At 32.9% G+C, this 133,187-nt stretch overlaps 1 protein-coding gene across 3 annotated transcripts; it reads left to right on the plus strand.

Annotated features, from left to right (window-relative positions):
- Nucleotides 1-5,754: 5,754 nt before the first annotated feature.
- LOC111635532 (dachshund homolog 1-like) lies at nt 5,755-112,836 on the plus strand. Of its 3 annotated transcripts, XM_023380522.1 has the most exons (10): nt 5,756-6,756; nt 50,935-51,068; nt 68,391-68,688; nt 85,684-85,775; nt 86,228-86,416; nt 87,855-88,067; nt 93,316-93,399; nt 99,950-100,090; nt 105,340-105,405; nt 111,265-112,836. In XM_023380522.1, exons 1-10 carry the CDS (start codon nt 6,020-6,022, stop codon nt 111,282-111,284), a joined length of 1,974 nt encoding a protein of 657 aa, XP_023236290.1. In that variant the 5' UTR covers nt 5,756-6,019; the 3' UTR covers nt 111,285-112,836. The 3 variants fall into 3 exon arrangements, with proteins under 3 accessions (XP_023236288.1, XP_023236289.1, XP_023236290.1); XM_023380520.1 differs by lacking the exons at nt 50,935-51,068; nt 68,391-68,688 and having other exon boundaries at nt 5,755-6,756; nt 86,207-86,416; XM_023380521.1 differs by lacking the exons at nt 50,935-51,068; nt 68,391-68,688 and having other exon boundaries at nt 5,755-6,756.
- The last annotated feature ends 20,351 nt before the right edge of the window (nt 112,837-133,187 follow it).

Below are 133,187 nucleotides of genomic sequence, written 5' to 3' on the forward strand. Positions count from 1 at the left end.
TATAAATATATATTTTTTATAAATATAGATTTTTAAGGATGTTTTTCTCGGATATAACTTATATAAGTTTGCACGAGTTATCTTTATATTTATATAAACCGAATCTTATATAACAGCACATCTCTATATAAATATATGTTTACAACAACACATTTCTATGAAATTACAGTTTTGTGAATATATTTCTATAGGCCTAAGCATTTATATGAACATATGTTTATATTTCAATGGAGATATACACAGTACATACCAACATATTGTTGTAAGTGTAAATATTTATACAAATAGATTCCATATGAATATGCATTTATGAATACGAACGTTGAAGATACTTCTATAGGAAAGTTATATTTTATGAATAAACGTTGTTATATCACCATTAAACGAACATCTTTTACACTACTTAAGCAGCAAAGTTAATAGGCCTAGACCTTTACTTGATCCACAATATCATTTAGTTAAGCTTAGAAGAGATTTTAAGGAATCCAGAATTAAAAATATGATCCTTTCTAGAACTTATTTCAATTTAAATAGTTCAGAAGTAGATAGGTCGAACTAATAAAACGAACATTTTTTTTTTATGTCTTGGGGATTTTCCCTACTTGGCTATAATCTTCACGTAAATCTCGTTGTGCAATCTTGTTTAATAGTATCTTTTTTACGACTTGTAAGGGTGGCGAATACTCGTGTGATAAAATACAACAATGTGCCATTTCTAAGCTATAAGCTATATTGCAACAAAATGACGAGAATCGAAATGCTGAGGGAGAGAAAGTGAGAGAACATTAATTCTCCGTTAACAGTTGAATAAGTGTTAACAGCCAAACTAATATCGTAAATTTTACAAAGGAAAAAAAATAATAGAATTTTAAGAAATTATAAGACAATATAAGCATTAATCTAATGCGATAACGAGCTAGAAATCGCGAAAATTATCCCATTGATAGCGTGAAACCATCAGAAAGTTTAGGAGCTCTACCACATTTGAGATGGTTGGTAAAGCAATCTGCAAATTAAATTGTATCTTGTACCAAAAACAAAAATTGTACATTTTAATGAAATTATAGTAAAATACGTATTTTAATTCAATAACTGCTAAGATACGACCGTTGAAGATGTGCAGACAGGTGGGAGCACGAGAGCGAAAAAGTGTGCAGACCGACTCGTTGAACTAGGTATATTAACCTCATACCACGTTGTAGCACATGGAGTATGATGTTCTAAAGAGAAAGATGCATAATTAACGACCAAAAGGACCAGACCTCATTAAGTAAAGCAGAGAAGCAGGTTTACTGTATATATAACCTCCTATCTTCTTTCTCCTGCAGTAAAGTTTAAAACACTTCAATAGAGGAAAGAATTTTTTTAAACGTTTTCTTCTATATAAAACTATGAAAAGTAAGCTGAAACGTTTTCAAATTATTTTTATTTTTATTTTTTAAACTTTGCAATATAACTTAATATCGAATGCAACAATATTTATCTTCAAAATAAATTATAAATTGCTTGCACACATCGAATTTCAAAGATTACCTTACAACAACGAAACAGGAGACTACACTGCCTATTAGCTTATAATCATCTATAGGCTAAATTGACGTCCGATGATGAATATATTCTGTAATATTAATTATATTTTGCAACAATAAATTAAATTACATAAGGCCTCTTACAATTTATTATTGATAAATTATAAAGGCAAGTTTCATTTCTAGCTTAATTTTCAATGATTATCTTTTATAGCACTTTTTTCCTATGTTTAGACATTAATAGTTATAATTATGTTGATTATTATACATATTTATACTTAAAATACGTGAAAAATGCAGTTAATATAACATTATTCGCAAAATTTTACTTAAAATATGGATAATCTGGAAATATCTTCACATAATAACAGCATTAAAATCTGTTTGCAAGCCAAAATTTTAGATATTTTAAGATTTCTGAGTTCTAAATTCTATAATAAAAATATTTTATTAATAGCAATTTATATTTCTTTAATTTAAGTCTATATAAATGCATATTTAAGTAGTTACTGAACGATTTATTTTAGCATCTACGATTTAGAATCCGCAACTGTATAAGCTTTTGTAATCCTTTAGACCAATTAATAAAATATTCCAATCTAAATGGGCTTAAATGGGAAATATCGTATTCTAAAACACTTATCTGATTGTTGGAATAATCTACCAATTCGATAAACTTTATTTACAGTAGTTGTTTATTCCTGCAACTAACCAATTAGGCATACGTTGTGGTTAAAACAGACAACAATATATGTGACTCTAAATGTCACACGATTAACGCCTATTCTAACCATTACATAGACCATTTCATAAAGGAAACTATTTAAGCGATGTTAGAATGAGTTATATAGGCTAGTTGCCTGTTCTAAATAGTGAATGGAAAGCCAATTCTGAGTGTACAATTGAACTTGCAATTGTAAAGTCACATATTTAGTTGCTTATTCAACAATCCAATTCAGAATAAGCAATTATATATTTCGAAAATAGCATCTTTACTTGCCTAATTATTTTCTATGCAGTTAATTTCTATCAATGTAACTACGAGTAGCCACACTTTTCAGTACGCAACAAATTAAAAAAAAAAAAAAAAAACATGTATTTGTTTATCGTCACTCTTTAAAAGTCCAATTATTCGTATTAAAGTAAATAAATATATTTAAAATCATGTTTTAGTTGCAAATTTTTATAATCAAACAGCCAAATTGCATCGATGGAACGAAATATTTAGTCGCAATTCCATTGTTAACAGGACATATTTATATAAAACATAAATTGATATCACCCTTTTCTCACTTTTAAATATGTCTTACTGTAGTTAAGGATAGTCTTATTTGAGTGTGCAAGAAAATACCAACATTTAGAGTTGCCTGTTGCCTATTAGTTGCCTGTTATGCCTATTAAACAGCACACTTTACAATATATATATATACAACAAATGAGAGACTTTAAAGCAATAAATTTAAAAGTTATTCATTTAATCAACAATTCTAGTGTGTTGTAAATGGCAACTAAACATGCAATATCTAAAAACTGGAATAAAAAATTAATTAATTAATTAAAATTAAATGTTATACTTTTAAAAATCACTTTAATGCTTTGAAACAATATCAAACAGTTAATGAGCACGAACGAAAAGAAAAATTTGATTTATGTTACTTCTAAATAGTACTAAAGTATCTTTAATATTATAAGCTACAAAATTTAAAAATCTCCTATCTTGCCATATAAAAATTTGACAAAAATAATAATAATTTACATTCATTCGATTCAAATTACTACTTAAAGGGATGAATAATAAATTTTTAAAAATAGAATTTTTATCTATTTTGTTGTCTGGGTTAGACAAACAAGTTAAGACCCTATGTTTATGTAATGATGACGCGATTGGAATATTTAGATCTTCAACAAGTTTTTCATGAATAATTCACTTTTACTATTTATTATATACAAAAACTTATAACCTAAATATTATATTCTTAAAGGGAAAATATAAATAATATATTTGAAAATTTAAGTTTAATTTCTATTCTACTACTATTTTCGAATCTGTGATTTTTAAACAAATTATTTAAGTCAGATAATGTAGAAATATTAAATTATAATAATATATAACTACAGTATTTCACAATAAAAACTTCGAGATAAGAACGATAAAATTATACCACAAAATAATAATAATAAATTAAGGATTAGAAAATTAAAACTATTGATACAAAATACATAATTATAAAGCTAGAAACACGAAATAAAAAACTATAAAAAAATTAGGACCTACAAAATGAGAATTACAGAAATTTCTATTGACATATTTGCAATAAAACCAGAGCCGTCGAGAGGGAAAGCTAGGGATTTTTTATTACAATACCGCAGAAAATTCGGGGGTCCGTAGTGATTCCTACTCCTATAAAATTAATGTTAGTAAATGTAACAAAAAGTAAAATTTTTAAGATTGCGTTTTTATTAATAAAGAAACATTTTATGTATTTCATTTGTTCGAAAACAATGGCAAAAGGGGCCCAAAAAAGGATGAAAAGGGGCCCGCACTACCTCTGGGCCCCATATAAGTTTTCAACGGCCTGATTAAATCTATACTATATTACCTATATTATCCTTAATGCGTAGACATCTATATAGATTATTTCATATAGAAACAAAGACTTTTACCTACTTTATCAATCCTTAAAAGATACGCGGGTTATACATGCGATGTTTACATTGTGGTCTTATGCCTGCATATGAACGTCGAACTAAAAAAATCTTACGCTCGAATGCACATAAAAATCTACATAATAATAAGAAATCATAGAAAAGTATTTATCTCAATAAAATATCAGAATATTATAATTAAAGTTCTTAAAATTAGATATTAACAGAATTAATTAAGATCTTATACACGAGAGGCCTATTTAGGAAGCATATAAAATACAAAATAACCTTTCTTTCAGTTATAAAATATAAAATAATAAATGTAAAAACTTTAAAAGAATTTAATTTATTTTTCTTTTTATAATTTAAACTCCTACAAAATTATAAAAGAGAATAAAAAATTTTCATTATACAAATATATCTCATAGCACTATCATTTTGTGTAGTTAAGTAAGTAGAATGTTTCTGCCAAAAATGCCGCATTACAACGACAGGTGTCACCACTTTTAGCAGAGATTAGCAAACCCTCAAAAATATGAATTATTTACATTACATATAAATGAAGAGGAGTGGAACGGTTAAAATGCCTACAAAACCTTGGCAATAAAATTGCATAAAAAAAGTATTATTTTATGTACTAAATCGATAATTTAAGAAGTTATTAATCAACTTAAAACACAATAAAAAAAATTATAAAGAGTTACGATCGAGAAGTATCGATTGACTTTAAAAAAAGAAATAAATAAATAAATAAAGAGTAAACACGGAGGGGTATGTTAATAGTTTAGATAGAAGGAAACAAATGCGAAAGGATAATATTAGCCGTCAATTGAAATACACCAATGTACAGAATCGGTAGATTAATGTACTAACTTAATTAATTACATTATTAATCACATAGACTAATGGTGTGCCTTAATTGAAATCAGTTCAATCGTCGCCCCCCACTTTACCCACTGGTCACTATAGGACCTACATTAACCCTCTATTAACATTGTTTGTGTTAGATGTCTTAACGAGCGCGTATCTACTTCTCGAATAGAAACGGGAAAAAAAGCTCTCTACAAAGCTCATTCGACAACTGTTGAACACTTTTGAGTCACTAAAAAGTTAATAAAATTATCGACAAACTAAATAATTAATTATGATTTTTTTTCTGTATTCGTTTAACGTTTTGTTAATTGTTGCCCAGATCCCGTCATTAAAGGGGATTTGTCTAAAACTATCAGCAGGGAAGAAGAGGAGAAGAGAGAAGTTGAAGGGAAGAAAAAAAAAATATTCCGACCATTCGCTGGCTTAATTAGAATTTTTACAAGTGGATAAAGGACAAGAGAGTCAATTTTTGTTAAAAGTTGCGTTAGTTTTGGTTTAGTTAGGCCGAAACGATTTTTTAAAACGTTACGGACAGAGAAGGAGAAGCTTGCGAGAGATAAACATAGGAAAAATGTCTTACCGTCTTTGGACGCGAGGGGGCAGCACCAGAGGGGCCGATCCAGATTGCCACCGGTGAAAGTAGTTCCGGAGATGGCACCGACGATCTGCGGTTAAAAAATCCACGCGCGCATTGTGCGGAACGAAAAGCAGTGATGCAAGTGGCCTGCCATTGGCTGAGAGGTGCGGGGAGAGAGACAGCCCGATTCTGTCTACCCCCGTCTCTTTCCCCAGCCGGGTTCTGTAACAGGCAGGACGGGGGATCGTAGCCACACAAAGAGGAGTCGGCATAATCGACAGCGTGGTGAGGGGACTGCAGACAGGCTTTGGGCGGCCGTCCACTCTGCTTCGCTAAAGATATACACGGAGGAACTCGTCCGGTCGAACACAGCTTTAAAGTTCTGGCAGTGGCCATGGATGGGAGTAGTGGGGAGGGTACTATCTCACCATCGGGCGATTTGTCATCTCCTCAGTCGCTGCAGACATCACCTAACCCGGACAGCAGCGGGTTGCCCGGTGACTCTGGCCAAATCTTGGCCGGTTCGAGCCCCAAGCCTGTTACTTCTATGGCAGGCTTACAGGGAGCGGGCAGCCAGGTGATCGGGGCAAATCGTTCCTCACCTGTTGGATCTCCGGGATCTGCCGTTCCTGCCGTGTCAGTGGCCAAGTCTTACGCGCCCGGTATCGTTTCGGCGGGTGCCCTATCCGCTTGTGGACCCAAACATCCGTTGGAACCACTCCCCTTGGGTCTGACGGCTCCTCGACCGGGTGGACCGAGTCAAGTGAACAGCTACGGACTTCACGGTGGCCGAATTCACACGGCCTCCCCGCCTGGACTTACTACAGACGCAACGGCCAACGATTGTCGTCTCATTGACTACAGAGGAGCTAAAGTGGCTGCATTCTTAGTCAATGGTGAATATCTGCTGTGTCTACCGCAAGCCTTCGAACTTTTCCTCAAACATCTGGTAGGAGGACTTCACACAGTTTATACAAAACTTAAGAGACTAGACATTACACCCATCGTCTGTAATGTGGAGCAAGTAAGAATTCTGAGGGGTCTAGGTGCCATACAACCGGGTGTCAACCGCTGCAAACTATTGTCTTGCAAGGACTTCGATTCTCTCTACAAAGACTGCACGACTGCCAGGTAAGTTGCCTCGATTTTTATTCGATTTTACGCGTCGTTAACCGTAACCTCGATCTTAACGCGACTAGGCCCGACTTTAAGACTAAATATTCTGCTCCTACTCTCACCGGTGCGGTGTAGTCAGGGGGGAGAACCGTGTTTAGATTTGTTTCACTCGAACACGTTGTCTCGTTGTCAACACACTCGGCTAAAGCACCCCGACGACCGGTTGCGAGCTCTTGATCGATGTCCCGCACGAAGTTGAGTTTCTGCAACCGGCCGCCTTCCTAACTAACTAAAAATTTACTACTTTTGCCACTCCGCCACCCTCCAAACCACAAAATTCTCATCATTTAGACCTACAACTGTCTTCTAAACTAGTTAACCAATTTAACATTTGCAATAGCATAAAGCTACAACCACAAATTAAGCTAAAACATATTGTTTTAGCTAGTAAATACACTCGATATTTAAGTTGGAAAACTTTTTAAGTGGTCCTTTTTCTTCTCAACTTAGAGTAGATTAGTTCTGTTGGGGTATTGTATCAATTTTAAACTGCAGATGGCGCCCTAAGCAGTCCTTTTAACTCCATTTACTTGGCATTCTATATATAACCAGATAACACTTCCTCTCACTAATAATAGCGCATAAAATCATATTAGCATCGTTCCGAAAACAAATGAGAACATAGTCCAATATCTGAAAAAATAAATAAAGCGCGTAGTTACTTACGAAAAAAATTAATTTTTTAACTTCCCTTGATCTCTTACAATCAAATCAAAATATTTTCTATCTTCCCAACAGCGCTAACAGGTTTAAGATATATTTTTAGAATAAAAAGAGATTGTTTAGGCAACATAAAGGTGTTGGCGATAGATATAACGTTTAATTAGAAGTGCAGGAAGGTTTTATGAATTAGAGAAAATAAATTTAGAGGTGTTTTAAAGCGTGGAGTGCCGCTCCGGTAGCTGCGAAACGAGTATAATTTCAATTAAAAGAGCGGAATTCCCAAGATTTCATTAAACTAATACGAATGTTATCTAAATAAGCGAAGTGGCTTTATATAACCAAAGTGGAGGAAATAAAATTATCCCGCAGGAGTCCTTATTAGAAATCCAATCAATCCTCTCCACTCACCATCGACTTTTCTAGTACGAAATTCGTGTAAATTCGTGGAAAAAGCATCAATCAGCGGTTTAGAAAGAGTAGAAAACAAGAGAATCAATGAAGAAGAGAGAACGTTTAAAGGGGGATGCTTCGACAAATCTCAACGTCTGGTCACGCGATAGAAAGCATCTGTCGTTGTAACGCTTAGCTCTATTACATCCCTCTTCTTAATCTTAATCTTAATCCCATTCCGGGCAGAATTTTCTCCCAAATGTTTTTTCAAAGTGGCGAATTAAAAAAGAATATAAAATACCCAAACTGTTCGACCGTTTTGTGGAATTCGCTTTTAATTACCGCTTTTCGACTCGAACGATTGTTTGCTCGAATAGAAAATCTCCGAATGCTGAAAAGATCTTTCAACCAGAAGCTTTTACGTTTCTAAACGCTATTTACTTCGCTAAAGGTTCGTGACGAGGATCGCTAACCGCTAGATATTAAACACGTCATCGTGAGAGCGTGATGAGTGACTGTCCGGCACTTGTGGACAATGGCAAGACCACTTTCACATCCACAATCAATGGTGTGAGAAAATCTAGCGCAGCTCTTTTATTCTATAATATTCAAGAGAATTCTGTTCTTTTCTAGTCAAATTTTACTAAAGTTGCTTTCTTTTAGTCAATTTTTATCTATTTCGTAAAATTGCCATTTTATAAAAGTTTAGTCAGGGGTGCTCTTTTATGTAAACTTTTACTGAAGGTTTGCAATATCCTAGACAGATTTTAAAGAGATTTGTTTCATTTAATGGAATATATTTCGTTCTGTAAAATTTTGGAAGGTTTCTTTCATTCTGTATCAATGTAATGGGTAGAGTCTATTGCGTTAACTTTTTAATGGAATTTGTTCCATTTTAATGAAATCTTAGGCATTCTTTCTCTCTTCAACGATTTAATAGAGTATATTCCGTTCTCTGAAACTTCACAGAGGTTTTGTTTCATTCCGTAAAATTTTAAAAAGTGTTTTGCATGTTGCTATAAACGTTTAAAAGATCTAGTGTATTCTATAAATTTATAATATAGTTTTAAGATTGATGGAGTAAGATTAAAAAATTTGTTTTAGTAGTGTTTGCTTCACTTTATTAATGCTTATCATATTAAAATAGTAAAAAAGAAACTATTTATTTTGGTAGAATTTTTCTCATCCCCGTCTGTAGATAGATAAGTGATATTAGCTACAATTAAGTACTTCAGTACAGAAATCTTACAATGCTTTGTTAAAAATCCTGTCCCGTTTCGATTAAACTATTAAAAACTTTGGAACTCAGAATTAAATAGGGTATTGGAAAGGGGGGTTACTTTTTTATTTTTCTCTCAAGCTAGACATTCCATTAGAAACACAATATTTTATCTGGGTGCGTCATCTGCAAAAACCAACCCGTCTAAACGTGTAATTATGGTCATTATGTATACTGTAATTTCTGTCCATGGATAGTGTCTACGATGGACGGTTGCAGGACCAATTATTAGATGTCGGCCTCTGACGATACACTTCATTGGCCTTTTACCTAAAGGCTTACACCTTTGCCTTATATATTTCTTTTTTCCTCACTTTTCTTTAGAAACATCGTAATTATATCTCTTTCACGCGCATTTTACGTTAGATTTTTTTTTTATTTTTTCAATTTTTAAACCGTTTCACTTTCGTGAAATCGACTTCTATAGGCTATTTCGAGAAGGGGATCTCTTCTTCTGCAGCTAATTAAGTTCATCCAAACGCGTAGAAATTGAATTGTTCTATAAAAGAATGACAAAGAAATGAATTTTTATCATTTAAAATGTAGAAAGAAATATAAAATTCTTAATTGAAAACAGCCATTACTTATGTATCGTTGCGTTGTAGCGTAAAGGACATTGATTTTACTTATTCTACGCCTCTCTTCTGCTATAACTAATGAAGATGTCTCGTTTTAGCTTAGGCCTACGTTAATTAATATCTCAATATATAATTTAGAGTTAAAGGTAATTATTTATGCTCCTTTTAAACACTAAACAAGCAGGAGAATCAACTTAAACTTGCGAACTTAATCTAGTTGAAGTACATTTTTCTAAACAGGATTAAAATTAACAACTTGAAAGAATGCTTATATGATTATACAAATGAGACTTCATGTTAAGGTTACAAAAACGTATAAGTTTGTAGCCTTATTTTCTCAGGCCTAACGTAAATTGCCGCCTAGAAGATTAACCAAACTTGAAGTATTAATGCTAAATAGTAGGAAGATAGCTTTATATTATAGATATAAAAATAACTAACAAATTTTAGCCTGATTTTAGGCTTTAGTTTTTGATAAATAATGAATTTAAGACATTTAATTTTATTTATATATTATAATTAACCGTTAATCAGGCATGAAGGCTTACATTCAGTTTTAAATCTTAAACTAAAGAGAAATTAATATAGAATGACGAAGCGACAAAATAAGGTTTCGTAAGGCTAAATGAAATTTATATGGATCTATACGACTCTTGTAGGCTTCGAAAATCATACAGAAAGTTTATAAATATATAAAATTATCAAGGCCTATTATAGATTAGAACTTAATTTATTAATTATTATTTAATTTTTTAACAAACAACATTAATATAAAAATTTTACGTGTTAATTTTTTATTTATATTCTTACATTTATCCTTCGTAAAACATGCTGTAAATATAAAATTTTTATAAGGATTAACGAGTCGTAATAACATTAGATGAATCGAAATTATGACGTGTTAATAGAGTTGTGGATGTATTGTTTTTTGACAGGCCTAAGGATAACATAAGGAATAACAGGATAAATTTATTGTTCGGTGCTAATGACATGTTGTATGCCGACAAAGCAATGCTTTTCAAAAGATTCGTCTCGATTCTACGAACGTTTAAGTCAATTTTTGAAGGGTTTTCTGGGTGATGTAAACATCTTTATTAGTTTAGAACAATTTTTGACCATAGAACTATAAAGTGACTCATAACACCCCCTAAACATGTGTATCATTAAAGCATTGTATCGCTAAGTACAATATGTTAATTAATAGGTGTTTCTTCTAATCTTGTAAATTAGTTCCTGTTTATAAAAACTCCAAAAATAGGCCTTTAACATTATCTTGTTTAAATAAATAATAATGTCGATAATAACAAATAATTCTATTTTCACAATTTAGTTCATACAAATTCACTTTGAAAATGTTCTTTAATACTCGATTCCTTTCAGTTTTATCATAACGATACTCATTTTCGGATTATGAATTTTAAAGTTTAGACAAGTTCAAAAATAAAACTTATTAGGAAAAAAAAATCTGATGAACTACATCACGTGTAGTCAGTGGGTGGTATAGAGTAAGGTCAAAGTAAAGTGATTTCTTTGTTCCTTTCTGAAAGATGAATAATCATTCATGAGTACAACAAACATGGAGAAACTGTTCTACCCCTCTTCCATTCTTCTTCCCTTTCTGAACACATCGTCGGAATACTAGGGGACTAAGGTTAATAGCCTCGTGCCTACAATATCCCCCTTAGTGTGTATGTGTGCACACACACACACACAGACACACACACATACGCACACACTCACTCACTCTCTCTCTCTCTGTCTCTCTTTCTCTCTCTTTTAATAACCATTCTTTTGTCTCAAGATGGTTTTCATGTCTGGGAAAGATGTGCGAAATTCATCGTGGCGAAAAAGAATTCTTTTGTCAAATAATTAGGAATGAGAGAAAGTAGCGTGGTTTTCTGTTAAATTTACCGAGTCGAAAAAGAGTTGAGTGTGTAATTTATACCATTAAATATTTGAAAAAATCGCCTGAAAGATCTTTTTAGTGATGGAAGAGAATAAGTTGATGGTCATTGTAAATTCTTTATTCCATTCAAACTACTTTTGGAACTGTTGGAATGTTCGTTTAGATCGAACTTTCTATTGTGTTAACGAATTTAAAAAACTATAGTTTTAAGCTAAAACAATTCATTACTTTAGGAATTTCAATATAATCTAGCCGATACATAAGAGAAAATTTTAAATTGAAATTCGCTACCAGAACGGTTTGTATCCTTGTACATCAAAATAAGAATGTTTTTTCTCGATTCTTTTAAGGATAATTAAGTATATAAGATCTTAAAAATAGGCAGCAGACTCAGCTTTCAATCCTTTTATGGTTGTAAAAGAAGACAAGACACATTATGCTGTATTTCGGTAGAATTTATCACCATGAACTGTCACGCCTGTGTTAAAACGTGTCAGCTTATTCACTAGGAGAAATTTTTAATGACCTGTGAAATCGAATGCAGTGTAAGCGTGAAGTTGGAAGTTGTGCTATAGTATATCTCATTAGCAAGCTAAGTATGATCAAATGTACTGAAAGTCTCTGCATATTACCACTGTATATTGGGAGAAATGTTGCTCTCGTCATACAAACGTATACGAAATTCGAGCCCGAAATCGCTTAAATTCGCCTCGTATCTATATTATACAAGCGCTACTTTAAAATCCTGTTTTGGAACGGCCTGCGTAACAATATTGGTATATGAAAATCTTGATTTAAACCATTGAACCGTTAAAGTAACGGTTGTAATTGATAATATTCGAAACTTTTATGTCATCTTTGCTCGTTAAAATAGTTAAATTTTGATTGAAAAAATGTATTTTAAAAGCTAATTTATGCCTGATTTAAAGATGTTTTCCAGAGCATCGTATACAGAAGAAAAAAAAAATCCGATCTTCTCGTTACGTCAATGTTTTATTGTAGATAAATTTTTAAAATTTCACGTTTTATAATTTATTTGAATTAATCGAAATAAGTTAAAGAAAATCAGAAAGTCGGATTGAAATCTGGTTTTAAAACGTCCTCCATAAGATGGTAGAAAAATATTCGAATTTAATTATGTATTAATAGAGAAATTTTCATAACATTTTCAGGTATTATAATTCATTTTTTACTATCCAAGAGGTCAAATAATAATTGAAAAATGCCGTACACGTTTTAATTTAAACCCGGTTTTAAAACGTCATGGCAAAAATATCACAAACCAATTAATGAAAGGTTTTTAATGGCGGAGCAGATGTCATTTTCTTTAAAAATTTTCAGGTTTTATAACTCATGGCGGCTGGTCAATAGAGGTCAAATAGTTATTGGAAAGAGCAAAGACCGGGAGGACTACCTGGCGTGGCCTCTGTTGAGTCGTGGCCAGGTTTCGTCTTTGAGTTAAGTTCTGTACACGTGAGCCGATTATTAATAATCGTTACCAATCATAAAGAGTGTCATCTTTATATTGGTATAAATAACTCTAATGGCGACTTAAATCCGAGATATTAGTCTGTAGATCGAAAGGAGGACTGGGATGTTCATTAAACTCGACCCGGTCTACAACGAACGTGGGTGAAAATGTCAGTCCATCGCACGTGCCACTTTGGATCCCGCAATGTATGATGGGACTATATGACGTCAGTTAACTGTCCCGTCGGGATATGATGCTATAATAGTATAGCTGGAACAGTGTTTGCCCATACAATAGCAGACATGGGGTTGGCAAGCGATCGACTGCGCTCCAGTCGGAGGCGGTCACTAAGCATGGCACATTGTAACGAGGTTTATAGACTTACCTGTTTTTGTCTGTCAACACTTTGTATAGATGCTAAAATGCACTTTAAACGGGGAAGAATAGTAGTTATCTTTCAAGCATTTTACACCAAATTGGCAGTTCGGATGTACTAAAATGTTACGTTTCCAGCTTTTTACAAACCGACTCTTTTGGATTGTATGTGTAACTTTTTTATGGTAGGCCTAGTTTTATTAACGAAATTTTACCAAATACCTAATTTTTTAAAATTAAATTTCTTTAAATTTTCCTCGCTTGACAAACGATTTATCTTCATATTTCATTTAAAACTAGGGGGAAAAAACGATCATATTCGAGTTCATCTTTCATTGAGATTGTAATTTACTTTAAAGAACCTTATCAACATGGCGATTTTTCTATTTTTAAATCTATAGGCCGTCTTTGATAAATTTCAAAACAATATATATATATATATTTTTTTACAATGTATGAAGTGTAATTTTAAATCTTATAAGTAGAAAATAGCCGAGAAGAAATATTTTTTAATGGAAGTTGTGTAGGCCTCGTCGAGTAGGCCATTTAATTGTGTGTGAGGGCATTTTGAGCAATTCGTTGACAGCAGAAGATAGCTAATTCGTTATTTTTTTCTCAGTCGAGAGAAAATTTACGACTCTTCTCCGAATTATAATCTTTCGTTTAGGTTTAAGACGTTAGAGCGTGGTACCACAGTACCTATAACTAGAGGCACGAAAAGTGGAAGGTTGGCATGTGTGGAGTTACACGAAGTTTTGTAGATACTAAAGCGACACAAATCACTGTCCCTGTTGGCCGAAGACGTAATGAGGATTTCTACATGCGAATCATCACGTCGGTTCATACCATCACGATTTTAGTCGAAGATAAAGTTGTGTGGCCCCCTCCACGAACTGTGTTTCACTGTCCATTCATAAATCTACTGCTTGATTCAATTATTTCTTCGCGGTAATCGATGTCACGAAAAACCAACAAATGCTTCTAGTCGTTGTGTGAGGTCCTTTTTTTACTAACTTATACATTCAAAAATATCAATATTTTCATTATGTTAAATCATTGAAATGATAGGGAGCCCCATTGTTGCTCTTCCAAAAAAGTCTTTTTTGTATCGGCTGATTTTTACCATTTTCTAATCTCACTTTGTGATCTCTCTTCTATCATCTAGACTAGAGATGATAAAATGATTGCACTTAGGTCACATGTGGTATAATTCTTATAATGAATTACGGCCATATTTTATTAACTAACTTGCTACGTAGGGTAGTAAATTATCATTTAAGTACTAATTGTGTTTATGTATTTTTAGAAACTTTATATGATTTTTTAGAATTAACGCTTAGATCTATAAGGCCTAAGTCTACTGACCTTTTAGAGAAATCATAATATTCAGATTACATTGTTACATTTCTAAAATATCCATAGCTTAATGTGATCACGCTGAATTATAATGAAGGACATTTCTGTAGCAAAGGCCTACATTTTAGGATATTTTAACTGAACTTCGCAATAATGCTATAATTATAAACTTTAGTTTTATTTCGATAATTGCTGGAACGAGAAAGTATAGCAACCAATAAAGATTTCTATAAAATTTAGAATTTATGTCTTTAATTAATTTAAATAAGAGCTTAATACTTTGAACTTTTAAAAAAGACTTCGTTAAAAATATATAAAAAAGTAATATTTTAGAGTTAAAAAACAAAAATGATTAAGTTTAACAACTCAAACAACGAGATGTTCTATTTTTCTATATCACTTAACGGTAGGAACGATGTTGGAAAAGTTTAAGTTTTGAAAAAAAAAACAAGTTTTTATATCTAATTATTATAATAGGATAACTAATTTTCGGATATTAATCCTTTAATTTGAAATAAAAACGAAGCGAGTCAACTGTTTACATTAAAACTACATTAGAAACAATCCACGACAGAGATTCTTTTTTTCTCGAGCGTTACGATATATGTATATATATATATATGAGTTTACTTATTCTTTTTTTCCTAAGAGAAAAATCCACATTCAACTTTAAACTATGGAAAACAACAGTGGAGCGCTTAGAAAGGCCTGGAAGGATTGATTACTCTCGCCTACACATTATCAGCAATGAAGAAGCAGAGTTGACACAATACTGTCACTGTATGCAGAAAGAGTACATTGCCGTTCGACAATAGACCACAGGAAATGTGGGGACAGAGACACTAGTGGAAGCATTAAACAGCCTGCAGCCAGAACCCCAGCTAAGAAAGTGGAGACTGTAAATAGAAAGAAACGATTAAAGTATTTTTACCCTCCCAACCGGCGCTTCTACCCCCCTCTACTCAGCAACAGGCTGTGATACAAACTGTCTTTTCGTCCTTTCTCATCGATCTTTATATCTGTTAGAATAAGCAAAGGCTAGATGGAATTTAACAGTCTTAATGATTTCAACAAAGCCATATGTTGTCGTGGGAACCTTTCTCTTCTATTGGCAATTCCTTTCCCTCTATAGGTTGCTATAGATAAAGTAACTTGTCTCAATTTTCTAACATTAATTTCCTTATATTGCTCGCTCTCCTTCTCAATTATCTAAACTATGGTCTATTATTTTTGGTATTTTGTATAAACGTTCCTATCCGCGATTAAATCTATTCGATAAGATATTAAGACGATGTAATAGTTTTGTTTTGTTACTTGGCGCAATTTAATTATGCCTTGTAACAATGGTACAACTCGATTACCCTCCATTTGTTTATGTGGTACAATAATCTACGGTTTGATAGAATTATATGATAGTACTTATAACAATAAATGTACGATTTAATTTTAAGTACTTGGTACGATACACACGATACAATTTAAGAACACGAGACAACAAGTAGTCGAATTTAATTATATCGATAAACACTGGTACAGCACATATTATTTATATACTAATAATAAATGATAAAATCTAATTATTTGATCCAATACACTAACGATATATGACAGGGATATCGAAACTAATGTAATAATATCTTTTGGTACAGCAATAATTAAATTAGATGGTACAATAATAATTGCATACAGTTTATTACCTGGCATAAATATTATCTATAAGTTATATCTACTTGGTACAATTATAATCTATACAATTAGTCGGTATATTTACTTATCTGGTACAATCCATACTCCAATATATTTATCTGATATAACGTTAAGTATAACAACAATGTACAGTACATGTTATCCAGTAGATAGAAAATGACATATGCTACGATTTAATTATAACGTATAGAATTTGAGTAAATACTATAACAATATCTATATAATTGAATATATTTTATTGCAGAAATAATATTATAGATTTTCCTGGTGTGTTTATCTGTCGGTTTCCGGTGATAGGTAACGTTTAAAATTGACATCTATTAGAACTACTAGGCTTTGTGAGTATTGAAAAAAATAGAGAAGAAAAAAATCTGTTTCAGTACAATCGAAGTAATACACTCCCCTTACTCAATAAACCGCCAACATTCCAGATTCTCATTCCTTCCATTCTATCCGGCTTAATCCCTAACGCCATTTAAACAAGAGAAGCCAAGTAGTTGCCCGTTTGGAGCAAAATCCCACATTGCTATTGAAATCACCCTCTTCGGAGTAGCTAAGCTGTCCTTAACGTTTCAGAACGCATCTAGTTTGTTACGTCAAGTAGCGTAAAATAGGCTTAGCAAGGTCCAGGTGACGGCACTTGCCCGGTTGGATCTTTTCCTTTTCTCGATACCGACGTCATGTTTGGAGGGGGCAAGAAAAAGCGGCACATCTGACCGGTGTCAAACTAGTCCAATACAAGACGACAATAGCGAGTTCCCTGTCCGTGAAGTGTTGAATATAGCGGCTTTTTTTATATTATTATTATTCTTTACTCCAGCAGGAATATTTGTTTGTCGATTTCTGTTTGCTGAAAAAATATCCTGTAAAAAATAATATTTTTACAATGATTTTTGTAATTTGTATTCTATGTATTGTTTTCTGAGCGCTCGCAACACAAATAGCTTCAGGCCTCCTCATGAGCAATAGTAAAATTATAAAGATCTAATTTACGGTGTGACCAAATGTTACTTTAATGGCAAACGTGACTTTTGTCTTATTGTCATTTAGAAATGTACTTTGAATTTTATCAACGTTTAATTTGTATGCAAACCTTCATACGTTTTAGTTTTACGATTGGCACTTCGTTCATCAACAAACATCAGAACATTAAAATGGTTATCATCGCATCTATTTTTGCTTTAATGTCCAGAGAGAGAGAATTTATTGGGGTCATAGTTTAGATAAGTGCAAAGAACGCTGTTTTAAATGGCGATTTTACTCTTTGATATCCTTTATACCTTTAAAGTAATTATTCATATAAAATAATACCGAAAAAGTGTTTGTATGCCCGAGGGTGATTCCAACGTCTTGGCGTTTGTAGCGAGACCAAAGTTGTGTTAACAATTCCAGAAATGGTGCAAACTTGTAATGAGTGTAAGCGCGATCCAGATGTCGCTTTTCTTACAGATTTCCTGTTCTTTGCAAATCTCCTATGTGGGCTGACATGTTTTACTATCACACGGGATGACGTGCCTCGGCACACTATCAAAAAGAGAAAAAAACCTGTCCCATCTGCGGTGTTATTGTCCAATCTTCTCTTGGGTGGTGACGCTACCTCGACAGTTCACTCGGACAAGGAGACAGTGGGCACAGAACCAGGTCCTGATTGAGTGCCTATTGTGATCGGTGCCTTCGTGAAACACAACAAACAGAGAATGCTAAATTCATCTTCATCCATCTTGTACTCTGGAGTCTGTTGTCAGTGGGTTCCCCAAGCGACGCAGGCGTGATTCGTTGTCCCCCTTTTGCTCGTTTGCGTCCGTCTGTGGTACTCCGAGAAACGAAGAGCCTATCCCCACCCACGTTACAAACTCGATAAACTTTCGGCCATTGGGGAAGATCGAGTCCTTTGAAAGTCTCGAAATATCCCAAAAGACGGTGTTGACGACTTTATTAAAGTTGATCATTTTCGAGACGGGTGCCATTTTAAACAATTTTATCCGCAAATTTAAACATGGCTGGACGTTTGCAAAGGCCGGCCTCCGAGGCGGATGCTATAGAATTGACTTCAACCATGGAAGTAAGAGGCCCTTGGGTGGCATCCCTTAACCAACTTCGTCACGACTGGTGGAGAGAAGCGAGCGCCCCTCGCGGCCATTTGGGAAACACTCCTAAAGGTATCCCATATTTATTATGGTTTATTAAAATTATTAAGCATCCCCAAGAAGTTTTTAGTAAATGGAACTACATTACGATGTCCACACCTGTATACATTTAGCTGTATATTGCTTACAGGTGATTATAAGTTGTTCGTGTCTCTAGGGGATCACGCCCTATGATTTTTATAGCGAAATCTACTTCTCTCCCTAGGAATGTCTGGTATGTTTCTTTAAACTAGGGATTATACTCTCCTAAAAAAACACAACATCAACTCATTTTAGACAATTCTAATGTGTAAATATTTCTATAAAAACATCAGTTTTCTTTAATAAACACACACGTTAAAAAGTACACTCTTCAAACGTTATTAACATAGATTATATATTTCTAAACTTGAGATTTACAAGGGGAAAGTTTAATAAGAAGCATCTTAATTATCTTCTAAATTGATAATTGAGTTTATAAAAAAGTTTTCAAAGATCAAGTTCGAGTCTCGAAATTACCTGCCAAACGATGGGTGAATACATAAAAAACACGAAAAAAATGGGGGCGAATCTTCCTATTTAACCCCCAAAAATCTCTTTCGTAATTAGGTAGCATCTTTATCTCTAGATTTCTTTAGAAAAGTTTTAAAGTAAACGGCTTCAAACAATGAAAATATTGTGGGGAAAAAGGAGTTACTCAATTATAAACATATGAAAGCGAATTAAGAATATAAAAAGTATTCATAAGAGTTTAATTACTATCGATAAATACTTTTTATAAAGTGTAGACGGTCAGAAGAGAATGTTAAAACTTCTAAAAGAATTTTCCGATGAAGTGTGTGTGTGTGTGTTTGTGTGTGTGCAGATTTCCTTTGCGAGAGATAAGAAAATGCCAATAAATAAAATGAGTTTTAATTTATCTAAAAAAATAAAGAAAAAAGTTGCATTTGTTGCTCTTAAAAACCTTTACACGAGAGACACTACTACTTTGATAGCATCGAACAACTTCTAACTGTAGCACTCTTCTTACTATCTGTATCAAATCAGTATGACCTCTCTACCTAACTTTTGACCTCCTTCCCCTCTTTCTCGTTTAGATTCTAAGGCTATAAGAGATAGGCCTTTCATATTTCACTGCGGTTTTTCTTTACACTTCAGTTAATTACGCTTTAATTTGCATTTTCCTATGGCCTATACAATGTTCTAAATATATAAAAACATTCTATTATTTTGCGCTTTTGTTAAAATTGAAAAGAAACTTTATTTTAATTTAAAATTGGTGATTGTTTCATATAAAATTATGTTGACCGTTCTAAAAACTAATAATAAAAAAAAAGCTTTAAAAGAAGGGAAGAATCATTTTTGAGCATGGAATGCTTCCTTAAGAAAAAAAAAAGATTAATTCTTTGTCATGTTTGCTTCACTAGGAAAATTTGTTCGTCTCTGAACACGAATTCGTCTTTAATAATTTTCTTCAAAGTGTTCCCCTTTTTTTTATTGAGAGAAATGATGGAAAAGATAAAAAAGAGTAAGAGTAAGAGAGGGAGTTAAAATGTCAACAATGGAATATTAAATCAGTTTTTAGTTAAATTGTTCACGTGAAAAATTAAATATCATTATTAAGACGAGTGACATAAATTGTTGTTATTTTTAAGTACAGTATACATGTGTCAACGCTAGAGTACAATAACCAGAACACGAGGGATAGACTGCATGTTTAGCTTATTTATGACAGCATGAGAAATACCATACTGACATACCAAATAAACGGAGACACCAATTTGATAGCGCCCTACACCTTCTAAACTGTAACAGAGCTCTCTATCTAGCTCAAATCAAAACTGCCCTCTCTACCTAACCTTTGACCTTCTTCCCCTCTTTCTCTTTCGGATTCTAAAGCCTTAAAAACATAGGTCTTTCACGTTCCACTGCGGTTTGTCTTTAAGAAAAGTCGTTAAACAAGAAATGCAATTTGTTCGACCCACTTAAAACATCCTCCTTCTTAAAACTATTTATATATTTTAAACACTAAAATAAAATATATAATTTATTTCTAATTATAAATTTTCTGTTGAATTCGATTTATTTATAAATTAATTATGCAGGGAGTTTAAAAAAAAAAGAAAAAGAAAAGTCAAACGTGCGAGTACGCTGTGACAGCTCTTTCTTATGATAGGCCAATAATGTACTATAGAGGAAGGAGAATTGAATAAAAGCTAACTTACAAGTTAAAAATAGGAATATAGATTTTAAAAATATAAAAGGTATACGATGCTGGATTTGTAAATATTTTCCCCCAACGTTTCTAATGGAATTTTATAAATAAAAGATGCGTTGTTTTAATCAATAAACCATAATTTTATCTTCTAACACGAAACTGTTTTCTGATAGAAATTGATCGAATAGAATTTTATTTTAAAAGTCTTTCTTTAGCTAAAATTTCATTTAAGAAATAATTTTTCGACTATTTTAATATCAATAGATCGATATTGTTTTCAGTGATGTTACAATATCATTAGTTGCTGTTATGCAAGGTAATGTTTGTCTTTAATAATTTCCCGATTATTCATTTATCGATTCGTTTGTACTACAACGAAAATGTTTTTCGATTCTGCATAATATACGAGCTTATAATATTTTCCAAAAAAAAATCGAATTTTTCCGCTTAGAGCGGGTAAACTCCATTTATTGTTATTAATAAGAATAAAATTCGAGTGGTTTATACTTAGTTAAAAACGAATTTAAATATGATTAAGTGTCTTGCAAATGTTAAGAATAGCAAGTTTGAACACATTGATGTTCAAAAGTTCAGTTACAGGCGTCAATATCAACAACCCCATTGACGTAGTCAGATTACTTTCAATAGTTTCAACAGTTCAGTAACTCCAACTGTCCCAGTAGAGTTTCCATGCTGCAGTTCTTTCAATAGTTTTCAATGGACTAAATTAAACAATTAATTTCCCATCAGTTTTAATAGTCTCGATAGTTTTAATGAGGTAAAAATTTCGGTAAGTTCAGTCGTAATAATTCGATCATTTCAATGACGTAAATAGCTTGTAATTGTTAATTGGAAAGAAGAGAAGTCGTAATGGCTGCACGACTTTGGTAAGAGGCTAATAGTTGCTTCAATAGTCCGGCGGTTCAGATAAACTCGATAGGAAAGAGGACTTCAATAGACCCAACATTCAATAGACTCGATAGCGATCCATCCATGTTGAAATCCTAATATTTTTCTTCGAAACTCTATCGATATTTATATTTAAAATTCCCATTTTGTATCATCGGTTGGACTATTTACGGACACACGACCAGAATTGTTAAAGGGGTGTCGACAGTTCATGGAACAACACCGCCTCTTTAGCAGTCCGGTGAGGGATAAGTCTCCACCCCCTATTGATCAAGCGGGGTGAAGGGGGTTTTGTGTGTCTTTCTGGGGAAATTGATTTCGGGGGTCGGATAAAGACACCGTGCCTCGTCAATGAACGTACGCTAGCGACCTCGAGTGAAAGCTTTTGTAACTAGAACAGGAGATGATCTATCGATTCCGTCTCTTTAACTACAAACCTTGATACTAATAATAAAAATTTAAACCATACCATCTAAGAAACTCGTTAAGGACGGCTACAGAAATCATAATTTTACTATAAAAAAGTATATATTATGCTAAAAAATTGAACAACTTTACTCTCTACAACCTTACAATACCCGATTACTGTAGTGTAAGCGTACAGGTGTTGTTGCAATGGTGGTGGTAATCACAATTTTGTAAAGTCCCACCATAACCGTGCACGCTAATAAAACGGCAACACTTGGGGATTAAGTAGGTCCAAGTGCCTTCGTATACGACCGTCCTGAACGTCTTAGTGATTTACATTCACCCAACCCCTATTTCACTCGATAGAGTTGTGCGACTTCCAGTTTCGATTACCGATTTAATGATAACGTTTCTGTAGGTCCCGTTCAGAAGTGACATGGGAGCGAGAGACGAGAGATCGTTACCCTATAACTACGAAACTTTACGAACTTGAGTAGCAATTCGACAGCAGTTTAGTATAGCTGTAAAGCAGTGCCATCTGCAGATATGCCGTATAATGATCTCGACTGGATACCTACCTTTTCTAAAGACTTTGCTATCCACGTCGAAGATTCAGATGATTCTTTTCTCGATGATAGTCAAGTCCGTGACGAAAAAGGACCCACGTTTCTTTTCCCCGTGGGACTAATTTCTACAGTCTCTCCACCTTTTCCTGTCTCCGAAAAGTAAAATGTTGCTCTTAAACCGTTGTAGTTCTAGCAAGGAAATTCTCTCTGTAAATAATTGTCAGAAGAAAACATCTTATCCTTATTCCAGAAAATAAAATCGGTTTGAATCCTGCCATCATTAAAATAGCAGGGGGAAAAAATAAAAAATAAAGTTATAACACGAATCTTCAGGTTACTACTAAATCGCTTTTAGAAGATTGTTTTAAAGAGCGCTTTCAGAGCCACGTTAGCTCTTGTTGCTTACAAAAAATACATAATTTTTTAAGAATTATTTTAATCTTGCTGAATTAAACTTGCGTAAAAAATGTTACATAAACTAGTAAAATAGTAATTAAATGTATAATTTTAATGTAAAAATTTCATTTGTAATTCAACCGGTAAAACAATGCAAAAGATATAAAAGTAAGTTTAAAGAAGAAGGGGAAAAAATTGACCAAGCGACGAAATTACCGCTTATTACACGATTATCGTGTTTTGTAAGCAACATTGGAGTAACTGATCACCATAAATATGTAAATTCGTCTATAAAACGAACACCAAGCTCATAAAAGGTTTTTATTAGTGACTTATGGGTACATTTCCTAGAGTTTTAGGTCAAGGGGTGAATTCGACCATTGCATATTGATAAGAGAATTATTGGGAATATTTATTGTGATAAAAGTTTTTCTGATATAACACGTTTCAATGTAAAATGAAGCTTACATTTTTGACTAGAATGAAAAAAACATTCAGTATATATTCAAAATTTTATACAATCTGCGTGACAAATTTATATATACGGATTACAGAATTTTTCTACAGTTGTGGAAATTTAAAAAATTCAAATTTATAAAATGTAGGCCTTTTTGTATACATTGCGGCTGTTTATAACGGTTTTACAACGGTTTCTAACTAGCAAGATGCAAACGTTCAGTGTGAAAGCGTACTGTACATTGCGTTAACTATATTTTAAAAAGATTTTTCCTTCTAATCGGTGTTTTTGACTGATTGTAACAGATGCCTTGCAGTTTCTTTAGCTGCATTATTCTTTTTCTTTTGAGGCAAAAAGATTAATTTACGTACCAATGGATAATTAGTAGCGATAAAACTAACAAGTCTACTTGGTAGGAAATCAAATCTTTCTGAGTCATATCACCTATACTACAGTCGACAAGATAGGCCTGTAGGGAGGCACGAAGCTATTAAGTCATCGCAGGGTCGTTATGTCTGCTTGTTACGCTAATGATATCGCAGGAAATATTGAGAAAATTTGCTTTCATCAAACGAGACAGATTGCCGAAACAAACTGACAGTAGCACAATATAGTCACAATACTTCCCGATATAATTTCATCTTTTCTATTATTCATTTAATCGTTTTATCCACTTTTTTTTATCACTTCTCTCACCGCTGCGCACACAAAGCGACCACATTTGTCATCTCGCACCATTGCAAGATTAAGCCGTATAACAGTGCAGGCAGTGTAAAATAACACAGCAATAGTTGCAGAGAATAGAACTAGCTCTAACAACAACCTCTGCCATCGTATATAGAGATGTAAGGAGCAACACAAAGGTAAGGAAATCAATACATTTAAAAGGCAGCACGGTAATTCGAGGTCCGATACCCAAGGCTGCAGGTAGGGTATCTACACGTTACACCTAATTCTTCCCCGCCATTTCCCTGTCCTCCAGGAGTTCACGTGATACCTGGGTCCTATTCGCCCATTATTAACGCATGGCTAGAATATCATTAACATCATCCCCCCTCCCTCGGCCATAGCAGCAACATGGGGCCAGCACCTGACAGTCCCGAGGCAGAGCGGACATTGTCACCCAACACTGGACTGGCTTCAAAAAAAAAAAAAAATATCCTGCCTTCTGAATGACGGCCGAGTGGCAGATGGTAGCCATAACAGACCTTGCTTGCGTAGAGGGAGACTGCATCTGTTTGTATGGCAACCGATAAAAGCTGATTAACACAGCTGTGTGGGTTTTGCTTTTACTTCATTTTTACTGAACCCCTCTCATGTTGCGCAATTTTGAAATTATTGCTTTCATGTCGATTGTGATGTACGGTTCTACATCAAAGTCGTAAATTAATATGCAAATGCTCATTGTTCGAACAACTGACAACAATAAACCTGTAAAACTATAGCAAATATAGCTTTTCCCTTCAATCATTTAGTATTATGTATTATAAAAAATTATAAAAAAAAATCTACCTTTTTCTTTCGTCACTCGGTGTTATCTACCTAAAAAGTTATGGGATATTTGTCATTTAACTTAATTATCTGACCCTGTAAATCGGTAGAATTATATACAAGTAAAAATCTAAATTTTTCGTTGGTGTAGGCTACATAACACACTTTTTCTAATCATTTAGCAGGAAATTATAGAATAATTGATTACCTATTAGAGCAATATTATAGAAAATCTAATTTGCACCTATTAACTTAACACCGTAAAGTAGCGGAACTGTAAAAAATCTCTAGCTATCTGCTTATATATAAGTTACATTTCATAATTATTTGGTACTGTAAACTAACAAAATTATAGAAAATCCATCATTTTCCTCAGCCAGTTGGCTTTGATACAACTTATAGCCTAATTAAATATTCCAAATAGGCCAACGAAAGTCCAAACTGTAGATTAGAGATAGTAGAAGCAAAATACAGGTCATCTTGTCGCATGACCGACTCGTGCTTCGGTTCTATGATTTCTTAACACTATAAAAAAAACAGAAAAAAAATGCAATATTAATAAACAAGTAGTTTAACAGTTTCATTAATTTTTGATATGTGATTAAAATTTGAAGAACTTCTCTTACTTTCGTGCTCCTTTCGCTACTGTTTTATATTTATATACAGTCTCACGAAATGTTAGTCAACAAATTGAAATTCCAGTTATTAAGATATAATTTTACTCACTTCTTAAACTTAAAGGAATGTTAACAGGAAGAGTTTATCTACAGTTAAGGGAAGAAATTTTAATGTTTTCTCAAGTCAACAATGATACAAGAGGTAAGAGCAGTGTTGCTCACACGTGATGGTATTCCGTATCACCCCTTTCAGGATTGCTGTGGTATACAGGCATGCCTTTTTTTTTGGTACAAAGCTTCGAACGTAGATTGTCTCTCGTCTTCGTATCTCGCTCATAATAGCTTACGGTACTTTCTTCTCCTTTATTTGAATTTGAATTAGAAAGTAAGAATTGCAATTTTGAAACGTTTTCAGGGTGGATCAGAAATGGTGTATAATTGCCAAACATGGAGTGCATATGCTGGCACTCGCATGCACCCCATTCCCGAGGACCTTTTATAATTAATGGGGAATGGTTGCTGAAAAGTCATTAAGTGCATCTTTACATATGAAAGGAGAGGCTGTGTTTAATAGTGGGTGCGAAATATCCAAATCGTCACGTCCGTCCCTCATTTGCTTTCATTCCTGGTCTTCCTGGTAGATGACATCACTGTGACGTCATTGTACCGATGTTCGAATTAGTCTATTTATTGGTATTGTGTTGTTGTATACTGATATTTCTCCGCTATAAACTGCTTATCGTTCTTGAGCCACTAACCAAGCTACCACGCTTTCTCTTATTGTTTATTAATATCTTTTAGTGATATTATGCCGCATTTTAAATCTTTTTATATAAATATTTTCGTTAGTATTCAAGCATTAACAATCTACTTATTTACTAATTATTTCTAGTGTTTTATTCTAGGCGAATATTCGGTAACAGTTTCTTTAATTTATCTTTGGGACTAATTAATAAATTTTCTGAATACTAGACATTATTATTTTAATATTCTTTTAGTATTTATCCCTTTCCTGGAATTGATTCATATTATTTTATTTATAATTCTTGTACTCGTTCTTCCTTGTTAGAATTAATTTCTTGTATAAAAATTAATAGACAACTTATCTATTAAGAATTAAAGTAAACTGAAATAAATATAATAGTTTTAATCTTTACTATTTCAACAAATACTTGTATGCTACATCTGTATCTTCCATTTTGTCTACAATCTATTAGAAAGATTATAAAAAGTAATTTCGATTAAAATTTTCAACACGAATTTACATAAATATCTGCGATCTAACACATGTAACTCAATAAAAACTTTGAAGAAATTAAATAATAATATATGTATGTCTGTGCGTGTGTCTGTGCGTATGTGTGTTTCTTACATAAAAATTTGTTCCTTTTTTTTTACAACTCGATATGCAAGGAAATTGTCAGAGAAGTAAAATGAACGATGCGATGTTTAATAATTATAATAGACACAGTTGTTTTCTTTAAGCTATCGTAAGACGAAATTCGGTAAAGCAGAAAAGAACTAATTGAATTACATTTATAGAGTTTAGTCATGGAGTTAATCCAAAAGAATAGGGAAATTGGCACACCTGATGCAATTTCACTTTCACACTCCGCGACTAGATCGCCAAACAGATGATTAGATTAGTGATGTTAGGAAATCTTGTTAAAGACACTAATGGTTTTTCAATCTGTGACGTAAATTCTCAAATCGACTGAGTATATATTCATTTATTTGATCGTTGCTTTGATGATTTATCGTTTGGAAACTCTACACTTTCGTTTAACATCATGCGAATGCATCCTTCGATGAGTGATGATGCTTTGTATTTCCATATACCTATATGATATTTGATGCATGATGCATTCGATTTCCATATATTTTTCCACGTTATATTCCGATTTTCTTATACCTATATATACATCTTTAATGCTAGATGATATATCCGATATACCTCACTACATGCTTTTTCGATTTTCGCATATCTCTTTACACGACCTTTCGATTTTCATATACCTCTCTATATGACCTTTCGACCTCTACATACGATTTCCATAGACTTTTCTACGAAATCTTTTAATTTTCTTAACATTTCTACATGTTTCACCATGCATCCGATTTCAATAAATGTTTAATGACCCATTAAAGCTTCGTAAACAGTATGTACGCGTGTTTCTTCTCAATCTCTTTTTCTCTTTTGCTTTATTATTGACGAACACATTTCCGGGATCATTCGGAGAAGGAACAAAATTGGTTTTTATCCTTGCAACTTTCACTTAGTTAGGTGCGGATTGTGTGGTCAGAGAGAAAGAGAAGGAGAAAGAGAGTCGGTGATGAGGTGGGAGGTCATCCAGATCGTAAAACTGGCCCCTTCGGCCGCACTCACATTCGCACCTCTCGTTACTACGACTTGCCATAAATGGTTGGTCTTGATGGCAGGTTGGAGTCGAGTAGTTTATGATCGCTTGCAACGAATGTCCCGCACGACTTGTCCAACACTCTGCTTGAATGATTGCCACAAGACGATGATTAGAAGTAGGATTGTCGTTCGAATTGAGACCATAACAGTGCTTATGGCCAAAGACGTTAATGGAAAAAAACAAGAGTAAATTAGATATAGGTGGGAAAAAATTTCCTCCCAACTATAAAACCTAGCTTTTACTTATGAGTAACACGAAAATAATTAACTATAAATACTTTTACAGTGTTATTTTAAAAAGTATTACTTATTAAATACAACGAGAAGATCCGCATCTTCAATAGGCTCCAATGAGCAAAAATCTGTTTAATCGTGCAAGTGACTAAGTTGAAAATATTGCTTAAAATGACGGAAAAATTAACTTATGTATCTTTTTCTCGTACCACGATAGTAAGAAATATTTCGAACTCGAAAATGATTTATAAGTAAAACGTTTTCTCTCGTGTAGCACTCATAATGAGGTGCTACTAACCTAGGTAACAAAATGAATACTTGTACTCTGCCAGCTGCGATGCTGATAAACACGCCACCCCTCTAGAGTGACACCAGATAGATTATTACCTGGCCGTGTTATAGTTCGACAACTTGCCGTTAGAAGCGCTGCTACAAGAGAAGAAACAATGAAACAATTTTTGGATCATCAAACAGATTGATATTTAATTATGGAGCATTTGCCAATTGTTTCTCTGTCTATTACACCTTTTAAAATTAGGACAGTCTGATTGTTAAAGTTGCATTTAGTTTTCGTTCTTGTAAAAGGACTTTCACGCTCGTTAAGAGATTTCTTATACAAACACAAATCGATGTAACGATAATTTAAGTGTTTTTTGGGGGTTTATATCAATTGATTATATAATTTCAAGATGTCTAAAAGTTATTCTTAGTATTCATAACTATGTTATTATCACAAATTCAGCACAAAACATAATATTTTCACTTCTCACTCACAAGTCAGTATAAAGTAAAGTATATAAAACTCGAAACGAGAACATAAATTAAATGCTTATTTGTGAGTTTAGTTAAGAATTTAAATATTCAAACATCTTTATACGCTCTTAACTGGACTGTACTCGTATTATATGTTTATATGTAATTATAATTATAAACATATAGCCTATTTATATACACATGCATGTTCATGTTATATTTATAAGTTCACATAGCGCGTTCAATTTTCGCTTCCTTGCTTATTTGCACATTCACTTGCATGATCATGTTTAAGAAAAGCTTATACTCATATTTGTTTACATATTCGTGTTATGTTTTTCTTTTTTTTTTCCTCATATATTGCGTGATGTGTTTATGCTAATGTAAATGAGCATAAACGCCTTATTGGAGGTAAAAAAAAAACTCATTTTATACAAATTAATATATTGTTTCTTTTTTAATTTTGAAAAAATGAAAGCTAAATTATCTAAAATCGAATATATATAATTAGAAATTAATTAAATTATCTGTCTCGTTTATGTTTGAATATATTAAGCTTTCTTGTTTTTCATGTTTTAGTTTTGTAGAAAATATATTCATCCATATGCATATTATTTAACAGTTAATTTCTGTTATTGAAAATAAAGACTTTTCTAATTATTCACGCATACTTAATGCGCTTGTAGTTCGTCATCAATCTAAACAAAATTCGATAGTCTATTGAAAGTAAAATCGTGAGATTTATAATATTTTGTAAACAAATTAGATTTAGTTCCTGTTATTCTTCTATTATCAATAAACTTAGAAAGATTATAACATATTCTTGAGTAAATAATGTTCTACGTGTATTCATTTACGTCTGTAGCAAATTAACTGAAATTATATTTAAATTTTATAAGATATTGACTTTAGTAAACATTATTTTCGACTTTGTTTCTGTTGAAATACATAGAATTCGTTATCATTTATAATTAGATTTTCGTCTTTGATAAATTACATATGTATTGAAAGTTGTACTTTCAATAGAGAAAGTATTTTTTCATTATTATTTTAGTTTCCGAGTAACGATCTTCCTGTGATAATTTTTGCTGGAGTATCGATTCTTATCTAATTATAATGACTTATAGGTAGACTATCATACGTCTTCCATCATGGCAACCAAGATAATTTCACTTCTTTATCAATTTATTAATGCTTTTTCCTATCGGAACACCATCTGTTCGACATAATTGCTCTTCGTATATTTTTATACAATTTCCCCCTTTTCTGAAATTCAATTCATATGACAGGAGAGCGTGTTACCAATCAAGTAAAGTCGAAAAACCCAATCTATATAAAGCCAAACCTCGTCGATACTCGTCGTAGTAGGGGGGTATTTAGGGAGTAGCTCGAACTTCTTTCGAGTGTTTCTACCCTTCGACACGTGTGAACGCGACACAGCTGTGCTAACAGACTTTGATCGTACTGGTGTCAATATAGGACAAACTTACCATGCGATTAAGCTCGATAATCCATCCATAAGGCGATATGTAAAAAGTTACTTCTACCCCTCTTTGTCGCTATCATTTACATACTATTTAATGATACTTTTCATAATTTTTACCATCTTTGATCTTTTGATTATTCTGCAGAAAGGCCTTTATTAAAGTATCAATCGAGGTCTTTAGATCTGGCAATTAACAAAGACTATCGTTTTTGTTACTTGCTAAAAACCTCTATTAATGCTTTTATAATCTTCCAGAATAGCTAATATTTTTAAAAATTATCAAAGGCCTCAGCTGAAAATATCTTTAAAACGATAACGTTATTATTGCTTAACAAGGAGACATCTTATGATGTCTTTGATAACTCTAGAAAAATTATAATTATACAGGCCTCGTCTGATGATATATTTGGTAATATTTTAGAAATGATGATGTCTCTAAAGATTACTAAAAGTCTCGTTTCATGCCTTTCGTAACTTCCAAGTAAAGATGAAAATTTTAATAATTACAAAGGCCGGTATCTTTCCGGAAAGGATGATGCCTTTCTTTAATTTCTAGAATCATCATCTAATTATATTTTTGTTAATTACCAAGAGAATCATCTGATACATCTTTGTTAATATTAAATAAATTGATACTTTTGATAACTTTAAAAAAAATCGCTTTTTTAACATTACTTTTAATAAACTTTCTAAATATATCATCAGATAAAAACCACAAAAATAATTTCCATTCGTCGATTCGCTTTCTACTCTAATTTTAATTTAAGTAATAAAATACATCACTAAGTTTAATGTAAACGTTTTCTTTCTTTCTTTTTTTCGTGTTTATTTAGAGCAATAAAAAAACGGCAAATAACCGAGGGAACAATAATTATATTAAAATGTTTTCAGTATAGTCGAATGAGCTACAATGGGACTCTTAGATAAAAGAAAGTTGTGGACCATCTCTCACAATTAGCTGAGGTTAAGAAAGGGCCGAGAGCAATTACCCTGTACTTGTCTGATAATGCTTGCACTTCTTTCTTTTTAAATTAAATAGCGTACACAAATTACGACACTCTTTCTAGAGAGGTGTACAGATTCTCCAAAGATTTTTTTTTCTAATTTTTTTTTTATTCATCAGTTGTAGTCTTCATCTTTCGCATTGGTTCCCTTTGGGATCAGTTTTAGATTCCGTTCTAATGAAGCCATCACTTTGTAACATTTTCCCATAAGATTTTACTCTTGTAAACTCGGTTGCAGCACAGTTTTTTCCCTTCCTCCTTAATACTCTCCTTCACGATTTTCAAATTAAATATTAGTTGATTTCTTTAATTATATAAACAAAAAATTAATTTATAAATAATTTTATTAAATTGTAACTGATGAATTGATAGGTTTTTTCTCTGAATCAATAGAGTCTTTTTTGTTTTTTTTTCTTATAAAGACGATTATATTGATTGAAATGAAAATATGAGAAAGAAGAAGAAGAAGAAGGGAGTGGAAAAATGATAATTTTATAAAGTAAACGACATTCACGTATGAAGAAGCTTAACATTTTTAATTTTGTTATACAGTTGTCGATTGTCACGAATTTTTTGGACGTCAAAGTTTAATTAATAAGCTAGGGGAAAAAAGAGTTTGAATTTTATTAAAGGTTGGCACTTTTAGTTTGTTGACAGAAACATAATTTATCTCTTTGGTTATCTTATTGTTATCGTATGTTATATTGTTAGTAAAAACAGAATTTATAAACAATTCAATCTTGTTTATCTCGCAGAGCTTTAATAAGAAGAGATTTCTTTATCTTTTATCTTCTTAGAGGCACAATGGCGAGGCCAACTATTGTTGTCTACCAATTTTTCACAATGAGTTAGATTATCGTACCATAGCTAGATTTACGTTTTTAGTCTCATTCAACAGCTTTCTACACAAAAGGACTCGCTATGAGGTGGGGCAAAAATCTGTTGACATTTAACACGTCTCTAAAGCTTCTAAAACGTGTTGTGTAGGATTAGAACGCAATAAGAATCTTTCTGCGCTAACTTAACTCATGAATATTTCGTAAGTTTTCTCATTGTCCACGAAAATGGCTGAAACGTTTAAATGAACAATGATTTGGCTCGCATCGAGAAGAAGAAAAAAAAAGGGAGGAAAGAAGAGAAGCGATAGTTCCCGTTTTCTCACCCAGAGAGGTCACGTGATACGACCTATTCTGCATCGCGTGTCAGGTATTAAATGGCAGACCCTGCCTTGATCGTTATCGATGGCCTCACCTGCTCACATTCGAATTTCCTCGGACCTTAAATACTCTCTTTCTATTGTCAGTCTGACAAACTATGAAGGAAATTTCTTTTCACTCCCCCTATTCGGTTGAATAAAGTGTCGTGTGAATGATGAATACATTGATGTTGCTTCGAAGAGTGTAATGTTCGGTTGGAACATTACTGTCTTTCAAACCTTGCTGTTCAATAGACTCCATTTCACACTTTCTCTCCCATTTTACATAAACAGATTACTCGATAATTAGTATAATTTTATAATGCGGCCACAATTCCTGCAATAATCCTGTAACAGTTTTCTTAATAATCTCCTATAGAAATTATTTAATGCAAATATATCCTATATGATTTTGTAAGATACTATAAATGATTTTTATAGGATTTTATACAGACTAATATATAAAGATGCATAAGCTCTTGTATAGAATTATTCCTGCAATAATTATGCATAGATACTTGTGCAGTTTCTTTAATAATCTTACATATTGACTAAAGCAATTCTCTTGAAAATTTCGTACTAGACCCAAGGCAATTTCTGCAACAATTTCTGGAGTCCAGAAATTATTGCAGAAATTAAGGCTTATATTAAGGTTTTAATATAAGGAAGAACTAGTGCATAATAATCTCTAAATGTGTAAGGTTCCATACAAGAGTATTGCATACTTTATATAAAGTTATTTCTGGTTTATAAGATCCCATATATTACTGTGTACGATTCTCAAGTAATCCTACATAAAACTAATTTAGTCGTCACGATTTTACTTAGAAATTAATTTAATTTTCGTTTAAAAAAATCAAACTTGTCGACTTAATAATCATAACTTTTTCACGAAGCTAAACTTTCCGTAGAGATAGAAAAATTAATTTCTGTGTAGTTTAAATAGTTCATTTTATATCAGCGCTCTTCGATTGTACAAGAAGCATTCTAGTTCAATCTACTCAACAATGAAAATGTCTCGAGAATGAAGAATGTAAAGGTGAAGAGAGGGAAGAATGGTTATAATCAATATACCAAGGTATAGTGTGAACAGTAACAAAAACTTTTCGACCTGAGCATCTGCTAACCATAATGCATTCCCACGTTCGTCTCTTACGATTAATGGGCTGTACTGCATGACTATGATGTCATTTCATTATACAACAATCGTCTGTCTGTACGTTCTCTACAAATATTGATCAATTTTCTTAATAATATCACCTTAAATTTTGATCCTCGTGCTTCGGAATATGTTGTTTACTCAATTTGCTTATATAAGTGACGCGTATAAAAAAGAGCATTGGGAGGTTTCTGTATCGAGAAACGATCCAGCGAGAGGTGTGACGTCATTCGGGTCACGTGCCCGTTAATCTTCACTGGTAGAGTTCAGGTTTTATGGCATCACAGGTGTCGTTTTTACACTGGAGGAACACCTCGTATCATCACTGGCCAGAAACGTTATTAAGTGGGGGTATCCTGTGTATCAAGCATGAATGAGAAAGAATCTTTCTGCGAAAATGTCGTGTTAAATTCGTTCAATGAATATAAATGAGAAAACAACGAAAAATTTTTCTGTCAACTTTACGATGATGACTTGACAAGAAAACTAAATAGCTACTTGCAAAATTTGCATTTCGCAAATATATAAACGTGTTTCATTATAGCAAACAAACAACGAATTAACAAACAAAAATAAATGTTTTTTTATCGCCATTTCGTACTGTTATATACAGTCTTTTTTTCATTAAAAATTTGCAAACCTTTGAATATTATCTAAATTAATTAATAAATTGTTGAAGATCCGTCAGTTAAACTACGCAAAAAAAAATAATTCAGATTTTAAAACTAAAAACTAGTTATGATTTTCTGCACTTAAAGATCTTAACTTAATTATCTTACAAAAGACAATTAATAATGATTAAAATCTGCAAATATAGAAATTCGTGGGATCTATAAATGCAAAACAATAGTAATCTTCCAATATAAAATTAATTTAGAATGTACATAGGTCTTTACTGTACGAAAATTGCTTAAGGTCTATTGCATTGGAAAATTATTTCGATCAATAAATGTAGAAATTAATAAGAATCTATAAGCATAGGAAATCAATTCTGATACATAATTTTTTTATTAATTTTGATTAATATGTACAAAAATTAAGTTTATATAAAGATAAAACCAATAAGGGGAGGTTGTAAATAAGGAAAAAAATACATTTTCCAATATAAAAATATACAATTAGATCCAATAAATGTGAAATTATAAATCAAATTTTGCGCTTTATAATTAAATGAATTAAGCGTTTTTCTATGAAAAACTCTTCGAAAATTATAAATAAATAAAGTTGTAAAAATTAGTATTTTTGAACGTCCTTGGTAATATAAATATATATATATATCGTGTAATAAAATAAATCCATAGTAATATGGAAACAGGAAATACGGTCTGAGCAATAGCCTTCATCAGATAACTAATTGATTTACCACTGAATGGATGAGTCATTTTTTGAAAAGTATTGGATTACTTATATTGTTCCTTCAATATTTACTTTATTTATTTTTTCCATTAAAAACGACCATATATAATGTTTTAAATCTTAATAAACTTAACAAATTATTCCGTATTATTTGGATATTTAACAAAAACCACGGTCACTTTTCGTGTTTATATGACATTATCATTGACCCATTTTTATGATATTAGCATAAACAAGTGTTCGGTTTATGTTTTTCCGTTAGAATTCACTGCAATATCCAATTTTTAGCGTGGAATTAGCATTGTCTTATCCGGTTAATCGAACCGCGTAGAGAGAGAGAGAGAGAGAGATGTTGGGTTTGAATGTGTATTGCATGCTGAATCACAGGAAGTTAAACTGCAGAGTTTACAGTCGATGAAGCATAAAAGCCTCAAGCATACTAGTACTAGAGTGTAGTTGCTATTTAATCTGAAACTTCACCTCGTTTCCGGTTTGTTTTTCGACGACACCTGGCAAGTTCGCTTCTTTGTTTCCACTCTCTTCTAATATTGACCAGCAAATACAATTCTCTAATGTTTATTGACTTGGCTTTCATTTTCTATCTTTCGTGTTACAATCTATAGCGATAATAGCGAGATTTTTGACTGTTATTTCGGAAGAAAGTCCAAAGATTCCTCTAAAGAAATCTTCAGAATATTCAGGAAATTAACGATTTAAAGCAAAAGAACTAAACTCTGTTACTTGAAAGAAAAAATAAAAGAAGAAGAAAATAAAACTTAGTTAAAATTTCATCTTTATTATTAATTTAGTTTGTTCATGTTTGTAAATTTTTATATTTAACAAATGTTCAAACAACGAATTTTCTTAAATTATATTAATTAAATTAATTGCTACGTTTTTTGAGTTAATTTATTCAATTTTTTAAAACTTTTCGTTGTTTGAAAATTAAAGATAAAAAGAATCCGAAAAAAAGCTTTAAAAATATTAAAGAAATATAGAAATTTAAAAGAAAAATATCTTATAAAAATTATAGAGAAACATTGAAAATGTGGAACAAACGTCGGAAAATTATGAAAAAACGTTTAAAATATATGTATAAATAAAAGCATTACGAAATTACATTTATATGTTGTAAAAATATAAGGAAAAATATCAAAAAGTTATAAATAAAAGCTGTAAAATAGGCAAAAAAAATACTACAAATGTGAAAATTGCTTCGAGAAAGTTAGAAAAAAATTGAAAGAAGATAAAGAGGTAAATGTAGAAAAAAAGTCGAAAAATTTTTTAGATATCCTTTTCTTTAATTATCGCTAATTGATCGCACGATAATATAAGAACAAAAATTGAAAACAAACATCAATTTTTGACGTTGGACGTTACAAAGAAAACTGTGTTTTGTTACGTCCTTATTGACCTATTAATGAGATCTGTCCGAAGAAAAGATGAAAAAAGAAATAACAAAACACAGAAAGGTAGAAGAAACTGGTCCAACCACATTCTCTTCTGTTTATTAGCTAGGAAAATGGATATGGATGACTTGTATCCTACGTGAATAGACTTTAGAATCATTTCAGTTGAAAGGTCCTATTGCCTACAAATCCAATTTAATTACAAAAAAAAAAAAAAAAAACAAAAACTGGTTCGAATATCAATTAGGCATTTGTAAAAAGAAAAAATACAATATTTTTTTTTAGAAATTATTTTTCATAAATAAATGGTAACAAAGAAGAATAGCGAGTAAGCAAAAATATCCGTGGGATGGTCTATCCATTCTCCGGGTATAGAAACATATGTCTTTTTATAACTTACTATGGGCTGGCTGATTCTGGTCATTTACTAACAATTCCTTTAGATTTGAGACGTTGGAGGAGTTTCCTCGTATTCTTCTGGCCAACCCACTGTGAAAGCAACGTCTGCAGAAGCTGTGATTAGGAGGACCATGCTATATAATGGGGAACGGTGTGCTTCTGTGACACAGTACCACAACTTGGGTCCGGAACCATTCTTCATGTCTTCAGCTTATCAGTAGCGACCACGTTCCCAAATCACGAGATGTACCGTACATATATCTCCAGCTTGGCTTTTTTTAGTTCCGCGTACTATTGTGACTTTCTCCTTCCTATCTATTGTTAGTATGGGGGATTCCCCGGGCCCCCAACACTTACGGGGGTTCCCTAACTAATAATTTAAAACCCTCACAGAGAGGAAACACCCGCAAATGGCAATAAGGTTTTTCTCTTCTGTTCCACCATTCCCTCTTTTCCCAGAGTCCTGAACCCCTCTGATGATCACGTGACGCAAGGAAATTTATGTTTCGACGGGTGGGAGGGGAGTAGAACCAACCTTTACTTCCGCATATACGCGGGATTAACGGTATTACGGGGTGCGGCATTTTTTATTAGTATTTTTTTTTTTACGGTAAGGAAGTGAAAACGATGGTCCCGAAAACGAATTCTGTTGTGAAATCTGGATCCATCCTGTGAAAAAGTGGGTGCGAATTGAAAGATATCTCGGACGCAAGAGAGAATAAAAACTTCTCCCCACCTCTTTACAGTCTCCGTGACTCCAATTCATTCATTCATTCGCTTGTCAAACATTTTTTACAGGATTTTTTTCTACCTCGAGCTTCGTTCGTTGTCTCCCTGCTTGGTGGAACTATTGTAAAGACGGTACCAGCTGCGACCTTAAGGGTGACAAATGCAGAATGGAGGTGGGTTGGGGAACCTGCGTTTGAGCAGTCGGACCGATGACCTTTGAACCCAAGGTGAAAGATTTCGTCTCTCTTAATAACGGATACTGCCTATCCGTGGCGAATTTTTACATGCTAATTTACGGGGGGGACCCTTTACGAGTTTGTTTGTAAACACCAAACACGTTTTACCATACGATTTCCTGGATTTTAATTAATTAAAACGGATCGAAAGTGAAAAATCCCTCTTTTCTTCCACTCAATTAATACAATTTTCCAACTTTTCGTAAACATTAATGTTAATTTATGGGATTTATTTTTAAATATAATTTTATGCGGATAAATATTAATTAGTTGAATAATTACTTTTAATGTATTTAACAAGTGGTTTTTCTCTTTTAACTCGTTCTTATTCAAACGACCCGATATTGATTAGCAACTAATGAGAGAAAATTTGAAATTTAAAATTACACAGTAGAAATCGTTTAAAAATCGAAATTAAAAAAAATACAACAGAATTTTTTTTAATATAAAAAATGTTATTTGCAGCCTGTTTAATTTTTTTTTAATTTTTGCATTAAAAAATTAACAAGAGCCATCAAGCTGCAGAAAGGAGAAGTTAAAAGCATCAGTTACAACATAACAATACTTTTTTCTATCGGTTGCGGCACATAACTGAAGCAATAGATGGCATGTAATTGAAAATGGTTACAAAAAAAAATGGCATTTCAAAAAAAGATTACACTATGACTCCTAAAAATTACGTTTGAATTTGAAATTACATACATCGTAACATCGCGCGCGCACACACATATATATACACTTTCTATTGAATCTGGCAGATGTTTCGGGTGTGTATGTGGGCTTTTTTTATCGGTCAGTAGACACACAAAAGCTTTCTCAGTCCTTCTGCACAGCTAAGCGACATGGCAGATTGCACCACTTATTAAAATCTCGGTCATAAAAGTGGTCCGGATATAGCCAAGCTATTGTGACGATTCAGCCAAGGTGCAGATAACACCCCGCATCACGTGACACGCACCGCTAAATGTCGTAACGCACGGCCGGTTGAATTTTGGTAGTGGAGTGTGTNGATTGCACCACTTATTAAAATCTCGGTCATAAAAGTGGTCCGGATATAGCCAAGCTATTGTGACGATTCAGCCAAGGTGCAGATAACACCCCGCATCACGTGACACGCACCGCTAAATGTCGTAACGCACGGCCGGTTGAATTTTGGTAGTGGAGTGTGTGTATATATATATATATATATATATATATATATATATACACATACTACAATTTTTAGGTGATAATTTTGCTTTTATAAAATTGAAAAGTAGATAAATTAACGTATATATACGCATAAAAAAAGTAAGTGTAAGAGTTTATAAGTGCAACAAATTTCCTGTTGATACATTTCTACACCATTATAACGTATAATTTTCAGGATTATGCTGTATGTAGAAGGAAGAAGGATATAAAAAAATGTATGTATTTTAACTGTAGCAATTGTCTATTGATAATAATTGACTTAAAATCATTACCGTTTCTACCCCAAGGCGATCCTTTTGTATGTTGTTTCTATTGCCAATGACGAATCGTGTAGGTGGCTGTCGGACTGAAAACACAAATAACTATCAGGTTATTACCGAGCTTCCTTTATATCCTGCGGGTAAATATTGTTTCCCCATTCTTAGTTTTGACATGATATCGTGGCTATTGTTCGCTCACCTGTAGTTTTACAAACCACCAATTATACTTGCGCTTATCCGTTTTTATCTAATTAGTCTATAAAGTGTGGACACCCGTTTTGAGCTGTATAGTTTTTAACTGGGTTCCAAATGACAGATATTTCCGGTTAAATGTTCCGTTATACGAAGATATATGTTTATATTGACTTTGCAGCTGACTTTTTAAATACAAAATGATAACTAGGCTCTTTAATCTTATCGTAAGTTTGTGTGATGCTGCATTCGAAATTATACTTTTATCTCAAGTTTTTACGTAGATCTGCGAATTTAATATGCAGGCCTGAAGGAAACCTTTGATAATTACGCTTAAATTTTTATTATTACAAAAATTTAGAAGTGTAAAGTCTTGTTGATAATCGGTGGCGGGTTAGGGCCTATCTTTTAATCGTTTGCTTGGGCCTCCAAGTTTAAGAAGTCCCAAACAGAAGTAATTGTATAATAAATCCTATTGAGAGGCCTTAGAATTAGCTAGTACTTAGGACCTCTAGATGTATTGATTTGCCATTGACAATAATTAGGCCTTGGAAATTGAAAGTGTTATTAACAAATTTATCAGTTAAGAATACGGAAAATGGCAATTTTCATATGACATTTGAGAAAATTTCTCCTAAAAATTATTTTAATTCAAAAAATTCACAAGTATTTTTATTATACAGATATAAAATGTTATAATTGGAGCGCGCAATTATCAATTATTATTTTCTAGAAAACAGTATTCCAGTATGATTGTGTTTGTGTGGTTTATGTATATATAAACATTATATTTTCTTATAGAAAGTGGGTTAGAATTGTATGATCGAAAGTGATTAATCGAAGAATTTTACATATTGTCAACAAAGAAAATCGAATTATTTTGCTTGTACTACCGCAAATACACGAGTAGTCGAGAAGACGGTTTGAAGATGGAGTTTAAATAACTAGAGTCAACAACAGTAAAGTGTGGGAAAAAATAACAAAATCAAATTGTTTTGCTCTTTATGATAGCTTCGGGCCAGAGTGTTATTTACTAATAAATTTTAAAGAGCAAAAGAAAAAAAAAAAGAGGAAAAAGAAAATGTTTGACTTGATATAGAAGAGTTTCTAATTGTCCATTGGCATGACGCTTTTGTCAATATTAAACCACAGAAAAAGAAGTCGGCTCTTACACTAATATATAATTCATGATAGGAAAACGTGTATTTTTGACAGTTCATCTGTACAAATGGCAAACTTGAGAAATCAAATATTATATTTAAAAAAAAAAAAAATATATAGCATTCATAACTCATACTCTTGTCAGAAAATTTATCTTTTGAATACCTTTTTTTTCAAACTCTAGCAATAGAAATTAATGCACTAAGAGTAAAGAAAGGATATGTTATATTAATAAATCACTTTTTTGCTGTTTGTTGATGGAGTGTGCGAGAGGGAAGAGCATCGGTGCCCTTTATAGAAAAGGATAGGGTGGTTAGACNGAACGAGCGTTTTATTTATAATTTTATGCAATAGATCAACGACTGTTTATCGAGATAATATCAAAACTTTCGAATTTATTCTTATATTTTATAACGAACTACAAAACCCGTTTGTGTAACAAATAGAATAATAACTAAGTTGAGAAATTTAAAAAGTTGTTGATGTGTAAGATAGGCATTTCCATTCCTTACCTTTAACATAATTAACAAATGCTGTTACAAATATGCCAATGACTAAATCGACGTATCTCTAAACGTCGATAAGAAAAAGTAAAAAAGAAAAAGAATTTCTGTACTATATATATATATTTTTTTTATTTTTTAATTCGATTTTAACCCGCTTGAATCTATAACTTGAGGGCATATTGAGACTATTACCCGAAGAATATCTTTAGAAGTTTATCTGTTTAATTGGTATCACACGTCTCTTCTTGGCATTTTATCGCATTGAGGGTAGAATTTATTTAAATAACATTTTCTCCTCTCATCCGTCATTTAGCTTTCGGACGTGCCTCGAGTTATAAAACGTATAAAAATGATAAAACTATTCGGGCGTATCTACTAATGCTTCTTCTTTTCCTTTAATAAAATATTTTATAGATACTTTTGATTTGCGCTATAGAAGTTGACATCTAAATTTTTTTGAATAAATCTAAAAAAAAAAAAAAAAAANGTATAAAAATTAGTTAAAATTATTCAAAAATCTTCATTTGAATAGATCTTTGAGAGTTTTAATTATTTCTTCACTCCATAAACCATGGACTCGATCGTTTAACAATGGCAGTTGCCAAATTTTAATTAATTTTCGTTTTTTATCACACGAAGAAATGTGTTAAAATATTAGTCTTGATTCGAATTTCAAACTGTAAACATTATAAATATAAATTTTTCTAGAACAACGAGGAGGTCTTGATTACAATTTATCTTGAAAATGTACAAAAATTGTTTCAAAAAAAATTTTTAACACTGTTTTAGAAGTCATAAATATTATGTATTTATTGTCATTTTTATAATGTACTCTGCATCATTTACATTACACAATTCTATATAAAAACAAGATGAATAATGTATCCCGCTCTTGTACTTATTCATCTCTTTTTTTTAACGCTTCAAAAAAATACAACTAATGCCTGCCTTTTTTTCTTTTATTTTTTAAAGTTTTACTAATGCAAAACCCATCAGACGTTGTTAAAAATGTACTTTTAAGTGATGCTAAGTTAGAAATTTGTATAAGTTACGTTTTACGCTACACGCAACTTAGGTATTGCCGTAAATTGCAAGAAATGTTAGAAGATAGGGGACTTGCAACCCATTACTCGTGTGGTAAAGTTAAGTGACGTCACTCGGAGACACACCAGCTACGTCTAGATTATACCTGACGATTCGTGACCTTCACATTTTTTTTTCTTTTTTTTTAGAAGTTGACGTTTTTGCCCCGAAAGATTTGATCAGATTGGACTGTAACTGGGGGCATTCGTGCTCTCGATAGCTTTGATAAGACACACAACCCGACATATAGGGGATGAGGATTGTAGGGAAGGACATCAGAAACGTTCGAACAAAACTGCAATACGGACATTGCACGATGACGTCCCTCCCCTTCGGGGCCCGAACCTTATCAAGTATTGTGAAGACGATTTGATACGGCGATAAGACACAGTACGTCAATGAAGAAGGGAGATGTATGCCCGTAAGGCATGTTATAGGTAGCTTGACGGGACATTGTGGTCTCCAACCTTACACAGGGATATCGGTATGACTCTGCATCTTTTCCTATTGTGGCCACTTATATACGTCGCTTGGCTATTGCTTAAAAAAAAAAAAAAAGATAAAAGATCCTTTTGGTTGGCAATGTCGAGTTTTCTCGTTTGATTGACATTGTCAATTTGTCTAGACACGTTGGTATATGGGGATCTGTTACTACAATAGGAAGCCATCGATGCAAAATAAAAGGCTCTAAGAAAAGGCTTTCGTTGAGCACCGTTCAAGTCTACCATGTGTCGAATTATTAGGCCAATCGATGGTAAAAAGGCCATGTTTTAACGTGACAAATTCGTGTTTGATCCGTTTTTGTGTAGACTTTTAAAGTCTCACGTCGGAGGTGCTCGTAAATTGCCAATGTTCAAAGGACACACCTCCGAATCCTCTGAAAGCTCTGGAAGGAAGCATCACTTTCATAAACGCGCTATCACTCGTACTTCCTCGTTATCTTCTTCAAAAAAATTTCAATTTTTTTCCTTCTTTTTGTTAACTCGACCGTTTTGTGCCATTATTTGATTTCATCACAATTTAAATTAACTGTTGTTAGAATAAATTTAAAGTTAAAAAATTTCATATTTTTATATAAAAACGTAAATATATTAACAATTAAATTATATTATTAACANAAAAATATATAGCATTCATAACTCATACTCTTGTCAGAAAATTTATCTTTTGAATACCTTTTTTTTCAAACTCTAGCAATAGAAATTAATGCACTAAGAGTAAAGAAAGGATATGTTATATTAATAAATCACTTTTTTGCTGTTTGTTGATGGAGTGTGCGAGAGGGAAGAGCATCGGTGCCCTTTATAGAAAAGGATAGGGTGGTTAGACTCGATTGGTGATGGTGCACCGTTGGAGGTCTACTCAGCCGCTGAATGCGACACAAAAACGTCATAATTCTGGCGCCCACCTCCCCGTGTTTCGACTGGTTTCTTTGTTTCGGATCGGTTCATTACACCACCCCCAGCTCCTTGCGGTAATCAATAGTCGATGCTAGAAAGAGGGGGGTGCGCGTGGACAGGAAGCACAAACATAACATATCCGGAACTTACCTTAATTAATCCGTTACTTATAAATGAGTAAAAAAAAAAAATGTAGAAAATCTAGCACACTTTAAGTTTTCTCAAACAAAGGATAAAGCGATAAAATTATATCTCACTATCCTACAGAATAGGTAAGTTAATAGCGCGATTGCCCTAAAGGAAAGTAAGAACACCAGATGGCAGACGGTACCTGTGTTGTTACTCGTAGGTAGAAAGGGATTTATCAATCTACAAAAACTACCTCGCTAATCAATAGAGATATACTAGCATAGAAACACATGCAGGCCCTACATCGTATCGAGTTAGATTTTTACAAACTCAACTCTAACTTCAAGATAACTTGTTAATATCCGGATACAACAGATGATAGCTTACTTTAATAGGGAGAGGGGGGTTTAAAGAAAGAAGAGCAGGAAAGGGGGGAAATATATATCAAAAGTGAACAATTTATCACAGAGTTAGGCAAAGTCGCAAATGAAAGAAATTCTCTTTAATCCGCTTTTTAGACACGTTCTCTAAGAATAGTGGGTCTTCTTATTCATGTCTTGTATGTTGTTGAAATGTTGAATGACAAACGAAGAATGCTTCCATTATTCTCGTTAGACATATGCCAGCTTTTTAAAGAGAGGACTTAACAACAGGAGGCCAGATTCCACAAGTACGTTATCCGGATCTTCAACTTTTAAAAATATAATAATATATATATATTATTCAGATGCATAAAATTAAAATTAATAATTACTTTTTTTGAGAGTTTCTCCAGTAAATTATAAATATATAATTTTATTTTTTTATTGTCTAGAATCATTAAAGTTAATTACAATTAATATAAATTGTTCGTTACAATTAACAATAGATGACATTTAAAAACCGTTTCCTCTATAGTTAACATTAATTGCTTCTTCTACTGTTAACAGACGGAAAGAACTAATACGTTGACGCTTTTCTAGAAAGCATTAAGAGTCGATTTTGCGAGAGGGTATCCTAACTATAGGGCAATATTCGTTTGAGAAATAAGAATCGGACGGAAAACAGTGCCACACCGGATGTATATACGCACTTCCGAAACGGTGTTAATGTACTTCCTGTAGACATAGTAACTCAGATAGAGGTCCTTATTGATTCAAGACGCATTTAAGAGCGAGTTCTATCAAACAATAGTTTATACAGCATAATAACAGTTAAATGCCGATACGTCATCATCATTTATAACTATTGTTATTATTATTGCTTCGCTTCGATTATTAATAAATCGAATCGATTATTCGTACAAATTTCTTTAAATATGCATATTAGAATACCCGAAAGCAAATTTTACGAATATTTGAATATGTTATTTATAAAATTGTCCTTGAACAAATGCATAATTTCATTTCTTATTGGTTTACTCGATCGATTTTCATTGTTCCGAAGCATTTAAGTGCATCTATCTCCTAGAATAAAGTATTTTTAAAAAGGTTTTTTTATATAATCCAAACTAGTTTTAATGTATTTTATGTCTTCATCATCATAGATTAATTTTATTTATGTTCTTTTTCTTATTTCTACACGTTTTATATATAAAAACCTGGCATCATCGTTAACGTCCTTGTTAACTTTATAAATTGTGGGTGTTTCTGCGTTATGTGGGCTATTTATGGCAACTTTTTGAGACATCTGTAGGCCTAAAATTGATTAAACTTGCTTGAATTATAGGTCTACTTTTAAATTACAAGACTTCTTTTTATTTAAAATCATTAAAATCTGAATTTTCTGAGTCGCATTTTAAGCACTGCGATTCTTGACTTCGTTATTTAAATAAATTATTCTCGTTAATTTTTCTAAATTGTGGGTTCTTCTCAATTTGTCAAATAGTTTTATCACGTATCTACACATAAAATTAATTATTTTTATGTCTATATTTAGCGATTCTCATATGTTATAAAGCGACTTAAATGGTTTAAACTATTATAGTTTAGAATTTAATAGATTGTAATTCCTAATAAGTTAAGAATGATTAAGTTCCCACACGATTGTTTTTTTCCCTGTTCTTTCATTTGATATTCCCGCATTCCACGATGCTAATCATCTACTTATCCATCCTTGAAGCCAACTCTTTATTCCTAGAACTCTTACACTTTGATTGTACTTCCCACGGTGGCTAATTTAAGCACGTGACTCACCGCTTGTTATGTACCAATTCCCAACTGTAACTGCAGAAACGTAGCCGTAATATATATGTATTTATTAATATATATATATAAACACAAAATCTTATATAACTCCAAGGGAGTATCAATGTTTATCAGGTAGACAGCTGCCGAAAAAGCCATATAGAACCGATTTTAAACCTTGGTTATCGGGGTAAAGTTTAGTTGTTAGAAAGAGGCGATTGATAGCTTTTTCGCTTTTCCCCTTTTCTATATTTTTATATATATATATATCTATATATAAAACCTAAGCAATAAATGGATCAACACACTATCTCCTTAAAGCTTATAGTAACACGCGAAGCGTCATAAAACTACGTAACCTTAATAAAAGTTCTAACTTAGAAGCCCTAGTACTATCGTGCCATTCGGGGGTGCTTAATAAAGTTGTAAATTTGACGTAAGACTGAAGCGTGCGAACCCATCCAGATGGTATATTCGGTTTGCGAGATCTTTTTTCTTTTTTTTTTCTTTTTATTTTGTTTCGGAGCCGTTTGGCAGCGGGTGGGAAAACAACCAACATACACACATACATATAAACTGATTTATGTGTTGGCTGAGGGTCTGTCTTGACGTGCTTTGTTAAACACACCTCTAGACGGGTCAGAATTAATTAACAACTTTACAGAGTTGTCCGCGACTAGATGCGAGATTGGATAGAACCTTCATTAATCTCGACTCCCGTCTTTGATTAATTCGTTCCCTACCCATCCTTGTACTGCGATGAAATAACCTAATTCCGAGTCTAAAGAATTTGCACTAGCTATACGATAACGTGTTGACGCTTTCCCTATATATATATATATATAATATGTATGTATGCGTGTGTATGTGTGTGTGTCTGTGTGTCTGTGTGTGTGTGTGCGTCTGTGTATTGTGGATATCATATTACTTTGCAGTCTATCAAGTGAACTGAGAAAAACCTCGGGGGGAGATATAGAGTAATCGGATGCCAAATCTGACACAATGGCAGCTTAAAGTATTCCTTTTAGCCGATCAAACTGCTTATTGTTGTTTGGTGAAGCGGTAAAAGTTTTATACTAGCGAATGGTTATTTATAATTTGATCAGCTGTAAAACTTTTATGAATAGATTCGAGTCGATTTTATAATTACTTTGATGATTAGGATCGTCTTCTAACTTAAGTTTCGTGTTTAAGATAAATTCTTTTTTCTTTATTATCATTATATTTGCAATTTTATTCTTTTACGGTTATTATCTCTATTTAATTGTCTTTCCCCATTTAATTTTCTTAGAATAAAATTTTTCTATATTCGCTTATATGTTATAATTATCTCGTAGCTATTGTAAACATCATTTTGAACTTTCAGTAAGTTTTCTAAGGCATTTTGATTTTCTGTTAGCATATAATGCGCATCTATTTGTAGCGTTATTGACGTTTATTGATAGAGAAAAAAGTAGCATTATAAGAGAGAAGGAAATGTGATGAAGTGAAAGTTGGCTTCTTCCTGTTGCTAGCTTTCTCTCATCGCATCTACGGAGAAAAATTTCAAGATAAACAAAAGTGTCGAATATGTTAGTGTGAATGAGTCCCGAAGCGTCTTGTTTCGTGCTTAACTAAACACGAAACTATTATTTTAAGTTGTCACAGGTGCAGATGGGACAACGTTGCACCGACTATTAGCCAGCTAGAAAGGGAGAGTATAGAAATTAGCTTTGACTCCAGAGAACCGAGATAACAGGGATTTTAAACGATGCCATAGAAAGCAGTTTCGAGTGCGAGTGTTTAGTGTAAAACCGCAAGACATTCTTTAACATCGGCCTCTGAGACCCTGCCACACACTAACGGCGAGAAAATGGCCAAAACGTGTTTTGCAGATAAGAATCCCTGCTGGCATGGCTTCTACTGACAGCCTGACTTATTGCCTTCAGCAACACCCCTAGTGTCTAGGGAAAGTTGAAGCAACTACTAAAGGGGTTGTAGAATCCGTTGTGTGAGAGTTTTGTCTCCATAGTTGAGATTGATACTCGGGTGAGGGGTTAATTTTTCACCTAAAGGCTGTTCCTCGGCTATTTAATTTCTGTTAATGACTTCTAGTCCGATGTCCGCAGTGCATCCTCCAGGAACAGAAAAGATTGAGAACGACTCCCTCGAGTATATACTTATGGGTCCTGTTGAGTTATCTTCTACATCCATTTACCTTATATTTGGATAATCAATTTAGTTACATTGCCCATCATCCCTGGGCATATTTGTGAATTATTAGCTAGAGAAGAGAAGTGAACGCCTCGTTCCCAAGATTCATTTAAATTTAAAATATTCAAACCACCCAAATGTTGATGGTGATTAATGCTCTCCCTTTATATATAACGTGGTTTCCATCTTTAAACTATTTTCTCCATTGTCCCGTTATTGTCTTAAACATTCGTCTACGGCAAAACTATAAAAATATCTTTAGTCATCTCGACATTAATTAAAGAATTTTTCCAATTAAACCTTTAATCCGTTGATTGCAGCCATTTTTAACTAGCTCACACCGAGTTTTAGCTAATTAAAAACTTCTTCATCAGAAAATTTGTCAGAAAATAAAGAAAAGATGCTCCAAAAAGTGTTCACTTCATAAAATTACAATCAATACGTCATACGATGCCCAGAAACAGTCTTTATTGAAGCTTAGCCCCATAACAAACCTTCGGGCGAAGAGTCCTGTTACGTGCACAGCTTGTAAACAACACGTCACTTGAGGTTTAGGGTTATAGCTGAAAAAAACGGCGAAGTAAATATTTGTAGGCAACGTAATCAGCTTGTCCCGGAAGAGGACTGCAAATTGGTCAGCATAAAAAGGAGTTAATCGCTGCACGGGTCTCAGATATCACCTCCTGATTAAGACAATTTTCACGTCAAAATCCCTTCCAGAAATCCCATACTTCGTAACATCGATCTGGTTCTTTGCTTCTTCTCCTCTTTTTATGAAAAAGAAACGAAAATTGGTGGGTGGAACATGAGAAGTACCTGTTGCTGAGCATGTCTGTGGCTTTTTACTCACTTTGTTCTTCAATAATTGGCAATAGATCCGTTGACAATGTCTAAGTTCCATATGTAATCTGCATAGGGTTGCTTTCGCCCCCCTTACCACCATAAAAATATCGATTTTCTTGTCTGTTAGGGGAGGAATTTGATTCGATCCCCTCATCAATATGCCACATTAGACAATAGACTCTTTTTTAAACCCTACTATATATTGGTGAGATGCGTGTTATCAACTCGAAATCGCACGTTTTGTTAGCATCGCTCCTCTTAGTTGACGACATTCTGAATAATATTATCTTTATTTCTTTGAGTTATGCTTTGGTAAGCGTTATTCTAGCTATAATTGTATTTCTGAAAGAAGAAATGATGATAGATTTTGCTTCACAAGTCCAATTTTTTAAATTAGAGCAGCGAATTCGTTGTATTTAGACTTTGTCGGAAGTTTAAATTTTAGATTAAGATATAAATTATCTATCACACACTCTTATAGATCTAACGAGTTATTAAACAATATAAAAGAATTGCACAATTTAAAATATCTTAGGATATTTCAATGATAAAGACACATAAATCATGCACGCATCCACATTTATATGCCAATTCAACAATGCATGGTAGACCAACATCCGAAGAGCAACTGGTATAAGTTCTTCACTCAATTAAAGTTGCAAAAAAAATAAGAAAAGTTTGAGATGGATAAAAATTTTCATAAAACTTCAATATCCTTTTTTTTATATTTGGAAATACTCCCTGACGAGGATCTCTCAATATAAATAAAATGTTTTAAAGAAAAACAGAAGAGACGAGTATTCAGTCAATGAATATAAAGGAAAGACAGCTTCAGTATATTCATGCTGCCAAATTGACAAGATTTCACACGCAGTTGACGTCTGCCAGATAATCTCCCTTCTCTCACTATATAGAATTTTTAAGTTTCTCACTTGGTTCTTTGCATACGTGATAGGAGTTGATCTGTAGAATGAGGTTAGCTGTCTTTTCTGCTATGTTTTCTTGATTTTTCTTTATACGTTTTTGCACAGAATAAAGCTATTGCCATTATAACAACCGTAAGAGTAATAGAGTTTTCCTTTTTTTTTTTGAAGTTCATTCGTTATGCATCTTTTCTATAGGGCCACCCTTCTTTGGACCGTATCGAATTTCGCTCTAAATATAGGTCCCATACCCTTAAATAATATAAGAAAAAATGGTTGTAGCACCAAGTTGATGCGATTTTTTTATGGTGTAGATCAAAGATCTAAAAGTTTTATTAGTTTCGCGAAAAGTAAATTTTTAAGTAAATATTTGCAAAAAAAAACAATGTTCTTTCTTTTATATGTATACGAAAATATAATAATTTAAAAAAAAATAATATTAACTCTACTAACGTGTTACGGTTATTATACTAAATTTTAAATTTGTAATCACGTGACAAAAACTAACCCGTTACAAAACACGTGAATGTAATCTCGCTCTTTGTTACGTAATTACAAATTTTAAACAAATGAATATCTAAGAGTTAAAATAAATTAACTCTTAGTAAAAATTTAGGCCAAAGCATACTCCAAACAAAACTAAGTTCTATGTTTGAATGAATGAATCATTTATGAATCAGTTCAATTTGATTAACTTGATATTATTTTGAGCTGATTTCGTAGATAACATAGGCTTAAGGTCGGTGGAGGAATGCCATGTTCTGTCCGACGTAACTGGCCTCTCTAACCATTCAGTTCCAGGCCTGGAAGACCACCGAAACGTGCCACCATGGTTGGACTCAATCATAGCCCTGCCAATCACAACATGCTCTTGAAGAAATCTCGTTTGGACTCCGACTATTCCAGCTACGAAAACGGACATATCACAGGTAAGAACTCCCTCATTCACTTTTTAATTTACTACCCAATTAGCATTTTATTTAATAAATGAATTCGTATAAATATATACAAAATTCGAATATTATAAATACCATATCTACACGACGTTTTTACTACTTTAAAGGTCATTTTCCTCATTAAAATCTTAATAAACCTATATTAAAATATTCAAATTTGTAGATATAATTATCATTTTTTATATTTATAAACTATATATATATATAGGTTAAATAGATATACTTCGTATAGAAAGGATTATATTTAGTCTTAAATGAAATTGATATGAGTTTCTTACGAGGAACAACTTGAAGATTGTTAAGAAATATATCATTAAAATTGCTACTTGATCAAAGCTTGTTTTTATGAATTTTTAGTATCGCTTGTAAAAAATGAACTTTTTTTTTCTTTATTTTTATCAAAAATTGTCTATTATCTCGAAGTTTCGATTATCTTAATAGGTAGAAGAATCGCAGTAGTTTCAATAACGATAAAGAAGTACCAAAATCTCTCGAGATAAAGGATCAATTTATCGCTTTCTGACAAAGAAATATGATTAAAAAAAAAGATAATTATTTTAAAAATCATTTTATAGATATATCAAAATTTTATTTGAAAATAAATTAAATCAATAAAAATAGATAAATTCACGGTTACTTTGATCGGAAAGCTTTACTCAAGAGATATTAACTTACATTTTCTCTTTTCCAACTCGATTAAGTAGATGAGATTTTTTTTAAATTTACAAAATTCTAAACAAGAGAAACTCTTTAAAATATTAAAACTTGTTTTATAATATTTCTGACAATTATTCGTAACAAATTAATCTAAAATAAAATTGCATGCCATTTTTTTTTTTTAGTGTAGCATTTTCTTATCAGTTATAAATCTTAAAAGAGTTTGTTGTAACGATTTGTAAAAATTATAAGATATAAAATTTAATTTTAATTTTTAAATGAATTTTAAATTAGATAATGTACTGAAAAAAATGCAAAATAAGTATAAAAATTAGTTAAAATTATTCAAAAATCTTCATTTGAATAGATCTTTGAGAGTTTTAATTATTTCTTCNAATAGTGGGTCTTCTTATTCATGTCTTGTATGTTGTTGAAATGTTGAATGACAAACGAAGAATGCTTCCATTATTCTCGTTAGACATATGCCAGCTTTTAGGTGATAATGTTTTAATTCGCATTTTAGACAGTAGATAAATTAACGTATATATACGCATAAAAAAAGTAAGTGTAAGAGTTTATAAGTGCAACAAATTTCCTGTTGTTACATTTCTACACCATTATAACGTATAATTTTCAGGATTATGCTGTATGTAGAAGGAAGAAGGATATAAAAAAATGTATGTATTTTAACTGTAGCAATTGTCTATTGATAATAATTGACTTAAAATCATTACCGTTTCTACCCCAAGGCGATCCTTTTGTATGTTGTTTCTATTGCCAATGACGAATCGTGTAGGTGGCTATCGGACTGAAAACACAAATAACTATCAGGTTATTACCGAGCTTCCTTTATATCCTGCGGGTAAATATTGTTTCCCCATTCTTAGTTTTGACATGATATCGTGGCTATTGTTCGCTCACCTGTAGTTTTACAAACCACCAATTATACTTGCGCTTATCCGTTTTTATCTAATTAGTCTATAAAGTGTGGACACCCGTTTTGAGCTGTATAGTTTTTAACTGGGTTCCAAATGACAGATATTTCCGGTTAAATGTTCCGTTATACGAAGATATATGTTTATATTGACTTTGCAGCTGACTTTTTAAATACAAAATGATAACTAGGCTCTTTAATCTTATCGTAAGTTTGTGTGATGCTGCATTCGAAATTATACTTTTATCTCAAGTTTTTACGTAGATCTGCGAATTTAATATGCAGGCCTGAAGGAAACCTTTGATAATTACGCTTAAATTTTTATTATTACAAAAATTTAGAAGTGTAAAGTCTTGTTGATAATCGGTGGCGGGTTAGGGCCTATCTTTTAATCGTTTGCTTGGGCCTCCAAGTTTAAGAAGTCCCAAACAGAAGTAATTGTATAATAAATCCTATTGAGAGGCCTTAGAATTAGCTAGTACTTAGGACCTCTAGATGTATTGATTTGCCATTGACAATAATTAGGCCTTGGAAATTGAAAGTGTTATTAACAAATTTATCAGTTAAGAATACGGAAAATGGCAATTTTCATATGACATTTGAGAAAATTTCTCCTAAAAATTATTTTAATTCAAAAAATTCACAAGTATTTTTATTATACAGATATAAAATGTTATAATTGGAGCGCGCAATTATCAATTATTATTTTCTAGAAAACAGTATTCCAGTATGATTGTGTTTGTGTGGTTTATGTATATATAAACATTATATTTTCTTATAGAAAGTGGGTTAGAATTGTATGATCGAAAGTGATTAATCGAAGAATTTTACATATTGTCAACAAAGAAAATCGAATTATTTTGCTTGTACTACCGCAAATACACGAGTAGTCGAGAAGACGGTTTGAAGATGGAGTTTAAATAACTAGAGTCAACAACAGTAAAGTGTGGGAAAAAATAACAAAATCAAATTGTTTTGCTCTTTATGATAGCTTCGGGCCAGAGTGTTATTTACTAATAAATTTTAAAGAGCAAAAGAAAAAAAAAAAGAGGAAAAAGAAAATGTTTGACTTGATATAGAAGAGTTTCTAATTGTCCATTGGCATGACGCTTTTGTCAATATTAAACCACAGAAAAAGAAGTCGGCTCTTACACTAATATATAATTCATGATAGGAAAACGTGTATTTTTGACAGTTCATCTGTACAAATGGCAAACTTGAGAAATCAAATATTATATTTAAAAAAAAAAAAAATATATAGCATTCATAACTCATACTCTTGTCAGAAAATTTATCTTTTGAATACCTTTTTTTTCAAACTCTAGCAATAGAAATTAATGCACTAAGAGTAAAGAAAGGATATGTTATATTAATAAATCACTTTTTTGCTGTTTGTTGATGGAGTGTGCGAGAGGGAAGAGCATCGGTGCCCTTTATAGAAAAGGATAGGGTGGTTAGACTCGATTGGTGATGGTGCACCGTTGGAGGTCTACTCAGCCGCTGAATGCGACACAAAAACGTCATAATTCTGGCGCCCACCTCCCCGTGTTTCGACTGGTTTCTTTGTTTCGGATCGGTTCATTACACCACCCCCAGCTCCTTGCGGTAATCAATAGTCGATGCTAGAAAGAGGGGGGTGCGCGTGGACAGGAAGCACAAACATAACATATCCGGAACTTACCTTAATTAATCCGTTACTTATAAATGAGTAAAAAAAAAAAATGTAGAAAATCTAGCACACTTTAAGTTTTCTCAAACAAAGGATAAAGCGATAAAATTATATCTCACTATCCTACAGAATAGGTAAGTTAATAGCGCGATTGCCCTAAAGGAAAGTAAGAACACCAGATGGCAGACGGTACCTGTGTTGTTACTCGTAGGTAGAAAGGGATTTATCAATCTACAAAAACTACCTCGCTAATCAATAGAGATATACTAGCATAGAAACACATGTAGGCCCTACATCGTATCGAGTTAGATTTTTACAAACTCAACTCTAACTTCAAGATAACTTGTTAATATCCGGATACAACAGATGATAGCTTACTTTAATAGGGAGAGGGGGGTTTAAAGAAAGAAGAGCAGGAAAGGGGGGAAATATATATCAAAAGTGAACAATTTATCACAGAGTTAGGCAAAGTCGCAAATGAAAGAAATTCTCTTTAATCCGCTTTTTAGACACGTTCTCTAAGAATAGTGGGTCTTCTTATTCATGTCTTGTATGTTGTTGAAATGTTGAATGACAAACGAAGAATGCTTCCATTATTCTCGTTAGACATATGCCAGCTTTTTAAAGAGAGGACTTAACAACAGGAGGCCAGATTCCACAAGTACGTTATCCGGATCTTCAACTTTTAAAAATATAATAATATATATATATTATTCAGATGCATAAAATTAAAATTAATAATTACTTTTTTTGAGAGTTTCTCCAGTAAATTATAAATATATAATTTTATTTTTTTATTGTCTAGAATCATTAAAGTTAATTACAATTAATATAAATTGTTCGTTACAATTAACAATAGATGACATTTAAAAACCGTTTCCTCTATAGTTAACATTAATTGCTTCTTCTACTGTTAACAGACGGAAAGAACTAATACGTTGACGCTTTTCTAGAAAGCATTAAGAGTCGATTTTGCGAGAGGGTATCCTAACTATAGGGCAATATTCGTTTGAGAAATAAGAATCGGACGGAAAACAGTGCCACACCGGATGTATATACGCACTTCCGAAACGGTGTTAATGTACTTCCTGTAGACATAGTAACTCAGATAGAGGTCCTTATTGATTCAAGACGCATTTAAGAGCGAGTTCTATCAAACAATAGTTTATACAGCATAATAACTGTTAAATGCCGATACGTCATCATCATTTATAACTATTGTTATTATTATTGCTTCGCTTCGATTATTAATAAATCGAATCGATTATTCGTACAAATTTCTTTAAATATGCATATTAGAATACCCGAAAGCAAATTTTACGAATATTTGAATATGTTATTTATAAAATTGTCCTTGAACAAATGCATAATTTCATTTCTTATTGGTTTACTCGATCGATTTTCATTGTTCCGAAGCATTTAAGTGCATCTATCTCCTAGAATAAAGTATTTTTAAAAAGGTTTTTTTATATAATCCAAACTAGTTTTAATGTATTTTATGTCTTCATCATCATAGATTAATTTTATTTATGTTCTTTTTCTTATTTCTACACGTTTTATATATAAAAACCTGGCATCATCGTTAACGTCCTTGTTAACTTTATAAATTGTGGGTGTTTCTGCGTTATGTGGGCTATTTATGGCAACTTTTTGAGACATCTGTAGGCCTAAAATTGATTAAACTTGCTTGAATTATAGGTCTACTTTTAAATTACAAGACTTCTTTTTATTTAAAATCATTAAAATCTGAATTTTCTGAGTCGCATTTTAAGCACTGCGATTCTTGACTTCGTTATTTAAATAAATTATTCTCGTTAATTTTTCTAAATTGTGGGTTCTTCTCAATTTGTCAAATAGTTTTATCACGTATCTACACATAAAATTAATTATTTTTATGTCTATATTTAGCGATTCTCATATGTTATAAAGCGACTTAAATGGTTTAAACTATTATAGTTTAGAATTTAATAGATTGTAATTCCTAATAAGTTAAGAATGATTAAGTTCCCACACGATTGTTTTTTTCCCTGTTCTTTCATTTGATATTCCCGCATTCCACGATGCTAATCATCTACTTATCCATCCTTGAAGCCAACTCTTTATTCCTAGAACTCTTACACTTTGATTGTACTTCCCACGGTGGCTAATTTAAGCACGTGACTCACCGCTTGTTATGTACCAATTCCCAACTGTAACTGCAGAAACGTAGCCGTAATATATATGTATTTATTAATATATATATATAAACACAAAATCTTATATAACTCCAAGGGAGTATCAATGTTTATCAGGTAGACAGCTGCCGAAAAAGCCATATAGAACCGATTTTAAACCTTGGTTATCGGGGTAAAGTTTAGTTGTTAGAAAGAGGCGATTGATAGCTTTTTCGCTTTTCCCCTTTTCTATATTTTTATATATATATATATCTATATATAAAACCTAAGCAATAAATGGATCAACACACTATCTCCTTAAAGCTTATAGTAACACGCGAAGCGTCATAAAACTACGTAACCTTAATAAAACTTCTAACTTAGAAGCCCTAGTACTATCGTGCCATTCGGGGGTGCTTAATAAAGTTGTAAATTTGACGTAAGACTGAAGCGTGCGAACCCATCCAGATGGTATATTCGGTTTGCGAGATCTTTTTTCTTTTTTTTTTCTTTTTATTTTGTTTCGGAGCCGTTTGGCAGCGGGTGGGAAAACAACCAACATACACACATACATATAAACTGATTTATGTGTTGGCTGAGGGTCTGTCTTGACGTGCTTTGTTAAACACACCTCTAGACGGGTCAGAATTAATTAACAACTTTACAGAGTTGTCCGCGACTAGATGCGAGATTGGATAGAACCTTCATTAATCTCGACTCCCGTCTTTGATTAATTCGTTCCCTACCCATCCTTGTACTGCGATGAAATAACCTAATTCCGAGTCTAAAGAATTTGCACTAGCTATACGATAACGTGTTGACGCTTTCCCTATATATATATATATATAATATGTATGTATGCGTGTGTATGTGTGTGTGTCTGTGTGTCTGTGTGTGTGTGTGCGTCTGTGTATTGTGGATATCATATTACTTTGCAGTCTATCAAGTGAACTGAGAAAAACCTCGGGGGGAGATATAGAGTAATCGGATGCCAAATCTGACACAATGGCAGCTTAAAGTATTCCTTTTAGCCGATCAAACTGCTTATTGTTGTTTGGTGAAGCGGTAAAAGTTTTATACTAGCGAATGGTTATTTATAATTTGATCAGCTGTAAAACTTTTATGAATAGATTCGAGTCGATTTTATAATTACTTTGATGATTAGGATCGTCTTCTAACTTAAGTTTCGTGTTTAAGATAAATTCTTTTTTCTTTATTATCATTATATTTGCAATTTTATTCTTTTACGGTTATTATCTCTATTTAATTGTCTTTCCCCATTTAATTTTCTTAGAATAAAATTTTTCTATATTCGCTTATATGTTATAATTATCTCGTAGCTATTGTAAACATCATTTTGAACTTTCAGTAAGTTTTCTAAGGCATTTTGATTTTCTGTTAGCATATAATGCGCATCTATTTGTAGCGTTATTGACGTTTATTGATAGAGAAAAAAGTAGCATTATAAGAGAGAAGGAAATGTGATGAAGTGAAAGTTGGCTTCTTCCTGTTGCTAGCTTTCTCTCATCGCATCTACGGAGAAAAATTTCAAGATAAACAAAAGTGTCGAATATGTTAGTGTGAATGAGTCCCGAAGCGTCTTGTTTCGTGCTTAACTAAACACGAAACTATTATTTTAAGTTGTCACAGGTGCAGATGGGACAACGTTGCACCGACTATTAGCCAGCTAGAAAGGGAGAGTATAGAAATTAGCTTTGACTCCAGAGAACCGAGATAACAGGGATTTTAAACGATGCCATAGAAAGCAGTTTCGAGTGCGAGTGTTTAGTGTAAAACCGCAAGACATTCTTTAACATCGGCCTCTGAGACCCTGCCACACACTAACGGCGAGAAAATGGCCAAAACGTGTTTTGCAGATAAGAATCCCTGCTGGCATGGCTTCTACTGACAGCCTGACTTATTGCCTTCAGCAACACCCCTAGTGTCTAGGGAAAGTTGAAGCAACTACTAAAGGGGTTGTAGAATCCGTTGTGTGAGAGTTTTGTCTCCATAGTTGAGATTGATACTCGGGTGAGGGGTTAATTTTTCACCTAAAGGCTGTTCCTCGGCTATTTAATTTCTGTTAATGACTTCTAGTCCGATGTCCGCAGTGCATCCTCCAGGAACAGAAAAGATTGAGAACGACTCCCTCGAGTATATACTTATGGGTCCTGTTGAGTTATCTTCTACATCCATTTACCTTATATTTGGATAATCAATTTAGTTACATTGCCCATCATCCCTGGGCATATTTGTGAATTATTAGCTAGAGAAGAGAAGTGAACGCCTCGTTCCCAAGATTCATTTAAATTTAAAATATTCAAACCACCCAAATGTTGATGGTGATTAATGCTCTCCCTTTATATATAACGTGGTTTCCATCTTTAAACTATTTTCTCCATTGTCCCGTTATTGTCTTAAACATTCGTCTACGGCAAAACTATAAAAATATCTTTAGTCATCTCGACATTAATTAAAGAATTTTTCCAATTAAACCTTTAATCCGTTGATTGCAGCCATTTTTAACTAGCTCACACCGAGTTTTAGCTAATTAAAAACTTCTTCATCAGAAAATTTGTCAGAAAATAAAGAAAAGATGCTCCAAAAAGTGTTCACTTCATAAAATTACAATCAATACGTCATACGATGCCCAGAAACAGTCTTTATTGAAGCTTAGCCCCATAACAAACCTTCGGGCGAAGAGTCCTGTTACGTGCACAGCTTGTAAACAACACGTCACTTGAGGTTTAGGGTTATAGCTGAAAAAAACGGCGAAGTAAATATTTGTAGGCAACGTAATCAGCTTGTCCCGGAAGAGGACTGCAAATTGGTCAGCATAAAAAGGAGTTAATCGCTGCACGGGTCTCAGATATCACCTCCTGATTAAGACAATTTTCACGTCAAAATCCCTTCCAGAAATCCCATACTTCGTAACATCGATCTGGTTCTTTGCTTCTTCTCCTCTTTTTATGAAAAAGAAACGAAAATTGGTGGGTGGAACATGAGAAGTACCTGTTGCTGAGCATGTCTGTGGCTTTTTACTCACTTTGTTCTTCAATAATTGGCAATAGATCCGTTGACAATGTCTAAGTTCCATATGTAATCTGCATAGGGTTGCTTTCGCCCCCCTTACCACCATAAAAATATCGATTTTCTTGTCTGTTAGGGGAGGAATTTGATTCGATCCCCTCATCAATATGCCACATTAGACAATAGACTCTTTTTTAAACCCTACTATATATTGGTGAGATGCGTGTTATCAACTCGAAATCGCACGTTTTGTTAGCATCGCTCCTCTTAGTTGACGACATTCTGAATAATATTATCTTTATTTCTTTGAGTTATGCTTTGGTAAGCGTTATTCTAGCTATAATTGTATTTCTGAAAGAAGAAATGATGATAGATTTTGCTTCACAAGTCCAATTTTTTAAATTAGAGCAGCGAATTCGTTGTATTTAGACTTTGTCGGAAGTTTAAATTTTAGATTAAGATATAAATTATCTATCACACACTCTTATAGATCTAACGAGTTATTAAACAATATAAAAGAATTGCACAATTTAAAATATCTTAGGATATTTCAATGATAAAGACCCATAAATCATGCACGCATCCACATTTATATGCCAATTCAACAATGCATGGTAGACCAACATCCGAAGAGCAACTGGTATAAGTTCTTCACTCAATTAAAGTTGCAAAAAAAATAAGAAAAGTTTGAGATGGATAAAAATTTTCATAAAACTTCAATATCCTTTTTTTTTATATTTGGAAATACTCCCTGACGAGGATCTCTCAATATAAATAAAATGTTTTAAAGAAAAACAGAAGAGACGAGTATTCAGTCAATGAATATAAAGGAAAGACAGCTTCAGTATATTCATGCTGCCAAATTGACAAGATTTCACACGCAGTTGACGTCTGCCAGATAATCTCCCTTCTCTCACTATATAGAATTTTTAAGTTTCTCACTTGGTTCTTTGCATACGTGATAGGAGTTGATCTGTAGAATGAGGTTAGCTGTCTTTTCTGCTATGTTTTCTTGATTTTTCTTTATACGTTTTTGCACAGAATAAAGCTATTGCCATTATAACAACCGTAAGAGTAATAGAGTTTTCCTTTTTTTTTTTGAAGTTCATTCGTTATGCATCTTTTCTATAGGGCCACCCTTCTTTGGACCGTATCGAATTTCGCTCTAAATATAGGTCCCATACCCTTAAATAATATAAGAAAAAATGGTTGTAGCACCAAGTTGATGCGATTTTTTTATGGTGTAGATCAAAGATCTAAAAGTTTTATTAGTTTCGCGAAAAGTAAATTTTTAAGTAAATATTTGCAAAAAAAAACAATGTTCTTTCTTTTATATGTATACGAAAATATAATAATTTAAAAAAAAATAATATTAACTCTACTAACGTGTTACGGTTATTATACTAAATTTTAAATTTGTAATCACGTGACAAAAACTAACCCGTTACAAAACACGTGAATGTAATCTCGCTCTTTGTTACGTAATTACAAATTTTAAACAAATGAATATCTAAGAGTTAAAATAAATTAACTCTTAGTAAAAATTTAGGCCAAAGCATACTCCAAACAAAACTAAGTTCTATGTTTGAATGAATGAATCATTTATGAATCAGTTCAATTTGATTAACTTGATATTATTTTGAGCTGATTTCGTAGATAACATAGGCTTAAGGTCGGTGGAGGAATGCCATGTTCTGTCCGACGTAACTGGCCTCTCTAACCATTCAGTTCCAGGCCTGGAAGACCACCGAAACGTGCCACCATGGTTGGACTCAATCATAGCCCTGCCAATCACAACATGCTCTTGAAGAAATCTCGTTTGGACTCCGACTATTCCAGCTACGAAAACGGACATATCACAGGTAAGAACTCCCTCATTCACTTTTTAATTTACTACCCAATTAGCATTTTATTTAATAAATGAATTCGTATAAATATATACAAAATTCGAATATTATAAATACCATATCTACACGACGTTTTTACTACTTTAAAGGTCATTTTCCTCATTAAAATCTTAATAAACCTATATTAAAATATTCAAATTTGTAGATATAATTATCATTTTTTATATTTATAAACTATATATATATATAGGTTAAATAGATATACTTCGTATAGAAAGGATTATATTTAGTCTTAAATGAAATTGATATGAGTTTCTTACGAGGAACAACTTGAAGATTGTTAAGAAATATATCATTAAAATTGCTACTTGATCAAAGCTTGTTTTTATGAATTTTTAGTATCGCTTGTAAAAAATGAACTTTTTTTTTCTTTATTTTTATCAAAAATTGTCTATTATCTCGAAGTTTCGATTATCTTAATAGGTAGAAGAATCGCAGTAGTTTCAATAACGATAAAGAAGTACCAAAATCTCTCGAGATAAAGGATCAATTTATCGCTTTCTGACAAAGAAATATGATTAAAAAAAAAGATAATTATTTTAAAAATCATTTTATAGATATATCAAAATTTTATTTGAAAATAAATTAAATCAATAAAAATAGATAAATTCACGGTTACTTTGATCGGAAAGCTTTACTCAAGAGATATTAACTTACATTTTCTCTTTTCCAACTCGATTAAGTAGATGAGATTTTTTTTAAATTTACAAAATTCTAAACAAGAGAAACTCTTTAAAATATTAAAACTTGTTTTATAATATTTCTGACAATTATTCGTAACAAATTAATCTAAAATAAAATTGCATGCCATTTTTTTTTTTTAGTGTAGCATTTTCTTATCAGTTATAAATCTTAAAAGAGTTTGTTGTAACGATTTGTAAAAATTATAAGATATAAAATTTAATTTTAATTTTTAAATGAATTTTAAATTAGATAATGTACTGAAAAAAATGCAAAATAAGTATAAAAATTAGTTAAAATTATTCAAAAATCTTCATTTGAATAGATCTTTGAGAGTTTTAATTATTTCTTCACTCCATAAACCATGGACTCGATCGTTTAACAATGGCAGTTGCCAAATTTTAATTAATTTTCGTTTTTTATCACACGAAGAAATGTTTTAAAATATTAGTCTTGATTCGAATTTCAAACTGTAAACATTATAAATATAAATTTTTCTAGAACAACGAGGAGGTCTTGATTACAATTTATCTTGAAAATGTACAAAAATTGTTTCAAAAAAAATTTTTAACACTGTTTTAGAAGTCATAAATATTATGTATTTATTGTCATTTTTATAATGTACTCTGCATCATTTACATTACACAATTCTATATAAAAACAAGATGAATAATGTATCCCGCTCTTGTACTTATTCATCTCTTTTTTTTTAACGCTTCAAAAAAATACAACTAATGCCTGCCTTTTTTTCTTTTATTTTTTAAAGTTTTACTAATGCAAAACCCATCAGACGTTGTTAAAAATGTACTTTTAAGTGATGCTAAGTTAGAAATTTGTATAAGTTACGTTTTACGCTACACGCAACTTAGGTATTGCCGTAAATTGCAAGAAATGTTAGAAGATAGGGGACTTGCAACCCATTACTCGTGTGGTAAAGTTAAGTGACGTCACTCGGAGACACACCAGCTACGTCTAGATTATACCTGACGATTCGTGACCTTCACATTTTTTTTTCTTTTTTTTTAGAAGTTGACGTTTTTGCCCCGAAAGATTTGATCAGATTGGACTGTAACTGGGGGCATTCGTGCTCTCGATAGCTTTGATAAGACACACAACCCGACATATAGGGGATGAGGATTGTAGGGAAGGACATCAGAAACGTTCGAACAAAACTGCAATACGGACATTGCACGATGACGTCCCTCCCCTTCGGGGCCCGAACCTTATCAAGTATTGTGAAGACGATTTGATACGGCGATAAGACACAGTACGTCAATGAAGAAGGGAGATGTATGCCCGTAAGGCATGTTATAGGTAGCTTGACGGGACATTGTGGTCTCCAACCTTACACAGGGATATCGGTATGACTCTGCATCTTTTCCTATTGTGGCCACTTATATACGTCGCTTGGCTATTGCTTAAAAAAAAAAAAAAAGATAAAAGATCCTTTTGGTTGGCAATGTCGAGTTTTCTCGTTTGATTGACATTGTCAATTTGTCTAGACACGTTGGTATATGGGGATCTGTTACTACAATAGGAAGCCATCGATGCAAAATAAAAGGCTCTAAGAAAAGGCTTTCGTTGAGCACCGTTCAAGTCTACCATGTGTCGAATTATTAGGCCAATCGATGGTAAAAAGGCCATGTTTTAACGTGACAAATTCGTGTTTGATCCGTTTTTGTGTAGACTTTTAAAGTCTCACGTCGGAGGTGCTCGTAAATTGCCAATGTTCAAAGGACACACCTCCGAATCCTCTGAAAGCTCTGGAAGGAAGCATCACTTTCATAAACGCGCTATCACTCGTACTTCCTCGTTATCTTCTTCAAAAAAATTTCAATTTTTTTCCTTCTTTTTGTTAACTCGACCGTTTTGTGCCATTATTTGATTTCATCACAATTTAAATTAACTGTTGTTAGAATAAATTTAAAGTTAAAAAATTTCATATTTTTATATAAAAACGTAAATATATTAACAATTAAATTATATTATTAACATTTTCGAAGAAATTTAATTATATTAATAAGACTTATTTTTTAATACAATAAAAACGCATTTTATTATGAAAAATAGTATTTGTTTACAATTAAGCAAGAATTATTTTTACCTTATTAAATGAACCTTCATAACCTTTTTAAATAAGCCTTTATAAATGAACAACTAAAAACTTCATATTTTTTATTTATTATTATTATAAAACGCTCTTTTTCAAACAAATTTGAACTTTTATTTTATTTAACAAAAGGATTTTTATATAAATAAAATATTAATTTTAAGTAAGGCTCAATTATGAAACAATTGATTCTTTGCAGATAATTTTTTGTGAAAAACGGAGAAGGATTTTTGAAAAAGTAATGTTTTAAACATTAATAAAAGAAAAAAGCGTTTTTGAAACAAAAAGATCAGCTAATTAAGAAAAACTAGCGACAATTACAAGCGACAACGCTTATTTTTCGAAAGTGCTTTATTACAATAATAAAAAGGTTCATTTTTTTCAAAAAAAAGGCACACATTAGAAATATATTTAAAGCGATTCGGCTTCATAATAAATCGAAAAAACCAATAAAAAAAATAATAATAATGAATCAAACAATTCAATAGAAATCCCATAGAAAATGAGGAAGATTTTAAAAAATAATAACAACAACAAAAAAAAAAGGAAGTATGACGTTTACCAAACTTATAAATCAGAATACTTTACAATTATTCTTTGTTCGTTATTTCGCATTAGTCGTCTGTCCTATTCCCAAAGGGATTTTCGCTCTTGGAAAAGAGGAGTTAAAATGGATGGAAGCCGAGAATCGAATGAGTCACCATTTTTGGTGTCGCTTAAACGTTCCAGTTAAGAAATATGATATCCACTATATGATGGTATATTAGCTTTACCCTCCCCCTCGTCTGTCTATCTGACCACCGAACGGGGGTTACTCTTTATGACGTCATGACATGGGTATAATAGAATAAGGCTGAAAATATCTGAAATATTACCAATACCCCTGTTACTAATAACCTATGCAGAGAAAATAATGTTTTTTTTTTAAAGTAAAATATGGCTTATAAAATCGAAATTAAAATATAAATAATCCTATTATTAACGCACAGAATTAATAATAATAATTATTATTATTATCCCGTTTGCGCCACGCCATTTTCGGTCCATCTTCCTATCTGTAAATGGTTTGTTTGAAACGAGACATCTGATTTTGATCAATCACAAACGGCGACAGACATGACGTAATTTTGGCGGTTTAAAAATACCTCAACGGTTAGTCAGTCACGTGACGTTTACTTAAATTAAATTAAAGTCGTAAATTTATCTTTCGAATGTATTTTGAGGTTATAAATTATCATTGTCTTTATTAATATGTGTATATAAATATTTAAAATATTAATATCCTCCGCTGCTTATCGAAAAGGACGAGTGATGAAATAAAGTTACCTACGGGTCAAAATTAGGAATAACTTTCTATTTCTGTATTCTTTATTATGAGGTTTTGTTTATTATCTTCCACTCTTTTTTTTTTTTTTTTTTCATTCTTTATTATGAGGTTTTGTTTATTATCTTCCACTCTTTTTTTTTTAGTTTATTTAGTTTCGTTTGTTTAATGGGCCATATTGCCATGATTAGAGAGAGCAACGTGGTGTGTTGTAACAACAATCTTCTTACTCCTGCTTAACTTCAAACGTATTCGAAAAATATCTTACATTTTTATGTGACAATGCTATTTATGGATTTAGTAGCTATTTATCTTATCTAATTAAAGTTTCGAAACACTTTTCCCGAATGCCAAACTTTAAGAGAGAAACCTGACGCAGAAACATCGATACTCATCAAAGTGGGACATATAAAATAAGCACGTTAGGCTGCCGATTAATACAGAAATTACTCCTAAAAACGTTAAACAACCCTCCTAACAAGGTATTGCGTCACGACAGATGTGTATTACTGCCGTCCACCCCTTTAACGCCATCAACTCGTCTATCTTGCCCTTTTCTATACTCCATTGTCTGTGCCGTTGTAGACAAGTTTTTATCTTCATCTTTTCGTTATAGAGCGAGTGTCGTTACTTAAACTAAAAACTGGTTTAACCATTTGTCCATTAGAAATTTATTACTATATTTACAATTATAATAATAAAAAAAAAAAAGAACGTGGGTCTGATAAAATTGGCCATATTTTGAGCTAAAGTGAAAGAGAAGGGGAGGAAAAAGAGAAAAAATAATATGGTATCTGAACGAGGTAGTTATCTTTTTTGTGGCCGTTGGGTGTGTATTTGTGTGTAGGGGCCATGCGATATTGTTAAAACGACCTATTTGTTGTCAGGCCTGGAAGCAGTGATATCATTTTGACAGAGACGAATGGTTTGAGTGTAACTGGAGTCTCAAACTTTCGTGCTTCTGACACGATAACGCCAAATAGAACATTTACTTAGCCTGTTTCTGCGGCTATAATGACGTAAAGAGTTTTGCTACTATTCTCAGCTTCTTGGTTACTTTTGTGTCTTTCCCTCATCATTCAACTCTACACGATTTCCTTCAAAATCTCGTGGATAAAACTTGTATTTTTGTAGCATAATAGGCACACAAGTACTTATATCAGGTGCAATCTGCTTAAACTATCTTTCGGGTATTTCATACCTTAAATCAAGTCATTCAAGATTTTAATTTCAAAGTGATAAAAGGAAATTGTATATTTATAGTACATTGAATTATTAAAGCGTTCAAAGTTTTTTTTGGATAAACAAGAGAAGTCGCTGCTGCTTTCGAGTGCGTAAAGTATTATTTTCTATATCATTTGCTACGCCGGTAGGGATAAAAACAGTTTTGTGCAATTCATGTCGTCGGCGGTAGAAAGGGGAAGATAATAAACATCTTTGTGGAAAGAGCGGGGATGTTGTTGGGATGATAAATGGAGGGGATCTTAAACGAGGACAATTGGTGAAAATGCTCTCGTTGTTTACATTATTCCCACTGGATGCGGAAGAAAAGACTTTCCTGCAGAACAAACGGAATCCAATGGAAGGATTTATTGGTGTTATAAGTGAGTTTTTATTTCTCGCACCAGATGGCGTTAAAGGAAATCCAGGATTACTCACCTCACCTCCATTTCGAATAGAAGATTAGAAACCCCAAAGAACCGTAACCTGTTTTTTTCTTCTGTTCCTTTTGGCTGACGTTTTTAGTCCTTGAGAAAGTGAAATTTAAATCCAGCAACCGGAGATGTGTGGTGCGTGCATCGGTGCGATTGTTAGCTTAACAAATAGTCGGTACGCCAAGTAGTCCTCTTTCAATCGTAACTTAGCCCCGGGTTATGGTTGATATTAAGTCATTGTATCAAATCGAGCGGTGAGATTTTTCAGCACTAATTTTTCACCACAACCGTGACACTTTTCTCACGTAACGCCGCGACTATTTATATTGTCTAACGTCCATAAACTCAACGTCTATTCACAATTGTACAACGGAAATCAATAACTTGTTAACTGGATGCCACAGACACTAGTCGGATGAGAAAATAAATAGAGCTATTAAATAAGCGCGTTACCTCTTCTCTGTCTATCTCACACTCATTCTCTTTAAACTTATAAGAAGAAAACAATCCACGAAACGCTTTTATTTTTATATAATTTTAATTTTCATAGCGTTCGGATGAATTAATGATAAAGTATTCCGGTGTAACATTGTTATTTAAATACATGGCATTCATTTTAATATTTAAAAGTTTCGGTAGGGAGGGGGAGACCAGATATAAGAGCCCTGACGCTTTCTCTCCCGCCCTCTTGTGCCAGTTAGCGGAAACAGTTATCCCGACATTAAAAGGTTTGTGCCGAGTGGCTAAAATATGTCGCAGTCGGAAAACGGCAGCAAACGTAATTAAAAAAACATGCAGAAAATTTTGTTTTAGCCGGTTGGGTTGATTGGTAAAGGTTTCTGTGAAAACTACCCCGCCTTCCCTAGGGATGTTTTAATGGAATAGCGTCAGCGGGCACAGTTCAACTTAGTGTTTAATGCCCGGGCAAAAAGACACTTTTAATTTCTCTTTCTCCTAATTTGTCCGCTTTAAACGGCAATTAATGGAGTGAAATGAGTTGCTGTCTTAATTCCGTCAACAGCTTGTGGCAATGGCCGATAATAAAACTTATTTTCTTCATTTTTTTATCCATCTCGTTTTTTAATTTACGGTTTGTGTATATATAAAAGTATCGATTTAACGCGCGAAATTTGATTCCGTGCAATTTCTTATTTGTTTATTTGTTTATTTTACAGCTGAAAGGTTGGACAAAACGCACATACTTCCCAACGGGTATAGTCATCATGCAGCAGCCCAAGCAGCAGCAGCCGTGGCAGCCGCAACAGCTGCCCCACCTCACATCAATCCACTACCTTTCATGGCTCTCAACCATGCTGCGGCACATCACAACTCTATGATACCAGCCACAGTATCTCTACCCCTCACAGCCACTAGTCACACCCATTCGCAACACGGACTCCCATCTCGCACTTCCGACACGACGGTTATCAAAGAGAGGCAATCGCATCCTACTGACCTCATGACGTCATCAAGGTAGGTGCTCGTCGAGTACAGGAGTCCTTCTAGAATATTAAAAAATTATAAATATATGCATATATATTTAAATACCTTAAAATAAAGAAATGGTGTGCTTTATATCGATTGGGGTTATAATAGAAACACTGTTTGCTAACAAATTTTCCTCATTAAGACTTCACCCCCATTCAACTCGCTGTTTCGTGTAACAAGTAGCGTGTCTGGGCAACATGTTTATCTGTTTGTCATAAATATATTCGTTTTGTGGCCAATATTATAACGCTGATTGTTCCACTCGTGTAGGCTGAAGTCCCCAGGATGCACATCAAAAGGAGCCAACAGTCGGCGACAATACATATTAATGGTTTGCTTTGAATGTCGTGTTAGATGCTTATAGATTACGTTGTACGTGTGTACACAATAATTTATAACGTTAAACGGCGCGAATGTACGTTAAAAAGAGATCTATCTACCACATTCACTCGTTCCATATTAGAAAACAAAAGGCCTTAAATCCATATAGATGATTGCATTTATTGCAAATGCTAAATTACAAAATGCTTTTCTCTTAATTGCTTTTCCTTCTTTAATTTTACGATATTGTTTCTTATCACAAACAACTATTATTTTTATTTTTATACACCATTTTTATAAATAATATTTATTTCCTTCTCGTACAGTACATAAAAATGAACTGTTGCATATAGAAATATACAAGAAAATTCTCCACAACTGTAGAGTAAGAAATTTTTTAAACAAATTTTCATCTTTACTTTATGTAAATTTATTTAATAATTTAAATTTTGAATAGGTTTTTTTTGAAATTTTGAAATATGTCATTTTTATTGTGTCACATAAATTTGAGTTTAGTGAATATCACCAACTTGGATTTCCATTAAAAAAAGAAATTTTATATTTGATCTTCTTATCAATTTCTCACCCTTCGATATTAATTTATCTAATACATCAATTCATTTTTTTTTTGGATTTTTTTATAGCAAAATACTTCAAACTTTTATCGATTCTCTCGATCTGAGATTCAACAAAACTTACTTTTGCTGCTAGGTATTAACGAATGATCTATTTATATACATAAAGTTACGAATGAATGAGCTTATTTCTAGTTTTCTTAACGACAATGCGCATTTTTTTACGGGCTGTCCATAAATGACGTCCATACTGGAAGGGAGGGAGGGGTTTAAGTTTAATGGACGTCCGTTTTATTTCATCGAATTTCACACAGTTTATACATTTTATTATTTATAAAGTGATAAAGGTTTTAAGGGGGATTGAGTTTTGTTGGACGTCCGAAGAGAGGTTACGGAAACTTGGACAAATTATCAATAGGACAATGGGGGAGAAGGAGTAAATATTTCAAGGAAAATGCCGACGTAATTTATGGACAGACAGTCCCTTATAGCAAATTAATGATAGAACAATTTATATTTTATATAAAAGACGAACATTTTATTCTCTATTTTTCTATAATAAAAAATAATAAATTAACATTTTATTTTTTACAATTAATTAACAATAAATATTTCTTACTTATGAATATTTTATAGTGGATAAAAGAACGAGCGTTTTATTTATAATTTTATGCAATAGATCAACGACTGTTTATCGAGATAATATCAAAACTTTCGAATTTATTCTTATATTTTATAACGAACTACAAAACCCGTTTGTGTAACAAATAGAATAATAACTAAGTTGAGAAATTTAAAAAGTTGTTGATGTGTAAGATAGGCATTTCCATTCCTTACCTTTAACATAATTAACAAATGCTGTTACAAATATGCCAATGACTAAATCGACGTATCTCTCCNCAATAAAAAAAATAATAATAATGAATCAAACAATTCAATAGAAATCCCATAGAAAATGAGGAAGATTTTAAAAAATAATAACAACAACAAAAAAAAAAGGAAGTATGACGTTTACCAAACTTATAAATCAGAATACTTTACAATTATTCTTTGTTCGTTATTTCGCATTAGTCGTCTGTCCTATTCCCAAAGGGATTTTCGCTCTTGGAAAAGAGGAGTTAAAATGGATGGAAGCCGAGAATCGAATGAGTCACCATTTTTGGTGTCGCTTAAACGTTCCAGTTAAGAAATATGATATCCACTATATGATGGTATATTAGCTTTACCCTCCCCCTCGTCTGTCTATCTGACCACCGAACGGGGGTTACTCTTTATGACGTCATGACATGGGTATAATAGAATAAGGCTGAAAATATCTGAAATATTACCAATACCCCTGTTACTAATAACCTATGCAGAGAAAATAATGTTTTTTTTTTTTAAAGTAAAATATGGCTTATAAAATCGAAATTAAAATATAAATAATCCTATTATTAACGCACAGAATTAATAATAATAATTATTATTATTATCCCGTTTGCGCGACGCCATTTTCGGTCCATCTTCCTATCTGTAAATGGTTTGTTTGAAACGAGACATCTGATTTTGATCAATCACAAACGGCGACAGACATGACGTAATTTTGGCGGTTTAAAAATACCTCAACGGTTAGTCAGTCACGTGACGTTTACTTAAATTAAATTAAAGTCGTAAATTTATCTTTCGAATGTATTTTGAGGTTATAAATTATCATTGTCTTTATTAATATGTGTATATAAATATTTAAAATATTTTTATTTAAATTCTGACATTTTGTTGTTAAGTATTCTATATATACACAGACACATTATCTTTCGACATAATTTACCCATCCGTAAGAGCGAACATTAGAATAAATTAGATTATCATAGTGAAAATTTAAATTAGATGAAGAACATCTTCTCATATTATTGTAAGAAATTACCAACGAGTACGATTAAGGATCAAAAATTCAGGTTTTGTTTACTGCATTAAAAATGATCAAGATGCATAATTTCGAAAGATGATGATACTGCTTCTAGAACAACAACTACTGCTGCTGCTGCTGCTGGTGTTTTTCTTCTACACTTATACATAGAACAGTCAGGAAAAGGACAATATAATTAGTAATACTTTAGTAGAAAGAAGGTTGAATTAGGAAACAAGTAAAGAAAAAAAAATTCAAAGAATAAAAGCTTTCGTTACAAATTAAACCCTGAGGTGCGGTGCGTGGTGGTAGGGGGTGTTTTTCGGTGTTCCTCTAAAAGAGGAAGATAATTGACAGTTCAGCCGGTGGGGGGGAGTCGATGTAAAAAGGTAAGAATCTGCATGATCGTCATTAATTTTACTTAACCTAATTATTTATACAAGAAACCGCCGCTATATCAGGCTAACATCAAAGAGTTTTTCTTTTTTTTTTTATAATTTCTTTTGGTTATTTTTATTAAAAATGATGTAAAGTGAGTAAAATTCTAACAGTCGTGCTAACGTTGTCTACATTTTGAGTTGGCTACAACTATAATTCATTAAACTATAAGATTAAAGTAAAAAAATATTCACTTGGTTTATTATTAAACTCATTAATAACGGTATAAATAATTCGTTCTGTTGGAAAAGTTTTCGAGTTTTTTTTAAAAAAATTATTGTTATTTTATTTTATTATATAAGTTTAAAAGTTTACTTTTTCGAGTGTATGATTTTTATACACAAAACTTTTGGTTTAAAGCATTGATCTTTGCTCGTTTGAAACTAGCTTCTATTGATTAAGATACACGAGAGAAAACTTGGTGTCAGCACTTTTCTCATCATTTCTTCGTCTTAGCAACTCACTCAATGATTTTTCTAAAATTCTGTAAACGTCTTGATAAAAATATCTTCTACAAAAGTTTATATATATTTTAATCATTTAGGAAAATCTCAACTTTCATACAAAACTTTCTTTACTTATTTCTAGCAATATTTAGTGGAAAACACAGATTGATTTATAAATAAACTCATTAATTTCTGTTTTAAAAACTCTAAATGTTTATGGAAACCATCTTTTTCCGGAAATTACTTTTATAAATAATAATTTTTTTATAAAAAATAAAGCGCGACATACGCTTTAAAAGAGTCATTTTTTTAATTAATTTATTAAAATATTAATTAAATTATTAAATTATTGAAAAATTAGGTTCCTAAATTTCAATTTCGGAACCAAATTTAACGCATTTACTTATTTGTTTATCCAATTATAAAGCGAATAGAAAAAGAAGAAGCGAGTGAAAGCTCCTCGGGTCAACATCTGATTAGACTGTCAAGAAGTATGACCTTTGCCACTACCCCACGTTAGGTCAGATAAATGAATTTAACCCTTACGACCAAGAACCATTTCTCAGACTGGCAAATCTCGGTGGGGAGTGACAAGAAAGATATCCTTCTAGCTACATCTAATGGATCCTAGTCTAGCGAGATCGGTAGTCTAGGAGAAAAAAAAACACGCTTGCCTCCCCCTTTTAGGGGACGATAGTTAAGACATTTTGGATATTCGAACTAGTTTCCAACTGGATGAATCCTGGCAAGCGACTAAATCAATAGTATTTTGTGGACCACTTTCCTCGTCCTTTTGTTTCGTCTTTCTCCACTTAAATTAACAAGTGCTGTGGAAAACAGCCCTTTCAGCGGTTGGACGAAGCGAAATTAAACGCCCTTGTCTCTCTCATTGTCTTGGGCGAGCATGTAGAGATGGAAAGAGGGGGGGTGTCAAAAACAGCTGGCGAAAAGAACAAACGAGAACCGTCGGAAAGACCGATAATTAAAAGCAAGTGAAAAATCTTTCCAACCCCCCCACTCCGCTCCTTTTTCCGTTCCAGTTAAAAATCTGCGGGCTTTGCTAACAGTGACGAAACGGGGGGGGGCAATGGAAGCAGAGAATGGAAGAACGGAAAAAAAATAAATATATAAAAAAAATTATATATATAAAAAAAGTCGACTAATTTCGCGTCCGTGGATTAATTTAATTTAGCCTTCCCCCTTTTCTGTTTTTTCTTCCGTGCCCCCCTCTTTGAAATCACGACGAGGTGAGTGTAAGCAAGTGTCTGTGTGTGTCTAGAACCCCGAAAGTAAGGGATCGGCTAATGATTCCCAGAGCGAGACATACTAAGCATTGGAAAAACTACAGAAATAAGCTTAATGACGGGTTTGTCATTTATCTCGCGACTTTTTGCGCTCGCTACTTCACACATTGTTATTTCTCCATTAGAGTTGAGGTTTTTAACAATTTGAAAAGTGACACTGGCTCTTCTTTTCTTTATGGCACACAGACGTACAGTACTTACTTCCATACGTAGGCTATATAAAAGATTGGGTTTAATTAATATAGTTTGACGTGTTCGACGTCAAAAATGAGTCAGTGCAGCTTGAAAAGTTTAAACTAAGATAGATCCGAATATCTTCGATACGTTAAGACACGAACCGAATTTATCGTCAATCCGAAAGGACAGGTTTGACAAACAATCTTTCTCTTAACCCATATCTTTGACAAGCTGCCATTTGCCAAAGAGATTCGTTCTGAAGATGATAAAGGTTTACTTCTATTATCTTACAACTGATATCGACTGGATGTCATTTAAAGACTATTTTCCTATTGATAATTCGGAGAAAACGCCCAATCAAACACGCTTAAACTCCGTATCGACAATGGATAGCGACTGTCTCTCGTCTTCTTTGATAAATAGAGACGTGATCTTCGTCGTTTGCATCTTCTCTAACTTGTAAATAAGAAACTTTTCCTAAATCTTTCATCGATTTCTTTATTAAGTAAGGTGTAAACTTATAAATTTCTCTAATTAATTTAACAATTTTAACAGTTCCTGTACTGAATTTAATTCCGTATTGTAATTATTTGCACATTATTCGACTTTTATACACATTTCTACAATTCTAAATATTTATAAATTTAATATCATTAATCTAATTATAAATTTAACTCGAAATTCCATTTATATATTCATTTTCACTCCTCTAACTATTCATTTATATCCATCGTTTTAAATATTCATAAATTCATTTTCATCGTTCTAACTATTTACAGAATCTCTTTTTTATCACTTTAAAAACAACGAAGAAAGTAACAAAGAAAAAGTCCCATAATTTTTCGAAAATCTGGAATTTGATTAGAAGCACGCTAAGATTTTTTCCCATTATCATTTTAGTAGAAGAAAGGAAAAATAAATGGGGACCGTGAGCACCTATCTCGTCAATTCTCGTACTTCTTCTATCAGCTATGGATTGGAGCTTGATTGTTTTCTCTGCAGGCAGTCTCGACTCGTGCGCTTCTCTGATCCCCCGATCCACTAATCGACTCTGGACCAAACAAGCATGGTCATTTCTATTGGTGGCACGCGATGGTCGGTAGAAAAAAGAAAAAAAAAGAAAGAAAACAATCCCCGAACGTGACCCACGCACTTCCTTTTTTTATCTCTTCTTCGCTAACGCAGTAAAAACTTCTGTCCAAACTCACGATCTTTGCCACCGATTTCTAATTTATTTGGTCTTAGAACATCTTTTCTTCTTTGTTAACAATTTTACTACATGTTTCGGTTATCGGTTTAAAAGTTGAGACAAGTTTTCTTACAGATTTAAACTTTAGTGAAGAAGATCATTAACCGTTCTTATAACGAGTTTAAAAACTGAATTTTCTTATATATCTTAAACTTCTAATGGTTTAAAAACTGTTGAGGGAATAGTGTTTTCATTCATTAATTTGTCTCCATTATAAATGTCATTAATAGATAAAGAGGAAAAGCAAGTCGAAGTCCAATCGAGATGCAGATAGGAGCCTTAAAAATCCCCATTTTGCACGCTAGTTAATGCTTCAGATAATCTAAAACACCATCGTGAATCTTTAGGAAAACATTATAACTCTACAATAATTATATAATTAATCGCGTAAAGTTTTAGGAACATATATTCTCGACGTTAAACAAACAGGAGCTTTTTAGTTTTATTTACATAAGTTTACGTACCGTGACGTCTACACGAAGAGATGGTTAGAAGCGGGAGTAAAAATGGGCACGTCACGTTCTCTGTGACACGTCACGCGACTCTGGCTGTCCGAGTTTATTAAAAGCAACCACGTGAAGCGATTGCTTTCCTAAAAATATGGGTGACCGGACAGAGTGCGTGATCCCAGAGACGTTTATTCATGAGGCCACAAGAATAGATTAGCCTTGCTGAAAGTCTTGCGTGGAGAAACTAATTAAGCATAGTACCGTGTTATATAAGGCTATTATTCTAGAGAAGAGGAAATATTAATGCGTTTCTTTGCGACTTTAAAGCCGACAATTTCTTTACAGAATGCTCCTAAACGGGGATAAACTCCCCTATTTGTGTTTTTTTCCATCCCCCTGCTTCATCTCTCGCTCTCGTAGCATTAATAAGAGCAGTCAACGAGCCCGCATTTCTACATGAATTATGCTTCTCCACCATTTCATTTTGTCTTTAAACGACATCGGCTTCTAATATCGTTTACCTTTATGTAAAAATAAAGGTAACGATTGTTGAAGTTCGTGCCGTTTTAACAGTATTAATCCTGTTGGTTGCCATGTGGTCCCGTGGCTGAATCATTAAGCACCAACGAGGTGCATTAATCAAAAGCAACAATTAAACTTTTCTCGTAATTTATACCAATCTAATGAGAATTATTTTCCCCTCTAACGTTTGAAAATCTTTAAAAATCCAAATTGAAATTGGTAAATTTACAATTTGGAGTCATTGCTGACAACGATTGTTGTAATTGCTTGCACAGAGAGAGCGAGAGAGAGAGAGATAAATAACTACTCTCAGGTCGACTCTAGCAATAATTCCTTGTAAAGTGAATTGTGGAAACGAAAATGCGGTCGTGTTAGATGAGCACAAATTGAATGACACCATTAATCGCCCCAATAGATTATTTCCATTAATTGGATTGTTCTATTTCGCTATTACAATCCGCATCAAAGCCATTGTTTTGAATGTAGTTCGTGAAAAATCCCTGAAGGCCCCATAAATAAATAATATAATTTTTTATATATATATACGTATAAAAAAGAAGAAACAAATTTTAAAATTCGATAGAGGAAAATCACAAGAGACACGATACAAACAGAATTTCTAGATTTTTTTTCGCAGTAACAGTGTGCAATATAGTCGAGTTGATCCGTCACAATCCACGAGACTTGCTAGTCGAGACTACAAGTGGTTGCCCAAAAAGACTTATCCGACCATCCATCATTTCTACTCCTCACCTCTTCGACATATAGACAAACGGAACTGTAGAAGAGGAAAAAAGTTACTACGTTTTTCGGATTCACCTGGATACACACTCCCTAAATTTAGATAGGTATAAGAGAAGGTAGAGAAGAAAAAAAAAGACATTTGTTCGAAGACCTTCAGACCGGAAGAAACCTCCAGTTAGCCACAGTAGGGTTCTTTGCAGTACGGGAGATCATCCCGAGAGGCATTTCTTCTTGTGCTTCTATGGTTTTATTGGAGAACGTCTAGGTTGAATGCGGTCACTCATGTGATATTTGTAAGCAATAAGTTGTCTGAGTGATTGATGGGGCAGTCCGTTCGACATTGTGGGTTCTCTATCAAGATACGCTTTACTCTATCTTAAAGCTTACACTACGTTATAGACGTATATACTGCGCGCCTTTTGTGTTGCTCTTTGTTTGCAAAAGAATGCTCCTCTCTCTATGCATTCTTGCCACTTGCTGGAACTTTACTGAATTTTTATCTGTTGAGCCGAGACGGTACCTTTGGTTGTAAAATGAAATTTTGGTGTCCTGCCACGAATATATTGATCAGACAATTGTGCACGCTAGATTAATATTTAATAGCAAAAACTTTTCGAAAGGTTTTTATTCCACTCTTTTCTAAATTCTCTTCCATATTCTCTTTTCTTTAAGTTATATAAGAAGAGAAATGTCCTTATTAGAATGGTGCCTAAGTGATCGTAAAGGCAATGGCCTTTACGCCAAACTGTTTTTATATTAAAATTATTTATACTTTACTCGGTTACTAACAACGTATTTATTCTTCATTTTATATATTTCTTGATTTTAAAATATTGAAACCATTTTGCGAAAATACATTTTGGAAAATCCATAAAATTTCTTTCCATTGTGTCCCGACGGCGGTTAATTGGACTTTTATTCAAAACGCGAATACTCGTGATTCTTCTTTATGATTTCATGCAGAATGAAGTTTTTCTTCAAATTTACAGTTGCCGAAATGTTTAGGGAAACGATATTTTAATATTTGATACAGTAATTTCACGTTATATTAAAGAAGAAAGCTTGATGTAAAGAAGGATTAACGCTTCTTGCAAAAGTCTTCTAGCCGCGAAAAAGATAAATTTTCTACAATATACCGCCTGACACCTTCTTCTTTACGTAAGTTGGAACGTTCTTTGACAATCCAAATTGGTAGAACAGTGTATAAATCTCCTCACAAGTTCCCGGTTTGTTGTTTAAATAAAGTCTATAGCCGAGTACTCTTGTCCCACAAGGTTTTAGTGCTCGTGTGTCAGCTCTTTCTGCGACACTCCTAAAATCCAAGTCGGGTCTCAGGAGCGCATTTCGTACCAAGTGGATGCGGTGGGGGGATACAGACTGTGTCCTTATCCAAGATGGCTCGTTCCCAGCGCGCTCTCCTGATTGCATTTGACATTTATTACCCGCCTCACAGTGTGCAGGCCGGACGGGCTTTCGTTTGATGTCATTTATCATTCTAAAACTCGGATCTGTCACACTGTGCCACCTTTTCCAGCGACCGCACACTAGTCCCTATTGACAGCTGTGTGATTATGCTGCCACGTAACACAGCTGAGAAAAGAGTTCTTCTCAGACAGTGCCTGCTTGACAGACAACTCCAATGGCCAATATAGACGTGGTGCACCAAGACGGGGGTTTAGTGTCTGCCATTGTTTAGTTGGCGAACACAACGAAATAGTTTGTCGCGTGCAAAGTTTGTCTCCGCGATAGCCACTTGATTAGCCAGACAACCACTCGGAGCAGTCTGTCAACGACATATTGGATGCATTGTACACAACGTAGGTTACCACCCGTCTGAGTAGATAATGCCAAAGCTTCTAACTATATTTTGGTGATTTTGACTTAAAACTCTACTTTGAATATTTCAACAATCGTGATCTTACATCATTTTTACTAAATATAGTTATAAATTCCAAAAAATCTGGCAATATCTTTAATAGTTTAGTAGTATTTTATTAATAGTTAATAGTCGTTAATTAATCTGGTAAATATTTAATGTGTTTCGATAGAAATTTATTTAAGTGCTTACAAAGTTGTATGCACACAATAGTCTAGTAATTGCAAAATATTTTAATAATTTAAAAATACTCTATATGATTTTTTATTTGTTTAGTTGCTAGTGATTTGTTAGTTTTATCTTAGCATGTCATTGGTTCAGAAGAAGTTTAGTAATGGTAATTTATCGATAGTTTAGTAGCAATCGTATAGAGACGTTTAGGGAATAGTTTAATATAGTTTAGTAGCAATTATCTGTAGTTCAAAAGCACAATTGAGTAGTAGTTCAGTGATAATTATTTTAACGGCAGCGGTTTAGCACAGTTTAACAGTCATTTAACAATGGTTTGGTAGTAGTTTAGCAGCGGTTTAGCTTAGTGTAGCGATACTTCACAGTGGTTTAGGTGCAGCAGCAGCAATATAATAGCAATTAACAGTAGCTTAGTAATGATTAAATTTAATAACAGTGGTTTAATAAAAGTTTAAAGTAATTTAACAAGGGTTTGGCTAAAGTTTAGCATGGGTTAACATAATCTAGCGACAGTCAAAAGTAGCTTAATTGCAAAATCTGCATCTAGTTATATAAATTTTCTACGTTACAGTCAGCTCAGAATTAATAATTTATCAGCAAGTTATCAGATAGAGTAATTAAATAGTGTATGCTTTCATTATTAGTTAGAAAACTGTAGCAGAATCATTCATAATGGATTAAAAACGAGAACAAAACAAAAAACCATAAAGAAACAAATTAAACTGAAGAAGTTGATGCAAGAGAAACGGAATGAAAAATTAAATAGGATCCTCTGTGCAAATAAATCCAAAAGAGATGTTCCTAATGACTCACCCGACTGAGCCTGTTAAGTGATAGCGGAAAGATTTGGAAGAAAAAGAAGAAACGAAGCGGGATATTTCTCGTGACATTGTGCAGACATCGTAAGCTATTACAATTGATTTATCACACAGAAGTCGTCTCGACACGATTCAATTGTCACACATTTACCCTCCTGTCCTTCTAATCAACGTCCTCACAATAATGATGTTGCTAAATTCAATTGTTTGTTAATTGTATTCTAGTCGGAAGAAGCGTTTGACCCGGATGCGTATCTTTTTCCTCCCTCCTTCGACTAGAAAAGGACTTGAAAAATAATACGAATTAATTTAAAATTTTTCTCCAGAAGACTTAAATTTATTATAAGAATTCTCTGTTGGATTATATCACGAGGGTGTTTACGACATCGCGATACGTAAATAGTCTCGGAGTCTGGACATAAGAGTCCATCGGATGACAGCTAAGAGCCACTACAAATGAACTACTTAACATCAACATATATCGAGCTTATTTTTAGTAAGATGTGCTTTATAAACATCTACTCCTAGTCGCTATCGCTTGTGTAAATGTTTAAGGCTTTCAAAAACAAATTCGGATGTGTAAGGATCTTCTTTATTATAAATGTTAGAAGATACTTCGATAGGGGTTAATTAAGTAAACTCGAATTGTGGAATTTGTAGAAGAAATATTTGTTAAAAGGAAAGTTTGGGTGTAGTTTTTCGAAGTGATTTACGAGGGGATAAATTTATAAGTGGATATAGAAGCGAGCACGGGGGTAAGCTTAGATTTTTTTACTGTAATAAAACGTTAACAGGCGGCACCAATCACGAACTATATACGCTTTCCTAACATTGGACAGTCACAGAAAGTATGGACAATGTTGAGAGACGATAACGCTATCCATTTGTGACATAAGGCAGACGTGGCACACTATCTCCTACTCTTCCACAACCAACACTAAGTCGTGATAGACTCAGTCGAACGGCGCCACTGTATTAAGTTGAAACGACATCCGTATGACACATTGACCTTCGGAATCAACGGCTCGATTGCTACTAAACTTAATAATCTTTTATTCTCATTCTCTATCAATGAATCGCTCATTATGTATAGAAAACGTAGATAAACATTTTAAGAGGGGGTAGCTTGCTAGTTGCGAATATTTTTACACCAAAGTGCAGTATGTTTAGAATACTCATTAACGCACAAGAAGCGAACGACTTTAAAAAAAGACAGAGTTTCTCCTTACGCGGGACACACCTGGTCGCCAACTAACAGGTGAGAATTCTGGTCTGTATTAGTCAGCACCCTGTACCGTGTGTGTGTATGTGTGTGTGTGTCCCCCTTCACTTTCCGCCCCCGCTTCTACGCTGGAGGCAGGATAAAAGAGAGATGGAAGACTGAGCAATGCTAAGGCAAAAGGTGTTTTTGTCTGGCATCTTCGGAAAATTTTATCTCCACTCTGAGTTAATTTAAGCCGACAGGATGATGGATTGCCAGCGGTACGTTGGCAACAACAAGACCGGGAGTTTTTGCTGGGCATGCGTATCAATCATCAGGCTGCCAGGCAGTGGAGGGTCCAGGCCTCTGTTGTCTCCCTTCTCCGCTTGTCTCTGTCGACCCCCCCTTCGTTCCACCTCCACCGGTCCTTCTGACTTAATCTTTGGAAATGAAAAAGACAGATCGGAGCATATTGCTCGATGATCGCTCTGGAGAACATGATAAATTATTTCGAAGAATTTATTTCATACAGCTTTAATTTCCCTGTATGGTATGATGCGACACTGTCTGACAGTGAAGTTCTTGCCTCTAGCTGAGGTTACTAGCTATCTCGACGTACCCCTCCCTTTCTCACAACCATTCCCACGATAACTTCTCTATAGTTCCAGAAGAGATTAAGGGAATTGAATCTTCTTAATGACACCTTGGTCGATGAACTTAACGTAGCTACTTTGCCGGCAACACTACTTTTTTCGTTGTTAAAGCGTAGAAATCTTCTCTACTCCCCTAAAAATGTTTTATTTAAAATACTTAAGATAATTTTATTTAGTTGAATTCCGTTTATAGAATTATTAAGCCGATTTTTAGCGAATTATATGAATATTTCATACAGACACAATCTAGAATGCTTCTGATATGGTTCTTAATGATGCATTAGCATAAATTAAAAATTTTTGAAATATATTGTGAAAATTATATAATGATAATTGTAGTTTATAATGTAGTTAGTTACGTACATAAAGCTTTTATTATTGTAATACTAATTAAATGCAAAAGTTGTGAAATCACGCGAAATTTTCATTTTCCTAACCAACTTGAACAATGATGATGATGATGATTTCTTCTCCTCCTTCATTATCCAAATATTTTTCGAAATCTACATAATTATTGAATTGTGGAAATTTTGTATTTAAATGATAAATTACATCTTAACAATCTTTGTACATGTTTGCCTAATTTTAAAGTGAAAAGTTACATTTCTGTCAAACCAAACCATCTTATCGGGTTGTATGAATATATAAACGCTTCGCATTATCGGCATTAATGTTAATTAGTTCTTTCGCTTATTAAAATATTATCATAAATTTATCCAACTGGTTTATGTATAGTTTAAACTTATTTTTCTATTAAATAACTCTTAGAAAACAATCATTTTAAAATATTTATTTGATATATTAACACCAAGAGCCGCATCAGTGGAGCAATTTGATGTACTTTCAGCAACCTGTCCTCAAGTTTTTATTATTAGCAGGCAAGTTTTTAGTCGATAGAAGGTAGATTTCGTCAGTAACCGCTCTCTCTTACTTTTCCCTTGACACAAACTACGTTAGAAAGCTAAGATGCCTTGGCATATCGGACGAGAAAAACGAAAACATTCCAGAACCTTGACAGCCGAGGTATGCAAGAGAGTTCTTTAATATTTGCAAACCAAACAACGTTCCTTCTTCGTTGATGTACGGTCCTTTACAAATGAGACCAAATTAACGACTGCTAATAGGTTGAAGGCCCGGAGGCTGAACTCTGCCTTACTGAATCACCGACTGACTACGAGGACACGTAATTTGTGCCAACATTTTAATGAAACGTTCTCTCTTCGTTCCACCCCCACTCCCCTATCCCCCCTTCCCTCTATCTACCCATGCGAGTAAAGTCTGTGCTCTACATCTTTACCCCACTATGATTAATGAAAATCTCTCTCCAAATGCAATTTTAAGCATTCTTTAAACTGCAGTAGCTTACCCCCTTCTCTTTTAATTTGTGACATTGCCGGTTGTAGCGTTGTGTCGCGAACTGTTTGCTCACAATCAGCTTCACCTCCCCTTTCCCAAGCGGAGATGAAAAACAAATAAAAGGCTGAATGTGAGCAATCAAAGCATCCGTAGAGCATTCTAAATTGTTGTGTCTCTCTTCCAATGTGGGTTTTTCGCACCTCGCACTCTACCCCTCACCATTTTCATGCGCTTCTAACACATACATTTGATGAAGTAGAATGAAGCCTTCTGGAAAGATAAATATTATTAGAATAGCTACAATGAAGCACACGGTTTGTTTCAATTTCCAATTTTTTTTTATATTAGCATTTCTTTTTTCTAATTAACCAACCGATTTTTTTTAAATCATTCGATTCTTAATGCTGTCAACCGCTTGCCTAAAACAAATATTAAGATTTATGAGTTTAAAAAAAGATGAAAAATAATCATTTTCACATCTTCAACTTGTTTAAAAAAATTAAAAATTATTATTCAACTATCATAAAACTATATAAAATAATAAAATTTAAGATCGTAAACTAAATTAGTCACTTTTTTCCTAGAAAAAAATGCACTCGAGTTTCGTGTAAACATTCCTTTCTTTCTATCTTCTTTTAGATTTTTTCTTATAATTTTATTCATTTAAACTTAAACAATTTATTTAGTTAATGTCTAACCAAACACAATTAAATTAAAATGCAATGCTATTTTTTAAAAAATAATCTGAAACAAAATAGTTGCAATTGGAGTTTATCAAAGAATCATTCTGAAACTGTTTTCATGTCTCATTACAGAAGACAATGGAACATTTTAAGTTACATTTGTACTAAGAGTAAAGCAGTTGCTAGTGTCTTTATCATCAAAGTCGTTCCCAATTAAAATTTAATTTCATTATTTCAACTAATTAGGAATAAACACACCTCATTTAAAGTCGACACGAAGGTAAATTTACTTCCTCTCTCTTGCACAAATAGAGGATGAGAATTGACTGTTGCAACTCCACACCTAATGACGAATGAAGCTAGACGTGTAACGAGCTCCTTTTATTGTTATTATTATGTACTTTAATCTTTCTACAATTAAAAAAATATATGTATATATACTATAATTAACAATAACTGCAATTTAACAGCAAGAATAATTGTTGATTCTTAATCTATCTGGAAACTAATTATAGCTCAACTATGCTTCACTTAGTGGAAACTATTGTTTTCTTCTTAATTAAATTTCTTTATCTCTTTAGTATGTATTATTATTGTATTCTTTAAGCATTTAAACTTAAAAATACTTAAAAATAAACAAAATTTTAGAGAGAAAAATAATAATTCTTCGACACTCTGCATCCTGGAGTTTTTTTTTTTTTGGTATCAAGTGATGCTTAGACGCAGTAGTTAAGCTTCGATTAATGGAATTTATTAATTAATTATAAAAGTAATTTATTGATATTTTTATGTTATTTAATCTTTAAAATTAATTTTTAAAAAAAAAAAAACATTAATGATAATCAGAATTTTTCATTTTCTTTCTCGAACTGATGAGTTGCATTTCGAGTCGATTAATCTTTCTTTAATCGCGTATTTGATTGTTTAATTAAGGTTTTGGTTTGTTGTCGTTTTTAAGTATTTTAATTTTATAAAATTAATAAAATGCAATTAATACTCAGAAGAATTTAAGGAAAAGAAATGATAATTTGGACATTGCTGTAAAATGGATTGCATTCTAAGCATGCTTCAATTAATTGTGTTTATTATCTTTTTAATTACGTTTCAATGTTTGTTTGAAAGTTTTATGATTTAGTTGAGGCTTCTAAAAATAAATAAAAAGCATAATTAATGATAAACATACTCTTTAAACATAAAGAACAGGTCTATCTCCAGAAATTTATACTTCTCTACATGCATTAAAGTGTTTAGTTATATTTCGTCATAGATTTTTGTCATGATTTATATAAATTTTCAAAAAAAAACTGCAAAAATGAAGTTTTTCTACTTGTAAATTTAGAAAAAAGTTGGGTTTTCTGCTGTTCAAACCACCGAACTTCATGGGTTTGAAACACCACGACTTAACTAAGCTTCACTTAATGGAGTGTATTATCTTCTTAATTAAGTTTCGACACTACTTTATACAATAAACAGGCGATGGATGATTTGTAAAATGTTTAAAGCATACGAGAAGATGAGCGAGTGAGAGGGGTTATCCTATAATTTTACAGGTCTAAAGCTAGAGTACACATGTGATCAGAATGACAAGACTTTTCCAATAGAGCCAGCATTAATATCAAAGGCGAATACATTAAAGTATTGGCAAGTGAGTACGATCCGACAAGAGCAGTATTATAGTCTGCTTAAACAAATCTAGCATGGATTACTGTCCCATAATATCGGATTTACTGCAAAGACGTTAGAAAGATAGAGAAGACGTGTCAGATTTAGTCAGGGATACTAAACGCTATCATTACTCAAACCGACTTAGAATGGTGTCGAGATAGTTTGCTACCTTTAACACTTATTCATTGCTCGTTTTAATAGACTGTAGAGATTGCTAGCTTTAATTAATGAGATGAGAGTGAAGCGGAATTATGTTTTTATGGCTTCAAATAAGTGATCGAATAGGAAGATGTATGATCGAAGATAATAAGCTAAGAATAAATTTATTAAATTACTGACTAAGATACTAACTCTGTGTAGTTTTTTAAAAGTCTTTCTTCTTTATTTGACGTATTGTAAACACTCTTTTATGTTAATTTTTGTTTACAGGTTAAGAGAAGAAAGATCGGATGTTGCGGAAACAAAAGATCGACTTTATGGATTCGATAGTCATCGTATGAAAGATCCTTCTTTCTTAAATGGTAAATATTAAACATACGAATCCTAATGGATGAATAGGAACTACATTAATTATGTAGTATTTTTATTAATGGAAGGATTTTTATCGGTCCTTCAAAGTCACATCTCATCAAACACTTTTCTGTTCGTTAATGGATTGAATTCGAAAGTAAATATTTACATTTTAGCTTTGATTTTGGCTTTTTTTTTGAATGAATTTTTTATCATTTGATTTACTGCTGGTTATTTAAATTTTATTTTGACGAATTTAATGGTAAATTTCTATTTTTTTATGATTTGCATGATCATTTTTTAAATTTAAATAATAAAGGAAGGTATCCCACTAAATTTTTTTGTTTATTAAAATTGCATGTTGGAATTATTTTCTTATATTTAGTAGTGGGAACCTTAGGCATTATCTAATTCGTGTTCTCTTGTCTGGTGGCCTACATAGGCTACTTCTGGCTTCTTGCAGGAGCCTCTGCCAACGGTCACAGTCCTGTCCTTAATCTATCTCAAAACAGCAGTAGAGGGGGTCTAGGTGCGGGCGGTGGCACAAGCAACGGTGGTGGAGATCACAGTGGAAGCGATACTGCTTATAACGACGGGCCAGATGATGACGATAACGATAGCGAAGACGATGACGAAGACGACAGGGAGCAAGGTTAGAATTCCATTTCACTGTATAAACACTTTAATAAACTTAGCTTATTCTAATTTATCATTTTAAAGTAGCCAGATATTTATAACTTCCCTTTCTTATACCTAACTTGTCAAGTAAACTTGAAATGAAACAGATGTAATTATCGCATTAAAAACTGTATTTTTAGAATATTTATGTATATATATATATATATATTCTGATATTCTTTGCGTAATTTATTATTTTTAACTTTTTGTATTTATTTTTTTGAAGAAGTACGTTACGCTCTAGTAGGGAGGAGAGTGTTTTAATTAGTTAGTTTAGCGTGAACCATATCAAAGAGCATCCATCTGTACGACTCATTCGAGTTTCTTTCTATTAATTTTTGTATAAAGTCATTAAAAAATATGAGATTTATCGATAGGAAAGAGAACCTAAAGACTTTTCAGTACATTAGACAGATCCATATCGGGTGGCAGAGTGACAGTAGAATGTCAACACAGATGACGAGGGGACGAATACCTCTCCTAGTCTTCTGCAACAGGCAGAAAAACCCCGACGACAGCGCAAGAAAGGGAGGGTAAAACCTAATTGCCCGTTAAGCAGACTTGTTAACAGCTTCGACTTTCCCCCCACCCTTACTACTATACTCCACACTCTTTTTCACCAAGTGCTTCCGACTGTAGTAGAAAAGAGGAGCGAGAGAACACATTAAATGACTAAATCACCCCCAACATGCAATGAACTGTTTTGCAGGATAACGTTGTAAGAGCGTAGAGGGTTTATTCCGTGCCACAAAATTCCAACTGATACTGTACTAGAATAACCCGTGAAGTAAGCAGTATTATTAAGTACAGGAGGAAAAAAAAATTGATAGGGAACTATCTAATTAGATTAAAGACGAGTTCAAATAATTACTAGATACAATTGAGTTTTATCTACATAGGTATATAGTCTGGAATAAGAAAAGCGGAGGCGTCTGGATTGTGTTAAGATAGCCAATTTATGTACTTCTACTCATACTTTGAGGTTTCTAATGATGTGGTTCTCGTATCTTTCCACTCTACGGATGAAATCATTCAATTTATGTCGAGTATGGGAATTTTAATTTAGATTTGCCTTCATACAAAGAGACGGGGTTGAAAAAAAATAATAATAATAAAGAGAGGAAGAGCGTGATGGGGGTGCAAACTTACCTTTTCTTTTATTGAGTGGAAGAGAATTGTAAACGTCTAATCGCCTTTATTCGTAATTTATCTGAGCATATGTACTTCTTATTTAATAATACGCTAGTTAATTTTTATTAAAAAAAACAACATATTTAATGGTTTTTTTATACTTTCCAAACGTCGTTTGTATGAAAGAAACACTGTGTTAGTTTTTTTTCTTGTGAATAGAAGTCTTTATACGTGTTTTTACGATTATTATTGATTGAAAAAAGGGCATTTTTCCTGGACAGATCTGAGTGACAATCCAGATGTCAGCAGCACAGCAAACACAGATCGGTTGTCGAGTCAACAATTACCGTTCCCTAACGTTGTGGGTGACAGTGGTACTGTATCTGGACAGGGATCGTCTTCCATCGAGACTCTGTTAAGAAATATCCAAGGTCTACTAAAAGTTGCTGCTGATAATGCAAGACAACAAGAAAGACAAATTAATTTAGAAAAAGGTGAGTTTTATTCATCGTTTTTACAAACTTTTACACCCAAAAACTTAAATAGAACTTAAAAAATGAGGTAAAATATTTCATTATCTTTTCTTCTTTCTAGAAAATGAATAAGATATTCTCATTTTGGATAATTATTAAAGACAATCTTGCTTAAATTTCGAGATAATTCTGTATCCTATTGTCTTTTCTTGTTCGGCTAATTGAAAAATTCATTTTATCTTCTTTCGAGAAATTGTATTAATTATAAATAATTGTACGAAATACTTTTTGTTGGATAATTGTTGGAAATAATTATAATATACTTTAAATAAATTGAAAAAAAAAAGATATCTTCTTTTCATATTTGGATAATTGATTATCTTCGTGGTTTAAAATAATGATAAAAGCATTATTATTTTACTAGGATAATTATATTTTCGTATCAGGAAAATTGTAAAATGTCTTATCTTGTTTTATCTAGAAATTACAACAATATATTATAATTTTTCTGGATAATTGTCTCTTTCTTTCTGTATAATTTAAACATTTATAATCATTTTTATATGTGAAAAATTAAAAAAATATATGATCTTTCCTATCTAAACAATCGCATATTTCTTAAATAATTGTGCAAAAAAATGCAATTAATTCGGATATTTGTGAAAATAATTAACCTTTTCTTTAGTACAAAACTAGAAAAATTTGCATGGATTTTGTTTTTTAAATTACAGAAATTAAAATATAAAAAAAATCACTTTAGAATATTTAAAAGATAGCAAATTCAACAGATCAACAAGAGGAAGAGAGAGTGAGATATTAAAAAAATACTTCAGAATGTCGTAACATATCAAAACCTATAAACGTTTGGGAATAATAGAAGGATGTTTTTTAGCCAAACTACCCGTTGGTGGCTCCAAAAATAAAAAAAATATAAAAAAAATTGGCAACTGAGAGAGAAAGAGGGTGCTATTGTTATCAGTAAGTTAACGATGTTCTGCATGTCGGCCACAAGAGGAGAAAAGCATGTAACGAAAAAGATATCAGATAGAAGTTGTAGTAGATGCTTTGGGAGGGTGAGAGAAGTGGGGGTGTAGTAGGGGGTGAGGAGCGGTTGATGGAGCCCATAGAGGGCGCCGCACAGGTGCCCGTTACGACTTCGACTCTCTATAGATGGGAAAACGTTGGAAATCACATCATCACTGCCTTTAGTTTCGCACGCTTTGAATCGCGGCGAAACACTTGCCCCGTAAATCCAATAAAAACGTCAAAATGAAATATGCCTCAAACTATATAGATAAAGAGTTGGTACTGGTTACAATACTTTAGTCCCCCTTCCATCGTTTGCCCCCCTGTATCGCTTAATTAAGAATGGAAGTTTTGTATGGCTGCGAGTCAGTGCTTTTGCTACAGATGATTAAATTACGACTAGTCTCGGTTTTATGAGTAGTAATATATACGTTTCTCCAACCCCTCAGTTTAGTGGCGAACTGTGAGGCATGGTAGAGGTAATGTTATCTGTCCATTACGGTGCTAGTGTCGAGATATAATGGTCTTAAGTGAACAAAGGAAGATGAGGAAGACTTTGCAGCTATGCCCGGTAAATCATTAACAAGTACCAACTTCGCGTGTGATGTGCATGCCCTGAAAGGAGCCGATAAGGAGGTAATCGCCTTGTAGGCGTCTGTAAACAGTTCGTCCTTCTCTGCCACACTCGGGAGGTCGCCCCACGGGAGTGCAAAATATGGTTATTTGTTTAGAATCTTTTCAAACAATTGAGATTTCTAAATCTCTTTCAACCTAATCGACCAATTCTGACAATTCTTACTACTTACAACCTCTATTTTTTACCGCTTAAATCTTTGTAAATGAGCTCGATTTTTAGATGTTAAACGTGGAATTTTCATTAAAGATACATCAATTCTCTTCATCTAAGAATTTCATTCCGTACTGTACAGTACGTGCCCCTTCTGCCATTTTTTCTAAACACTGATTTACCAAGCTAATAGACTGCCTAATTTTTGCCATTTTCACTAAATCGACATCGTAACAATCACCATTTTGACTAATCGATATATCAATATCTAGCTGATAATACACCTCGCGCGGCTGACTTTTACACAAGTCCACTCCTGTGTTTGACGCTTATAAAAATTTATAATATAAAATATAATATTCCGTAACATCTATATTCTTAAACAGAATTAAAAATTTTCCTAAACTAAGTTCGTATTCAACTTCCAAACATAGTTGTTGTTCTTATAAGAAAACGTCCTGAACACAGATTCTAAATTGTTTAATGATTTTCTAAGTATAATTTGAAAATTGTGTACTCTTGAACACATATTCTAAATCTATTCACTGTATATATAGACATGTGTTGAATACAACTTTTATGCATTGAGTTAAGAAAAAATTGCATTTAATAAGTTAACGATTTAGATATTAATAAATCTAAAGAAATTAATCATAAAACAAAATTAAAAGATAGGAAATATATCATTAGTTATTTTTTCTTAATACCTTTTCGTAATGTTTTAAGTTCAATAAGGCAAAAGGTTGTAATTTTTATATCCGGAGTCAAACAGCAAGAGCCAAAGAGAAATAGTTTTGACAGAATCAACCAAAGCGTAAACAATGAAGTAAAATTGGTTGTCAGAAAATGATTAATAGCAAGTTTTATTTATCGATTTGGGAGGATTTTTTCAACTTCTTTCTCTCTCACAGACTCACTCTCTCTTACATATATACATACATACATACGCTTTGAAAGATTCTATATGGTTTTCAATAGGAGACGAATGATTCAACTGAGTTATTTATGTTAGAAAAATATTAATTTCAAAAAAAAAGAATTCACAAAATAATAAATATTAAATATGATAATTTAAGAACTTGTTAAATTAAGACATCGGAAGATAAAGTGGAAAGTAAGCAATTATCTTTGTTTACTTAAAAAGATAGAATCCAAAGGGTTGGGTGCAACTTCATAAATTGTGGACTCGTGCCTCTCTAGTCGTGTCTCAATTCTTTCTTATAAAATGTTGTAATTATGATTTTTAGAGAAAAATGGCTTATTCGTGATAACGATAGTAGAGTAATGCTTACGATAGTAGCTAAGAATTCGTGAAGGGGAACCTGATTTATAAAGGGATAACCAACTTTCAACATGGTTCATGGATCACGAGTTAAGAGTAACAATATCTCAATCAAATATGGTGTTAAAAGTTTCTTGTTAAGCAATCACGACCTTATGAATTTTTTATCACAAAGAAAAATCTATAATAAAATAGTTTTTTTATTTACTTAAATAGAAAAAAATCATAAAAATTACGAGCGAAAAAATGATTCGTTTTATTATAAAATGGAGTCTAGTTTTAAGTTTAAAACTAAATAGACTTAATTACGCTTACATCTATATACGAGGAAGACAAATGGGATGAATATATTAGTTAGGATCGTAACTAACAGGTGTTGGGCCACTCGATGTTACGATAATGTATGTGATAAAGGTCGAAATGTCCACTCGAGTAGCATATATCAAGCTCCCAGCCGGACAGCAGATATTGGTGAGTGGATGTGGCACTTAACTGACACCTGTTCTGCTTTCGTACCTGTCCACGAGGCCACGACGAGCCGACCATATGATCTGCTGCTCACAATGGCGCAGGTCATTAATCATGGCTGGTGCGAGATGTTGTCTCCGACTCTATAGCTGGACATGACTCTCGGCTCGAGTGAATGGTTATTTTTGGAGGTTGATAATGGAATCCTATCTAATCTCTAGAGGAAATGTGCTGTTTTTTCCGATAGGCAATCTTTCTATTAACAGTTTGATGCCAGAATTTTTTTAACTCTCGATATGATAGCTTCCAATTTCGTATATTACTCCAAGAACTTCTTTACTTTTTAATACTGCTTTTGTTCGAGGCTGATAATACTCTTTCCTTTTCTAACTTTCCTCGTCTCTAAGAACGTTTGCTTATTTTAATTTTATCTTTAAGCAGCTCATTCCTTACAATATTTTTGTCATCTTCTATATTACTTGCTTAATTTCATTTTTATTTATGATACTAACCTTTATAATATTTAATTAGTTAAATTTTCATTTTTATATGATTCTTCTTACTTAAAAAGTATTTCCAAGATAAGTCGTTTCTGATTTTCTGCCGTCAAATCTCTTAAAACATTGATTTATTTTAGGCTTCATTCTTCTAACTTTTGACTGTTCGAACTAGTTATTAGGAATATTTAATAATTAAATCTTTCTTTAATTCTACTCTTACACATCTAAACCTTTAAGTAATTCTTAAATGTTCCTAACAATTTACATTTTGTATTCCTCTGCATCTTCTCTGCTGTACAGTATCTCTTTCTTATACAGTTTATCTCGTAAATTATTCGTTTTCTCTTATTCTTATCTATGAAATACTAGGAAGTGCAAGCCACTCTTTAAAAACTGAGACTCGACTTTTACACACTCTTTTGCTATTGACAGATAACACACTTCATCCCAACTCTCAGCCGATCTCTAGGAAACATTCAGTTAGTGTAATTCTCTTCCATGCTTTCTCTCCTTATATAAATTACATAGGTATATATCTGTCCAATTTCCATTTCTAATGGTAAATGAATGGTTTGTATCAATGAATATTAATGTCTGTATGGTGGTGTTATCTAGCCAAGCCAGCTGCTGTTGAACAAAGTAACAGGCACGTCTGTGGTATTCCTTTGTTGATTCTTCGCCTGACACACTAGTGCATCATCCTGTCAACGGAAATCTACCATTGTCCCGTTTGAGATGAGCAAATATTATCCGTTTTCTCTCTCAACAGCTAGTTTATTTAACAGAAGGCTTAAAATCTACCGACTTTCAAGCACATCCCGATCATTTTGATGGAAAATAGAAAACTCCCCTATTCATATACTTTCCTTACAAACAGATGCGTAATTACTGTTCTCTTTGCAAATGTGGAGAAGATATCTGAATTGTATTCTTTGTTCTGTTGACACATTAAAGGCGATTTCTCTTTCCTTTTAAACAGAACTTTCGCTAAATGATACTTGTATACTGTTCAGATGTTAATGAAGGTTTATCACACCACAAATGAGAGAAAGGAATAAAAGTTGAATTATACTCTTTGTTTGAAGACTTTATATATAAGGATTTCCGAATGAAACTTGAAATGGTTCAATATTGAATATATTAAGTCAGATTCTTGTTTAATATCTGCTCCTCATCAGCCCATAAATTTTAATTATTTTCCTACAGCTGAACTGAAGATGGAGATCATGAGAGAAAGAGAATTGAGAGAAAATATGGAAAAGCAGCTATTAGAAGAACAACGAACAAGAAGTAAGTTTGTGTTTTTTAAAACACTTTTCTCGTCTCGTATCATAAAAATTTTCTTAATAAAATACTTAAAATGCCATAAAATTATTGAAGCATTTGATAATAATCAATATTTCTTATTAATTGACTTGAACGCGTGAGATTTTATTTAATATCATTACATGTATGACGAGGAAGGATTCTTTGCTATGCATGGTACACTGCAGGGAAGTATGATTTACAGGTAGCCCATTCTTAGAAAAGCTCTACTTCAATCCGATGTTAGAAGTCATCTTCTCATCTGCTATTCCCTTAGGAGTAATTAAATTTTATCTCCTAACTATACGTCTTTTAATTGCCTGAGTTTCGTTTAAATACTCAAGAGGATGTTGATAAGAGATGTTAGCTAGAATCGCGTTTCATTGATAGATATCCGGGCACACATCCTGTTGAAAGTCAAAGAGTGTAGGGGCTTAAAAGTCCAGAAATTCAAAACGATTCGTGAAAAGGAACCTCCCTCTCTTATCCGGAGAATTTAAAGAATGTGAAGTGTAGCTCCTAACTTTTACTGACCGGGAGGAGTGGGTGACGTCATTTCCGGAACATCCGTCACGTGATCGCCAGGTAATTGAAGTCCAGAACAGTGGAAGGTGGTAGTTTTTTTCCCACTTCCCGTCCAAAGTCGACATTTTTGGTGTCCCGGGGCCAAATAAAACTTCAGATAGGAATTTTACAAATTCTCTCAAACGTTCCCAAACGACAGCGAAAACGAAGAAAGGCGAAAGATTAATTGTTTCTCTTCGTCTCCGATCACAAGCATAGAGTTATCCTTGATCCCTTCGGGGTAGAGTCCACACATACCCCCCGTTTTACCGAGAGAGAACGTAGCTTTAGCGAAATGTTTGTAGGGGGATGGGAGTACTGAAGTAAAAGGTATTCTCCCCTTAATATCTGGAGGCAGACTTTTCTCAAAAGATGGATCGAAATTTAAGCGATTTGCAAATATCTGTAGGGTTTCGCTCCGCTAGGCAGAAAAACTCCTGCCTTTTCGGAAGGTGGGGGAGGGTCTTGCGTGATAAATGACAAGACGGAGAAGCGGTCGATCCAGTCGCTGCTTCACTCTAGCAATTCCTCCCAGTCCGCTACATATGGTGCAAACATTGTTCACTTGACTTGTCGTCAGTTTTCACGCGAGTTCTTTTTTTTCCTGCTTCCCCTTCTCTCTCTCTCTCGCTGCTCTTTTTCTTTTTCTTTTCGCTCCTTTTCCGGCTTTCCACTGACACCTTCTTTCCACTGACTATCTGCAGAGAACCATCATCAAATCAGTCGTGAAATTGCAGAATTCGGTTTTCCAGCTTCGTGGAGAGACAGTAACTTTCGTTGCTTCTCTCTTTAACTTCAGTTGTTCGCCGTTTCGACAACAGGTTGAAGAGAAAATTCACGAAAAAAAAACATATTATAAATTTCTAAAACGTGACCAAAATGAATTATTTTTATTTAAATATATATTTAAAATTTTAATCATTAATTATGATTTTAAATACGTAAAAATTTGCATCGACAAGTACTTAAATGAGAATTAATTAGCTTTAATTAATGATGTTTTGATGTTTTAAAATTTAATAATTGTCTTTTAAGATGTTATTAATGTCATTTTTAAGACAGGAGTTTAGAATGATAAGATGATAATGTAGAAAATTACAGATTTAAGGCAATAATACGAAGGTGTAAGATTTAAGAATGATGTAGTGAGAAGTTAATATTAAGGATGATGTGCAGTACATGATTTAGAATTAAGATGATGATGTCGTAAATTAAGATTTAATATCATCCTCATCATTATCGCCTGATCTGTGACAAATTAAGATTAAGATGAAGGTAGAGATGGTTAAGATATAAGATGATTCTGTGTATAGAAAGAATGCATTTTCTCATGCAAATAATTAAATAAAAATGCCTAACTGTAAATTACAGTCAATAAAAGAAACACAAAAGATTTACGATCCGGGATCATCCATACGTTAAGAAGTTTGAAAGAATATAAAATTTTCTGTAGCACGAAATGTTTTAATAGGGATTCGCAATATGTTTAACAAGAAATAAAAGCAGAAATTTTACACGAAAGTATCTTAAAAAGAATCAAAACCACTTTCCACTTCACATACGGCTTCGATTTTACGCTTCTAAAATTTCAGGTCGCACATATTTTATGGTTGACCAAGTTAACACTGGAGTGCACAGCAGTGCATTGCTCAGCAGTGTAGCCAGACATTAACCTAAGCACGTTCGTTTCCCATCTTCTTCTTCTTCGTGTGCCGCTAATGTCTAGAAGCCAACCTTCAACTTTCGAGGTTTTAAGTCTAAGCGATAGTAAAATACAAATGCAAATACCGATGATCATCGTAAATACAAATTACAAGTTCCCAGCTAAAGCAAAGAGAGAGAGAGTGAGAGAGAGAGAAGAGCATACGCAGAAAAACGCTTGCTCGTATTCAATGTGCCACCGCCTGTCTGTGATTTAGATCCACTATAACTGTGGCTTGGTGAGTAGCTGGTTCTCTTCTCTCTCTCCCCTTCCCAACCTTCTCCCCATCATATCCAACTCCTCATTACAACCCCATCTACTTCCAGCTTCATGCATTATGGATCGCTGTGTTTTAACGCCATGGTGTCTGTCTTTAACAAGAGCGAAAAACAGAAAATGCCGCCTTGTTGCAGACAAAGTACAAAGTTACTTAGCCTTTTCTCTCCCCTTTTTTTAGCTTTCTTTTCTTCTTCTTGTGTTTTTTATAACACCCACCCGCAGCGTAGTTAGTGCAGAGTCCAGCAGGGGGTGACCCGTTCCGACTGCCATTAAGAGAAGGCGGTTAATCGGAGAAGGAATGGTGTGACGATTGCAGCTATTACTGTACCAAATTTTCAATCGTTGTGGCTAAAGAGCCGGTTTTTATTAAAATATATGCATGCAGTATGTAATGTTTGACTGCACAGTAATCCTGTTGATAGCATCCAATGATGAAACAGCTGTCGGCTCCAAGATTTTTCTCCATTCCTAGCAAAATGATTGCTTTTTTCTTATTTAAAAAATAAAAATACATATATATATATATTCTCTTTAAATCGATTGTAATCAAAAATATTTCCACACATTTTTTTAAATTCTTACTTAGCATAAAATTCTACTTAATGTAGCATATTTTATCCACACTTTGCAAACGGGATAACGCTTTCTTACATCTGTTAAACTCGTCTCTTTTCTAACTTAAAAAAAAGAAAAAATACAGAAAAAACAATTATAAAGGACAATTTTACATATTTTAATAAGAAAAACTCTCGTATCTGTCACGATTTATCGATATCAGTAAGCCGTTCTTTACTAGAATCGTGATTTTTTTCCTCCTCTTCCACGAGTGCCACTCGCAACATCCATTGACACATCGTCACGCGAGAAGAAAAATGAAACTCCCCCCTCAAGACTCATAACTAAGAGTAGGAATGTCGCTTAGTAAGGAACAACCAATCGTTATTTTTCATTAAGTGATATTTCCTTTATCGATCTTGTGCATCGAACGTTTATCTATTCTGAGCGCGGTAGGGCAACCTTTAACAACAAGTGTTGAACCAACAATGAAATGAAAGAACCATAAACAACTAAGAATTGGATGAGGAAGTCAACAAAAGCCATTCACTTTGCCGGTTGTGAATTTGATAGGAACAATATTACTTGAGAATAAAGCTCTTTTACACCGCACCAGTCCTCGGAGATTAACGTCTGTTCCGGCAGATGGTTCACACAACCGTTATCTAGTTTGCCACTCTGACTTTATCTGTTTACACAAACTACGTTGTTTCCTTCTAGCCGTAACTCCCATGTGTCGTACAACAGTACGTCAAATGACTGATTTCTCATCTTTATAAATTGTACACGCATTGCTGGTCCTCTTAAAGAATAGCTGTTGTTTAACCTTCATTTTCTTAGTTGCAGAAATATCCTCTATACTACGACTTTTTCCAATTTGTTTACTACGTGTAAAGTTTCCTACACAGGCTACAACTATCAGTCTCATATTTCTCCCTATTAAAGGTATATACAGAATCAAGATTCGATACGTAGGGCTTCGGTTCTCGTTCATAAACAACATATTAATTGAAGAATTAATCTGTATAACGGGATATAGTTTAGGGATACATTTAGTCGATACACAGAGCTATGCGATCTTGCAACGAGGAAAATTAAATATCAATAAATTCTTTCTATATATAATTGGTACCAAGTAAATTTGGGAATTGTTTATGAAAAGATTTGGTGCCGCTTTGTATAAAAACACGCTGAATCCGAGAAATTTAATGCGCTTGAATGCTAAGTGAACTTATATTCTTGAGGAAATATTGTATTCTGCGTCGAGTTTTCTACAATATCTTGCATATAAACATTTAATAAAACTATAAAAACTAAAAGATTTCGATGTCTATATATTATCAAAATGTATTACTCATTTAAAAAGTTATATAGAGATATTAATAAATGCCAAAGTGCAACGTTAATATATGAGCACGTTGCACGAAAATATACATAAAATAGATAATGGTGTTGTTGGTTTGATGTATGAAAGGAGACGAAATAAAATAATAAAATATTTTATTTGTTGGGGGTTAACGAGGCAATTTGAGAGCCTCGACCTACGTACAATGTTGAAAAAGCGACATTGGATTCAAATCTGTTTGTTTCGGTAATTACTTAGTAATTATAAGCACTTAAACAGTGGCATCGTCACCGTGGAGCAAAACGCATTTGTCACAGCATCGCAGCATAATGATGTCAGTCTTATATGATGAGCATCGTGGGGATTGGAGAGCCAGTTATTACAGACGGACGCATTAATTAAGGCTATGACATCTCCATGACTACGGGTCAGAAATGCGGTGGACTTTGGTCTCCGCCGATACTACCACTAGATAATAGTCACCTCACTTAGTGTATTAGAGAATAGCTTTTCTTTATTTTTCTTCGATTAGATGCAACGTGATGTTATTAAAACGTCGAGGAGCAATAACCCACCCTTGCGTCATCTTCAATTCAGATCCAACAAGTTTTCGGCAATAATCCAACTCGACCTTTCAACTTTGGGCGACCATAGTTTCCTAATTTCGTATTCAGTTCGTTCTCTGGTCGATGTAATTAGGGAGTGATACCCCAGGTAGTGTCCAGGACGGTACCAGACATACTCAGCGGGTGGAGACGAGAGGGGAGGTTGAAGCATTCACTAACAACAACTCGAGATGTTCTATCCCCCGACTCGGTGAAGACAGTAGTGGTTCGACGTCAGTACCTCTCATTAATCAATGTCAATTTGACTGCTTCCATCCCCCTCTTAAACCCACCCTTCTGTTTTATCCTCTAAAATGCCAATGACATTCGCCACTTCATATAGGACACCTTGCAGTTCTGCCTTTCACTTCAATCCCACCCATGAAGACTTTGAAGACTGAATATTCTACCTTTTCCTTACTTTTTGTGGAAGACATCTTTGAGAAAAAGCACATTTCGTAAGAGGGAATAAGATTACACACGAATTTGCACAAATCTTTCTTTAAAATTTCAAAATATATTCGTGTAGCATAATTTACGAATATTTCGGTATGGCTTTAATCAATTTTTTCGTTGGTTGCAGAAAAGATTTCGAAGATTGTCACTTCGAAAGTCACATGAGAGATATTTTATTCTCTTTTCATCCAACTTTTCTCTAAATATAAATATCTTTAGCTTCTGATATCATTTTATTTCCATTTTAACATAAGGATATTTGATATTTATGATGTTCCTTCCATTCAATGTCTTGCAATCAATTGAATTAATGCCGTACTTACAATATTCACTATTACGTGATAAAGTAAATAATCACTAATTAATTAGAAATATTCTATTTTTACTTTAACATGTTACATTTGGACAATTCTTTTTAACTCGTTCGAAAAATTTGGATTAGTTTAATTTAACACTCAAATATTAAAAGATAAAAACACACGTATTAGTAAACAAATTTACTGTATTTATCTAAATAAAATTTATTTGAATGCGGGTAACTCTCCAGAAACACTTTATTTCCACTCTATATATCTTTAACATCATAATATGTCGGGTTATAATGCTTCTGGAATGTTTTCTTCTGAAAAGTTGGATTAAAATTAGTCCAATACAACTCTATAATATATATTTAAGAAGATAAAAAAAAACTTGCTGCAGGAATTGCTTTGCCTTCTTTACATCCATCCTTCTTTGTACGTCTCATTCCTGTCTGTCTCTCTCAGCTCTCTTTTCCGTTTTGCCCTTCTATGCGTGCGAATGTCAACAATACTAAGCTTCCATGTCCGATACGCCGGGATAAGATCGTAAAACTAGCAACTACAATAGCTCTTTCTATTCCAACCCCGGGTTGAAATTCTCCAGCCTAAACTGTGGGAAACAGTTCGACTTTCTGTACAAAGGACTCCAACTATTCTATACTATTATAACATTTGATTAAAATATTCTTTCGATTAAATAAATAAATATTCCATTTTATTTTACTTTCAGTACTTTTTCAAAAACGTTTGAAAAAAGAGAAAAGGTCCAGACGTAGAGTACAAGATCAATTAGAATCGGAGATGAAGAAACGGTCCCAGTATGAGGATGCTCTAAGGACAAGTTCTGCAGAAACTCTTCGTCTTTTGAATGGTACATTTTAAAATATATTTCTATTTTACTTATTATTATTTTTCTAAATTTAAACATTAAACTGTACAGAATTTATATAGTAATTAAGATAATTTTAATTCGGTTCTTTGTTTGAAGCTATCAATTAGACGTTTCCTGTGTCATCAACATCCCTACTATCAGAGTGATAATTTTATCTGATGATGACACATATTCACATAAATTGCTATTATTTCTATCTATTACTTCCTCAATAAGAATATCACTTAATAGAATATTCATAAGCGTGTTTTTTTTTATGAACTTTCCTCACATTTAAATGCTTAATTTATGTTCTTCTGTTATTTAAATGTGAATAAAACACTCGAAAGATAGAATTATCTTCAAAAATATCACTTGGAAAATTTTAACTCTCTGAACGACTGTACTTTTTGAAAGGTTATAAATCATGCTATTTAACGAGATATTGAATTTTGAAAGAGTAGAAAGACTTTAAAGACACACACACATATATATATAGAAGAGGGAAAATTTTGCGTAATCTTAAGTTTTCTTATGATGATCTTTCAGAGATGAAGATGAGTCCTACATTATCCTTATATTATATTTAAATAAGTTGAAAGCTAATTTTCGGATAGTTCCTTCTTAAACTCAGCCTTTAAAAGGTTGGAAGAAGTCCAAATTTTCCTTTGCAACCCTTTGTTTCTCGACTCAATCTGGACGTTTCTTGCTGATGAAGTAAGGAAACATTCCCATAAAAGATAGGCTACATTTTATAATCTTAAACGTCTCTTCGTCTCATAGAAAGAAGAACCTTATACCAAAGTTTTGATCATAAATACTTATTAAAACCTTACCTAGATCATAGGGGATTAGCGAAAGTAAAAAGATAAAAAAAAAATAAAGGAAAAAAAAAACAGAATATCCCTCGCTAGAACGAGATGAATAAATAAAAACTAGAGGAAAAAAGCTTTTAAATATTTAAAAATAAATATTCTAATGGCGATTTTTATTTATTATTATCGATAGTTAAAGTAAGTAACACAAATGTTGTTGTCTTACCGTCCTCCCACCTGATGAGAAAGGAATTAAAGCAGATAGGATGGTATGAATGCATCAATTATAATCCTATTACGTCTTGTCCGATGACTCCTTTCACTTCTCTCAACATTAATGACTCTCAGAAAAATTAATTTCTCAGACTAGTTTTAAAAAAAAAGAACGTTGAAAGGGTGAGAAACAAAAAACTTCAAAAAAGTATGAGGCTGAAAACGTGTTTATCTTTCAGTAGCAGGTAAGTTAAAAAGAATAGAATTGCTCGATAGAAGTAACTAAAAAGTTTTTTCAACGTCTAGTTTTCGGTTCCTTTGTTTCCAGTGATTGGAATGATCTGAGTTATACGGTCGCTGACGGTGAATTCACGGTTTTTGATTTGGTTATAACGCTTTAAGAATTTATTATACAGAGATATGCACTTAAGAGAATGGTTGACCCATTAATCTGCCGATTGTTTACGCTGCTACAATAGAAAAAAAAGGGATGGAAAAGTAAATGATGGTTAGATTATTCGAATTGTTTTCTTGGATTTTGATTGCTAAGCATTTTCATTATATTTCTAGCCTCTATTTGCCTACGATTTTTGTTGGGTCAGGTAAAGTTTGAACTATTTCATTAAGGCTCAATGGAAGTTTCAACTTCTTCATGAGTATAGAATTGAAATAATTGGTAACTTGATATATATTTTACAACAGTAATTCTTCCTTTTTTTTTATAAATTTAATCAGTAAGACTTAATTAAACTTGATCATTTTCGACAATATGATCCAATACAAAATCTATTGTTTACATTAGAGTAGATAAAGGAGTGAGAAAATAAACAACTAGTTGATATATTTGAATGATATTCTAATCATTTTTGATAGGTAAAAGTCTAATTTATTATTTTTCCTGTAATTTTCGTTTAAACTTTAATATAAATTGTAGTTCTTTCGTTAATAAGGCAAAAGAATTCATTGAAATTAATTGTTTTTGGTATGAATCAGCAAGACGGAATGAAAAAGTGAACGAGAGGATAGAGATTATTTAAATTTTTGTAATAACTTTTTAGGTATTAAAAATATTTTTGGCATATTTAAAACATAATTCTTCTGTTTATCTGTACTTTTATCCATTAAGGCTCACTAAATTAAAGTTTCTTCATTAAAAAACAGAAGAAACACGATATGTAGTTAAAACTTCATAAGATATTTTGAGCCTTAATTTGTTTATAATAAGGCTCAAAACCGATCAATTGATAAAGACTATATATAATTGCAACAAACTTCTCTGTAATAAGAAAAAAGTGAGATAAATAATACGAACTGTTCTGATGATTTTCCATAGATAAGAATATTTTATTTTTCGGTTTATCTAAATTTTGGATGGTAAGACTCGGCTGAGCTTGCAGATTTTTCGTTAATAAGGTAAAGAATCAATTGGTAAAGGGATAGAAGAAAGCGAAATGGGCCGTTTGCCAATGATTCTCAGTCAGTCTTCTCCTTCTTTTATGCAACGTCGTTAAGCAGAGAAAGTGGGGATGGAGGAATACGGTTGTTAAAAAGACACCAACCACTTCTCTGGTCTTCTTCGTCTGATTAATGCGTTGCTGTTATTCCTCGTCACGGTCGTCCCTTCGTCCTCTATATGCTTATATATGCATACAGCTCTTTAGCGTTTCGCATACACCGCAAAGTACATTCGAACAGGGATCTACATAAAGAATCGATTTCTCATTCTTAATTGAGAAATTTAATATACCTTTAAGTGCCTTACTAATGGACGGGTCGAACGAAACTTTACAGAAATTTAAGTGAGGAAAGAGTATGTCTTAACTAAGCCCTATACAAGAGACTGTTTTACGGGTCTTGCAAACAATATGAAAAATTGATTTGTTTGAGTTTTCTACTTCGTCTAGCCTTCGTTTAGCCGCTTCTAATAATTACAAAGCCTGTTTGCCTTATTCTACGAAACAAATTATTCGCTTTTTTTTAAAACATAACAATTACTAAGCTTTCTATTCAGCTTACGATATTAATTTACCCGATTAAGCTCGTCTTAATCTTGCTTTAGTTTGCCTTATTTACCCGGGTTAAGTGCCTTACTTTGCCTTGCAATATGTGATTAAGCTTGCTTTAATTTGCTTTAGTTTTCCTCATTAAACTTGCATTAATTTGGCTTATATTGCTTGATTAAACTTTTCTCGGTTTACCTTAATTTGCCTTTATAAGGCTATTCAGGCAAACTTAATAATTTGTCTTATTTATTTATCTGATTAAAGGCCTAAATAGGGTTTTAATTTGCGTTATTTGCATTTTTTTTTCTTTAGTTGCCTGATTAAACATGCCTTACTCACTTACCTGATCAAGCCTACTTACTTAATTACCTTATTTTATTTGCCTGATTAGGGCTCTCTTTCTAGTTTACAACTTTCCTGATAAATTATCTGATCAATCAAGCAAATGCCTTATTTAATTGAGTTATAAAATAATGCCTCTTTTTTTTATCCATTTAGCCTTATTTATCCAGCAAACTAACAATTCGCGTAAAGAAATTTTACAACGAACCAGCGAGTAGTATAACGCCAATTACCAAGGAAGAAATTAAATTTTAGTCACCACTCTACACCTCTAAGAGACTTGTAACCAATCTTATTTCAAAAGTGGATATTCCAAGCAACTATTACCGTGCTGCTATAGCAATAAAACTGAAATCAAAGCGTAGCTAACTCACTCCTTTACCAAGCCAAGCAATGGCACATTACTTTCGACCCTATCTCTCTCTCATTCTACATCCAAACTCGTTCGAGTACTTATTGAAAGTGGAAAAATGGATAAAGACTCTAACAACCACATACATATTTGCGTAATGGTGTATTATGGAAATCAACCACGTCAAAAATTCATGCATTTTGTTGTTGAAAACTGTCCCTCCTTCACTCGTTTGCCTTTAATAACCCCCCTTTACACGTGTTAAAGAATTGGTTAATACTCCGAAACGAAACTGTTTTTTTTTTTTTTTTTTAGTTTTTCCATTCTTTAACTCGTTTCAATAAAGGGATATATATATATATATATTTATATAAAGAATGTGCAAAGTTTAACTTGTAATCAGTTCGGGTCGCTACACCCCTCACTTTAGAACGTCAAACAAATGATTAGTGTTTAAGCTTTATGATCTCCAAATGGTTACTCTATTCTTTCTTTAATAAATACTAAGGCTATGTCGGACTAAGTTATTACACATTTGTAGTTTCCTAAAGTTCATAATGATGCCATATTTAATCTAATAAATCTTTAGATCACGAGTGTAAACGCTGTTTTTATTGTAACCTTTCTTTCTTCCTCCCATCTTCGCGTTAGAAAATTGATATAAAAATGTTACTTAAATAAATGGAAACTGAAATAAAACTTATTAAAAATCGATCGAGTGTTTTTAAAAATATCTTTAGATTCTGAAACTGACTAAAAATTAAAACTCAATATCCTAATTACTTAAATGTAACATACATTAGATTTGCAACTACAATTAAACAATTTACACGTTAATTCATCATAAATTTGAATGTAGACCTATATAATTAAGACTACTTAAAGCCATGTGTTATCAAGAGATTAGACAGTAAGATCTATTATTATTTTTTACCGGTTTTTTTTATATAATTTTTTTCCCTCATTNGTTTCATTTTCGAGTAGCATTGTTTGGTTGATAGAAAAAAGAAGAATCTTAGTGTGTGATGTCACAAATATGTTGTTATTGATTGAATGAAAGAATGAAAGAATCTTATTTAATTTAATTAATTATAATATTTTTTCTTAGAATTAATTTAAAGATACTTTCCTAGAACGATAAACGTTTGCTTGTTTTTCTTTTAATTACATAATAATCCTCAGTCCTATATTTCTTTGATGAAGCTAAGTTGGCTTCATTAACTAATAGTTTTGACCTGTAACCTTCTTTAATGAGTAAAAACTCTCTTGATACAATTCTAGACGATAATATTGATAATGTTATCTGACATGTTCTAAATCTTTTTAAAAATTATTCCATTATGGTGGCAATTTAGCAACAAGTCAGATAGATCCGTCTTTCTGGAACATAAACTAAAATCTTTCTAAGCATCTGTCAGTAAATCATCGCTATCAGAAGTAGAAAACAAAACAAGACTAGTTGAAGTATCCGCCCTGCCACCGTCATTAACCGAGTTCTTTTTTTCTCTCTTGTCTAATTCACAGAATCTTTGGCTCAAGAATTGGAGAGGGAGAGAGCCTCCAGGCCAGAGAACGAACACAAGATGCAAGGTGAGTTTTTGGTCTAACCCCACCCACTTTTTATAGCTTCTAACCCCGAGGGAGAGGGTACGTTTAGTCGAAAGTTTTTGGGCGGGTTGGCCAGCCAAGTCTAAGTACTTGTACACATCTTAAAAACAACAGTTTCGAGAAGCAGGTTGGCCGTGGAAGTAAAACTTAATGAGGTGGGTAAATGGACACAACAATACATTAAAGTCTGATTTTTACGACTGTCTGTAAAAGTCTGACAAAGGAAGCTGACCCGTAGTGTGTTACATTCCCTTACTCCGCTTCAAAAGTTAACCCCCGCTGCTCGATACGGCTCTTTATTAATGTATAAATTCTATAAAGTCTTACATCTACGACTTTCCCCTTTAGAAAAGTATATAATAGATTTATTTCCCACGATTGGGAGCTATCAAATTTTTCTTATTCTTCAGTCTGATAATGTTTTTGACAACATCCTTAAATGGTGTAAAAGGACAATATTTATAAGTCCCTATTGGATCAAACCCTCTAAGTATATGAAAGAGTTTCAATAGTTATTGAAAGGGATATTTTTTTACAAGTTCGCTTCCACATAATAAATTGTTGGCAGTCTTTTCTTTGAGACAAACTCAGTCAAGCACAACTTGATCGGTCAATAGAAATTGAATGTTGTCTTTACAGTAAAAGTCCCACTTTTACAAAGTAGCGCAGTACGATGAGGTCATTGACATCTCTTGTTCCTTCTTGTCTTTGGTGCCTGAATTTACACTGTCACCCGATAAGTGACATTAATTAAAGTCTTCTTCGTCCAATATTGATATTAATTAGTTTTCCTCCTGTTGCCTCTTACATTGACTTCTAACTTAATACCCATCTTTTTTTAATTCTTTTGTGTTTTTTTCCCCTCTTCTCGTTTACCTGAAGAAAAGTCAATCAAAAGAACTGGTATTGCCACCCTTTTTTTAATTTTTTTTTATTAAATTTTACAAAACTGTTTTTCAATCGCATCTCTTTATAATCTAACTAATGAGATTGTGTTTATTCGATTTTTACGCGCTTAGGAAGGGTGTTGATATCTGAAATTGTCCATAAAATGCAATTTATTAAAATAACAATTTGGTTTCTTCGAATGATACAAAGAGAAATAAGTAAAAAGCGAAAAAATAAAGCAAACAATAGACTTTCAGATTTCTAAAGAATGTTTTTTTTAGAAATTGAATGAAATACATAAATCAATATTCAGACATGGCAACAATAAAGTCCATCTATCGCTTCGTGTCTCATTGTTTCTCTTGATTCAGCGTACGAAATTCATTTACCCCAACTTGTGCTTTTCAATCAAGCAGACAGCCTACACAATGCATACAGGTACACACAAGAAGATGGGACAACGGCAAAGCCTGTCATAAACATTGCTAATATTTACACAGTCACGTTTCCCCCTTATTGCCATAGTAACTCGTTGCTGGTGGGTCCTCTCTGTACGAGGCTCGAGCTTCTCACCTTTCGATGGGTGGTTAGTCGGGATCTGACTCGCGGCACGTTCCCCTAACAGAACCGAGAGACGAAAAGAAACTTTACCACCCTCCTCCTATCCTAACTAGCTAACTAGTCGAGTGTGGTGTCCAGAGCTTTTGGAAGCAAACGGAAGGGGGGAAGCACGGAAGATTTACTGATACAAGTCCGGATTATAGTGGAGCGAATGAAGATGTTCCCGTTTACGACGCATCGTAAACCAACGCAAATTGCAATCAGGGTCGAAATACGACTTATGTACACCAGACTGCGTGTCAACCCCCCAAAATCCTGAATACGTTGCCACGAATAATCGGGTAAACTTTGTTATTAAACAAGGAAACTTGTAAGACGTTTATGGTCGCAGATTTGTTTTATGTGTTGCCTTGGGAGTTGGTACAGCTGGTACCGCGATATAATACCGTGCCAATCACTAGCAATTAGCCCACCTTTCGAGTTAGTTTGACTCTGTCTCGTTTCTCTGTACATCCCAACGCCCCCTCGTTCTACAATACACAGACGACGACAGGAATTTTCGACTCCCCGATTTGTTTAACTTTATTGCATTTCGACGCTGTGACATGTTACAATTACAGCCACACTTTCCTTCCAACATTAGATTGCAGTAACCTCCCTTTAGCTCATGATGTATTAGCCAATAAATCGGAACCTCGAGTGTAAACAATACTGGTTAAATTCCAAATAGCTGGAAAGCATTTATTTCTCAGCAAAGTGGACGAGTCGCATCGAATGCCTTCGTTCCACTTTTACAATATTTGTACAAACTGTACTAATTCTTTGATTAGATAATTGAAACGTAAGTTTATTCGTTTACTAGAAGGCTAATTCCTCTTCGCAAACGATCCTAATTAAACTATGAAAAATGTTCGAAATCGATAGTTTCTATCAGGACTTCTCCTTTTCTAACAACTAGAAGCAAAGATCATAAGGAATCTAAATCAGAAGAATCTATAATAGTTTCCCCCTCTATCTGCAATGTCAAAAACATGACGAGTGCCAGAAAAATTTGCATAAGGATAAAATTTCGCCACCGATATCTGAAAAGAATCAGCAAACACCAAAAGATCGATGACGATGCAAGCTCTTAAGATAGGAAAATTCGAAATTTCATACAGGATATCAGAAATTATTTTCAAAATATCCTGTCGGAAAGTTTGCTCTGTGGATGTTTGAACTGTCCCACCTTAATGCTCGGTTTATGTCTGGTAGAAGGGCCAACAAAGAAGAGAATATGTGACTCACCTGAAAGATCACGAACTTTTATTTCGTTAGAAGGTACAATAGCATCAAAGAAAATAGGCTTATAATGCATCCCCTGCTTTGACTATCCAAAGGGAGTGAGAGGAAACAAGCTGTTGGTACCAACCCCGTAACAAATTGATGATTGACCGACAAGAACCTGACCGCATCCCATACAAAGTTGGGTCCTCCTTTTGAAATAAGAATAGCCGACATGCAATGAATTCATGTTACCAAAGTTGGCTCTTTGATCTTCAAATTAAATAAAAATGATTCATTTATGCTTAATGGAGCGAAAATTATTTGTTTAAGTAAATGGCAAAAAATAGTTTGTACGGACGAACAACAAACAATATGTATAAATATATATATAGAACATATTCTTTGAAGTAAAAAGAGCCGATGCTTTAATACTTTACCGGTTTAATCTACGTTGTTCCCTATTGTAGTTCTTGTTGTTTTCAAGTTCCGGTGTGGAACAAAAACATCAGTACTTTATCCTGGAGGGTAGTTGCCAAAAAGGCGAAGACATCTACTTAATTATCCTCTTTCTTCTGCTTGGCTGTAGCCACGTTGGCACACGCGCAATTCCTTCTCCCTTTACCTCTCTGTTTTCTCCCTCCGTTCTGTGTTACATGGTAGGAAAAAAAGTCGAGTCCAGGTGTTTAATCGGTTCTTCCCGCTTCGTAGCGAAGTCAGTCCGATCTCTAAAAGGGGTGACACAATACGCAAAGGGAGACAACTGCAAAGGTGTGGGTATGTCTGCTTCTACTTCTTTTTCTTTTCCCCTCCCAATGGCAAGCCAACTCATTAATCACGGGACACAATGAAGAGATGGCCACGGACAATGAAAGAAGGGGGAAGATTGCAGGGAAAGGGAAAGAAAAAACACCAAGCCATCGGGACATCGAAATTGTAATGCACATATCGCAAATGAGTGATGGCAAAAACTCCCCTTTTCGATCCACCTCTTCCGTCGGGATCCCTTAAATTAAGTCTGGGGACTCTGTTCAGACGAGTTAGAATAGTGTTTTGCAGATAAGAAAGTTTTCTATCCGTCATACATATTTACATGGATAGGCAATTCCGAGCGGAAGATAAAGATTCCTCTGGCTTGAATCGCCGTGTGGGCGATCGGGGGGGTGGAACTTTTGCCTCGGGTCGTAGAGGGAAGGGGGTGGCTTCGAGGAAGTCGCGAGTCATCAATCCAGTTCAATATATGGAGTGCATCGGTGAGGTGACACGTGTTAAGACCGTATTCAAATTAAGTCTGCCGCCAAAGAGATGACGAATGTAATAGGTGGGCCACTGTCGTCACCCCTTGCTAACTTCCGGGGCCTCGGGCCTTCTTTTTTTCAACCCCACGCGGGAGAGATAGGCCTCGGGGTTGGAGCCGTGCCTCGTAACAAATGACGTCGTCGTTAGCTAGAAAGGACAGTATATTTCTCGGTGCTGACAATCTCTTCTCTGCTGTAGTCATTAGGAGCAGAATTGATGGTCCACCTGTCCGCCATCTTTACCGCGGAATTTTTCACTTTGGACAATTCTTCAGCTTCTCCCCGACGTTTCCTCTGCCACAACTTAATATCCTCCCATCTCCGTTCTTGCTCCGATATTGTTTCTCCTTCATTAAACCGATACACGCTTCTCTATTGATGCTCTTACAATAACAATAGAAAAATTACAATCAACTCTAATAAACGCCCGCATAAATTGACTTTTTCTGTTAGAAATTGTACTTTCTACAAAAACAACTAACTTATTTCTCTTTATTCCTACATAAATAGGCTGAGAACCCAAAGCTTTATTAATATGTTTCTCGAAGATAATTTTTGCCTTTCATAAAATGCTTTTCAGTTCAGACAGCTTCACGTTTACGAAGAAAAACAGGAGAAATTAAGTCGATTATATACATCATGTTTCTGTAAGCATCGTACGATTGATAAAAGACATAAAGCAAATCAAAGGGGTCAATCGAGCTGTTGACCTGACGATTTTGAACACGAGAACGGTTCAAAAGACCCAATTAATTTTATAAAACTGAAACTGTCCATCACAATTATGTGAATTGTATTCTCGATTCCTAAAAGAGCCCGTATCAGTACAGATGTACTATACTTTTCTAAATACAGTTTCTCTGTATAAAGGATTTTTTGAACGTACAGAACAGACTCTTCAGAAACAAATTATCATTTTCTTTTTAATTTTTCATTGCTACAAGTTTTTCTAAGCGGAGGTTAACTTACGACATTTACATTTTTTTGAAGCACATTTACCTTTTACAAAATCCTTAAATCCTTTTATTTTAGAATCACACATGCTGCCGACTAAAGTCAATAAATGGCTTTATTATTTTATCTTATTATTTTCCTGTTTCAAAGCATTAATCTCTAAGTGCCTGTTAATAATTTACTTTATTGAATTAACGACAAAAACCTGCATTAAAAGTAGAAATAGGTAATTAAATTTTCTTCACCTCATTATATTATTTAACATTCTCGTGCTTTTTTATATATATATACACCGGTATTAAAGAATGGCCACCCTGTTTATTTTGAATCATTAGCATCTTTTTTAAAAAAAAAAAAAGTATATAAATTACACTTAAATTATGGATAAAATTTTAGAAAATTATCATTTAGTTTTAAGTTAATTGCATTTTGTACAACTATGTAATCTTATATTTAATTACAATTAATATTAAGGTTTAAAATACATTTATAATTGTACAAAACTTAATTTAGATCAATAAAAATTTATCGTTAGTTGTATAATTGGGAGCATTTCTTTAATGTAAATGTCAAAGATTTCAATTGTTCTACTTAGTTTATAATCTAGATAAGTTATTTATTTGTACAAGAAAACAGTCTAAGAAAAATTTATAACTAAACTGGAAATGCTCTTTGGTTATACAATTAAATTAGAATAATATTTTGGTTATAACTTAAAAAAACAAACGTAAAAAAAATCTCTATTTTTAAACGTTATATACAACTAGAAAGTTACCTTTGTCTACTTGTTTTTCTACCCCAAAAAATAGTAATTTATTCACAAAATTACATGTTAAAAGTAAGTATAAAAATAGTAAAAAAAAATTTGGTTTTACAGATTGTCCCATGTCGGTGTAGTGGAAACTATCGAGTCATTTTCACAACATTTCCAGCAATCGTCCCGTCACAAGAACAGCCTCTTCGAAAAACCAATATCACCACCACCAGGCTGGAGTGTTTAGTGGCATCTCAGACACCTCCATTATGTAGACATATCAAAAAAACATCCCGAAAAAAAAACATGGCTAACGACATTTAAAAAAAAGAAACAAACAAATATACAAAAAAAAAAACAAACAAACTTGTACCCATTTAATCCATTGGAATATGTCAATTGTCATTACTTTATGTATTTGCAATTTGCACCTACGTCTCGAGAACGTCGAGAATAACGGAAAAACATTTTAAAAAAACACATAAAAATTCATCTAAAAACCGAAGAATGCAGTCAGAGTTCAGAGTTCAATTCTAAAAAAAAAAAAAAGAAAAAAAAATCTCTCTCCCTGCACTTTCTAGGAGTTGTCACTCGGAGAAGTAATTATATAAAAAAAATAATAATAATAATAAAATAAAATAAAAAAAATTAAACAAGAAGACCACATACCGCTTCGTAGTTGGGTTTTACTTCTCAATAGCTCACAGTTGTCCGGTACATATGTATATATATATATTATCTGGATTTATGTATGTGTGTAGTTTGTGTGTATTTGTTAATCTACTTATCTTCCCACCGCAGCAAGTTACCCCCCAGCACTTTGCCGAAGAAGAAGAGAGAAAGCTATACATATCAGGATGGTTATGAGATCTTTATGATGTATAATAGAAGCATTTACTTTAAAAAAAATTAATAATAAAAAAAATTGCCTAAATGTTATATATAAAAAAATAAAAATAAAACTCTTCGGACGAAGGGTGTGTTAGTTTGTAAGATTTGAACTGTTTAAGAGGGGAAAAAAACAACAAAAAACGCATTTAATACTCTATATAGACTTTTTAGAACGGAAGGAAGGAAGTAAAGAAAGTTGTTGATCAATTTGAATTCGTTAAAAAAGTTCCCAAATTTCTAAAAAAAAATATTAGTGATTATTATTATAATTATTATTATTATTATTATTATTGTACTTTTTTGTCCTCTGATGTTTTCCAAAAAAAAAGAAAAAAAAATGTTTTATACATAAATTGTCACTAGTTTTTGTTTGAAATGCTCAAACAGAAATAAAAAACGAGTCATTGTTCAGTCAAAATGCACAAGTTGGCCAAACTGAAACTACTTAAAGCAAATTTTGATATACTTAAGTTAAAAACAAAAAAAGAACAGAGATTTTTTAAATATGAGGTATGTAAATAACGAGCAAATAGGCTCATAAGTTCTATTATTATTATAATTTTTTCTGTGTTTATTTCCGATGTTCCCCCCTCCTGTTAGTTCGTCAATTGTCCAGAAGAGGGAACCGCCGAACGAGTGGAGGAGTGGAGATTGTTATCTCGAGAATGGTAACAGAATATACAGAAACTGAAGTAAAAAAAAAAAAAAAAAAATTGTACTAAATGGTTACGTTGAGAATAACTAGTAACACCCTAATTACTGCCTTGGATATGCTGTAAAAATATGTTACGGGAACCAACAGAATAGGACACACGACCCGTCGGGTCACGTGGTCAAACGTCGTCCCTTCCCCTTACTTATAAGGGTCTCTCGGTAACGGGAGGGAGAAATTTCTCAATTTTGTGGAAACCGGAACCTAGTCCTGGGCGCGTGCTAGTATCCAGGTGTGTAATTACAGTACTTGGAAAACCTAAGGCAATTTTCCTCCTCCTCTTTAGGCTGTTACCGAATCGGAAAAATTCTAAAAAATTAATGGAATGCTGGATTTGACAGAGTATATCCGAAAGAACAATATGGTTTGAAGGTGACTTTGTTCCAATAGGCACCACTCGAAACGAATTTATATTTAAAAAGAAAAAAAATTCGATTATTTTGTAAATTTTAAATAAAATAAGTTAGTAAAACATCCAAAAAATGAAATTTTTAGATGAAAAAATGTATCTAAAACACGCTTATTATAAGAAATTCGTATCGAAAAATAGACTTATTCGATGAAAATGTAACGAAAACTCTCATTTTTCGAACTAAAATATAATCTAAACTAAGTTTATTGGAATAAGATGTACTTAAAATTTAGTTTATTTGAAAATATTTACTATATTTTAAGCAAAGGATGTACAAAAATGATTTTTTTTTCCTCTCTCTCTCTCTATTTTTTAAAAGTTTAATGCACTTTAAAGTAACTTATTCCAAATAAAATATACTTAACAATGAAGTTTATTCGAAGTGTTTTCAAAAAACGCACCCAAAAATAAACTTAAATTTCAAAAATAAGCGTTAAAAAAAAAACTAGGGATATACTTTATCAAACACGCAAATTTTCAAACGAAACCCCGTTTATATGTATTCATTTTTTAAAAGAAATTTCATACAAGATCTTCAGTGTTTGATATCCTTTCAATAAGAACTTAAAAAAGAAAAAATTAATAATAATATCCAATTTCAAAAAAAAATATGGCCTTAACGAGTGCATGAAACAATTTCCCTATTTTTTATTTTAATCCCAAGTGCCAAGTTTTAGTTTGATAATATTTAAAATAACGAAGACTTTTGTCAAAAAAACCACAAAAAAAAACTTTAATAATAAAAATAAAAAAGAAAAATTCTAGTTGTATGTTAAAATCTGTTGTAGTTAAAAAAAAAACCTTAAAAAAAAATCCTCCCTACCGCGTATAAAAATCGGCAAAATCGCGAAAAAAATTTGTCATGTCATCTTTTTAGGTGTGTTTTTGGTGTATATAGCCAAGCTGAATGTCGGCAATGCTTGATTCTGCTTTTTTAGTCAATCTTTCTATCTATCTCCTATTATGTTCTGGTGGTTACGACACGACCGTATTTTTGTATGTATGTGTTTTTTGTCTTTCGAGAAACGAATTAAACCTCTGCCAGTTGGATATCATATTGTGTTTAGTCATTTATTTACACACCTCTTACGCATATTTATTGTGACGCGATACTAAAATATATCGTACTTTAACGGTTTAACTACGATATTTTCAGCTTATACACGTGGTTTCCAACATTAACACCTGCTACTTTCTCACATCGTGCGTTGATATATTTCTTCTTCACGCTTTCCCGGTGTGTGGCTTTTTGAATTTTGTCGGTTCTGATAGAGATTTCTGTGCAAGAATGGAAGCGGGAACTTCAATACACCAGCAAATTTCGTTAATAGAAACGGCAAAAACACGCTTCTAGTGTAGAAGAATTTATAAGAAACAGAAGCACTGTTTACAAGTACAGTCAATCGCAGTTTTTTGACACTTCTATTAAACATTTTAAGGGAGGAAACTCGAGTTTTTATGCAAAAATCTCCAACATGTAGAGATTTTTTAGCAAAAGAGAAAAAAAATCGTAGTAATTCTTCGATATTTACACAGAAATCTGTACTTAAAACTTGCACCCAAGTGTAAGAAGCTAAAATTCGACTTCCGAGTGATTGATACGCTAATTTAAGTTTATAATAGGTGAATAAACAGCTCGATACTTTATAGTAACAGGTACGAAGGATGGAAAATGGTGATGCCACTCTACTAGAGATAAGCAATGGATATTCGATAGGACTTAATAGAATTTTGTCATCATTCACTGCATTAACGTAACAGCCGGCAAAACTTGCATTAATTGATATTAATGACGTTTTCTCTCGTTCTTTTTGGGGGTTCCTTCTACCGAAATTTCCCTTTTCGATTAATTTGGGAATATATTTCAAACTGGCTCTTTGCCAGTCAATTAAGAAGGAAAGGGTAAATACTTGGTTTACTTATATATATACTCTTTTTTTTTTAAGTTCTTCTTTTCCTTTTCGGCTTGGCAAGCGAACGTGCTTTCGATTCGAATAAATTACTTATCATAAATAAAAATAACCTTCAGTCGCTCGTTAATAATCTAAGTAGTCAGGTCAATTATTCAACTGTTATTCTTTAACTATAATGAGCAATTGCTTTACTTATAGAACAAGTTTCAAATCTTTTCGCTTATATTTTAATTTAAAAACTCTTAATTTTCTTCTAAAAATTGTCAAAAATGTTATTTTTATTGGAGCGTTACTTGTAAACCTTTTTTTAAAACTTGTAAGATTTGTTTAAACTGTGAAAATACAGAAGAAATAAGCATTTTCGTGGCTCTTTTATGATAATTTCAATGTTAATTTTGGTTATTTAAAGTGTCTACTGTTTAATAGAGAAAACTTTGCTTGTAAGAGTATCTAAACTCTCCTCCATTTCTTTACTTAAATTTTAAAAAAAAGTGCTTAAAATAAAAAAATAGCAAGTAAAAATAGTCACACGAGCTATTCTTTACTTTTTCTGCTAGTTAATATGCTATTTTTGGTTATTTTAAAGTACCTACCCTTCAATTACGAACAGCAAGAGTTTGATTTGTAAATGGTTCTAGCCTTTAAAAATCATCAGAAAATACCAAAAATCATGAAATAACCAATAAAAATTATTCTCGATGTTTACATTTTTTTAATTATTTTGCTGTTTTAAGTTGTTTTATGAGGTTTATTTTTCAATTGTGCGTGACTTGCGGACATAGTTAAACGCTTTTCTTCTTTTCTAGTATCGAAAATTTTTAAATTCATGAAAATAATAATGAATTAAGCCGTAAAAAATGATTATCGATGCTTACATTCTCTAATTATTATGCCAGTTATGTAATTTATGTTTTTAAAAACGGTTATTCTTCAGTTATAAAGAGAAATGTGTCACGCATAGACCTAATTATAATTCCCTTTCATCTATAACTGTTACAAAGACAATATTTATCTTTCGAAATTATTTTCTCGAATATGAAAATAAATTTAAAAATATTATTAGTTTAATCAAATTTTCTGAATATTTTTATTCGAATTTATTTTTTTAAATAAAAACGTCATATTTAACTCGAAGAAATCAACTCACTCGTTAGATTGTTATTCTCATTAACTCATCATCATTATGTTTTAAATATTTTATAGGGAATAAAGAAGATTTCCGTACTTAACATCAATCTAGAGCGATATCAAATTCAAGAATTGTAAAAAAGAAAAAAAAATTGAAGCTGCATGTAAAAAAAATAAAGTCGTTAATTCGAGAATCCTCCCCGAGTTATTCGCTATAAAGGGGGGATTTTCTATAGAATATTCTTTCCCTAAATTGGATTGGACCTCTTTAATTTTCGTTATTGGTTTAATCTTTAATCGTCTCCAACGATTTGATGCCCCGTTCCGTTCGAGTTACTGGACAAATGATGTCGAGTAATGAAAAGGGACGTGAAGAATGATGATGTCGCTAGAAAAGGCTTAGTATGATTATGATAGGATGTCACCTCGGTGTAGACTAACCACAAATCACACCCGAGTTCGTCCGTCTGCCTTCTCACCAACCTACTTTACAGGTCTCTATGGAAAGGCAATTATAACATCTGACTTCTTGGTCAACCTGCGTAAACCGTTATCGAGTTAAATATGGCATATAAATTACTATCTTATAGAAAATAATCCTGCAGGTAATCTGTGTAAATTTATTCTCTACAAATTCTTCTAGGCCTATTAGAGAAATGCAAACTATTCCGCTTCCTTATACAAGAATTATACGGTGATAATCTGTATAGAAATGTTTGTATACAGAACGCTATAGGCCTACTGCATTAATGTTTATAGACATGTCACGTATAAAACTATGCTGAAATGAATTAGGCCTATATAAAAGTTTTATCTACAAGTTCTTGTGTACTGCAACGGACTGTATAAGCTATGTTATAAAGAGCAATTGCGTTAATCTATACAACTGTCGTCCATTAATCGGTATAAAAACTCCCCTTTACACAAATTCGTATAAAGTTGTTATTCAATAATCAGTTGTGTGTAGATCGAGAGAAGAGTTTATTACTCTCAAAGGCCTTTAGTAGGCCTAAGAGGATAATAAAGAATATTCTAGTCCAATGTGGAACATAAAATTACCTTTGGTGGCACAAATGCGAGTGCACTATTTTTAAGAAATTACAAATTGGAAACTTGTCCATTAGTTCGATGGATATATATTTTTTTTCTTTACATTTTGCTCCCTGCTAACTGAGAAACAAAATTAAAAAGAAAAGGATTTTCAGTTAACAGGAACACGGAAGGACTGAATCATCGTGAAACGGTACAAATGATAGAACGGAGAATCGCATTATAAACGGGGAAGAAAGAAACAAATTGAATTTCTCAGGTGAAATGTCTATACGACAACAATCATACAGTTGGTAGCGATGATGACGGAACCAACGGGCTACCCACTAAGTGCTGCCAACATCCTCAGCCTTAATGACATTTACCCGAAAGCAAATGGAATCACGTGACACACTTAGAATCAGACTAGGGGGAGGGATGCAGCACGTGCTCTACAAGTCAATTCAATCTTTTACCTACCAGTTTCACACCAGACGCGTTCTACAATTTAACGTATCGTTTTCTAAGTTCGTTGTCCGCTTAATGCTATTTAAAAACTTATATTGTATATTAAGAAAGAAAAAAAATTATCATTCTACAAAACGATTCGTAAGTAATCTTCGAAAATCTTTCGATAGGAGAAGGAGGAGGAAGAGGAGGAGGTGGAGGGATGTATTTCTTTGGTGAATGAATGATAGAGCACAATTATCCTTCGTCAGAACTTCAGCCAATCCCATCCCAACCCATTCTAGACTTAATGAAAGGTATAAATAGTCCCCAATCGCTAGCTAGATCAGGTGTGCCGGAGTTGTATGACTATGATGAATGGATCGTAACAGGACAGGTTAGGCCAGCAATTAGTGAGGAACCCAACGGGGATCCCATCGTCTCCTATTGGGTCGTACGGGCGTGCGGGGGCGCACCCAGGTATCGCCGAGCGTGACGTCACTACTGACAGATGAGTCCGAACGGCAATTCATATCGCGTGGCCAGAAGTTCCAATTATATTGTCACATCGTGATTATTATTTCGTCATTTTTAGTAACGCTCCGCCTTTACCAACCTGGAATGTTATCTTGCCTTCTTCCTCCATTCTCCCTTTTATTGTGTTTGTTCAAATACATATAAGGCATCCGATAAGAAATTTTCTCCACTATACATAAACTGGTTTCACTCTAGGAGATAACAATACAAAAATTACACGGATTAACCCTGGTCGAAACTTAACTTTCATTAAAACCAAAGCTACAACCTCTGATAAACGAAAATTAACTCTCGCAATGAAAGTAAATTGAATGAGTTCCGATCGGCCATCTTAGTTAGATGGGGTGCTAACAGACGTGATCTTTTTCTCTAGTTAAATAAATTTTTAAAGCATTTTATACGTGTTTATAACGGCGAAGGGGGATCTTGCTTCTCCCTCTCCAATCTCCCTCCAATATTTCAAGACGGGAGACCAAAAGTGCAATTGCCAGTTCGTCAGCCAAGTGATGCTTACCAGAACTCGACGACAGGCAGGGTTCTGGCCGCATAAACAGTCAATTAGCGCCAAGGTCCTGTTGACCCTAGCGCCAAGCCAGAGAGAGCGAGGAAGAGAGCAAACGTTGTCTCTGGCGAGAAACGGGTAATGAGAGCGTCGACCATGTGATATACGATTTGCCGACGTATGACGTTGCCAGCAAAGGCAAACAGCGCCATCTGAGCGAAAGGGCAAAACCGACAGGAAATTAAGAATTATAACTGTTTGGTTTGGATAATCGACTGTGGGCTTTACTGCTTTCCTCATCTAATTGACTGACGTAAAACTTTAATGCGAAAAGGTTGCTTTTTTTATATGCTATCACGCTTTCACTCTACCGTATTAGTGGACGAAGTTGCGCTCTTTTTTCCCTATCTTTACTTACTGCCATCCGTACCTATCGGAAGCTACGCTTAAATCCGACTAATTACAAATTTTCTTATAAAAGATCTTTTTATGAGTTAAATATTAAGATGAAGGCTCTTAAAAAGACGACAGAAATCGAAAATATCATTTATATTTGTAACCTATGGAAAACACTTCCATGTGTCATTACAGTATTACAAACTGATTGTTTATATAAACCAGGACCTATTTAAAAACTTTGACTGAAATTCTAAAATATTTTTAATATAAAAATTATTTAGAGATTCTTATACCATAACAATAACAATAGTAGTAGCAGCAACAGCAGCAGCAAGTGTATTATCATACAAATTAATTCAAAATCTCATTTTTCTTTTTGCTAGACTCGTAATTAATCAAGTTTAGATTTTTATCTAGAATTTACTAAGGTTCGTGAATGGAAATAATAATTTTTGATTTTAATTAAATTTAATTTTCAATTAAATTAATGAAAGAAAGATGGAGTAGTTGCAAATCAGTAAAGGATATAGTCGCTATATTTATGTAATGAGCGTGTTTAACTAAGCCCCGTTAAAGTTGACAAAAATTCATCCTTTAAACGAAGGGTTGGGAAAATCTCATTAGTACATCTTTGGCACAGGACGGTAAATAAGCTAAAATAGCAATAACACGTGTTTAATGGATTCTGGAATTTTTCATTTCGGTACAGAAAGCCGAGATACATATTATTATTATTAAACATTCTGTTGATTTTCCGGTGTATATATCTTATTAGTTGGACCATTAGGTTACTACTAACGAAATTTCTAGACTGATACGTGATCCTACCTCATTTTTATTTAAAGATCATACGTCATCTTACGACGCTTTTTTGCAAATGAGTTTTTCTCCGCGTAATTACGTAGAAAGGAGAGTATATAATTTTTATTTTGTAACGACCTATCAAATAATTTTGAGAGTTGTAGTTTTCTTTCCATTGTCAAGCGTGTTTAACCGCAGAAAAGTATTGTATAACGAAAACTCTAGCTTTAGTGACTCTGGCTCTTGTCCGTCTGAGTGCGTTATCGCTTTCTACTTCCTATTTCCCCCTCTCTTCTCTCCACCCCTATCGTCTCTGTCTCTCCGGAAAGAGGAAACTATTCTTCTGCGACAACCGGCTGTGAGAAAACAATGGACGTAATTTTGGCTGCTTTGGTCAAACAATGCAACTCATTTATCACCCTCCGCCTAGCGTAAAAATGTCAAATTTGTGGCAGTGAATCCGGATAAAAGGTTCTAATTGTTCTACAATCTTCTTGTAATGGAAGGAAATTGAATTTTTACGTCTGAACCATTTTAGTTCTTCTTTTTTTTTATATTCTCCCTTTTTTGTTTTATTCGCCTTTAACCCCTCCCCATATGGTGTTAGTACATTGCCAGCCAACTTCTTTGATTTATGATACTGGAAATTGAGGCTAGGGAGAATTCTTGCATCAAATAATCAAAGTTTACTGAGTTAGAGAAAAACGTTTAATGGAGCTGATGCTTTTCTTTAGTTTTCGTCGTTTGTATTGAACATCGTTAGACCGTTTCTTCTTGATCTCGCTTCTAATTTATATATTAAAGCAGGCAAACATCTCTTACATCTCGCTCTTATCTATGGTCAATATTTATAATTATTATTATTAACGCGTGTTGTACGTACAAAAAAATTTCCAATTTAAAATATTACAAATTTTATTTATATATATTTTAACATTTTTTAACAAGTTGAGATGGAGTTGAATACAGAATAAGTAAAAATTTCAGAGATTAATCAGAGATTCTTCACCACGACTAGTATTAGCAGCAAGAAGACAAGAGAAGAGATATTAAAAGCGAAGCATTTACGGTAATTATGTGACCAAAGTAAAAATGATAATGTATTTAAAGGTAGAGAAGACTCGAGTCAAATCAAGTTGAAAAAAAACCACCCAGCCTTAGAAACCAACACCTGTAAAGAACCGTAGTAATCACTTAAACAGTATTTTCTAACCAAGTTGAGTGAGTTCTGCTCGCCTTAACTCCAAAAAATGTATTCTTAGCCATAATTGTAATTATTTTACGTGGGTAAAAAAATCGTTGATGCAAGTAATTTCTTACAACATTCAACAACGCTTCTTGAGTCCAAGAGACGTGACTGGGATGTACATTGAAGTGTAGGCAAATGTTAGAGCTAAGGAACGAATTATATCATTTGCATCTCCACCTTTTTGTAATGAGTTCGTCTATTGTAAAGTCTCCTCCCTTTCAAGTATAAAAACGAATGGAATATTCGTAGCTCTTACTATTAAATACACGCTACAGGTGAATAAAAATTCTTTATATATATATATATTGTTACATTTCCTTGTTTATATATTTATGTAGGGGATTTTAAAAGCAATATAATAATTACAGCTATTGGTAAAGGCTTTATGTTTGAACGTATTTTCCAGTTACTCACGAGACTATTCGAGTAGTGAATGTCAACCATCCATTATTTGGAAGGCGCTCTGCAACTTTCTAAAGTGCTTCGTAGTAAAGTGGAAGTTAGCAATTCTCGAAAAACACGTTCCATCATTGTAACCTCGCTTTTACGTAGAGACAGCATTTCCAAAAGGGCTGTAAATTTAGTCAGTAGTGGTTGTCTATCATTGCTTCTACGTACACTACTCGGCTTTGGTCCTAAACGGACTTGACAGTTAGTAAATTATCGTCCGCCAGATGGCAGTGGGCTACTTACTTCCGATAGTACATCAGAAGTAAGAGGTACACATCCCTATATTGTAACTTATGTAACGCGCTTTGCACTGCTGAGGTGTATTATATCCCCCCCACACACAATGCCTATTTTCTCGATTCTTTTCGTGTAGTTTGAAGTATTCTGTATTTTTTACAACATAAATACGGGAATTTGGTAAATAAACAAACTTCACAATAACATTTAATTTTTCGTGTCTATGATTCTAAGTTACGTGGCTTGTATGGTAAAAATGACAAGATTTTAATGTGAAGCTTTCCATAGAGATAAAGGTTTAACTATTTACAATTGGAAATGTGTTAAGTGTATATTTTACCCACGTGGTTTAAAGTAATTTAGTGTATAGGATACACGTAATTAGTCTCTAGATATAAACAAGGCACGTATAGACCATTTCATAGAAATAAGCTGAGAAATACACAAATGACACAATTTTTTAAGCAGTCGGAACATCTTAAAATAAACATTTTCTTTATAATATTTTTTACATTGCAGTCTTATTCACTAATATAATAGTCCCATTTGAGAAAACAAATACAAAGAAAGATAAATTTAATTTACAGTAACAAAGAGAAAATTTTCTTATATTTTAAACATAGATTTAATTTATTTACAAGAGTAGCTTATATAGAAAACTATTATATCCGTGGCTCGAATATTAAACGAGTAGTTAGAACGGCCCTGCAAACAAAAATTATTGTCTAGAGTTTTATTTATAGAGTTCACAGGTTGTCCCGTGGATCATTTTGTCTCGAAAGTAATTACAGAAAAATACGAGAAGGACGATTTTAAAGCCGAGGTTTGGCTAATATCCAGCAACACCATAAATCGAAGGGAGAGAGAAAGAAATGAAGAGAAGCACGAGCACAGTTACTATAATATACTCGACTATATCACGCTCTTTGGGCTTTCGATAATTGTTTCAGACTTATTGTTTTCTAGTGTACGATGGCGTAAGAACCGAGTCGTTTGTTACGTCTACTCCTTCCCCCCGTATGATGAAGTGATGCAACTTAACGATTTATTTCCACTATAAGGATAAATGGAACCGATTAAGAAATATATTATTCTAGTTATTCCACCGAGGGAAAACAACTTTAAATAAGTCAATATTTAATTAATTTTTGCCCCCTTCTAGTCATAAATACTCGACGAGAACGATTTTAATTAGAAAATTTTATATTGTTTTGTATAAACACTTATTCGTTCGGTGTATTTTTATGTTTATAATCGCATTACAAAGATAAAATTGGGAAAATCTTAGACGTTTTCATATAACCAGTGAAGGGAGGAGAATCAATTAAAATTCTACTTTTGTCTTCTTGGATGAAGATTACCACGTGTAATTATAATTTTCTGCATTTGGGGGTTGGGGGTACACCCCCCGAAAGCCCGAAAATGAATTTAACGAGGGTATTTGACGACGTCCAAAATTCATAATATTTGTCTGACCTCGAAGCGAGTAAGTCAAACACGAATAAAAGTGATTTAATTACGACCAATAGATAAACAGTGAGAGTGGAGATAAAGTAAATAGAAAAATGATTTCTCCCAATTAAATAGTGTGCATGTGGTGAATGTCTGTCTTTGTGTGATTTTACAGAAATCCTCCCTTTGCTTTCCAAAAATAATTAAAACCGGTAATGCCTCTGTTGATGAGAAATTCAATCGATTTGTCTCTCCTCTCTCCTCCGAGAAATTGCCTTTTATAGCTTTCAATTGATTTGTTGGTTTATGGCATGTACGCTTTCTTATAAATCATAACAATGACATTTTATAATGTTTGAAAATTTTTAAACCATTTTTTTTCTCTCTCTTTCTATTTTAAATCTGTTATCGTTACCGGGATAAAATATTATGCTATACCTTTATCATGGAGTAACTTCATCATTTTTTTTTTAATTTTTTACTTTATTGATAAATTATAAAAACTTTGAGATTCTTCCTTACGAAAAATCATCAGGATTTTTCAAATTTAAAACATAAAAAAAAATGATAAAGTTGCGATTTCTGAAACTATATCGAATTATTTAACACTTGATTTAAAATTTTTAAGTATTAATAACTAAAGTTTATAGAGATTTATTAATAAAAATTTTAGTCAAAATGTCTCAAATTCGTAGCAGAATTTAAGTTGTTTCAAATAAGCTATAATACTTGATATAAAAAAAACTTCGCAAATTAGTTATCGCGCGTCAAAAACTTCGTAATTTTGTGAAATTATATCAACATCTCGATAATTAAGCGTATAAAACTTCAATAAATTACCTCAAATCTCATTTTTATAGTAAATTCATCATTTAATACCTTCAAAATTGTAAAATTTCGTTAATAAAATTTAATTTTTTTAATAGTTTTGAGTTCATTTCAAATCTATTTAAACTTAGCAATTAATTAAATATAGAAGATAATTCAATATTTTTTTTATTTTTTCGAGTGTACAATCCTAGAACAGAAGTTAAAAACTCGACCGACAACTTTTAATAAAGAATTGCATCTGTCTTAAAACTCGTTGTTTAAATCGTAAGCAATAAAATAGTCATTTAGAATCCTTAAAAGGCAGAGAACGAATATATAATCAGTTAAAGAATAAAGAAAAACGAAAAAAAAAAAAAAGGTTTTATCTGTCTATCAGATGCGAGTGACATCCCTTATGAGGTTTGTTTTTCATGCTTTCATTGTGAAAACGATTCGCTAAGAGTTTCTTTTTTTTTATATTTATTTCTCTTTTTTTAATGCTGAAGTCTCTCGTGAAAGATATCTATACAGAGATAAGGGTGGCCAATTAAACGTTGTGCCAAGAGAAGAGATAGCGGCGGACCTTAACTAAAGCATAGCAATTAACAGCAAGATTGGCTAAGTCATTGCTACTTCGCTTTGGATATTAATCTTTCGCACTAATGCTTTAAAGGGAGGGAAAAAATTTACAAAAAAAAAAGGTGAAGAAGAAAAACATCTGCTACGTGATTCTTACAAAATATACATTTCTTTAAAATACAATTATTAAATTGTAAAAACAAATACGAATCTCTGTAGATATCTGTCATGTTGATAGAGCAAATGGAGAATTACATATAAACATGGTATTATTATAGCTAAGAGTATAGTATATAGAGCTTGTAATGATTTCATATGTAAATAAATATTATATAAATGTATTTTCTGTGTGTAGCCTATAGGATAAATTGTTTAGGTGGTGTTACCTAAAACCAAATGTCATGTATTCGTCTTATTTATGTAAGGGGAATAGAGTAACATTAATAGGCCTATGTTTATCCTATTTTCCTAGATTTATTTATGAAATTATATGGAATTCTGCGCGACGTCGTGTATGAATTGTTTCCCATGTCAAAAATTTAGGTGTGCTGTATGTTATTCTTTCTTCGACATTAATTTCGAGTTGACTCGACTCAGCAGCCTTAGGATAGATATAAATGTAACCTATTCTCTCCCCCTTCAGAAAAAAATACCACCTTGAGGGACAATAGTTTAAAATCTATGAAGGAAAGGAACGATTTATATACCTTTTAAGAAGCATAGAATGGTATCTGTGCAAGTAGTCGTAACAGACGAGCAATCAAAACAAGTAGTGGACCTTTCATCCGACGACATTTCAACGTTATTTCCGTGACCGTTAAGAGATTTACACCATGTTGACGATTACGAGTCGATTTACAGAGAAATGTGCCCTCTTTCCCATAACTCGCTTACGTAGTCTAAACAAGATTTCACAAACAAGTGGATTCGTTCGCGATTCTTTCCAAAAAGTTATACAGTTGACCGACTTATCAATCAACTAAAGAAAATCCTCAGAGAATTGCAACATTGGACCATATAGGGAATGTAAATAGACAAGTGAGTTGTCGTACTCCAGGGGGTAACATTGACGGATCTATCCCTTATCGTCGTCCTGCTTGTAAATCGACTTGTTCCCCGGACAGATATTGCTAGAAAATATCTATCCAGCTCCCAGCCCTATGTACACAATCTTCGGTTTGTCTGTCAGAAAGATTAACTGTAGCCGCACACTTCTAATACTGATTTACAGTAACGTAGTTGAACATAGTCTCCCTAGCTTCCATAGACGTATAATGACCAACATCTATCGTAAATTAATACCGTTACGTCATAACATTTATCTTCGATTCGAATGCTTTCGTTGGCATTATCTTACTTTTTGGGACCGGATTAGATCTATCTTCTAGGATTTTCCACGTGTTATTTTACTCCGGTTTATTAATGTCGACCATTTTTTCAGTTACACTAAGAATCTAACTGAAACGACAATACCTCTTCCAACAAAGACACCATTTTTTTCTGCAAACCTATGAATGAAAATTAAAATTATTCAAATTTTCTTATTTTACACTCTAAAGAAACTATTTAAATAACAAAATAATTTTTCTGTAAGAATTATAATCGTTTATGCAATGATAATTTGGTTTTTCTCCACACAGAACTTTAACTAGAATGTAATTAAATTAAAATTTCCGTTGAAATAAGAAGAATTTTATACGAATATCTCAGTTTTTTGTCATTTTTGAGGTTATTTTTTTCTTCTCATTTCTTTACGAACCTCTTCATTTTAAACTTCTGGACGTTTACGCTTCAAACAATAGGCACGATTACTTAAATTTACATCAAATGTGCCTTTATTTATAGAGCGTAGATACATTTACTGTCGTTAAAAAGTAAATATAAATTATATTTTCGGCACATATCCTGTACACAATTTATACAGAATCTATATTATTAACGTTTATAGTAACTAGGCCTATAACATAAATGCGGTCGTATTAAATGGAGTAAATAACTATTTATTTATTTATAGTTTTTATTTTATGTTTGACAGGTTATACTGTATATACAACACACATAGCCTATAACATGCCGAGCAGGTAAATACATAAAGATACTGTAAATATAACTAATCATATTGAAGGCTATGTATATAATAGGACTGTATTTACAGTAAATAATCTTTAATTATAAAAGGCCATATTTATTGTATATAAATATCATTTATAATGTATACGAATATATTCTATTTGTACAATAATTACACATATTTGCTGTATAAACAATAAACATGGCTGTTTTATTTACATAAAACTATCATCAGTTAATGTATTTTAGGTGATACGAATTTTTTTTAATATTTCCTTATAGAATTAATAAATTTATTGTTATTATTGTTATTGTTATGATAGTGCTATATTAATTTATAACTGCGATACAACACGACACTCCTACACAATGTAAACAATTGCCGAGTTGTTACTTCCTTTCGTTGTTTAGTTGTCGTGGCCGGTTCTCTTATTACCTTTAAACACAATAAATTTTACTACCTATTCTTAATTAATTCTCGTTAATTAATATTTTAATAATACCTCATTTATCTAAAAAATAGTTTAGATATATCCTATAATTGAAAAAGTCCGTATAGTAACTTTGTAGAGTGTAACTCGGATATACCATTTATTTATAGATTATTTTCGACAAGTTTCTAGATAAAAAACGCTTTAATGTTTAAGAATAAACTTAAAAAGTGAAGAAGAAAAAGGATAGGAAGAGAAAAAAACGAATTCGTGACGATAAAAATTCCTATGGACAAAAAAAAAGTCCTATGTGTGAAGTAAGCGGAGCTGGTAGAAGGTAGAAAATCCCACCTGCTGGAGAGATCGGAGTCAAGCCAGGCCAACAGATAAAAACGACACCAGAGCGATTTTTAGACCGAGTTTAAAAGCGAAGCCAGTAAAGCAAGAAAAATGTCATTTATCATCTTCTCAGTACCATTTTCTGCCGCCAGGTGGTGTCGGGTACAGAAGCAGGAAATCGCTGGCATCGCCTTCGTGTTATGTAACGTTGCCAGTCGGACGGAAAATTCGATTCTTTGTGGCGAGTTAGAAAGATTTTCTATCCCAAAAGACGCTTGGATGGTCTTCAAGCGAATTCACTTCATTCTACTTTCTTAATTCTCAGAAAATTTTTTTTTACTTTTTTTTTTTTTTATATTTTCCTCCCCTTCATTCGGGTTGTTGTTAAAGGCCATATGAGCTCTTTAGTATCGCACGCACATAATTGAATGATGCTTATTCTTCCGACGTTGCTGCTGCTACTGCCGCTGCTGCTGCTGCTGCTGCCGTTGCTGCGATTAACGTTTTCATCGTTTCGTCTCGGGAAATCTTTTCTGTTACTTGATTACTGTATCTACTTTTTTTTAAATATATATATATATACACAAAATTTATTTATATAAATCTAGAAATTCGCTACGAAATGAACATCTCATGCATTGATACAACCGAAAGAGATATTATAAAGATGCCGAGTCGAACGTTAAAAAAATAAATACGACGAGTGAATCCGGTATATGTCTGCATATTAAGAAACGTTAGAAAAATTTTTCTAACGTCGAAGTTGTTGCTTTTCTTTTTTCAGTTTTTAGCGACGTAACTCCATCAATCATAGCTCTTTTATCCGGTTTTCAAACTATTGGTTTGCGATAGAAAATGGGCTTAAGTTAAGCTGGTTGGCTATAGTCCTACAGCAATCTACAAAAGTATTCTTGGTTCCAAATTAATTTAATGGCTTTTTATTGATCCGCACGAATAAAAATAGTGTAAGAGTGGCGTCGATTTGGAGTTTCGATACCAATTTGCTTCGTGTCCGTTAGAAAAGACGATAATAATCAGATAAAAAGAAACAGATGGAAGACTTGCTTGACTACTCATTATGAGAAAGGCCAAGTAAAGGCATGAATAGAAAAAAAGAATATTATATATATATATATATATACACACACATACACATATACATATATATATATATCTCGGTGGACCCTACAATAAATTATAATCATTTTGATAAAGTGGAAAGTTGGGCGTGTGACACATAAAGACATGTGACCAACCTTTACAGGAAGAAAGTCTGTAATGAGAGATACAATGACACGACAATAAATGGGAGCTTTCTATAGATAGCGTGTCCTGTTCTTTTCTTAGGGGGAAGCCTCGAGTTACTTTGATTGAACACTGTTACAATCACGATTCCTCTACCTAGTTAGCATTCACTGCATCAGTTAAACTAGCCGCACTTGTAATCAGGAGGGGTGGAGGACCTCTAAAAGCAAACGATTGGATAACTAAAAATCGGTACAGCCGTCCCCTGCTTTGGGCGTAGCTGCTATAAAGCGACATAATTCTGTTTGGGGTCCACCCATCGCCATCAAAATTTAGACAGCCAGTTGTTAACATTCGGCCAACGGAAAATTTCATTTATAACCTATCTATTAATTGTTCGAGTCGAGCCACTCCGATAGCTCGCAATCATTTCTGCGGGTCACAAAGTCTTTCGGTTAACTCTTATTGGATGATACTAGTGCCCACCGGGAAAGGGCGTTGTCCGATGCGATTCCAGTACCCTCCGCTAGAGGGTGCCGGTCATTAATACCCACAATGATTTGGAGATATCTATGGATTTCTTTAATTCTCTTTAATTATGAAAATCGGATTACTTCGCTCTTCTTTCTCTCCGCCATTTTTTTTTTAAATTTTAAAATTACTTAATTGTCTTCGCGCCTTTAATTCTTTCTTTGTATAATTTATTAAGCTTAAAAATGTTATTAATGAAACTTAGTGGCATATTTTTTGCTACGTCATTAATGTTTTGATGGTAACGCGATTCGAGCCACGGATAATACGGGATTCTTCGATCTCCCTCTCTTGTTGACACTGCTTAACAGGATCAATTTGGGTTTCGGTACAGCTGCTAGTGCTTTGATTTCTTTAATTGAGACGAAAATTTCTAGCTTTCTCCAGATGTTACACGATTTACCAACCGCAGAACACCAACATAGCTAGACGGGCTGCGAACTAGCAGCCTGGTAAATCTACAATGACGTTTGAAGGTAGTCAAGAGGGAACACTCTACTCAGTTTAACAGACCGTTAACGTCTTCAATGTGGATTGGTCTCTTTGTTGAAAGCTGTTGTTCGCGTTTGTAGAACTTTGCCGACCAAAGACCTACAGCGATGTAGACGTTCGGAAAACAAATTTATTTAATTATATTTTGGTTTTAGAAAAATGTAAACAGAAGTTTGCTTTTATTCTTTCTTTATTTCTATTATTTTTTAAACTAAATCTTTCTCTCATTGCGCTATAAATATAATTCATTTTTAAACACCGTGTTCAACTTATATGTTTATGTATGTATTTATATATTCTTTATTAAAGTAGTTGTTTTTTTATTATTGGAAATCAAGCCATGTATAATTTATCACTAATGCCAAACTATGGATATATATATACAGTATTTATTTCAGAGAGAATATTTTTCTCTTCAGATAGATATAGATGGTTTCTCAAAGGAGCAAATTATATGAGCATAAAATGATTTCCTATCAGGAATTTCATTGAAACTTGATAATAAACGATATAAAAACAATAGTTTGTATATCATTTTATCGTTTTTTCAAGGGGATCAAGTTAAGAACAGTTGTACTTTGTAAAATCAAATCGTATCAAATTGCTCTGTGTCGAAATAAATTTATTCCACATGAAAATCAGGTTTGATCCATATATATATACAGTGTCAAATTGTAGATTACAGAGCAGAATTTGGCCTTCTGTTTAAAATTCAAATTATTTAAAAAAATTGTTTCTTTAAAGAGCTAATAAATTAGCTTTAGTTTCAATAATATAATGAATAAAAATGCCAGTTTTTTTCAAGCTGTTTCGTATCAACTATGCACTAACAAACTTGCAATACGTATTATATTTACATAGCAGAAATATTTCTTCGGCGAGTTCTATGGGTACGGCTATAATGAAGAATGGTATTTCGATATAAAAACGGAAAAGTAATTACCAGAATAAGAAGTAATGAAACAAGTGACAACAAAGAACGATATAGGTAAATGGGCGTATTTTTAGAAGGTTACGTAGGCGTAGACAATACGACGAGTAAAGTTATTGTTGAATAGATCTAACAACTTATATAATGAGAAATCATGTCAGCTCTTCAACACTGATATGTCTTCTATTAATGGAAGGTGGGCATAAGGTGAAAAACCAATTCTGTTCTTCACTCCCAGTACATTTGTATATAAATAGGATAGAGGAAGATATTGCCCAAGGGTGAAGAAAGTGGACGAGCATTTCCGAATTGTTCATTAAATGTAACAGCGTGGGCGTAGTAGTTTTTATTCTTAAGAACACTTATTTACAACAGTTTTTCTTGTTTGTGGGTGTGGTTTCTTTCAGTTTTGTCTTTGTTCGTTACGACAGATTATTCGGTAAATACGTTAAATAGCACTTTATAATACTTAATATAAACTTTAATAATTTCGGACAGGTATGTTTTAAAGATCATGATGTAAAAATTCTAGACCATGTTCATCGCATTACAAGTCACAACGCCTCTTACCATTAGCTTAAACAATGGATAATTTAAACCTGTCGACGACAAATTCTGCGACATCGTGACAATCGATAAACTACGTGACCGGAATTATGCTAATAATATTATAAAATTCCCTTCGTTAAAAAAAAAAGTAAGAAGAAGGGAAAAAAATTATCCTTTAGGGTCATTTATTCTTTAATTTCACGCAAACTTTTTTATACGAAGGAAACAATTTTTTAGAAATTAAAAAAAAATAAATAGAGAATTATATAAAGTATGTTCGGTTATATTCTTTATAAAGAAGCTTACAAAAATAAAAATTTCAATTGGAGAAGTCCTGTTAATGGGCAGGTGACCCGTTATAATCGTACAAAGTCTGTTGTCATAGTAACTGAAAAACGTGACGTTACGGTATATTATTGCGTGCGTTGCGTGTACGTTAGCCCTTAATTCTCGCCCGTGTTTCAACCTTTGACACGAGAGGCTATATTCTTTTTTTTATTATTTATTTTTTCTTTTTTTCTTCTGTCGACTCTTCAACCTAGTGTTGTGAGTGACAAGCCCTTTGCAATTGGCATTCTAGATTGCAAGTATGGATACACACGCTAAAGCCCACTCGTGTTCATTGTGGCGATGGAGTTGACACTTGACAGGTGCAGACAAGGCTACAGTCGATTTGAAAAGCGATTATGCCTCAATGGTTACGAGGATCGCCAAGATGTTTCTTTTATATAACAAACTATCGTCACCAGATAAATCTATATATCAATGTTTGTGCGAAAGAAAATTTTCGGTTTAAATAATTAATTAAATATATCTCCAATCAATTTTCTTACTCTTTTTTTATTTTTAATTTTTATAACAGATGCGAGTGACACTGTCGTAAAATCTTTTGTTTTTGATTAATACCACGTGATAAGTGACAAAAGTCCCCCCTTTTTTTGTTATCTTTATTATTGAAAAGTTTTTACTCCTTTGTAAGTAGTTAAAGAAATTAATCCTTACACATTATAAAAAAGAGCATTGTAGTCAAAAAATAAAAAAAAAATTATATATATTAAATTTTAATTAAATTCGTTATTATCTTTCGAAACTAATAATAAACGGATAAGCGCGTAATTCAATAGAATGCATATTAAACTAATTACGTAGGAAAAATATTAAAAAATAAATAAATAAAATAAATTATATAGGAAAATTTACGAGATGTAAAATAAAATTAAAATAAATTAATAATTTAAAAAAGATTTATCTCTTTATTATTTATTCAACAATAAATTATTTCTATTGCTTAATCTATAGATTAGATCTTTAGATTAATAAATTTTTAACTGAAAAATAAACAAAATTAATTGTAAAAACATTAAAGAAATGAAATTTTTGTATATCCCGAGGTTAAAATTATGTCTTTATATTTATCAAGAGATAATTTTAACCTAAGGTTATCCAAGAATTATATTTGTTTCGAGATTAAAGAAAATTAATAATTTTCTACGACGCAAAATATATTTAATTTGAAAAATTCAATATTTTAAATATACAAAATTATAAATTAAATTGACAAAATTGTTAATTAGTGTTCTACACGCTGCATAAATACGCACGAAAAAATTATTTCAAATGCTAAAAAATAATTATTTTATTCATTTCCCCCCTCTTTCATATCTATCATGAGATAAAATAATTATATTTTTATTCGTCAGATTGAATTTATCTTTAAAAAAAAAAAAAACCTCGATTAAATTGAAAGATATAAATTTAACCCGAGGATATATCAAAGCTTTACATTTATCATTTGATTTTTTATTCGTTTCGACTGATAATTTTTTTTTAAAATTATTTTAAAATTTTATTTAATTTAGAAATATTATATGAGATTTTAATTACATATAAAAACCATATAATTCTTTTTT

Source organism: Centruroides sculpturatus, unplaced genomic scaffold (assembly GCF_000671375.1).
Source record: "Centruroides sculpturatus isolate CEXI.00-Female unplaced genomic scaffold, Cexi_2.0 scaffold1041, whole genome shotgun sequence".
NCBI lineage: Eukaryota > Metazoa > Arthropoda > Arachnida > Scorpiones > Buthidae > Centruroides > Centruroides sculpturatus.

What these genes read in the sequence shown, in the direction of transcription:
- LOC111635532 (XM_023380522.1), top strand. Translation starts at nt 6,020, where the DNA reads ATGGATGGGAGTAGTGGGGAGGGTACTATCTCACCATCGGGCGATTTG. An exon ending in ACAAATTAATTTAGAAAAAG is followed by an intron (nt 88,068 to 93,315) that starts GTGAGTTTTATT and finishes ATTTTCCTACAG; the next exon opens with CTGAACTGAAGATGGAGATC. An exon ending in GAACGAACACAAGATGCAAG is followed by an intron (nt 105,406 to 111,264) that starts GTGAGTTTTTGG and finishes TTGGTTTTACAG; the next exon opens with ATTGTCCCATGTCGGTGTAG.